The 144179-nt window shown below is 41.4% G+C and overlaps 1 protein-coding gene across 2 annotated transcripts; it reads right to left on the reverse strand.

Annotated features, from left to right (window-relative positions):
- Positions 1-1900: 1900 nt before the first annotated feature.
- On the reverse strand, positions 1901-120224 carry NPSR1 (neuropeptide S receptor 1). 2 transcript variants are annotated; one of them, XM_040964967.1, is made up of 9 exons: positions 120067-120224; positions 94871-95003; positions 42000-42103; positions 27135-27228; positions 22108-22309; positions 13193-13269; positions 7122-7208; positions 3451-3631; positions 1901-1991 (listed from the first exon to the last, which is right to left on the reverse strand). In XM_040964967.1, exons 1-9 carry the CDS (start codon positions 120211-120213, stop codon positions 1901-1903), a joined length of 1116 nt encoding a protein of 371 aa, XP_040820901.1. In that variant the 5' UTR covers positions 120214-120224. The 2 variants fall into 2 exon arrangements, with proteins under 2 accessions (XP_040820901.1, XP_040820902.1); XM_040964968.1 differs by lacking the exons at positions 27135-27228; positions 42000-42103.
- Positions 120225-144179: the final 23955 nt, after the last annotated feature.

Consider the following 144179-nt stretch of genomic DNA (forward strand, 5'->3'; position numbering starts at 1 on the left):
GACCGCCAGGACTCAGGAACCACAGCATCAGGGCTGTAGTGGTGCCAGTCATATTCCTGAGTACACAGTGCCCCTCTCATCACTGTCTCCTTAACAGTAGGGATTGATTGATGGATGAGGTAGACATGTGATGTCTTTTGCAGACCAGAACTTGACAGAGATGGAAAGCAGCTGTCAGGAGAGCCTGGGCCTCCTGTTTTGCCATCTAGGATGCCCGCCAGATTTTGCTCTGTTAATTGGCTTCTGTGCAGGCAGCTATTTTGGCAACAATTCCACGGGTCTTCTGTGGCACATCTTGATTTAAAGTGAAATGTTGAAAAGCTCTTCCCAATCACTGAGAGCTTCCAGGGATGCTCAAGTTTTGGTGAATTGAAGAGGAGGCAGTGTTCAAACCCAGTCAGGTACATGTAAAACCAAATTAATCAGACCCCTCAAACCCAGAGGGCATTTCCTCAGAGGGATGGTTACTGAGGTGTCCAATTTCTGCCCACAACGATACATTTCCTAAGGTTAAATTACATTGGAAGAGCCGTTTATGGCAAAAATACCACTGTGACCTTAAACATGCACTTTAAGTTGATATCATAATGACAAATGAAGTGCAATTAAAACATACTGAAAAATTAAATGACTCCACTAGCAGGAGAGAGAAGGGGGAAGAGAGAGAGAGAATTAGACTGAATAATTCTGGGAAGGAGGATTTTGCCAAGGAGATTTTAATGTCAGGAATGTATGTGATGCTAAAAATAAGGTGCTCACATGCATCCCAGAACTGTGGGTGGGGATGTATACATAATCAAATTAAATTATTCCATTTCCACTTATGGTAAAACCTGATGGAAGAAATTGGCTAGAAGCCAGTTAGTCATATTTCACATGGATTATGCTTATAAATATCAAACTCCAGTCCTGTCAAAACAAGCCCCACCATCACTTCCCAAATGGAGTGTTAGCTAGACAAAGGCTGCAATATGCAAAAAAAGGATAAAAAGTGGGGAATAGAAACACCCAGCCTGGAAAAGCCACAGGAATTAAGCTCCCAACCAGAGAGAGGGCTCCTTGGGTTACCCAGGGCGGGGGGGGGAACACCCCCTGCCGTGTGAGGAGTGAAGTTCTGAGTGACCCGAGCCTCAAAAGCAGAAGAGGGGTCTGCAGAGATCCTCCAAGATGTGCCAGCTCCGGGTCTCAACTCTCAGCATGGGAGGCCAAGTGTTCCCATAGCGTTTCAGCACAATTTTTTTCCTATCAGAGAAAATATGCCTCCACTTCAATCTTGTTCCAGGGGGCCAGCAGTTTCTCTCTTGGTTAAAAAAAAAAGCAAAAGAAAAGAAATGTTGTTGATACAATGGGAGTGCAAACTTGACTGCTGCCAACACATCCATCTGCAAAACAGACGATCTGCAGGGGAGGTACAAAGAGCCAATGCCTGGAAATGAATTTGTTGGCATTACAAGGACAAGCATCTTGGCTACAATCACCAAAGCTACAATCCAAAGCGGGAAGAAAAAAAAAATCAAGACTTGGTGAAGTCTTTTATTTACTCCTTGAATTGTAATGAGAAAACTAATGTATCACCCTGTCTCTTTTATCGCCTCTGCTTGCCTGTCTTCTCAGTTCACCCAAGCCAGGAGCCTGGGCCAGTGATGTCTCTGTCCATTGTATTCAGGTGCTGACCAGTAGGAAGGAGGGCTCACAATGGTGAGGAAGAGGCGAAGTCTTTTTTGGCTGTCATGAATAGTTTGGGAGTTCCTACTGGCCAATATTTGTCAATGCAGGTGACACATTCTCTTTGGAACGCAAGAATAGGGTGAAGTCCACTCAGGCTCCATGCACATGCCCAAGCTGACAGGGACGCAGCCGAGCTGATGGGTTTAGTGAGGCATTGCCACTGCTCTGGGATCTAGATAAATTCTGGCTTGGAAAGAATTTGCATCTCTTGCCTCTCAGTTCTGTCCCGGCAAGTCATTCTGGAATCCTGTGACCTTCGCTTTCTAGAGAAAGAACAAAGTAGGAAAGGACAGTGATTTCACCTGGTGAAGTCATAGATGTCGAAAGAGAATGGCTATGGAGAATATAGTAAAAATCTGACAGTTGTACTGGGCACTTCTATGTATTGTTTTCTTTTTTTTAAGATTTATTTTTTATTTTTATTAGAAAGTCAGATATACGGAGAGGATTGCCCCAAGCGGCTGCAGTGGCCGGAGCTGTGCCAATTTGAAGCCAAGAACCCAGAGCCTCTTCTGGGCCTCCCATGCCGGGGCAGGGTCCCAAGGCTTTTGGCCATCCTCTACTGCTTTTCCAGGCCACAAGCAGAAGGCTGGATGAAAAGTAGGGCTGCTGGGATTAGAACCGGTGCCCATATGGGATCCTGGTACGTGCAAGGTGAAGACTTCAGCCACTTGGCTACAGTGCTGGACCCTATGTATTTCTTTCTAAATATTTATTTAATTTGAAAGGCGGACTTAGAGATTTTTCTATCTGCTGTTTTACTCTGCAAATGGCTGCAACAGCTAGAGTTGAACCAATCCAAAGCTAGTAGCCAAGAGCTTCTAGATCTCCCACGTGGGTTCAGAGGCCTTAGGACTTGAACTGTTTTCCTCTGCTTTCCCAGGCCAGAAGCACGGAACTGAATGGGAAGTGGAGCAGCCACGACACAAACCATTGCCCACATGGGATGCTGGCACTGCAGGTGGAGGATTAGCCTGTATGCGCCAGCCTGTGGGCATGTCTACTTAACATCCTCACATTTCTTTCCCATCCTCATAGTCCTTCTTCACCTTCTCATCAAAGCCCACAAATTAGGTATCATCCATCAAAAGTTAGATGCTTAGTGTGAGCCCCATTTTTTGGATGAGGAAATAGGTTTACGGATGGTAAATGACTTAATGTCTTACATGGTCATACACGGCGGCAAACAAGCAACGAGAGGCTCAGAACCTCAGCCACTAGCATTGAACGAATGCTTAGACATTCTACTGTTCTGTCTCTCATGAATTCCACTGTGACTTTTGCAGGAAAACAGCCGAAACATGGCAGGTCAGCAGTAGTTGTTGGCAGGATTTCACTCCAACCACATTACTGATTCGTTACATAACTCCAGCCACGTCATTTAATCTCATGAGTGTTAATTTTATTAACCAGGTATATGATGGTAAAACTTGATGCCTTGCTGTCACTCAGGATTACATTGATAAATTTCCTATAGATAAGAATCCAACAAAAGAGAAACCTCAATGTATGACAACTATAGAGATTGCTGTAGGAGGCGATACTTTGTAGCATAAAGAGTATTAACTGTAGCCTAGGCCTGTGTTTGAATGTATCACACTAGTGGAAATCCTTTGACTGTCAAGTATTTCATACTTAAATGGTGGCTCTGCAGGCTGCCACAGTTTTAGAATTTAGATGTGATGGTTGCCAGTGTGTAGTGCAAAGAAGAGCATCCCTTACCCAAAAGGAAGACAGATGGAGCTGCTGAAGACACAGTAGATGAGAGGATTGATGGCACTGTTCAGGGCTGGCAAGTTCTGGATGATCACAGAGGCATAGAAACGCTCCTTGGTGTCTGGGAGGAGATTGAAATTATCCAGTATGTCAAAGAGGAAATATGGACTCCAGCAGCAGATGAAGGCTGGGGAAGGAGAGAGTCATTACCATCTCAGTGGGCCTGGACTGAGGTCCCCTACTGGTTGAGCATGACTGGAGTCCCAACCAGAGGGTTCCTTGGCGCCTGGGAGCTCTCAGAAATGTTAGAGCTGGGTATGTTGTGTGTTAGCAGGGACAGCGAGTATACTAACATGTGTACACATCTTACAGGTACATTTCTAAAAGTAAGTAGATTTCCTGCAGTTTATCTGTGCAGAAAGGGCTGATTTTTTTTTTTTTTTGGACAATGTTGTGGTTTATTTACTGAAAGCTTGGAACAGCTTTTCACCCAGTAGAGTGCTGAGGAGAGCCCAATAGAATCCTTGAAATATTTACAAACGCTCTGGAGAAGAACACCGGACAATAACTTCTGGTTTTAGAGTGTGGCAAGGAACAGGAAAGATCTTAACATTTTCAAAGCATAACACAGTTAAATCACAGTGTTCTCCATTTTTTTTTTCTTGACTGAGAACATCCACCCAATCTCCTCTGCAAGTCAACTGGATTGTGTGGTTGTGTGAGACTTTCAATTCTGTTTGATTCCAAATCTTCAAAGAAAATGAATGGAAATTACGTGATCTGAAGATGGTTCATTTACTGTGTCAGCTTGACCTCACGTGCCCAGTTGTCTAGTTAAATTGCTTTTTTCTGGATGTATCTGTAAGGGTGTTTTCAGATGAGATTAATGTTTGAATCTGTAGCATGAGAAATCTGCTGTCGAGTAGATTGTCCTTTCCAGTGGGTGTGGCTTTTGTTCAGTTTGAAGATGTGGATAGAAGGCAAAAACTGATGAACTCACTGGGCTGAGACTCTCTTCTGCCTCATCTTTGGATTCAGATTGGAGTGTACATCACCAACCTGCCTGGTTCTCAGACTCAGACCTGGACTGGAAATATACCTTCTGTTCTCTGTGTCTCCTGATCACCAGCTGCAGGTCTTGGGGCTGCTCACCCTCACAATATGAGCCAATTCCTGCTAATAAATCAGCATTTACCTAATCCAGCCCAACCTGTTCTTCTGCTTTTTCTGGAAAGCCTAGACTTATTTCTTATAAGTCTCAGTTTATTTTCTATCTATCTCACTTTCTCATAATATCTGTCTGTCTATCTATCTATCTATCTATCTATCTATCTATCTATCTATCTATCTATCTATCTATCTATCTATCTCAGCTATATTTTATTTGTTTGGAAAGCCTATACTAATGTACAAAGCTGCATGCTCTTGTCTGCCTGGACGCGTGCTTCCCTATTCTCTTACAGCATCAGCTCTACCCATAGGATTTTTCTTTGAAGTGATAGAAGTTTAGCTTCTTTTGACATCTACAGGCAAAGAAAGAGGAACACTCTTCTTCCACAGCTGTTCAGGGGGTATTTAATAGCTTTCTGGGAAGTTTGGAATGAGAAACTGATTTCTGAATTTCCCTAAAATCTTGGCCAATTCAACCTAAGATCCACTATGTATCCTGGCTCTAGGTGGTTCATCCCAACAGTGGAACAAAAGAATGTTTCTAGGGCACTGAGGGGCAAAATTGCCTGACCCGCTTGTGTGTTTGTATTTGTAAGTGTGGAGAAGAGGCTTGGTTGTCTCACAGACGCCAGACCTGCCTGGCACAGTCATCCAAGCCAGCAAAGACTTGTCCTATACCTCATATATCCTTTGAATACCAAACAGTCATTGACATAGGAAAGAAGCGTGTTTGTACTTTACCCCAGTCTAGAAATCTGCTATGTATAAATGCATAAAACTGAACTTTCCAGAAATGCAATTCTCTTGTAAATGCAGGAAAGATTACTTTCTAAAATTTAGGACGTTACCACGTTTTTTTTTTCTGCCTGCTCAGGAAAGTAAGCCACTGATAGCTATATTGCTTATACTTTTTATATGTCTCAATACAGTGTGTTGCTCTTCATTTGTAGCTGTTAAACACATCTGACTGTAAGCATCTGTTTCTTTATTCCTGAAGTGCACATGTGCCCAAGTGTTTACATATGAAAACCAATAGTGTTTCAGTATAAATTATTTTGTTTCTATTCTTTCTTTGTATTATTGGGAAACACGTTGATTTTTTTTTTTTAAGGAATTATGGTGAGTATGCAGTGTTATGTGTTTTTATACAGCTAATTTCAGGATGATGAAAGGGCAGTACTAATACTTGTTATAGAGAGGGTTATTTTGTTCTGATAGAGCAGTTGACACTTGCTGACCCTTCTGCAAGTATCCTGCCTAAAGGCTGAAGGGACCCCATAGGGTACTGTCATATGGCCCCTGTTTAAAAGGACTATGCCTTCCCTGGTACACATGTATAAGCATGCATTTCCTGGTCAACACCCAGGGAATGTGTATCTGTGATTCTGATGGGGAAGGCAAAGGAGTCTTTGATCTACTTCAGAGCCCTGGTGGGTTGTAGCTGCTTTTTGCTCTGTCTGCCTGCAGTCTTGTTTTTTGCCAATATTCTGCTGGCTGAGTCACACTGCAAGTGGTCTGTTTGGCATTTCACAGTTGCACTCCAGAAAGGGGAGATGGATGGTTCTAGTAATTTGACATGCAGTAAATGTGAAAGCTCTACTTACTCTGAGCTTTCAAGAGCTGCCGGAGGGGCATGAAGGGGGATATCTGAGTTAATGAAAAAGGAAAAGCTTGCCTTTTACATGTCTTCAACCATTCCTTCATTCACTAATATTAATTAAGCCATGTGTGCATGACCCTACTTTAGATGTTGGAAATAATGGTGTAAGTAGGACAAGAGCAGGGTTACAGTTGCCATGGATTTGATATTCCAGCAGGAGAGATAGACAATAGAAAAAATCAATATATATCCTAAGGTGTCATGTAGAAGTAGGAGCGATAAAAAAAAAAAAGTGAGATAGGGCAAGATTAGAGAAGGACTATTTTGCAAAGATTTGTGAAAGAGGTCTTGGGCAGGTGGCGTTGTTGGGGAACAAGATGAGGTAAGTGAGTAAGGCAGGCAATAATCTGAGAATTAAGGGGTTCAGCAAGAGTGCATACTGGTGAGGAAGGAAGCAGAGAAGGCAGTGACAGGGGGTGAAGGACAGACTAGCAGGGACCTTGAAATTAAATATCCAGAAGAAATGGAATGCCATTTATGTCTTGTCTTTGCTCATGAACGTCAGTCATGCGAAAAAGTGTGTTGTCAAAGAAGCCACTGAGTCTTCAGGACCATGTAAGCATCTGTTTAAGTGGGGAGGTCCTAATCTGATTTTCTCCAAGTTAACCAATCAATAATCTTGGTGAGCAGCTAAATTCATAAGGAGAGGGATTAAGAACCAAGAGTTCACTCTTAAAGGAGCCACAGACAGGCTGGTAAATGCCACACCTTCCTTTCCAAAAAGGCACCTTTCCACAAAGGTGCCTGTAGACAGATTCACTTCTTGTGTGGGCTTTCTGCCACTAGGTACAAATTAGTCTGTGGAATGTTCACACAGTTCTGGAACAGAGGGAGGGATGTCGCTTACCAAGAATAATGACGACGCTATACTTGATGGCCTTAATTTTTGCCTTTGAGATGAGTCCTCGGTTGTAGCTGGTACACAGTTTTCCATCTGTAGATATAATAGGGGGATGGTAAAATGAAGTGCTTGTGATGCCACAATTTATGTTCATGCTGAGGGGAACACTGGGGATCACACCCATAGTTTTCTTGCCGACAGCATCACTTACTGCCCACTGCGTCCAGGAGGTTCTTCGCAAGCACTTGACGCAAAGACAGCTCTAGGCTGGAAACTGCTCAGTTTGCGTAATTAATACTAAAAACCATTGCTATGGGATGCCTGTATTCTCTCAGGGGAGTTGGTCAGATGGTTTGAACTGCAGCTAGTTGTAGCTGGAACTAGACCATGTGACAACAGAGGGACTGAGGCTTTTGGCATGCACTGCTGTTCTCTGAGCCCCAGGCTACGCTGAGACCCACATTCAGCAACCTGGGAAAATAATTTTCTTAGAGCAGTTGCCCCAGATCAATTCATTCCTCTAACTCAGAAATTAATTCTCAGTGGTAGCACCAGCCAAGGCTAAAGAAAAACTGTCCCAAAATAAGAGCCTGGATATAAAAGTGAATTTATATCACAGAGTGAATACAAGGCCCTGTTGGAACGTAAGCTCAGTGAGGACAAGCAGCTTTGTCTTTTCCCCTGATCTTGTATCCTAGAAACAAGTTGAGAGCATCATACCTATTCGTTGAGTGAATTGGTACCAAGCTTTCGTTGGTGATGAAATAGTGGTAGGGCAAAGGTTGATTAGACAGGCAAAACACAGTCCGCTAGATCTCAAAACAAAGAGACCTGAGACACTGAAAATATTTAACTCTTGAGTTTGGGGGTGTATTTAGGTCATAGAGGTAGATAAAGATGCTGCCATTGATTCAAGATGCATTTCAACTATTGCAAAGGTCAGGAAAAGCTGCTAAAAAATCTAATTCTTTAAATCAACCCAAAGCACACAAAGTTTTCCCATATGTGTGTACCATGTTTGTTTTTGAAATATTGCCAGTCAGACTTGCTGCTTTCTAACAAGTTACATGCACCACTGTAGAACAGACCTGGAAACCCTCACACTCCACCTGCTGGTTCCCACTCTCCCATCACCCCTCGCCACCCAGAGTTAAACTTATCCTCCACTGAAAACCAAGGGGAACCGAGGCACCCCAGAACAAAAGCAGCCCAAGTCCCGTGCTTCCTGGAGGCCTATGTCTAAGGGACCTGCCACCCCCAGGCCAGGCAGACCACTAAGGCACAGTGACAGCTGGATTTTACTGCTTTTCACTAGAGCTCAGCGCCAAGGCCTGAGTAGAAATAATCCTTTTATCTCCCAATAAAGGCGAATTACTGGCATTCTGTAGCTCAGCTCTCTTTGAAGAGCCATCTTTAGAAGCCTGAGGCTTTGCATTTCCTGGCGTGGTCAGATTAAAGGGGCTCCTGGCTGATCTCCTTGGGAGATCCACTGGCAGGTGGCTGATTATATTGTCACCCAGGTGCCCCATGGAAAGCATTGAGAGTTTCTATCTTAAACAGATTTCAGAGTACAAATGTCACTCTCAAAAACTTTTCTGAAAGAGCCACTAAGCCTTCAGAGCCAATACTGTTTAGGGGCTGACTGTTCCCTATTGCTAGCAACTGGGCACCTTTTGAAAGGGCATAATTGGCTTTGCTGTCTTCTCTCCCAGGCCCCTGTGGGGATAATTCTACCCCTATAATTTTGTGGTGTGTAGAATTCCCTTATAGTTAGCTACATTGTGTAATAGAAGATCTATGTTACTAATGCCTTCTGTTCCTTTTCCAAAAGGCATATCCCTCCTGAAATCATGGAAAACCTTCATTCGTCCCAACTGTCTCAGCATGGGTTGTGAATCCTTGAATACAGTATTTTGTTTGAATTTTTGAACTAACTCTGTGAGTTGGGAGTTCTACACTTCAGTTTCTACATGGGGAAACTGAGGCTGGGGATGCTAGGCAACTTGCTAAGGTTACGCAGCCTCTCAGCGGTAGATCAGGGAGAGGGTATTGAGACCAATCTCATAGCTTGTGTCCTCCACCCAGGTGTTAGCCTAGACACCAGGATTTCTCCCCAGAACACCTTCTGCATTCTGGATGACACCGTTCTTTGCTGAAAGAGTCTGTCCTGTGCACTGGCTGCCTAGCTCTGTCCCTGCCCTCTACCTACTCAATGCTAGGAGTACCTGTAGACTCACTGTTGTGATCAACAAAAATGTGACCACATCTTGCGAGAATTTCCTAGGAAGGCCCCAGCTAAAATTGCTGCCGTGAATGCTTCACAAGCATTTGCCTGCTTACAACACTAAGGTTCTACGAGTCACTGAAAACTCCCCCAGTCCCTAACAGTGGCCTTGTAGGTTAGTCTTTGGAAATAGGAATCAAATATAATTAGCAGTTTGGGTTGCTTGCACCTAAAATGTCCCCATTTGTCTTATTCCTGAGGTTGGTTTGTCCCCTCCAGCGAGTCGGTGCTCACACTACACGAGCGCATGAGGGCCTGTTTCAAGGGCCTGCTGCTGCCTGCAGAATTCAGCTCAAACTCCTCAGGAGGATAGTTAAGGTCCTCTGAATTTGTGCTTGGTTCTTCTCCACCCTGGCAGCACGATGACTCCCCTGTGATCCAAACACAGCCTACACTCTCTTGTCCTTTGCTTCCCACGTGTTGCCAGGCCCATGCACACACTTCATCTCTGCCTTTGCAGTACTTTCCATTTCATTGAAACTGCACAGTGCATTGTCTGTTCATTCCCCACAGCACAGTGGAGGAGGGGGCAGCTCTCTGTTCACAGTTGGTTTGCAAAATCTCTCATCTCACCTAGCTGTGTGGACATTGTGTCATCTTTCCTGCTGGATCCAAAGTTCATAGCAGTTATGCTACCATGTTGGATTATCTAGTTTGCTCATCATATGTCCAAACAGGTAGGTCAAATGGAAGCCCAAGAGCTGAGAACTTGTTCTGGGTCTCCCCTGTAAGGTGGCAGCGACCCAGGTTCTTGAGTCATCTCCTGCTGCCCCTTGCAGGGGGCACAGAAGCAGGAGCTGCAGTCAGGATGGAGCTGGGACTCTGATTTGGCCCTCTGATATGTGAAGCTGGCATCCCAAGCAGCAGCGTCAATGCCGTGCTAAACACCCAGCTCTCCATGTAAATTTTAATACATACTCATCAAGTTCCAAAAAATGTTCTAATTCATTTTTGGTTGAAATTGCCTTAACTTGTAGATCGGTTAGGAGAGCGAACGTGATTATAATAATAATCTTACTCTCCATTAGTATGTTAGAATCATTCACGTGTGCCTTTTGATTTTCTTGAGATCTTTTGTTAACGCACTTACTTGTAGAAAAATCATTTTATCCACGGTTGCTGGTGTGATTAACTAATGAGCTTTAGTTCATTAAGGTAGAAAAGGAATAGGACTCTAACCCAGTTTTCATCCACGTTTTTTTTTCACCATCTTTCTGATTTCATTCGAAACATGCAACTTGAAGACAGTCTGGATTGCGTTACAGCTGCCAAGTCGTAAAGAGCCAGACCCTCTTACATCCAACTGCTCTCTTATTAGACTTTGTTCTGGAGGTGGTGTCTCCCTGACCTCCTCCCCCAAGTTCAGTAAATATCTTATTTTATGGATGTAAACAGCCCTGAGCATCAAGAGCATGCTTGTTTATGAAAGATAATTTACACAACTGGAAACATTGCTTTACATCTCACCCTGCACACTTATGTATGGGAAAGACTTTAGATCATGTTTGAAACACTTGTTTTTCTTTTTGCTTTCTGTCAGCCTGTGAATGCAAAAAAAAGAAAAAGAAAAAGAAAAAAAATTTAAACCCCAAAAAACCCCAGATGCATTTGTCAGCAAGAAAAATCGTCCTTACCCAGAGGATGGTTTGAGTTTAGCAGCCAGTGTTTACAAAGTGAGCTCCTGCTCACACTAATCAAGGCTAATGTGTTTTTGCTGATGAGCAATAACCCTGTCCACTAATGCTGCCAGGGACCCTATTTACCAGACCGCCCTGGAGCTATCTGGCTGCTATGACAGACAGGAAATCAAGTGAGCTCCAGGTATGAATAAGATACTGAAGATATATGAGCTTTTTAAACTCCCAGCTGCCCTCATTTCAGAAGCAGGTCACTGATAGTAATAAAACCTATTGACTCTAAAAAACAAATAGGGGTAATGGAGATACAAGAGTGTATTAAGGAATAAAACAGACTGTGACCAATTCCACTTTGGGAGAGGGGTAATGGGAATGCCATACATCAGTGGGATTGGAGAGTATAGCAGCAGGAAGAGATGGGGGGACTGTGGAGAGAGCCAGGCGCCCAGCCCCTATGGGTGATAGCCTCTGAGAAAGCAGGTGCGAATAGCTGGCAGAGTGTAGAAACTTCTTCCCACTAACACACCAACAAAGTCTGCTCCGTGCACGCTGGTCCGTGATGGGCTCCAGGGTGCTGGGCTGCCTGCTGTGACTTCCTGGGTCAGGAGTGGAGGGGACAGAAGAGCCAGCCCTGGGAGGTGAGCCAGTGAGCCTGGGTGTCAGTGGGACAGGCAGGGGTTGGCAGTCCAGGCTCTGGAACTGGTGGAAACCACAGGAGAAAGGTTTAAACCAATCTGACTTCAGTCTGAAAGCGCAGGGAGTCCCTCAGGCACCTCTCTCCTCTGCTCTCTGTGAAAGCTGTCCCTAACGCTACCAGCCACATCTCCTCTGGTGCTTTTAAACACAGCAAGACAGAAGCTTCAGAAGATATGGCAAGAGAGAACCCTGATGGCAGGACTCCAGAGAGAGCTGAATTTGACTTTTTAAAGGTTTTTGGGTTTTGGATTTTATTTTCCTAGATTTTGAGCTCATTTTTGAACCATTCAATATTTCTCTTTCAATAATGTTCTTCCTTTTGGAAGGCAGCCTGATTTAGGGTGGAAAACATGGGATTTTGGACAATCTTATGTTTATTTATATGATTGTCATGCTAGTGCCATGTTGTCTGAAGGAACAAGCAAGTTGCTTAACCTGGAAACCTCTCTGTCCTGTAAAAGAAAGTTGATAACACCACTTTGAAGCCTCATATAGACTTACAGGTGCTAACACCTACAGAGGACTGGTGTCAGAGCTGCCATTGGCTGTTCTGTACCACTGAATTGTCTGTCTGAGAGACTGACTGAATAGAATGCATGTTGCCCATCCATCTAAAAGTAGAACTCTGACCCACACACTGTAGCCACCAGCCTAGGAAACCAGTTTATCATCTAACGTAACCAACACTGGAAGCCAATCTTCTACCAAGTCATATTTAGGGTTTGGTTAGCTGTGGTTTCTCAAGTTGACTGAGTCAGTTGCAGTAAAGTTTGCCCCTACTACCCATGTGGAAGCCCGGGATGAAGCTCCTCACTCTTGGCTTCAGCCTGGTATAGCCATGGCCATTGTGGCCATCTCAGGTGTGAACCAATGGAGGAAAGAGTCTCTCTCTTTTTCTCTATCTTTCTTCCCCTCTCTCTATAACTGTCTTTCATAAATAAATGTTTAAAAAAGAAAGAAGAGAACAGCTTTGTGATGCAATGAGTTAAGCTCTGCCTGCAATACCAGCAACCCATATGGGCACAAGTTTGAGTCCTTATTGTTTACTTTCTGCTACCATGCTTGGGAAAGTGGTAGAAGAAGGTTCAAGATTTTAGACCCTTGACACCCATTTAGGAGCCTCAGATGGAATTCCTGGCTCCTGGTTTCTGTCTGGCCAAGTTTCAGATGTTGTAGCCATTTAGGTAGTAAAACAGCAGATGAAAGATTTTCCTCTATTTCCTCCTCTCTCTGTAACACAGTCTTTCATGTAAATAATCTCGAAGCAAAACAGAAAAGGAGGAGCCCCACCCCTGAATTCTCTAGCTTCTTGTTTGGTGATGTGATCTTTCCTTCCAACACACACACATACATACACACACACATACACATCAACAATCATGTTACAGGTTTGTATATCCAGCTGATGTTTGCTGGGGGAAACGGGATAATCCATTGCGAAATGCAGATGACAGACTTACCTGAGCAGTTGGAAATCACACTGTCGCGAGCTTTGCTTTTAACCCAAATCGTTCGAATCACAATGCCGTAGATGACACTGCAGAAAAAATCAAAGGGAGTATTAACAAGACTGGCAGGACTGGAGTGTGAAAACAGAGAGAGAGAACCACTCTCGCTTAGTTGGATGCAGGGGAATCTCTCAGCCAAACTTTCCCCCTTTCCTTACAGAAACTCACAGTGACCACAACGATCATCTCAGTGGAGCGACTTCATTCTAAAGTGAGGAGGTTAACAGCTGGGGAATCAAAATGTTTTCCTTAAGGAAATCCCAGATGGTAGGGAGAACAGTTATGTCTTGGAATCAGAGACTGGCTGTTGGGTCTGGGACATGGGCATCTTAATGGCCAGGCCAGATTTTTTTTCTTGTCTTTTTGCCACCATTTAGCCTCCTATTACATCCACTCTTCCACTATGTATTCTGTGCTTGACTCACGGCCGTTAGTAAATTCTGTATACTAAGTGTCTTTTGGCAAACATAAAAACCTATTTCCCCCTTTCACATTTTTTTCCTCATCTGTTTGAAACATAGAGTGACAGAGGGAGAGATAGAAGGACAGGAATCTTCCATCTGCTGGTTCACTTCTCAAATGCTCCCGACAGCCATGGTTGGGCCAAGCTGAAGCTAGGAGCCAGTGGCTGCATCTGGATCTCCTGTGTGTTTGCAGGAGCCAAACTGCTGGGCCATGAGCACATGAATCTCAGATTAGTACTCTAGATATGGATATGAATGTCTTAGGTCACAGCTTAATCCATAGCATTGCAATGGCTCCCCCATTCCATTTTTCATTTTATTTGATGTGTTAAATTTATTAAAGACCTCAATTTAATACTTCAGGACAAAATGTTGCTTAATTTTAAAATAGCACAGTCTCTCCTTTTGAGATTATAAGTTTTTTTTTTTTAAAGTAAAATTCAAGCTTCAATTTACAGTAGCTGACAAAGCACTAATTACTTTCAATGATCTTCAGACTATAAGTTAACTAAGGACCTTGTTAAAAATCCTCTGTTCAATTGTCGTTTCCCATTCTTGTTGAGCAAGCCCTGCTGAGTGATCCAGGAAAGCCCAAGATTTTTTGAAATTTCCCTTCCTTCTCATATACTTACCCAGGGGTTTTCTGGAGTTTGTCTGCCTCCATTATATAAGAGTTATTAGCCTCTTCTTCTTCTGTTCAATGTTCGCCTTGCTTTCCAGGTCAGTGAAATACAAAGCAAGGTTACTATTACCTGGAAATGTTCCTGGTGTGTGACAAGTTAAACCCTAATATTGAATTGGTCAGTAATGCAAATGTTTATTGGACATCAACTCTATACATAGTGGAAAAGTGAAAAAGGATTCTCTGCAACAGAAATCTGGGCCCTTTTGTTCTGTTAGGATTTGTCAAGTGAGTAGGGAACCAGCATCAATTTTATTGTTAGCTGGGAGAACACCCACCAGCTCCAGGGCCTCTAACGCTTCACTGCCCAAACCAGGCACAACTTCTTAGTGTGCAGCAGCGATGCATCAGCAAGACCTCCACAACACTCGTCCTGTTTCCCACATCCTTCGGCTCATCCATCAGCTCTGTCTGAGAATTGTCCCTTCAGATAGACCATTCCCTGCCTCTTCCTCTCTGTCTCTACCCTCCAGTATTCATTCAGACCCCCCACAGTCTCTTTAAATTTATTTGGATAACTTGTTTAGTTGTAGCAAAATGTATTTTGCCATATTGTAGTGGTATGTTTTGATGACTTCTTTGAAGTTGCTGTGTTAGCCATTTTTAATTGTACATTTCTGCAGCATTAAGTGTATTCATCTTATTGTGCAAGCATCACTGCCATCTGTCTGCAGCTGAAATTCTGTGCTAACCAAACATAACAATGCAGGACACTCCGTGCATTTTATGTCATCCAAGCTCAGGAGCCATGCTGATCTCTCATTCCAAACTTGGTGGATAATGTCATGCCTAATCATTGTTGTGATTTTTTTTAGCATCCTCATTGAGCTGCTGTCTCTGAATCCCTTGGCACCTAGGGAGCTGGAATTCTGGGACAGAGAACCATGGCTTGAAATCCCATCTTGTAGATGATAGAAAATTCCTGACTTCTCATTCTGACTGCAAATCAGGGAACCCTGGCTTACCATTCCCCTGACTTGAAGCCAAATTTCCACATGGTGATATCCAGTCTCTCTGGCCAGAGCAGACAGGCTCCTGTTGTATTCTTTTCAGGTCCTTACCCCACTCAGCAATATCCTATTTCCTGTACTCCCCTGTCCCTGGGAACACCTTTCCCCTGTGCTGGTCTGCTTATCCCACAGAAGCAGGCCACCTAAAGTCAGGTGTACCATGCAGGAGACAGTGAATGTCTCTTCCAGAACTTTTCCTCTGTGTTTGATCTCCCCTTGGAATGCATTTTCATCCTTTTTAAAATTCATTCTCCACACACCATTAACTGCAGAACTTTTTCGAATTACCCTGTTCCTGGCCATACTTAGCACCCTCTTCCTTGTGAACTTTGTGCTGGTATAGCACCAATCAAACTGAGTCCTGATTGTGGCAACCATATCTTGAAGATTAAGAAACAGAGCAGATTGAAGGAAAAAGAAGCCTCTTTGTGTTGGGGGTGACTTCTTGCATATGTGTGATTTATCTCCACTCCCACCATCAGTTCAGCTCTTCTGGAAGATTTCTGGAAATCTGAAAGGTAAAGGGTTACCCAGATTGTGGAGAGTGCCCCTTCCCTAAAACTCTCTAGTCTAATTCAGATTTTGCAATGATCAGCCAGACACAGCCTTGGTTTCCTTCACTTGTTCACTCTGGGAACCTTCTGACCTATTACATGTACTGTAATAGTCAAACCTACCAGATCCTAGCCATGTACAGCAAACATTTATTTGCTAAATAGATAATAATAAATTGAGGATACACATAGGATATGCGAGTGAAAGAGCAATGGGCTGTGAAGAAAACATGCAAAGGACATTGAAGGGGCTTTGCTGTGCTTTGGACTCCAGAAAGGCGTCCCATATGTTTTGGATGAGATCTGAGGGATTGAAAGTTTTTCTCAAATAATTAACTGAAAGCATTTTGTATGTCACTAACATGAAGGAATGATCAATTCTGAAGTGACAGGTATGTTGGTTACCTTGATCCCTTATCGTTATACATCATGTGATTGAAATGTCACAGCGTACTACTCCATAACTATGTATAATTACTGTGTTACTTAAAATATGCTAAGCATAAAAATTAAAAATAATTTATCAATACTTAAGTTAATCATGTAAGCCAAGGGGAAATTGTGTGCAAAGGTTCTGAGGCAAGAGGGAGTGTGGCATATTTGAAGAACACAGAGAAAGCCAAGCTGGCTAAAGCTTGGAGAATAAGGAAGTTTACTTAGCCCAAGGTGACAGAAAGTGAAGTGGTGACTAGTTCTTGCATGGCCTTGTGGGGTGGGTGAAAGGTTTTCAACTTTATCCTGAAACAATAGGAGCCTACTGAGGAACTCCAAGCAGGAAAGAGAAATGATTCATCATTCCTTTTTTTTTAAGATCAAACATTGTTCATAATGAATAATTTGTTTGCATTTGTGCAAAAACTACATAAAATTATAGGGATGTGACGGAATTGGCAGGCTGTACAAGAAATTCTTAGCAGTGGTAATTCTAAAGGAATAGCTGAGAGCAAGTGGGAGGAGGAGGATTTTTATTACTGATTTTATTGTCTTTTGGATGCGTAGTACTTTTCCACACCAAATGGTAACTCTGGCTAGTATGTAGAGCAACAACTTAAAAGGTAGAAAATGAAAAGAAGCTATTGCACTAGACTGGGCGGGAAATGGTGACAATCAGGGGAATGTCGAATGACCCAGTTGTCCTTGAATTTTTATTCCCTCTTAGTAAAATGACTGCAGTCAGAGAAAACGTGATGCGGGGGTATCCCATGCACTCTGGCTTAGAAATCCTGCCATGGAAACAGGACTCATATGGCCCACTACTCCCTCAGGTGCCCATGGAGGGCCTGATCACGAGGGGTTAGTCGTGTTGGGCTCTGCCAAGGGGCTCTGTCCCTCCATAAATCATCTGGCATTCTTTGTCTCATGAGCTCTGTCAGCTAACATAGTCTTGGACATGACATAATACATGCTTAATACACACAAATTGCTTCAACATAAGTTCTCTTTTTGGTAATTATTCATGTGAAATACCAGAAGAAGAAGCAGTTTCCATTCCAGTGGCCAGAATTGGGTCCTGTAGCCCTTCCTGAATCAGTTACATACCAAGGGCAATGTTGTGGATGAGTTCATGAATGGCAAAAAGAGGGAAACGAATCCAAGTTGGAACCTCCAGCCTCTACCATAACAAAGCAAACCAAGAAGAAAGTGTTTCAAGAGACATTGCTCTTGCCATCTTTGATTAATACCACATAGGGCTGCACTGTTTTTCCTGCTACAGTTGTTGACTCAGGCTCTGTCAACCTTCTTGGCCTTGGATCTCAGACCCTGGATGGTGATGGCTGGACTCCCGGGTCCCCAATGCCTACTATGATCCTGCACTCCACAGCATTATGCCAACCTGACATGGGGCTGATAACCATTCCCCAAGTAAAATAGATGAGTGTCCCCCCCCCCACCATATCACCTATCAGCATTGCATGACTAATGTGCATTTTTCCACTTCTTCATTTGCAATTTTTGGCTCTGAATTTTTTTTCCAGCCTATACCTTTATCTCATAGAGATAAAATTATAAGCGGATGAGAAATCAATTAGGGAACGAGAAAATAAGCACGGCTAAAGTAAAGCAGTTACACCAGGACTAATAACCTCGCCTGTAACAATTAGACAGTTGCATCAAGTGAATTTTGAAATCACAGGAGTTGTTTTGACCCAGAAAAGTAATGTGTTTCCTTGGCTGTCAGTCACTAGGATTTCCAGTCCTGGGAGCATGATTTAGTGGGTGGTAGAAAAGCTACATCTTTATTCATACACGATCCTCAGGAGACTTTGCCACAGATGCTGCAGCTCCTTCCTTCCTCTGTGTTCCCCCCTTCCCTGCCTGGCCCCACATTCCTTTCCTTCCTTCCTCCCTTCTACTTTCATGACATGTATATTTATGGAGGAGCTACCATATGCCCCAAGCTGATGTAGGCACTAAGTGTGTGTGTGTGTGTAGGGGGAATGACAACTGTTACGTGATTGGTGCAGTTTATCGGTCAGGCCTGCCTTGTTCTTTCAATCCAGAGTTTACCAAGTGTCTATTGTGTGCCAGGTTTGGAACCCAGATACTAGGAGGCAGTAGTGTCTGTGCTCTTAAGATGCAGCCACACCAGCAGGCAGCTGCATAACCCTGAAACCTTCACAGCAAGAGCAAAGCCCAGCTGAGGTTGTAGAGTGAAATGTTGGCCTGGACAGTTTCATAGTGGAGTTGATACTGGAAATGAGACACTAATAAGTTTGTGAACAAGGTTGCCGGAAGTGAGGAATGGCGAACTGAGGGCAATTCAGCCATTTGGCCAGGAGAAACGATGCACACAAAGCCTCATGGAGAGTGGAACATCGGGGTTCATGGCTGTAGCTCTGGATGCAAGCCAAGGGCATCTGCAGCTCAGCCTGGCACGGCCAGGGAGTCTCGGAACAAGACCAGTGATCCCTCCTAGCAAGCGTTAAATGAATGTAAAGATGCAATAGATAAAAGCAATGTATTATTTGTGGAAGAAAAACCACTAATTTAGTTACTTGTGCTCTCTTAATTATGTTTATCACTACTAACAGAAAAAAAGGAGGCAAAAGACAAGCTACGAAAATATAGACAACATTAAAACAGGAAAATGTTATTGTGGAAAGAATATTTCTAAAGAGAAAATGAAAACATTAAGAAGTGAGTAAAACAATATGAATATATACTCTAAAGCTGTAATAAATATGTAAAAATACATTCATTCTCATTTGTTGTGAAAGAAATTCAAACAAAAACAACAAGGAAATGTTGCCTTACCCCTCTGTAGATTTGGTAAATATACATAGATACACATGTGGTCTTCAGAATGGTAGTGGAAAATGAGAATTTTGTTGAGCATTTTGAAGAATGATGTGGGTAACAATGTGAGATAATACCTTTGAGCTGTTTCTTCTGTATAGTTAAGCTTGGTATTAAGAATTGATGCCTACTAAAGTGAGGTATAGCAGGAGGATCAGGGTTAGGGGATTGTGGTACAGGAGAGAAAGGAAGAAAGGAAGGAAGGAAGGAAGGAGAATGAGGAGGGATGGATTTAAGGAGGGGAGAAGAAAAGGGGTAGTTATTGAGGCACAGTAGCTTGACCAGCTATTTGGGGTAGCAACAACCTTTATTAGAATATTGGGTTTGATGTTGCTCCTCTGCTTCCAATCCAGCTCCCTAGTACTTGGGTCCCTGCCATCCTTGTGGGAGACCCAAATGGAGTTCTTGGCTCCTAACTAACCTGCCCATCCCCAGCTGTTATGAACATGTCGGAAATAAACCAGAGGAAGGGAATTGAAGATCTCTCTCTCGCTGTCTCTCTCTCTCTCTCTCTCTCTCTCTCTCTCTCCATCGGTTTGTCTTTTGAAGGAAGGAAAGGTGGGAAAGAATTGGAACCTTAGCTTAGAGAGCTATGAAAACCAAGTGTGCATGGGAGAACTACATTTTGGGATAGGAGATAAAAGGAAGAGAGACAAAGACACTGAAAGAATGTGATCCTTAGCTCAGACAGTTGTGGAATTATAGCTACCATAGCAGAAACTAGTTGGAAAACCAGGAGCTCACTGGGCTCTACCTGGACCTACTCTCAGTTCAGGAAGGAGGTTGCTGCTAAGAGTTACCCAGTTCCCTGTCCTGGAAGAGTAAAGACACTGGGTGAGCAGTGGGCTTCTCATCAGGTAGGGCATGCTTCCGAGTAACTCCAGCAAGTGGGCATCCATGACTGAGGCTTTATGTCTCCACCATGGCCAAAGCAATTAGCATGAAGCAGGTCTTTGGAAGCCTTGGTTTGATGAGAGCTGAGCAGAATGTGCTTTCGGGATATTTTCCTTTTATCAGCAACTGTGTCTTGTCTTTTCAAGGACCAAGTCCTGGTCATGCAGGGTTGAGTGACAGACCTGGCCAGATGCTGAGCGTGGTGAGCTGTATGGGGCACAGGCTGAGCAGCAGTTATCCACTGAGTCCAGCCTCACTTTTTTCACCAGTGGACCTTCTAATGTGGCTGTGACTTACCTTCAGTTGGTTCTAAAGAACTTCCATCTTTCTTTGAAGAAACTACCTGCAGACAACTTGGTGGAGAAGACAGTGGGATATTGAGATAAAGTGTAGATATTAATTTGTCTACTAAGCAAAGACGGTAGGACAATGTATAAAGTCAGCAAAATGGCAGCTCTGGTTGGTGAGGTTACTGCTCCCACCTGGCTGGACCTCACTTAGCTGCTTCTCGCCCTTCATTGATTCTGGTGATAAATTCAGGGGCTGGACAGTAGGATCAATGGCCTTTCTCCCAGCGTTAGTATTTTATGAAAGATGAAGAATGAACAGGAAAAGGTGATTCCCGTAATGTCATGAAGCACTTGAAAAATGCTCAATCAGCTTAATTAAAGAAGTGCATATTAGTATAATGAGTTTTTGAAACCTCTTATGCTAGCAAAAAGTTTTTAAAAAAATTTATTCATCTATTTTATTTGAAAGAGTGAGACATACACACATGCACACACACACACATAGAGAGGGGGAGAGAGAGGCAGGGCAGGAAAAAGAGAAAGAGGAGGCACAAGAGAGTTCTTATCCACCAGTTCACTGCCTAGATGTCTACAGTGACTGTGATTGGGTCAGGTCAAAGTCAGGAGTTGAGCACTCAGTTCTGGTCTCCCACATAAATGCTGGGAACTGACTCACTGAATCGTCCCCTCTGTCTCCACAGCTCTGCGGAGGCAGGAAACTGGAATTAGGATTCGCTGCTGATTCCCAGTGCTCTGACGTGTATCTTATATGGCATCTTGACCATTCAGTCAGATGTCTACTTTTTTTTTAATCACAGTGCTCTTTATATAATTAAAAAGCTGTTTGTGTATGGCTCAGAACTTATCATGTGACACACCATTAGAGGCACTCAAAAAGTTTAAGATCGGTGTAGCCCATGAACACACTCAACCTGACCAGTCTCTTCCTGTAGTTTTCTACCCTACTCATGCACACATAACTATTGTGTCATGATGATCCTGCAAAGGGATCAAGTGAGACCTACTATGGTCAGTTTGTTGGACTCATTTTTGCAGAAAGACTACCTCTGGTTTACCCCCAGCCACAGAAAGCAGAGGACAACCAATGGTTTACATGCCTGGCTGTTTACAGTTGAGCTTCCCTCAGCTGTTGTAGGGGGCTATTGACAACTTCTCTCCTCCTGGCCTGGCTTGTCCGCCCACTCGCTGTTTCAACATTCTCACTGTCTTCAACCAGATCCCTGAAACTTGCATCATGCCTTGTAGTTTAAAGGCTGCCTGATGTAAGAAAAAGAATTGTATGTGAAGTCTGAGAGTTCTGAGTTTCAACCCTCTTTGAATCTGTGTTTTGTAACTTGCTGGGTAGGGCAATAGTAATTATGTTATAGGGTTGTGCTGTGGTTAATGGCGATGATTATTAACCACTTAGCACAGTTCCCTTGCTGTAGTATGCTCAGGAATTATTAGTTCGCTCCTCCTGCCTCTACTTTGAAAGGGTTGAATATCAGTACCTATCATGGTATATCAAACCATCATAGGTTTAGAAGAAATCTGGTGGCCTGGCTAGTTCCCCACAAATGCTAGGGATAACAAATGGCCTCTAGGGGAGGAAAGGAGGATACCAGCTGGGGATCCAGGAAAGCCCCCCATGTGAGTCCGGTCAGTTGACCTCTTACCTGATGATTGTCAGAGGGATGAAGTACACTAGGAAGGCCACAATGGTCATGTATGGCGTCCAGTAGGAGTCATCAGGCCACAGGGCCCAGCACTGCACTTCACCATTGGAAAGGGTTCTTTTCCCAAATATGATCAAGGTGGGAATGGAGAATAGGAAAGATAGGCCCCAGGCGATCCCAATCAGCACCTTGGCTTGCTTTTCTGCTCAAAGAAAACAGAGATGTACATGAGAAACTGGAAGAATCTTCTGGGAACACACTGGGAGTCCAGTGTGCAAGGAGCACACTTTGAGTTTTCAACCCAAAGCTAGAGAGCCACTGCCACTGCTTGATTGGTGGATCATTGGATTAATGGCCAAGGGATAACCCAAATTGAATTGCAGTTAAAATTCTAACTCAAGACTCTGACTTGTTCAGTGTAGTGGTGACATCTCTTTTGTAAGCACAGTTGATGTTTCTTCTTAGTGTGTGCAACTCACCAAGACCAGAGCCCCAGCTATACTCTACAATATGTCAGATGCAAGATCCTGAGAATCTCTGGTTTCTAATAGAATGTAATTCCAAACCCTTTCAGACTAGAGCCAGAAGAAAAGACATTATTCCACTTTTCTTTGGCTCTTGGGCTATACCTTCATACTGCTCTTCATCATGCTCAGCCATCCAAAGCCTCACACCTGCTCTGATGGTTTGTCATGAGGGTGACTTCTTGAATCCCAGGAAGAGTCAGCTCAGCCAGCATGGCCAAGCAATGAAAGAAAATGATGAACTTTGACAACAGCTTAGCAGAAAGCATCACAACACTTTTAAAAAAATATCTTTTGGGGGCCAGCTATGGGGTACAGCAGATTAATCTAGGGCTTGCAATGCTAGCATCCCATATCAGATGTCTCATTCAAATCCCTTCTGCTCCACTTCTATTGTAGCACCTTGCTAAATGAGCCAAGGAAAGCAGTGGATGATGTCCAATGTACTTGGGACCCTGCTACCAACATGTGGAATTTCTGGTTCTTGGCTTAATCCCAGTTAACCTTGACTGTTAGGACTATTTGGGAAGCAAACCATCTGATGGAAGATCTCTCTCTCCCTCTCTTTCTGCCATTCTGTCAGATAAATGAGTACCAAAAAGAACAAAAAGTTACTCTTGGGCTAACATTGTGGCATAGAGGGGAAAGCTGCCACCCAGCTGCCTGTGAATGGTCTAGAAAAAGCAGTGCAAGATGGCCTCAATCCATGTGGGAAATCTGTATGAAACACATAGCTCCTGGTTTCAGCCTGACCATTGTGGTCCTTTGGAGGTGAACCAGCAGATGAAAGATAGTCCTCTTCCTCTCTCTCTCTCTCTGTTTTGCTATAACTCTGACTTTTAAATAAATAATTAGAGACCCCCCCCTTTAGAAAAAAATCTGAAGTCCAGGAAGGTGGACCAACCCATCTGCTCTCCATTCCTCCCCAGGTGGCTCACTGTGGGGGCCTCTGGAGCGAGGGGAAAAGCAAGGAGAGTTCTCACTGTCCTGAGGTGACTTTATGCTCTCTTGATGTGGCCCTGTCTGAAGCTGACTCACCTTTGGAAGTTTACTTGGTTCTTTGGAAAATCTCAGTGGGACCACTTGCCTGACGCAGACAGTACTAGGATTTGACTCCTGAACACACTGGCTAGAATCTGCACACCTGATTCTGTAGATCTTGTGGCTTTGACTTTTACGATCGTCTATGCTGCTTGAGCCTTACTCTGATTATACTTAGGGGTATTAACTGTGAAGTCCCTTTTAACAGGGATGGTGATAGAAATAATGAAATGGAAGAGCACAAGATTAAGCTACAGACTGAACTCTATCACCATTAACTAGAAGATGTTTTCTAAAGGCCCCACAGGATTCATGCTTGGAGCTGTCACTGCTGCAGGGGTCCTGGGCCATTCTGAAACAGCCACACTGTGTTGGCTGTAACTCAACCAGGTGTACAGCTTGCAAACACACCGCAGAAAGATGCTGGCCTTCAAGCCCGCTGAGCACACCTGCTTCGGAGACTGCTCTGAGCCTGAGGCTCCAGCCCCAAGCAAAAGCAGTGCAGGCTTGAATGCCAGCTAAACTGGCTGTAGAGTCTCCTCCACAGAAAGTCAGTGCCCTCTCCCTTCTGTTCTTGTCCAGTTTTGCACTTCTCTCAGTCTTCTATCTTTCTGTACAATATACAACACTTTTAAAAAATGTAAGTTATACTTGGTTGTAGAATTATTAGCAAGAAAAATTTATAATAAGAAGAAAAATCTAAGGTGGCAATAGTCAGCTTGGCATTTGATAACATAACATAACATAACATAACATAACATAACATAACATAACATAACATAACATAACATAACATAATATAATATAATTTATAATGTGAATGCTGCTTTGAAACCTATTTTTTCTCTGAAGAAAGATACTATTATTCACTTTCGTGTTATCAAAAGTTACATATGTACAAGTGTCATTCAGGCAGTAAGAGCCTTTCTTCAAATGTAATTTTATTTTGAGCCTAGAATGAAAATCTTGAGAAGGGCTGGAGGCTGGCAGCTGGGTGACATCAGTAGTTCCATGAAGCCTGCTTTTCTGAACCCCTGTGAATGACCTGTGACTTGAAAACATGATAAGTGATATTTTCCCATGGTCACACTCAACTGCAGTTTTCTCTATAGTCTAGTACAAAGCATTTTGTTTCCAAATCATTTCCATTGTAAAAGCTTTCTGTATACCTTTCTCTACAGTTGTGCTTATTAATAGGAATTCTTACAAGCAGAATATTCGTAAGCTTTTTAATAGTCTGGGCACATTCCTCACCCCCACCCCCAACTGGCTATAGATTACGGCTGTCACAGGGACTTGATATTTCCATTCCTTTGTGTTCTCCCAACAATGAAAGGAATATTTCTTTTGCCATTTTGTTGGGAAACATTTTCGTCCCAATGTTTGCTCTTGCAATACCTTAATTGATAGTACAAATAAGCATGTCTATGTATCTTCTATCCATTTGTGTTTCTTTCTTAAAATTTTGGTCATGTCCGTGTCCCATTTTTCAAGTGGCACGTTGTTATAGTTTCACCACACTACTCTATATGAAGAATATTATTCCTTATCTATTCTGTAAAAATAGTCTTCATTTGACCCTTCCCTTTTAAAAATGTTCTTTTTAATTTTTTCTTTGCTAGGCAGAAATACAGAGAGAGAGAGAGACTGAGAGAGCTGTCTTCCATGCACTGGTTCACTCCCCAAATAGCCACAATGGCTGTTGCTGAGCCAATCCAAAGGCAAGAACTAGAAGCCTCTTCCAGGTCTCCCATGCAGGTCAGGGTCCCAAGGCTTTGGGCTGCCCTCCACTGCTTTCCCAGGCCACAAGCAGGGAGCTGGATACAAGTGGAGCAGCTGCGACACCATGGAGCCACAGGTGGAGGCTTAGCCAGCTGTGGCACAGTGCTCACCCCTGCCTCCCTTTACTTTTTAAACTTACTTGTGGTTTCTATTATTTGTGCAAATAAATTAAAAAATTTGTTATAGTAAAAATCTCATTGCTGCTGCTTCAGGGTGCTCCTAGGAAGGTTTTTCCTCACTAAGATTATGAGTTTCACTTGGAAGTTATTTTGGCGCTTTCCTATTTTACAATGGTGCCTTTTTATTATACAATTAGAATTTATTGTGTAATTAGCTGTCACATATGATGATATGCTAGTTTTATAATGACTACTTAGCTATTCCAACACCATATACTGACTAACTCATTCTTTCCCAACTGAATTGAGATGTTATATGCTCTGTGGTTCTGGTGTCAGTCACACCATTCTAAGAATCAATGTCTTACGTTTTAATGTCTGCTACTATATACTTTATCATTATTGACATTTTCATAATGTTTACGTTTCCTTGAGAGCCTTTAAGTTGACAACTTGTCAGGATTTGTTGGGGAAATAAATCTCCAGTTTAGTAATAAACAATTTTTTGCAAGTTCCCGTTCAAATCTCTCTGCTACTTGTCTTCCTGTCAGACACGTGACCACAACTTCCTGCCTTCTTGCAGCTCTCTATGGCGTTCATTGTGCTTACTTATTCTTGGGCTCTACTCAGTCTGTTGATTCTGCTTTCTCAGGTGTAAATCCTGTGGGATTGTATTTCAGATCTGTTACCTGTTCCGCACAGTTTGGTTTTTGCTAGCTCTTTGGTGATATTTGTTTGCACCTCCTCTTTGTAGTTAAGGGTTCCTGTGAGGGCTTTCATTTCATCAGCTGTCACAGGAAGTTACTGCAGAGTGCTGAGCGCTGGGCTCTTACTTTCAGGGGAGCATAAAGAGGAGTGGGATCTGCCTTGGGACAGAGCAGTGGTAACCTGTTGTTAAAATGGGCCCTCCCATCCTTCCAGAGCATTACTGCTCCCTAGGACACCTTTGTTTCCTTCAAACCCAGCCTTGGAAGCGGGGCTTGCCACCTCCGCTGCCCTCCTCCTGCGATGGACCAGGGCACCAGGAAGGGAGAGCTCCGTGACTGTCCTCCACGCTGGACACTCTCCTGCTATCCAACTGATCTGTTCAGGAAGCGCTCTTATGGCTTCTCTCACATGGCAGCAGTGTCACTGGGTTGTTGTGGGCTGTGTGGTTTCTCTAACCCACCTTTCTTTGCCTTCTTTCAGGGACCCCAGCCATTCTGCTAATGGAAGGGTTCTCTTCTTTCCAGTGTGATTACGAATTAAAAAGATTTTTTGGATGAATCTGTGATTTGAATCGGGACTGCTTATGTCTGAATAGACACATGTGTCAGCATGAGTTTAAAAGAACTACGTGGATGAATTGCACCAGAATGGAAGACTGGGGAGTGGGGGTGTTTGCGGTCTGTCCAGCCTCTCCTTTTGTGTGCTTTTAGACAGACTCATGGTGCAGAGGAGAGCGAAGGGAAGGAAGAGAAAACAATCAGGAGGAAGAAAATGATTCAGAGTTGACTCGGTGAGAACAATTCTACCCACATTCAAGGAGGACAGAGAAGAGTGCTTGATGGAGCCAGCTCACCTCCTTGCAGGAACTTCATGGGGTGCACAATAGCGTGGTACCTGTCAATGCTGAGGGACACCAGGACATAGGTGGAGGCGTAGAGCAGTACAACCTGCAGACAGAAATGAGAGGTGAGGGAACACACACAGTGGAGGATTAGAGAGGAATGAATTAGCCCAGGGAGGGTCACATGTGGGGGTAGGCGGTAGGATGCCTCTGTACCAGGGACACACCGCAGGCCTCGGTGCTGCCCTCTGCCTCCCTAGCAGTGGCGTGTGAGCACAACTGTGTCCCTGACCTGCTCTGTTGTTCGCTTGATTTCTTGAACACTCCATATTTCAGGATCAGTCCCTCATGACATTCGCGTGGTACATTTATCTATAATTGACTTTTAAAACTAAACTAATTTTCTCTGCCACAATTGACATTCCAGAATAATTAGAAGCAAAACTCCATTTGCCTTTTTATCAGTGCCATTTGTTGAGAGATGATAGAAGGGTTCCGGTTTCAGTGAGGCCGAGTGCTGGTTTGAATCATTTGTCATCATCAGGGCTGACACATGCATAGCTACCCCCCACTCCGCATCCGCAGAGCTGTTGGCTGGGGTCAGTCCCAGGGGTCTCCCCTTCCTCCTTCATGTTCTCTCTTTTATTAACCTTACCCACAACCTTTACTTATCCTGTGTGCAGTAACATTTGCATACTTTGAAGACAAGGAAATTGGGATATGATAAGTTAATATCTTCTCTGTGAGGAGCATATTTAGGAAATAATGAAATGAAAGCTCTCTGAAAGGGAGATCAAGATGGAGATTTTTGGGGAACTTGGAGCCTCATTTCTACCAAGAGTGCCCTCTGTCTCTGCTATGGAACTCAGGAGAATTCTCGATGTCATCATTGCCAACTAGCCTGAAGAGTGAAATTTGTAGGTGAGCTTGTCGTCTGGCCTTCTTTCTAGCATTCACCTTTGTTTTGAATCTGTGCCTTTTTCATTTTTTTTTCTTCCCTGCCCTGGGTCAGAGGAGTAGAAACCAAATATAGGTCTACTCCCTTATAAGTTGCAGTAAACCTAATGTAAGTTGAAAGTATTGTGAATTGAAAAGTGGCTTATACACCTGACTTGCTGAGTATTGTGACTTAGCCTAGCCTGTCTAAAGATGCTCAGAATGCTCCCATCAGCTGGTAAATGGGAAACCTCAGCCAACACAAAGCCTCTGCCATAACTAAGTCTTGACTCTTTCACATCATTTAGTGAATACCATATTCAAACAAACAAATAAACAACCCAGAATGATGATTTTAACACCATCAGAAGGCAAAAACGTGGAAGTTTGGGTTCTTTGTTCTTTTATTTCTGGAACACTGTCACAGGTGCTTGTGAATGGGGGTTCTGAGGAATAATCAGAGATGGAAGGCTCTGTTGAAGGATGCAAGAAGAAACTCTTGTGAAAAAAGTGATAAATGAAAACTAGAAAACAAAATTATGTGTAAGAACAAGATGAAGGAATGAGATTTCTGCATGTGATCTGTGGATTCAGAATTGTTGGGGCACACGCTGGAGAAGGCAGCAGAGAGGGCTGGGACAGATGGCACCCAATGCCGAACCCCACAGGGAGGAATGTGATGCTCCATCATAAGCAAGTGAGGCTGGTGCAGCTGTCTTGGGTGAGCTGGTTGACACAGTGAAGTATCTAGAGTAGGAGGAAGAGTCATAAACCGGGTTTTTGGAGCAAGCCTGGAGAAGCAGACAGTGTTAATAAAAAAAGAGATCAACTTTGAGACACAATAAAAAAAAGATTAAATTTCCTCAAATATTTAGACAGGCTAAAAAAACCAACAAAGGTTCGCTAAAAAAGATGTATTTCACAGGATCCTCCTTCTTCACAAACATAAATGCCAGAAAAAAATGTAACAACATGTTCAGAATCTTGAGGGGAAAATTATAACCCCAAAACCCCAAAATTTTATAAATATCATTTGTATGCCAAGGCATATAACAATTTCCTCATATTTAAGGGAGAAGGAAATATAACACTGCACACACTCTTTGCAATAGTCCTCCTGGAGGAAACCTTCAGTTGACTGAGAGTGGCGTCACAGTCAAGAGCTCACAAAGAGGAAAGGGTTGATAAAACACTGCAGCTGTAGTCTGCAACACAGTTTTAAAAACACTGAATGTTTATCAGATAATTATGAATCTGGTTAAGGAACATTTCAGAGAAGGATCTGCTGAAATCATGGCATGAACCAAATCAGGGTGTGGGCACAGTCCACCAGGCACTTGAATCACCAGGAACTCAAGTCAGACTGGATCCTCTGCCTTGTCTAGCTGCTTGTAGCCACATCCGCCCCTCTCTCTGTCTCTCTTTTTTTTCTTGATTACATTGCATTATATGACACAGTTTTATAGACACTGGGATTCCCCCCACCCCTCCTCAACCCACCGCCCCGGTGGATTCCTCCACCTTGTTGCATTACTACAGATCAAATTCAGTTGAGATTCTTTCATTGCAAGCATCTACCAAGTATAAAGTCCAGTGTCTTATTGTCCAGATAAGTTCACCGGTTTCTTGGGGAGACCATCTCTGGTCTGAAGGTAGAGCAGACAGAGTATCATCCCAATCAATTAAAAACCCCAACATTACATCAGTAACATTTTATAACGTAATGGAATTAGTTGACATGGTATTGAGTAACCAATGTGTTAAAAGAGAGAGAAAAAAAGATTGCAAGTTCTGAACCACATCCTGTGACTTCTACATTGACATTTCAATGATTAGTTTATATATAACTGGTTTCTATAAACCTTAAAGTGGCTATAGATTACTATTCAGCTGTCTCATGTCTATTTTAATTTTAATATTTAGCAGTTTATAATGTTGAAGCACGATTTTGCTAAACCTGGCTGTTTTATGGGTAGTCTAACTCTGTAATTCTAACAAGACATATGTCAACAGTTTAGGTGACCAGTTTTAGGAGGGGTGTGCAGAGATATCTTCAATACCCTAGTGAGGAGTAACTAATCTTTGTGTCCCACCCAATGAATTATAAGTGCATCCCCGCTGACTGTTTCCTATCTGTTTCTAAGCTTTCCTTATTGTCCTCTGTCTATTCTAGTTTTTTTTGTTTATTTGTTTGTTTGTTAGTTTTGAGGGGTCTCTGGAGCGATCCTGATGGTCATTGCCAGTGAGGGTGGGGACCCAAAGTCGGAACCAGGCAAGGACCAGAGAAAGCTCCTCTCCCTAGTTCCGAAGGAAGTTTACTGTTCTGTTTCCACATCAGTCTCTTTCTGGTGTTTAAGATAACCTATGCACAGTCCAGAAATTAGGATGTAGATTTTTTTGTAGTGCAGTTTTCTTTGTTAAAAATAATATTTAGCATCAGTAATATATGGATCGTTACCATCAACTGAACTTTGCCTCCAATATATTTCTGTACAATACTTAACGTTATTGAACCTAAAACTGTCTCCCTGTTTGGTTGGCTTTCAGTAATAGATAATGATTTCTGGTTACTTCAGTGAGATGCATGATCTCATAGCCATATGCTATGTGTGCTGATAGAAACATTGACACTGTTACCCATCAAGGGGGAACATCCCACTGGAAATGCTAATGTCCACCCACTTCCCTTCTCCTTTACTACTTCAAATCAAACTGAGGTGGACAAATAGCCTGTATTTTGTATCTTCTAAACCTAAAAGCAAAAGAGAAGAATCTTTTAATTTAACCCTAGAAAAATACCAGTCAGGTCATCCTGTCACTCATGACGGAGGAAGTGGACACACAGCACCTGTTACCATCTGTGCAAACAGTTGTAGCTCTGATTGAGGTCTTAGCTTTACTGGCTTGCTTTTAGTACAGCTCAAGTTTGATTACTGAGTGAAAAGTTGAGCTCTCATTCAAGTTTCAGCAGGGAGAGATATAGAATTTTATTGGGATCCTTTTATCAGCCTAGCACAATGAATTTAAACATAGAATGAATAAAGAATGAATAAAGGAAAACTGAACATTGAGAGATTAAAATGACAGGACTGAAATAATCACAAACACTGCTCATCAGAATAAATGTGAACAGCTTGCCCAAATGACAACTATGAAAACACAGTTCTCGTATGGCGAGTGCTGAGGAGCCCTGAGTAAAGCTGCCTACTGTCCCACACGGGGAGGGAGGCTTGTCGGAGGCTCTGGCTGCTCTGCTTTAATCCCAGTGCCTGTGAGTGAACCTGGGACACAAGAAAATATGGCTCAAGTGCTTGAGCTCCTGCACCCGAGTGGGAGACTCAAATCACGTGCCTGGCCCCTGGATTCAGCCTGGCCTAGCCCCTGTCATTGCTGTTATATGGGGAGTTAGCCAATAAATGGAAGATCTCTTTCCCTTCTTCTAACCACTCTGTTTTTTAAATAAATAAGTAAATATTTTTAAAAACCTTCCCTAAAACTCAACTGTATATCACCAAGAAAACAAACTTCTGAACCAAATGATGTCAAAGCTTAAAAATAGGTGAATGTTTAAAATACATATATCAAGCAACTGAAAATGGAAAGAAACCATTTGTAAAATACATTTGTGGAATGTGGCTGTTAGGAAAACTAAATTCAAGGAAAGCATAATTACCTGTGGTGCTGGAATTTTTATGTTGATAAAATATAATATATAATAGTGATAGCATTTCATAAACTTGTTTATAAAAGTAATATAACTCTACAGAGACACTTGCATGACAAAAATGATTAGTGTTTTACAGAGGAGAAAAGCATAAAATGCATCAGTGGAAAAAAATTAAACTTGTAACATAAGAATGATAGGTATTACAGCAAAATAACTACATGGCATTTCAAATTTAGCCATATCGTAAACTACGCAGAAAGAAAACAGCCAGCCAATAGACTCCAAAAAGTAAAATTTATATAATTCGCATTATTTTTAAAAAACCAGCAATGAACTAAAATTAGCAACATTTAAAAAAATCACTTGGAAATTTAAACACCCTCCTAATTAAGTCAAAAAGGAAATCAGAGTACAATTATATTCAATTCATAAATGTCAACAATGAAAACTCAACACACCAACAACATATGGGATATCACTCAGAGAACAGATGGCAGCAGGAGGACATCTGTCTGAATTCTCACTGCCCCACCCCTTATTTCTGACAGACATGACCTAGGAAATAGGAAACCAAGGAAGATTGCACACAGAGAAGTGAGGCCGCTATGCTGGAAACAGACACCATTTACTTAGCAAAGTGCCAGATTAGTCGCATTTAAAAGAAGATTCCTGGGGCTGCATTTAAAAATATACTTTATTGTGGAACAGTTTTCTACTTAACAGAAAATTGCACAGACAGTACAGAATTCTTACATACCTCTCTGCCAGCCACACACTTCCCACAATTACTAACGGATTACATCCGTGTGGTTCATTTGTTAAAAAGATGAACCAAACACAATTATTAACTGAAACCTTTGGTTGGTATCAGAGTTAACTCCCTGTGTCGCACAGTTCTGCAGGTTTTGACAATTGCCTGATAATTGTATGGGAGCTCATCATCACAGCAGCCTTCGGAAAAAAACATCGCTGTGCTGGCCATGCCTGTGCTTTGCCACCTCCCTGGGAACTATTCAGCATTAATAACACTTTTATACTGTTACCTCATTGTGTCTTTTAAAAAGTGTGTTGTATAGTTGGAATTATACAGTACCTAGGCATATCAGATGTGCTGCTTCAAGATGACAATGTACCTTTAAGATTCTTCACCGCCTTTGTATAGCTGGCTAGATGACTTTGTTCTATCACCGATTGTTACTCCATTGAATGGGTATTTCGTAGTCCATTAATCTACTCCACTTTTTTTTAAATTTTTTTTTAAAGATTTATTTTTATTATTTTTTTCATTGGAAAGGCGGATATACAGAGAGGAGAGACAGAGAGGAAGATCTTCCGTCCAATGATTCACTCCCCAAGTGAGCGCAACGGGCCGATACTATGCCAATCCGAAGCCAGGAGCCTCTTCCAGGTCTCCCACACAGGTGCAGGTTCCCAAAGCTTTGGGCCGTCCTCGACTGCTTTCCTGGGCCACAGGCAGGGAGCTGGAAGGGAAGCGGGGCTGCCGGGATTAGAACCGGCGCCTACATGGGATCCCGGGCGTGCGAGGCGAGTACCTTTAACCACTTGCGCCACCGCGCTGGGCCCAATCTACTCTACTTTTAAGGGACAGCGTGGTTGCCTCCAGTTTTGTACACATATGATTGAAGCTTATAATACCAATCTTAGGGACATTTTTGTGCAAATTCAAGTTGTCAGCTTAGTTGCCTTAGTTCCTAGGATCATGATAGTTGGATCGTATGATTAGGATAATGGTAACTCTGTAAGAAATTTTTACTCAGCCATAAAAATGAAATCCTGTCTTTACAAAGAAAATGAATATATTGGAGACCATTATGCTTAATAAAATAAGTCAGACCCAGAAAGATAAATATATTTTCTCTGATTTGTAGTAAATGGTAGAGTACCAACAACTTAATGTACATGAATGAATTTGGCTTCTTATGATTTGATAACCATTTTTACCCCTTGGCTATATTTCTGAGGAACTGTGTCCTCTCTGCTTTTCATTTGTTGATATTCAGTGGAGTATGAAGCCTTGACTATAAATAAAATTGAAAATATGTTGAAAAAAAATGAAGAAATGGAATGAAGGAAGAGGAAAGGGAGTATCTTTATGTTCTTAGAATTAAATCTTTTGGGGCCTGGCATGGTAGCCTCGTGGCTGGAGTCCTTGCCTTGCATTTGCCAGGGTCTCATGTGGGCACTGGTTCATATCCCAGTTGTTCCACTTCCCTTTCAGCTCTCTGGGAAAGCAGTCGAGGACAACCCAAAACCTTGGGACCCTGCACACGTCTGGGAGACCTGGAGGAGGCGCCTGGTTCCTGGTTTCAGATAAGCTCGGCTCCAGCCATAGCGGCAATTTGTGGAGTGAGCCAGTGGATAAAATATCTTTCTTTCTGTCTCCTTCTCTCTGTAAATCTGACTTTCCAAATTAAAAAAAAATCTTACAAAAAGAATAAAATCTTAGAAATACATGTAATTTCTTATCTTTATATAACAAAAAAACAAAATACGACAAGGGCACCTTAAGGTAAAGGAGGAAGGTTGGGGAGCTGGGACCTGGTAGCTGCTAGCACCTGTATTCAAGTGGGGGATTAGTTTGAATGCTAAGTATTTCTTTCTTCACAAATAAGCAGCAGTGAAATGAACATTCAATGGCTATATGAAAGCAGACTACATTGACTTACTCTAGATGGTCAAGAGTTTCTGAAAGGTACAAATTAAGAAGATAAACTTGCTGGCCATTAAAGGATCTGTTGGTAGATCCAGCAAAGGATACCTCAGTGGAATGTGTAAAGACTCTTGAGACAACAAAAGGATTCACTATGGAACCAGAACAGCTGTTGCAAATGTTTATGAGAACAGTGGTGAGAATGTATAAATGAAAAACTTAGAGTATGGTAGGAAAAAAAGAAACCCAACTGGCTACATTATCTTCCAAGTACCTGGACCATTTTTAAATCCCCCAGGACTGAGTGTTTCTGTTAGCACAGCTCAGTAGCATTTTGGTATTGTGAGGTTTGGAATTTCAGCTGTTGTCTATTGTGTGTATGGGAATATCTCGTGGTTGTTTTAATTTCTGATTTTCTAATCTAATGATTTAGGATGTTAAATTTCTATATGCTTGTTGGCTAGAATGTTGGTGAGATGTGTGTTTGGACCTTTTGTTGATTGTTAATGTGGCGTGCTACCTTATTGTTACATTTTGAGGGATACTGGTCTACACTCTGCCCTTTCTGTAATGCTTTGGGTTTTGGCATTAGGACAATGCTAGCCCCACGGAACGACCTAGAAAATGTTGGCTTCTGTTTTCTAGGAGAGATTGGAGAGAATTATTTCTTCCTTACATGCTTGATCGAATTTAACTGTGAGCCCATCTGGGCTTAATCCTTTTTTTCTTGGAAGATCATTAATTAATAATTCAATTTCTTTAGCAGTTATTCATATTATATATTTTTAAACCTGATTTTTGGTACATAAGTCTCTTTTTTTAAAGATTTATTTTTATTATTTTTTTATTGGAAAGGCGGATATACAGAGAGGAGAGACAGAGAGGAAGATCTTCCGTCTGATGATTCACTCCCCAAGTGAGCGCAACAGCTGATACTATGCCAATCCGAAGCCAGGAGCCTCTTCCGGGTCTCCCACGCGGGTGCAGGGTCCCAAAGCCATGGGCTGTCCTCGACTGCTTTCCTGGGCCACAGGCAGGGAGCTGGAAGGGAAGCGGGGCTGCCGGGATAGAACCGGCACCCATATGGGATCCCGGGCGTGCAAGGCGAGGACCTTAACCACTTGCGCCACCGTGCCGGGCCCGGTAGATAAGTCTTTTAATGAGTTAACTTTTTTCATCAAACTTTTGAAACTTGTGAGTGCTGAGTTGTTCAGAATATCCATTTATGACTCTTCAAATGTTCATGGGGGTTTGTGGTGATGATCTCACTTTTATTTCTAACAGTAGTAATCTGTATCTTCCTTCTTATTTTCCTGGGTAGCTTAGCTAGAAATTTATCAACTTTAGTGTCATTTTTAATGAAACAGATTTTTTGTTTACATTATGTTAATTATGGTCTATTTGTAATTTAATAATTTCATTTGTCAAAGAATTCTTTACTTGAAAATAGAAATTTTCTATTTATGTAGTATGTCTGCATTTATGTGTTTATATCTATATATATGAAATTGCCAAGTCAAGCTACCATCTAATGTCACATTCTTATTTCTAATTATTTTTAAAAGATTTATTTATTTTATTTGAAAGTTGGAGAGGAAGGGAGAGAGCCAGACAGAGAAAGGGGAAGAAGGTGGGAAAGAGAGTCGGGGGGGGGGTGGAGGGAGGGAGAGAGAGAGAGAGAGAGAGAGAGAGAGAGAGAGAGAGAGAAAATAGGGAAGGGAGAGAGAATGTTGCACCACTTGCTGGTTCATTTCCCAGGTGGTTGCACTGGCCAGGGATGGGCCAGGTCTAAGCCAGTAGCCAGGAGCTTCACACATATGAAGGACTCAAGTACTTGTGCCAGCCTCTGCTGCCTTCCCAGGCCATTAGCAGGGTGCTGGATCATCAGTGAATCAATGAAGCAGCTGGGATAAATTCTGGCATCCAAAAGGGATCCTGGTCTTGCAGATGGAGGCCTAACCCAGTATGCCACAATGCTGACTCCTTATATTCTTATTTTTTATTGTGGGGTTTAAAATCTATATTCTGAAACCAAAAAAACTTCTGCTATAGTTTTTATTATTTCTTTTATTCTGAAGGATTTCATCTTAGGTTATTGCTCTAGTTCCCTTGGTTGTAAGGTTGTTGATTGTATATATTGCTTCCTTTCTAATATAGCCATTCAGTGATGTAAGTTTCCTTTGGAGCGTGGTTCTCACTGCATCCATACATTTTGATGCTATATTTTCATTTACTTCAAGATACTTAAAAATCTCCTTGAGAACAATTCTTCATTACCTTTGTTACTTAGAAACGTGTTTAGTGTGGGATTGTCCAACTGTCCTCCTGTTTAATGACTTCTAATTATACTCTATGCAGTCTGGCAGTTTATTGTGTGATATTTCTTTTCTTCTTTGCTTGCTATTTTTTTTACATTATTATGATATAGTTTATCACCTAGTATGTCATTTCCCTCGGTGAACATTGTCCCATGTGATCTTGATAGCAAATGAAATATGCTGTTGTTGAATGACATATTCTGTAAGTTCCCATCAGGTAGGTTTGATTAACAGTTCAGGTCACTTCAGTGGATATCTCTTTAGTAACTAGCTATTCTTCCCCTTGCCATTATTTTCATTACATACTCTTATCCATAAATATGATCAATATAATATTAGTATATTGTACATATATGTATAGGTCAATCTGTAATAAGGGACATAAAAGATTTCTTTCATTCCTTCTGTGATGATTTGCTCCATTTGGATCTGAGCTTTTTGACTTGCGTCACTCTACTTTCAGTTGCTGGAGGACTTCTTTTAAGACTTTTTGCAGGAGTACCCGGTCATCCTCCCTGAATGTTTGCCTGATTAAGGCTTCAGTTTTCCTCCAGTTTTGAAGACTAATCTCATCGAACATAGAATTCTACATCATGTGGTTTTGTTTTGTCAATACTTCAAATCTTCTGTTCACTTCTCTTCTTCCTCGGATGATTTCTGGTAAGAAGCCAGAGGAAATGCTTATGGTTCACTTGTGGGTCAGGTATCCTCCCTTCTGAACTTCTTCTATCAAGATGATCTCTTTAGATGTGGTTTTCAAAAGTTTGAAAATAAAATGCTTAGGAGTTACTTTTTGGAACTTACCCTTCTTTGGTGTTCTCTGAAGTTTATGAATCTGTGATATCGTGTCTGTCATCAACTGTGTAAAAATCAACTTTCATTGTTTTGATTACTTCTTTTACTACTTTCTTTGATCTTCTTCTGATATTTCTCTTATGTGTTTTGAAACCTGTGTTCTCTCCATAATTCTTGGATATTCAAATCCACTCTTTTAAAAAAAAGTAAGCTTTTATTTTTCTCTTTGTATATCACATGGCCACTGCTGTATGTCAGGCGTTAGTTTTAGAGTAGTCTGAGTTTAACAACAAAATCAAGCAGCAGGTACAGGTATTTCTACAAGCTCTCACCTCACAAACACAGATTCTTCCTCCCCATCAAAATGCTGCACAAAGGTTGCTGAGTTTGTTACCCAAGGTGAACCCACGTCAGCCCATCACTAGCACACGAATGCATGATTTCTGAGAGGATTTGCATGTTCTTTGGCGAATGTGTAATAGCAAGGATCTGCTGGTGTGACATCCCTCAGATAGTTCTCCTGTCCCGTGTCTTCTGTTCACCCTTCTCTTCCTTTGGCCCCTCCACAGTTACGTCTTTTCCAGAATGTCATAAAGTTTGAACCATTTGTTTTGTGACCTCCTCAGCTGACAAATATGTGCATTTAAAGTTCTTTCCTATCTTTGTGTGAGACATGTAAACTCTAAATGTACTTACTAGCTATTTCTTTTTAGTGCCAAATAATGTTCCATTATCTGGAACATTTCTCCATTTGGCATTTGAAGTATAGCTTGATTTGTGTACCTGTTTTGGTATAAAGAAACTGTCACCCACATCTCAGGCATCTGTGAAGTTATCAATGACTTGTAATTGTTTCTGACAAATCCCCAGAAGGAAAAAGTTTTTCACAGCTGGGAGAATTTGGAATAAAGGGAGACACAGACAGGCGTCTTTTCAGATAGGTATCCTGGGAGAAACCAGCAGACATCATAGAAGGCAGGTTTCTGCTATGAGGCATTGGCTGGGCTCTGTTGGGTTCTGTTCTCTCCTGTGCTGCTTGTTTTCAGTGTGAATGAGAGCTGTTCATTTCCAAGGCTACCACATAGCTGGATACTGAGAGATGAGGCCATTGCAAGCTAAGCCACCACAAAGTTTACTCTTCTTATTGAATTTTAGTCATTTTCTTGGATCAATAATCCCAGAATTGTTGAGCTATCTACTTAATCTCTGATGTGTCAAAAAATCCGAGTCTGACAAAAGTTTGCAAGTTTTCCTTCTGCCTTAAGAAGAAGGAATTGGTAGAATGTGTCCAAAGGTATTGCTATAGCATCATGATGTATGTATTAATATATCATTTTGATAACCATCACACATATAGTTAGAAAATGTTACTGATAGGAATATCTCTGAATCAAGAAGACGTTTTTTCAGCATGGTTTTTAATAGACGGATTTATTTATTTGAAAGACAAGAGTTATTGCAGAAAGAATGTGTTGTCTTCCATTACTGGTTCACTCTCCAAATGGCCCTAGTAGCCAGAGTTGGTCCAATCTGAAGCCAGGAGCCATTCTTTTGGGTCTCCTCTGTGGGGTTAGGAACCAAAGCATTAGAACCATCTCCCACTCTTTCCTACATGCATTAGCAGGAAGTTGAATTAGAAATGGAGCAGCCAGGACTTGAACCAGCACCCATATGGGATTCCAGCACAATAAAGTGAAGCTTCACACAGTATGCCATAGCACCACTCAAGAAGACATTTTTAAGTGAATAAAAGCCAAACATAATTTGCTAATAATCTTTGGAAAAATGTGAGGGTGTGAGTGATTGTCAGCCTCCAACTTGTTCTCAGTAATGTTTGTCCCAGGGTTGCAGTTTCTTTGGTGGTTCTCTTCTCCTCATGCTGAGTCAGGGTTGTTCTCAGTGTGAATGAGAGCTGTTCTGGGCTGTTGACCTGTGCAGCCCAGAGAATCATGTGGAGGTGATGGTGTGTGGTCTCTGGGAGTGGTGCATCACATTGCTATTTGTACTATAGTCGCTTGGGTCAATGATGAATGGAAAAGGCCATTGCCATGACACGAGGACGCGGAGGATCGCCCGTGGAGAAGAACTTGCTTTTCATCCAAAACCTGCACGTACCTGGCCAGTGATGTGAGTAACCCACGGTAGAAGTGAGTGGGTCCACTCCTAGCCATAATACAACCTCCAGCAGCATCGAATAAAATTTAACCCAGGTCTGCCCAGTCAGGCTTTTCCTCAACTCTTGACTAATAGCAGTTATGACATAATAAAAGTTTACTGTTTTAAGCCACTAAAATTTGTAATAATGTGTCTCAGTAATATAGTAAGTGGTTGGAAACATTTATCAATATGGAAGTGAAATCCTAAAAAAGAAATTGAAATATCTTTAAAAATTACCTAGGGAAAATACTAGCTACACCTAACACCTAGGTTATGAATAAATGACGATTTTAATTTTAACTATGCCCTATTCATTTTCTGAAGCTGGGATAACTCCATCACCAAGATCTGAAGATGATAAAAAAAGAAGATTATGACTTATGAATATAGATGCAGAGATCTCCCAAATCCTAAATGGAATCTTACAGGAAGTGTTTCTCAAAAATGTGTTATGCATTTTGAAAGCTGTAATACTTTAGACCTAAAGTGCCGATAGCAGAATACAAATGCATACAGGGACAATAATTTGCAGAACTCAGAACACATCAATCCTACTTAGTAAATGGTCCATGCCTTTTATACCTAGTTGAAGTGTCTGGGTCTGAATAACACTTCCACACACAAATAATGTATTTATAATACAAGTAAATTATATATATATATATGTATTTTAAATAAAATACGTATCATATATATATATTGTGACATTGAAGCATATTGGGAGGCAGAATATACCCATATTTAATCAAAAAATGAATCTTAGCAAAACCAGAAAAGTAATATCCTGATTTTAAGAGAGTTCAGATAGTTTAATAACTTTGAGTAGAGGAAATTAAGTTGCCATTAGATATTTGAAAGAGCGCCATTTGGGCTCCAGTTAAAGAGGTGATCCTATTTTCTTTTTCTTTTTTAAAAAAGATTTATTTTTATTTTTATTGGAAAGTCAGATATACAGAAAGGAGGAGACACAAAGAGGAAAATCTTCCATCTGTTGATTCACTCCCCGAGTGGCTGCAACAGCCAGAGCTGCACTGATCTGAAGCCAGGAACCTGGAGCCTCTTCCAGGTCTCCCATGTGGGTACAGTCATTGGGCTGTCCTCGACTGCTTTCTCAGGCCACAACTGGATGGGAAGCAGGGCTCTGGAATAGAACCGATGTCCACGTGGGATCCCGGCACATTCAAGGCAAGGACTTCAGCCACTAGGCTACTGTGCCGGGCCCTAGCTGATCCTATTTTCTAATAATTCGTCAAAGTTTTTTTTTTTTTTTAATTTCCAAGAGTACTCACAGTCAGCATTGCATTAGTTTGAAAGTTAAAAGTGACATATAATTGGCAAGTTTTCTGACAAATGTTTACTCCTAATATCAAAAGCCTTAACATTGATCCTGAAAATGCAAATACTCTATATTGTTATTATTGCTATTTATATTTTTGTATATGTGTTTTAAAAATATTTATTTATTTTAAATTCAGAGTTGCAAAGATAGTAGACACAGTGAGAGATCTTCTATCCACTGGTTTACTTCCTAAATGAGTACAATAGCCAGAGCTGGACCAAAACTGAGAGCCAGGAGTTTCATCTGGATCTCCTGCGTGGGCAGCAGGGATCCAAACACTTGGAACGTCTTCCACTGCTTCCCACCCACCCCCGACTCTCTCTCCTCTGCTTCTCTTCCCTCCTCTCCTTCTTTTTATGGGGGCAGAGCGGGTATTTATTTATTTTTATTTGAAAGGCAGATATTACAGAGAGAAGAGAGACAGAGTGATAGGTCTTCTATTCACTAGTTCACTCCCTAAAGAACCTCAATGGCTGAAGCAAAGCTGATTCAAAGCCAAGAGCCAGGCATTTCTTTCAGGTCTCCCATGTGAGTGCAGGGACCCAAGGACTTGAGCCATCCTCTGCTGCCTTCCTAGGCCATAAGCAGGGAGCTGGATCTGGAAATACAGCAGCTAGGACACGAACTAGCACTGACATGGATGCTGGTTAGGCAGGTAAAGAATTAGTCTGCTTTGTCACTATACTGGCCCCCTTCTACTGCTTTTCCCAAGCCATTAGCAAGGAGCTGGGTTGGAATTAGAGCAGCCAGAACGTGAACAGGTGCTCATATGGGGTACTGGTGTTGCAAGTTGCATGTTTTTTACCACAAGGGTGGCCCCTGATGTATTATTTTCAACAAAGAAAACATATTGAAAGACTTACAAAGTTTGCTTGTTTTAATTTCTGAGAAAGTAGAGACCTTGCTGAACAGAGGTACAGGATTCCCTCTTGAAGAATACAGCAACTGATTTTGATTTGAAATTGTGTCATCACGTTTGGAAAGTGTTACCTACCTGCAGATAGCGGACGACGCGGCAAACCAGGTCAGGCGCCATGAAGTCTCCAGTGAACCGCCAGATGATGTCTGTCAGGATGTTGACTAGTCCTGTGAAAGAGTCTAACAAAACACAAGGGTGCTTAACTTCAGTCTTTCAAGTTCAAATTGGAGCTTGTAAACAGATTTCAGGTGCTTGTCAGAGGACCAGTGAAGAAGCCTGGGGCAAGGCAGAAGCCCGTGGGCTCTATGGTCACAGCTTGCTACCACTTGCACATAACCTCCCAAACAGAATTTCAGTGGCAACAGAAGAGCGGGCAGAGTAACACAGGGTGGACCTTTCCAGTCATGGAAGAGGAATTTGAAGGGAGTCTAGACCTGTCCTAAACTAAGCCTTGTGTGGAAAATCAAAGCTCAAAGAACAGGAAAAGACTCACCTTTCTGTTTGGAGAAACCCTGTTAGAATTCTTTTCTGCACCTGGGACTTTACAACTTGACTTTTCACTAAGTGCTTAACCTCAACTTTCATTCTCCTCCCACTAGTTTCTCCTGATTTCCTTTCCATTACCCTTTCAACATGTGCCCTGGGGAAAAGAATTGAGTGCATGATCTGTCAGTTTAATTAACATAAGTAAACGATGGAGGAACCAAGTGAGCTCAGGGACTTTTCTGTGGGTGTGTTGTGTGCTCAAATCTCCATTTATAGAATGTGTAAGTTATGCAAATGTCAACAGCAGAAATGGGAAAGTATAATTTTTAAAGTCCCTTTCTTGTCTCTCCCTGATAGACATCATCAATTGATCAAGTGATCCAGGCTTTTGGGGAAACAGAGTTGCAGGTCTCTGTTAATTGTTGAGCAGGACTGAAACATAAGATTAAATTAGCAAACATTCATTTGTCGGGAGTCCCGTTTTCACCTGAGTACATGAGACATAATAGCTTGTTAGAGGCAAGAAAACTTCATGGGTTGATAGCTCTTTAGGACTGGGAGGGAAAAAAAGGTGGCCAAACACTTCTATGAATATTCCCCTGGCCCACACTCATAAACTATGCAACCTGGAAATTCTGCAACTTTGAGTGAATCTGCTTGGAATGGACTCTATTTGTCAGCCCATTGAAGCCTTACTCATGTTTCCACATCTGTCTGAGTGTGTCTACTTCTCCAGGCATTTTCCTTGACCATCCACATGACATAGTCTACCCCTGATCTTTTTGCCTTTCTCTCTGTTCTCTGCCTTTGGCTTCTCTTCAGATAGCATTGACAAGCACGTGCAAACTACAACAGAAATGTCAAAAACTTGGGAATAAAAATCTCATGACAGTTCAGGTTGTGAGAGAAATTCTCACTTGAGAAGGTCAGATCTGATCAAGAATTTGAGAGTTAGGATGGTTGCTGATTAAATAGAATGTCATGAATGCTTTCTTAACAAGGAATGGATGAGATAAATGGAATGGATAGTTGGGGTTATATCCCAATGTAAAAAAACGTGAGAAATACTTACATTTCTCTAGATCTAAGTGGTCACATAAAATTATAATATGTTCTGCTAATAACTGTTTTTCTCCTTGGAGTTCAGGCTTAAACTTATCTCGGAATAAACTATCCATGAAACTGTGCCACAGCTTTTGTTAGTTGCTATTAGGCAAATGATGCACAATCTGATCAGTAAAAAGCTAGTTAGCTACCTAAGCAATTCAGCACATTGCAAATAAAATGCTCCAAAATGGTAATTAACAGAACTTTGGAAACAAAGGGTACATTTTAAAGGCTTAATCACTTTCATGTATTATTCCTACTTTTAAAACTTGGTGCTGTAAGAGAACCCTAAGAAACTGTTTTGCTCAAAAATCTGAACCAGATTTAACAGTGGGCATTATTCTTGTTTTCAAGACAAGAAAAAGAAAGTATAAGAAATTGCAATAGATGCTATTTATGTCTGGGAATGGACTAAGCTGGATTTTTTTTTTTTTGGTTACTATAGTCACCTTCAGTACCTCGTACAGTTAAGATTCTTCTTAGGATGCTCTGTTAGGGTGGGAGTGGGTGGGGTGAGTTCAGTGCTGAATTCCACTTCCAGTTGCATCTGATTGTAGGCTTCTCTAGTGTCCTGGCTCAGTGTGCCTAGGCCTTCAGGATAGGATCCTCCTTTGCACAAAATGTGCTCTCCTGCCATTGTCCATGTGGAGGTCTCACCTATGAGAGTCTCATGTCCTTCCCTAGTAGTGAGAGAATTCCTGTGGTGTTGGTGCTATTGTTCTGGATCTGTCCTAAGAGATGATGGGTTTCTGTTGTTTTCATTGTCAGTCTGGAGGTAACAGTGAGTGGTGACATAGCAGCTTAGAGTTTTTGTTGACAGAACTGTTCAGGCAGTTCAGTAGATTCAGGCATGACCTAAACCCTCCCACATTCTACATATGATCGCTGCAGCAACTACTCCCCTCCAGTAAACCTTTTTTTGTAAAGATAATTTGCAGGCTGGATTTGGCCAGTAGCTGTAATTTGCCAACCACTGGTAGACAGAATAAACCCCAAATGCATTGATTTCCTCTCTTTGTCTTCAGGAAGTCTTTTCTCATTCTATGCTTTTTAAAAAAAATCTTACTCATTTGAAAGGCAGAGTTAGAGAAATGAGGAGAGACAAAAGGAATCTTCCTTCTACTGGTTTACTTCCCAAATGACTGCGATGGCTGGTGCTGGGTCAGGACAAAGCAATGAATCTGAAACTTCTTCCGGGTGTCCCACATAGGTGCCAGGGGCCCAAGGATTTGAGCCATCTTGTACTGCTTTCCTAGGTGCATTAGCAGGAAGTTGGATGGAAAGTGAACAGAGCAGCCTGGACAGAGCTAGCACCGAAATGAAATGCTATCATTGCAGGTGAGGGTTAGCCTCCTCCATCGAGACACCGGCCTCCATCCTAAATTCAGGCTGTAAGAGGAAGTCTCTCAACCAGCACATTAGTACTGGCATGTGGTTCATTGCTTAAGAAATTGGCTAGAGAGATGAAGCATACAGAAAGACTCACCCTAAAGCTTTTCAATATGAAACAGAAATATTAATTTGTCATTTTTTAGAAAGGTGTGACTAAGACTTTGATATTTATGCACCATTATTATTGTATAAAATACCCCTGGATTGCATCTTTTTGATTTTTAGTTTTGGTTGCTTAGCATTGGGCTGAGAACCTCTAATATCAACAGAAAAAGCTGTCACAGAATCTAATTTCAGGGTTTTTTTTTTAAAGTCTTCTTTCTCTTTTATAGTTGCATTGCCTCAACTTAATTCTAGTAGAATTTTTTTAGAGACTAAAAGGTCAAGTTTTTCCAAAATATTCATCTTATTTTTTTCACAGTAATAACAACTCTTGCTAGTGAAATCATATGGTTTTAGTCATGAGTATGAGTGGGATAGACTGGCTTTGGAGCAGACACCTCTGACTCATAGAACTGGAGAGGAGCAGAAGCGGACAGGCTCATTAGGACCTCTCTGGTTAGCTGTGGGTGTTCAGTCAGAGGGTTTTGCTGAAAGAACAGTGTTGATGACTCTAGTATGCATTTAGAAGATGCAGTTGAAGGAGCTTCTATTCAGAATTCCCAGTCCTCCTTAACCACACCCAGTTATTCACTCTAGCTTGCTCTTTCTTCCCAGCCTGCCTTTGCTTGGGAGCTTAGGCAGGTCGATCTGAAGAATATCTCTATATCCGTAAGATGTAGTTCAAGGCTGCCTCCTTTATGACTCTGACTATTGAGATTGACTTGGTAATTCCTTTTTCTGTACATCTCTTTACTCCACTATTATAGAATCTATAATAAATCAACGTATTAATTTTGTGTATTTTCTCCTCTTGCTCTATGGGAGGAGAGAGTATTTTGCATTTAGTTCCATGTGTCCAGGTACTGGAACTGTGATGTTACAACCAAGTCAATTTCCATTAAATGAATTAATATATTGTTATTACTATTGCTTGATTGGCTGACCACATCACGGGTATTTTAACAGAATGGACCGGGCTGTATTCATCATCTGCCTCGATGTAGGTTAAAATGATGATTGTGAAATGAAGATTTAAAGGAAGAACATGACCAGAAATTTTGATTCTTCAAGCAGATTTCTAAAAGAGTTCTCTGGATTCTGAGATCTGTGCTTTGCTGATTGGCGCTACTGGTGCTGCATACAAACTTGCCATTTCATTTCTTTTTATCGTGCCTGGTGAGGTACCAGGTGCTTGCAAGGCACAGCTATGCAAGGTACAAGCCAACTATGCTAGCATACACTTTTGAAGTCTTCTTAAAAAGGTGAAGCCCACCGCTATAGTATTCCTCCTGCACATTTAGCCAATTGAATCACCATTTCCTAGATTTCCTACTTGCCTCATTGCTTTTTGTGGGCTTTTCCATCCAAGGACAACACCAGACAAAATGAGTATGCAGCATAGTGAGTCATTTTTTTTTTCTTGAAAGGTAAATAGCATGTGGACATTCATCATCCTAGACGAGGGGAATATTGACTACAAACATGATTTTTAGGAAGACATTTCTATTTCTGATAATACAGTTCTTTCTACTTGTGGTATTATGGATGAGCTGTGTTCTGGCTTTCCTGAAAGAGACATTGCCAATCACAGTGTCAGTTGTGATTCTCTAGACTCCAGCAGATGCTTCCAGCTCAACTTGCTGTTGTTTCTAAAGCAAGGGCGGCAGTGGGGGGTGTCGTGTGGTGTGTGCATAGCTTGACTGCAGGTGGCTATTTGCAGCAAAACATTTTTGATATTGCTAAGGGTCTCTCTCTCTTTCTCTTTCCTGTCCTTTTTTTTTTAAATGGCCAAATGCTATAGGAGACTCTAAAGACTTTACATAAAAATTTGTTTGACGATAGAATTTGCATTGCCCACCCTGATACCAGGTACATGACTGCCAAATAAAATGTTTTTCTCAGGATGAACATTTGGTCTTAGGGTTAAGACACCACTTAAGATGCCCATGTTACATGCCAGAGTGCTTGGGATTCCCAGTTCCAGCTTTCTGCTTACACAAACCCTGGGAGGCAGCAGTTATGGATCCAGTGATTGAGTCCCTGACTCCCCCAGGAAGAACCTCAGTTGAGTTCCTGGCTCCCACCCGGTGCCTCCAGGGTTCTTGTGGACATTTGGGGAAGTGAACCAGTAGATGAGAACTCCTTTTCAGACCCAAATAAAAAGAAACAGGGAAAGAAAAAAGCTCTGTTTTTTGGGCTCTTTTTACAAGACTAATATGATTTTGTCACTATGTTCTTCACCAAGATTAAGTTGCAGCAGAGTGCAACGACCTAAAACTGTCGCCCCCTGGCTCTTTATTAACCCCACAAAGTGGCCCACACCTCAGTCATTACTGCTCTATTCAGTAAATAATCATCACATTCATTCTCATTAGAACACTCTCAGAAAGTTTTGTTCATGAGATTTTCAATTAGTCTTTAACAAGTCACACATGCCACTGGTGTTGTCCTCTCTCCATTAGTCCCCACAATCAATTTAAAATCATGTGGTTCAGCTACTGCAAGAGCAAGTGTTCCCTCAGATTCAGGGAAAATAGGTGCTGTACTAGTGCTATTTAAGGAAATTTAAGGAAAACCATTTCAAGGCACAGGAGTATGTATCATCTTTGCACAGTATAGCTCCAACTGACTCTGAATGTAAATGTTTCCTTTGTAAAAGATTTTGTTTTCCTAGCACGAAAAACTTCCATCAGTGATTTGGGCTGGTCGGAATTCCAAGTAAATGAGAGGAGAATTCTGTTTGTAGTTATTGAGGTGGCCAGGTTTTCAAATGACTTTCCCCATTTGCGGTATTTGCCCAAGGAGAGTGGAGTTGTAGCAGGCTGAGAGAGAAGTAAGAGATGGCAATCACACAATTACAAGAAATGTTTAGTTTTCTTCTCGTTGCTGCACCCACATACAGGGCTGTACATAGGATGCATCTGCAGAAAGTTCATAGAAAACACAGGTTATGAAACAGTTATGCGTGGACTTTAAATTACTTTACCCCCCAAAATACACCTTTATTGTTTGATTAAATTTCCCATCAACTTTTTGAAGTGCTCCCTAAGGTGGTGAGGCACACATTAAAGTTCTTTTTCAAGGCCTTGGCTTCTGGAGTAAAGCCTTCATTTACTGGGTTCTGTCAGTTTGCCCCAGGTTTTCAGTTGAGATCCTGATGTTTTTGTACAATCTTCCAATGACTAAGTGAGTGTGGGCAGGAGGTTCTAGTTATTACCACCTCGCAGGGGAGACCTGTTGCAAGTCTTTGTGTTGTTTTGCCTAAGGCCTTTGTATGACTAATTCTTCTTTAGCATTTGCTTCCCCAAGAGTCTTCACATCTCATCATCTAAAATCTTAGCAAAACTATTTCTTGCTGAAAAGGAAAACCATTGAGAAAGTTAACAGGATGCCAGAACTTACTGCCATGAAGACATGTATGCTCAGAGCCTATCTGACATTGTAGTCCAGCAGTTGGGCAGCACAGTTTTTGGTTTCTATTGCAGTTTTGTAACAATCATGTATTCACTCAGTGTAGGGATTTTGTACACATTTACCGTTCTATCTTCAAAGTTCTGTCTATAGAGCACCATGAGATCAAAATTTTTTGATAAGAAAATGCTTTGCCATATATTTCTCTCAGGCTAGAACATATCATGCTGGTTAATGTTGCCCTTGGCTGTGGCCATTAGGAAACACAGAATGAAATATGGCTCAGCTATTGTGACTTTGTAGTTCTTTGAAACCCACAGTTGCTGTTTTTTCTTTTCTATAGTTATGGCTTAGCATTTTCTGTCACCTCCTATTTTACATTTTGTGTTTAATCTTGTTGACTGTGTTCTTACATGTACAGGTAGAGTAAGCAGCTTGGATCCTAGAGCCTGACTATGTAGCTTTGAATACTGGCTCTCCACTTGCTAGCTAGCTGTGCTACCCTGGTGTGTTATACACCCAACCCCTGGCTTTTTGTACAATCTGATAATAACATACAAGGCTGTTGTGAAGGTTAAATGAGATATTACACATAAAAATATTTGTTAAAGTCCTTGGAACATGAATCCTGATTCATTGATGCAATGAACATGGCTGATGATTTGGTGGGACTGGACATCACAGTTCCTGAGTTACTAGCCAAGTTTCTAGAAGAGGGTATTCTGAATAAAGAAACATTTAAATATGTTGTATATGTTTCAAGCTGGATGTATGGTATAGACTGGCTGTCTTATTTGCTATAATGCATGCTACTTAATGTAACACATTTGAGGTCTGCTGAGAAAATAGCTCTGATTACATTAACAGATGGCTGACAAGGTGAAAAAAAATCAATTCAGTTCTTCAGAGAATCGAATATGAGAAAGATGAGCTACGATGAGTGGTCCTGGGATTGCACCACTATTTGCTAGCAGAGATGTTATTTACAAAGCAGTTAGGTTAGGTGTACTTGCATGGTGTAGGAAAATTGGCATTTCTTTAATGAGTTTTACAGATGGTAGTAGCACCTCCTTTCCACTATCCCAGTTTTTGTGATAGTTCCAAAGGCCTCATATTTCCAAATGGCCCAGGATGACATCCTTTTAGAGTCTTTGACATGAGGAAGAATATCTAACGGTTGACTGAGAATATAACTGGGCATTCCTGGAATGGTCTCATTTCATGTAGGTCGTGGCCCTTTCACCAACAGCATTCTCGTCTACATTGATTGGGAATGGCTAATTCCAGATTGGGGGTTCTGGGAAAAATGAAGATAAGCCTTGATTATTCTGTTGCTCTATAAGTAATAAAGTGGCCAAAGAATGTTGAGTACCTCAATGGCAAAAGGAGATAGACCACAGGGCTCTCCTGGGCAGTCTAGCAATTTGAGCATGAAAATAGTGGTAAGAACAAATTATAACCCACTGAATAAATTAAGGCTACATTAAACTATCCTGAGAGTAATACATGAATGGAGAAGGAAAGAAAGCTCTCCTTTAGAGTAGCTGTCTGATTAATAATTATAGAGAGGATTACAGAGTTAGAAAACCATGATTCGGAAAAGTTTATCACATTAATTGGGAGAAGAATCTAACCTGTATATGAATAGTTGTGAGTAAATGTTTGAGGAATAACAAGATATTTCTACCATCAAAATATTATTGGGTACAAAAAGGGAAGAATAATTATCACTATAATATTACAAGCAATGAAACAAGTTTAAATTTTGTGCTGATATATATTAAGAGGAATATGGTACTATATTTGTGATAGATCTTTCAAAAGGGAATAACCTAAATGTAATCAAGAGAAAGCAATTCATAAACCCAGATTGCAGGATAATTAATTCAAGAATATTGAACTTGTACTACATATGTCAATACCATCAAAAGAAAAGCTATATTGAGGAAATGTTCCAGATTGAAGAGGCCTCCCCAAAATTAAAAGATTAATTTTTGAGGAGATGGAAATAAGTCATATCCTGATTTGATAATTACACATTATACACAAGTCAGATGTTCATAATTCATCCCCTAAACATGAGCAGATATTATGTCAATAAAAATAATCATTATGATTTAAATGAAAGAAGTGTAAAACTACACAACAACTGCATACAATGCATGCTATAACATTTTTTGCTGATGTAAAGAATGTTCTTAGGATACTTAAGTGATTTTAGAGCAGATTTATGCATTACATAGTAGGAGATATTTGCATGGATGGATGAATGGGTAGATGGAGAAACAGAAAATAATGAAGCAAATGTGGAAGATATTAACAGTTGAAGACTGTGAGTCTATATTACATGGAGACACTTTGTATATTTCTTGGAGATTTATTATTATCCTAAATTTATGTCAAAATAAAAGCTAATATTGATACATGTCCTAGAAGCCAGTGTGCAGGATGTGATGGCTCCAACCCTAGAGGCAAATTTGAGTGGATAGGATGGCTGTAATCTGTGCACAGTTGCAAAGATAGAGGCAGCGTGCTGAGAGAAGATGGCTCTCGTACTCAGAGTTAGAGCAGCTTGGTTTCTTCTTGCTCAGATCTCTGCAGTTCTTCCTGGAAGGCTAATGCCTTTGAGCATATTCATTGTTTGCTCCGAGAGATTTGACAGTTTTGAGAACAATATCTGTTCCCACAAGATGCTGCAACGTCATGCTCTGGTGGTGAAATCTAGAAACCAGTCATGGCGATGCTCTACAGAATTGTGTCATAAAATTCAATATTAACAGTAAAATTACAAAAAAATAAACAAGAGCAGGGATTTAGCTTAGCAGTGAACATACCATGTCCCACAGTAAAGTACCTGGGTTCAGTTCCTGCCACTGGTCAGGCAGACAGTGGTAATGTTTCAGGCTTTTGGGTTTCCATCCCCTGGATGGGAGACCTGGGTTGTATTCCCAGCTTCCAGCTTTGCTGTGGCCCTTTGAGGGTCTCTGGCAAGTGAACTAGCAGATGAGAGCTCTCGATAGGTGTCTTTTTGTCTGTTTAGTAAGTAATAAACAATCAAAAAACAAAATGACTGACATACAGCTTTTTATGTCCTAGGAACTGCTCTGAGTACCTGTTTGAAAGTTAATTGTTTCTTCAGTCAGCTGTGCTAAATGCTATTACAACCTTCATTTTACAGATGAGGAAACTGATGTATCAACAAGGTTATCAGCAGGCCCAACTGCTAGCAAGTAGTGGACTTGACATTCAAAACCAGTTAGGAAATTCAGAGGCCAGACTGTGTTTTCATGGTTCTACTCCTGCCTGCTGAGGAGCTTCAGATACTCTTTCCAGTATTGTTCTCTTTTTTAAAGATTTATTTATTTTAGTTGAAACCCAACGTTATGGAGACCTGGCGAAATGATCAATGTCTAAATCTTCACCTTGTACATGCCAGTACCTCATATGGGCACCGGTTTGTGTCCCAGATGCTCCACTTTCCATCCAGATCCCTGCTTATGCCCAGGGAAGGCAGTAGAGTTTGGCCAAAGTCTTGCAACCCTGCACCTGCATGGAAGACCAAGAAGAAGTTCCTGGCTCCTAACTTTGGATTGGCTCAGGTCCGGCCATTTTGGCCATTTGGAGAGTGAACCAGCAGATGGAAGATCTTCCTCTCTGTAAATCTGATTTGCGTTTCCAATAAAAGTAATTTTTTTTTAGAAGAAAGTCAAAGTTACAGAAAGGGGTGGGGAGAGAGAAAAAGAGAGGGGAAGAGAGAGAGAAAGAGTGGGAGAGAGAGAGAAACTCTTCCATCCACTGGATCACTAACCAAATGACCACAATGGTCAGAGCTGGACCACTTTGAAACTGGGAGCCAGGAGCTTTTTGGAGTGTCCTATGTGGGTACAGAGCCTCAAGACCCTGGGCCTTCCTCCTCTGGTTTCCCAGGCCATTAGTAGGGAGCTAGATTGGAAGCAGAACAGCTGGGACTTGTGCCAGTGCACATGTGGGATGCCAGTGCTGTAGGACAACAGGATTTGCCTGATGCAGAGCTAAGATCTCAATACCAGCCACCTTGGATTTACTACCTGGGAGAGGCTTGCTTGCCTCTGGTGTGTCTTACAAGGCCATGGCTTTGTCTCTCTGGATATGTTCCCCTAATTTCATTGTGTCACTTCTTTGTCACTAACAAAGGCTGGAACACATACTGACTGGTACCTGTGTGACAGAAACTGAGCTGGGTATTTAACTTGTATGATCTTAACTGATGTGGTGTTTTGAATATGAATGAACTGAATTGCCCACCTTGCACAGGAAATAGAGGTAGTGACCACTCAGAGTGTACCTTCCACTTTCAGGTCAGTGAATTCTGGAGTGTAAATTGCAGATGTAATTTTGATAGAACCTAATAACATGGTAAGATAATGATTCACTCTTACTACCGTTCAACTGTAGGGATTTAAGAAAATCAAAGAATGTTAGAAACAGCCAGGACATTCTCATGGAACCCACCTAGATAGAGACTTCTGCATCCTACAGGATGCAACAACGAACAATGAAATCTAGATCAGGCACAATGCATAGATTATCTCTTTTAATCACTCTAACCATCCAAGAAAGATAGGGATAAAATTTTAGCTTCTTATGGTCATCATGATAATTATATTCAGTAAGGCAAATGAAGCACATGGCACAGCCACTAGAAAGACTGAATGCATGGTGACTTCTCTGTTAATTTTCAAGGAAAAAGGTTGGGCAATGTAAGTCACATGTCAGAAGCCATAGATACAGTAAATGATAGTGTCAGGGTTTGCCCCCAACTCTTCAGGCTCCACTCCTATTTTTATATAGTTTTCAGACTAAGTATGTCTTGCAGGTTTCACTAGTTGAATAAAAAAAAGAAGACATGTTATTGGACATGTGAACGTTATATGAGATTTAAATTTCAGTATCCACAAATAAAGTTTTATTGGTACATGGCTGTACCAATTTGCTCATATGTTACTCAAGGTTGCTCTCATGCCATAATTGCAAAGGTAGTCAGCACAGAGATCATATAGCTTGCAAAGTTTGAAAAAAACTAGCCTTTGCAGGAAAGTGTGCTGACCCTTGCTGCAGATCTTGGACCTTCCTCTTGCCCTTATTTTCATGTTCTGGTGGATCTGGATTGGTGGCAACATTGCCAAATTTTACTCAAAAATGATTAAAATTTCCATGCAGGTTGCACTGACACGCTCCCCACTGGCTTAAATAGCAGAATTTTGAGGGCACCAGATGGGAACAGATTCCTTTCATTCATCTTAACAAAAATCCAATCTTATTCGCTTTCATGTTCAGGAGGCTTTGATTAATTAGGACACCCAGTGGGAGAAGGAACAATCCATGAGGTTGTGCTGGGCTGAGCTCTCCTATTTCAGCTCCTCCTCCTCCCATCAGGAGGCTCCCTGACCGCTTGCCTGTGTCAGAGAATGCCACATAGCTGGAGGTGAAAGATGTAAGCTTTGCAGTCAGACACCTGTGTTGGTACTGTGGTTCCCCATCAGCAGCTGTGTGACTTTGTGCAAATGGTATAACTTCTCTGCGTTTCAGTCTCCAAGGTCCCAAATGGAAGTAATGATTGTGCCTATTGCTCTGGGTAACTTAGAGGATTAAAGGAGGAAGTAAATGCAAAGATTTATTTCCTCAAAGAGTTGGCTTAGTGAACACTGAGTAAATATCAGCTAATATTCTGCCATTATTATTTTTTTTCTGCATATCAGCAGGGAAGGAGCTAAGTCTCTGATCCTATTTAAAAATCCCTGGAAAGGGGTTGTAAAATATTTTTTAAAGTAACTCATGTACATCCTACAAAATTCAAATAATAAGAGTAAGCATCTCAGAAAACAGTGAGTCCTGGCATGTTCAAGGCGGCCTTATTCATAATAGCCCTACCCTGGAAATGACCCAAATACCAATCACTAACAGCATGGAGAAATCAATGGTAGTAAAGTCACATGGTGGAACACAGCAGGGCTCAATAAACAGAGTCTCAGTCTAAAAACACCTGCCAAAATGCTGAGAATCTCACGAACACAATGCTGCCCAAAAGAAGCCAGGACACAAATGGCACATATGCTGTAAGCTCCATTTATAGAAAGTTTAATATTAGGTGAAGCTTGTCTGGGGCTCAGGGTTTACTCCCAATGAGGGTGAGAGTTTGAGACAAAGGAAATGGCAGTGTGGGACTTATGGACCACTGGCAGCATCCTACTTCTTGATTTGGGTGCTGGTTAGATGGGTATACTTTTCATTTCTGGGTATATTATATGGGTATAATTTTCATTTCTGAAAATTCATCAGCTGATAGTCACAGGATGTGTAAAAGTTTAGACTGCATTTCAAGATAAGAATAATCAATCAGAATAAGAAAGGTACCCTTCCCTACTCGGGAATTCCAGCTATTCAGCTCCTTTTTCAGAAGGAACTTCTGTTATCAAATAGAATAACAGAGGGTGTACAGATACACAAGAACATGTGTGCATGTGTATGAGGAGTGTATTTCTTCTTTTCTTATTCCCTGGGAGTCAACTCCTTTATACCCAGTTTTTTGTCTGGTCCTGGACATAGCTGTTCTCCTCCTACAAAGGAGAGGAGAGGGAGACAGGATATTGGGAAGCGTCCTAGGGTTGGGTGACCTTCTTGGACCTGCCAAGACTTCAGCAAATGATGCTTGAATTGTCCAAAGTGAGTTTAAAGGCTTAAAGATGCAGTCAATATATTCTGCCTATTGTTGACCTTGGACCCCAGTGAAGTCATCTCACGATTTCTTTGGGATTAAAACTTCAGATGTCTCTTTAGGCAGTTCTGGTTCCCAAAGCTTTCTGTTCTTGATCAGCATCCAGCTGGATCTGTGACTAAACGTAATAGCTCCATAGTCTCTATGAAACTGTTTTCCTCACCTTGTAGCTAAAAACTTAGAAGATATGCTTGCATTTCTTGCATTTTTTTCTTCCTTCTCATCTTTCACATTGGTGGCTTTCTCCTATACCTTTGGCACAACAACAGCTCCAGATGTTAGTCTCTGGGGCTCTATGCAACTTCCAGTTCCTCTATGATATCCCCATTACTTTTTCCTGGAGGAGTCCAGTGTGTATTACCAGTTTTTTCATTACTTCATCAAATACTCATCAGTCAATAACTATTGATTTCTGACCACTTGGCTTCAGGTACTGTGCCATGTGCTAGAAATCCAACAAAGGGATTTCAGTCCTGTCTTTAGTATATTCACGTTCTTCATGTAAAATAACTGAAGTGTTACATATTGCCTACATTAAGGAGTGCTGATGGGTTGAGTCTTCAAGAGGAAGAGTCAGATAAACCAGATGGGCTTCTATGAACTTCATCATGATCTGGTGACCACAGAGGACTACAGGGATGCTATCATGTTTGGAAGACACCCTGAAACTGGTTTCCAGGCAAAATGACCTTTCAACAAACCCTATGACCAAGGAGACATCTACTATATCTCAGGAAAGTACAAGAGTTTTGTCTTGGGGCCATTGTAGGAACCCTGGTGAACAATCATATTGTTTGCCTCTTCCTGCATATAGGGTACTCTGAGTATGGGAATATAAAGCTTCTTTTCAATCAATAACCAAGTCTGTTAGTTATTAGCAAGTGTTCTTTGACTTTCAATGAGTTTTTCAACGTGATTGATAACCACATGTAAATTGCATTATTGAAACCAGACTCATGAACACACACCCTAAGGAAAGTATAAAACCTGTAACCAAACTTAGGGTTGCTCAACAGCCAACCCCAAGACTAATTAGTTATTTCTGGGTTTAAATCTTCAATTGGACTCCTGAATAATCTTCAACTTTGTTTTCAGTCATCACAAAGCACTTCCCATGTTGAAGATGTTGAAGAATGAGTTGAAATTTGCTAGACACACCAAAGAAGAAAACAAACATCCTGTTAAATATATGACATGGTTTCACAGCACAAAAGGATATTTGCAACCAGAACCACCATGAAAGATCTGGTAAGACATTCTTGTCTTTCTTGCTATTATGCATGTGCAAAGAAGCACCTGGCAAAGTAGATGTGTGAGCCACAGATTGCCACTCTTGTTTTATTTATCATGAAATTTACTGATTATTCCAACCTGATTGTGAAAGATTGATGGATAAGAATCCAGATTTAGACTCTTCTTTTTCCCCCTTCCCTAAACACTTAGTAAAATGTGGGCAGTCAGACTGAAAAATGAAATCAATGATTAAGGACAAACACAGGAACAGTTATTTTGAAATATTCAATTGAGGACCTGAATTCTAAACATTCAACACATCTCTGTTTTTAGAATGTGTGCCTCCTAATAGACTTGGAATCTAAGGAAAACCTAAGGGGACAGAACTGAACTTTCCTGGAAGTTCTTATAATCAGAGGCAAACTGTGATTAGAACTTTTGTCCTCTATGCCTTCTGTCCTATTCAACATCTACTCCTGGGTTCTCAGGGCTTCCTCTCACGAGGAGTTAAATTATTTTGGATGTAATTGGGTTCGGCCTGTGATCTTGTCACTGCCAAAATCCACTGTTTGCCACTTAATTGCTCTGTGACCTTGGAAAACTTCCTTAAATATCTTAGATTGCTTTTGCGACCTTGTAGATTTGAAGTGCCACCCTGTGTCTAGATTAAATGTCCTAACAATTCAGAGCCCAGTTGGTTCCCAATAATGCAGGCATTCCTTTCTGTGTTTTTCCACTTTCCTTTCTAGTCCTTTCTTTTTTCCCTTGGAAATTTTGGAAAAGAGCATGCAAGAGAACGAGGAGCATATAAGCAGCTGAGGAAGGCTTTGAGGGAGTAGAGTCGACTGAGTAGAGAGGAATTTTAAACACAGTTTGTCATGCTTCATGCAGTTTGTCACACCTCCTTTCACCAAGGACTGTCAGGACTGAGGTTGGCGGTTTCTTGGGGGACACATCAGGCAGAGCCTGGCCATGAGGAAGCTCAGCTTCGATTAGGGTGCGCATGATCCAGAGAAAGCAATTAGGTATTACTATTCATCTGGAAAAGACCTGTACACAGGACCTGGCACACACGTTCTCCAGGTCTGCCTTTTGGAAAAAGTGTGGAATTCAGATCAAGGCTGGACTCAGCATCCTTACTCAGCAGCCTCTCGCTGCTTCCATGAAGCTTGCCTCAGGAGGAGGGTATTGTATAAGGTCCGGGGTCTGTTTGTCATGACTCAAGATTAGTGGGGAGCTGTGTGTGATGGCTTGCCCTTTTTGTCTCCTGGACGTAGGTGTCCATGAGTCTATAGTGACTCACTTGGTTCCTCTTGAGTGCCACCCAAAGCAATCCCAGACAGAAGACTCACCGCACTCCAGCAAGCCTTCCAACACCTCCTCAATGAACCCTTAGTTGGAAGCAGATCTCACTGATGACTAGTGTTCCCCAGCTAATAACTAAGGCCTGTTATTCTCCTGACAGCACTTTCATTTTAATGAGGGCATCAAACCTTGGCCAAGGAGCAACTCTCCAACGCAGAGAGGTTCCAGGCAGTGTAGAATACAGAGAGGAACAGAAGGGCTGGCAGCCTGCCCAAGGTCACACAGTGAAGTGTGAACAAAACCCAGCTGTCCTAATTCTCAGCCTCACACTGCTGCCCCTGCCTGGGGCTGTCTACTCTTTTTTTGCTCTATGGAGTTCCCAGTCCCCCACCGTAGCGTAACCTGAGTGTGTCCAGGTAGCGACACTGATACCTGAAACACTCATCCCTCACTGCCAGAAGGTGGCATGAAAAATAGCAGCTTAGAGGAGGCTTGATCAATAGATATTATGCAAATGCTTGGAGCAATAGCATTCCTCTCCATTACCAGGCTAACAGCCCCAGTAAAGAGTGCGCCTTGATTCTGACAGTTTTATTTTTCCTAGTTTGTCAGACAGAAATCAGGGTCTGACTGATGTCCACACAAAAGCATAAAAGGTGCATGACTGGCAGAGACCCAGCTCCCTTTTCTCTGAATCAGAGGCCCTTCCTCCACAAGCTGGCAAGGGCTGCAGCCCTGTGCACATCAATTATGCTCCCTGGCCGCGAGCCTTGATGCACAGAGCTAGGCAGCACACACACTTGGAACTACCGTGGGTCGCCTTTGTGCTGCAGATCTTAAAGGAAAGAAGGCAGCGAGGCAGCAGTGTCCAGTTTCTTGCCCTCTTCTTTACCTCCTCCCACCTGTCCTCCTAGCCCACGAATCCTGGAATCTGAATTGTTTATATAGGGAAAATAATATTCTTTAATTCCTAATACTGAAATTAATTGCTAGGGTGGACTTCTGCTCTGCTGGATCTAAGAATTTCATTGCGATCAATTATGTGTTTACTGCTTCATGTTTTTTATTCCTTAGTCATTTTCAGGTTTTATAAAGTTCTTACACAGTATCAGGGAGAGTGTGTGTGTGTGTGTGTGTGTGTGGTGATGGTCCTTGATTTCAGCTGCCATCTTGGGTATCTGTTGAGATGTCTCTCACCTGTCTGGCTTTTGGTTATCAGAAGATCAAAAGTGCGCTTCCCTCATTGCAATTGTAGGACCTGTTCGGGTCGTGGGCTTTCTCTCTCTCTGCCACAAAGGCATGGCTGTTGCTGCCCAGAGTTCATTCCAGTGATCCTCACACCAAACTGTAGGGTGTGGGAGCACTCATATGGCTGCTTCAAGTTGTCTGCCCATGCCCTGCAGCGGTCATTATTTCTCACATTCAATGCTGGGCAGACGGACCCTGAGCATTCATTTTCTTATGATCATACTAAGGCCCCTGAAAAATTCTGCCATAGATACGTAAACATCTCAATAGACACATAAACAAGGTTCACAAGATTCTACATACTAGAAATACCAGATAAATAACATTATGTACTATTTTAAGAACTTCAAAAGAAATTAAATAAGGGGTTGTTAAGTCTGATGAGATTATAGAATGGCTGTAACTGGCCAGATATTTTTTAACAAGAATAAAACAGAAGAAGGAAAATGCATATAATTAAAGTAAAAATCGTAATGACCATGCTAATTAGAAAATTGGAACCAGATGACAAGAAAATTGTTAAATTTGAAGATTGGTCTAGAGAAGTGACCCAGAAGGTAACGGAAAAAGACAAAGGCATGGATCAAAGAGATGTTAAAAAGCGCAGTGAATAGAACAAGAAAGTCCAATCTCAGTGGAGAAAGAGAAAGAAATAGAGAATGGGAAAGAGGTCACAAAATTTCTGTAATTAGTGAAGGATGTCGACGTTCAAACATAAGACACATAGCAAAAATCTCATTCTAGAACTCCTATATTATGGCTTGACAACATCATAATTGTATCAGGACTCACAGATACGATGGTTGTTGTTTGCCTCACAAACCCAAACAGGAGCTGGTTAGAGACAGGGAGTTCTAGGTGTCCCTGTGAAACGCCGAATTTCAAAACCAAAGAAGACATGAGATAACTATATTTGGGTTCAAGGATAACACTAGGAAGAAGGCCCAGACATCTGAATAAACTGTGATAAGTCAACAAATACTAATTGAAGCCCTGAAGGTGCATCAAAATTCCATTCGCTCTTCCCTAATCTTGCATTTTTTATCGTGAGATCTACTAGTACCAGTGTGGTAGGCAGTGCACCCTACACAAGGTCAGACATTTAAAATGGTTCCCAGGAAAAGAGAAAAAGGAGGCACTTAAATCACAAGGAGGTAGCATGTTAAAAATTTACACAAAAATTAACTAAAGGGAAGATCATGCAGCAACATCAATTTAAGATAAAATCTTCTTGAAGGCTAAAAGCATTAGTAGAGAAAAAGAATGCCATGGAGTATTGACTAAATGTTCAGTTCACAAGGAAAATGTAGCAGTTCTAAATCTGTTAGAATAAATAGTGACAAAAAGAGAGAGAGAGAGAGAAAACGTATTAGAACCACAGAGAGAAGTAGACAGATCACCGTTGTAACTTTGGATTTTAGCAACATCTCTTGGATATTTCCAGAACAAATAGGTTTTAAAAATCTGCCAGATTGGAGAAGGTTTGACTAACACAGTAAACGAACTTGACCTCACATAAGGACATAAAGGAAAACCTTTCAAATCTGGAGAATACATATATTTCAGGGTATGTGGAATAATGTCAAGTCATTATACATTAGACACTATAATAGTTTTCTTCTCATTTTTGAAAAATCTAAAAAATATAGGCAATTGAATTAGAAAACAATAACAAAATTAGAGATAAAAATGTAGTTCTGGGTTGAGCACTGAAGCATATTGGATCAAGCCACTGATCTTGATGCTTGCATCCCTTAAGACAGTGCTAGTTCCAGGCCTGGCTGCTCGTTTTCTGATCCAGCTCCCTACCAGTATGCCTAGAAAGGCAGGGTATGATGGTCTGTGGGAGACTGAGCTGGAGCTCTTGGTTCCTGGCTTTTGATTGACCCAGCTCAGGCTTCTGTGACCATAGGGGAGTGAACTAATAGGTGAAAGATTCTCTCTTTTTCTCTTTGTGTCTCTCCTTCAAATAAGCAATTGTTTTGGAGTGTAATACTTGTGAAAACTTAAAAAAAATCTTCTAAATGACAATTCATCAAAATAATTATAATAGAAATTAGATATTAATTAATTATAATGAGATGATAATGAAAGATCACACATAGGCACTTTCAAGATGCAACTGAAGAATCCTTGAGAAGCACTTACGGCCTTCAAATGCTTGTGTTAGAAAGGAAGAAGCTGTGAAAAATTATCTAAGCCTTTAGCTTCAATAGCTCCTAAAGGGTAGAAGTGATATTGAGAATGGCAGACCGGAAACACAGTAAGGCTCTATCCTTTCAGCTGTTGATAAGCTGGCAAAATGTGGAAGAATCACAAAGCAACGAGGAAAAGCTGACTGAAGGAGCAGGCTGCTGTGAAGTGGTAAGAGTGTGGAAGCTTTTAGCTAGTCTACTCGCTGTGCCCGTGTCCTCCCTAGGTCACTGGTGACCATGACTACAACTGTGCTTCCAGTATAGGCTTTAGTGTCATACGGGAATAACAAACCTTAGTCACAAAGATTTGTAGCTGTATTTTGAGCTCTGATTGCTCTCTAAAGAACTGGAATAAAGAGTGTCTTTGTTTCTCCTAATATGGAGCATTCTCAGGAATGTAGTACTCTCTGAGGAGAAGCACTTGCTGCAAAGAATTAAAGGCAAAGGTACTGGCCACTGCAGTCTGGGACAAACAGTAATGGGACAGAAAATAGGTAAATACTTGCAAAGGATGAGGTCGGAAAGAAGACATGTGGGCGGATAATGACTTTTATTTTTTAAATTGTGTGCATGTGTACGTTTTATTTAAGACACACACAGAACATAGACACACACACACAGAGGCAGAGAGTTAGTGCTTCCGTCCACTGACTCATTCCCCAAATGCCTGCAGTAACAATGGGTGAGCTGGGCTAACACCAGAAGGCAAAAACTCAGTCCAGGCCTGCCACACAGGAGATGGGAACCTAACTACTCAAGCCAAAATCTGCTGACTCCAGGTTCCACATTAACAGGAAACCAGTGATGAGCTAAAGCTAAGGATCCCACCTAGGCACTTGCCTGTATGTGATATGGGCATCCCAACTGACATCTAACTGGTAGGCCAAATGCCCACGTCAGCAACAACTACCAAAAGCATCCATGGATACAGTGAATCAAGAGAGTCATATGCAAGATCAGGAGAGCAGAAAATTTAAAAAAGAAAGCATGGCAATATTCTAAACTTATATCTAGGTATCTCAGAGTAAAGAAGACAGAGAGAAAAAGAGAAACTATCAGAAGTAGTTACGGTCCAAATTTTCTCTATTGAAAGACAAACCTAAGTCAGTGCAAATGAAAGAAGTCTAACATAGGCCAAAACTTAAACTTTTGAAAAATAAAACGAGTTCATAAGAGAAATGAATTGTCATGTAAAAGGACTTTTCATAATATTAACAATGTCACTTTATGTCAGAAAACACTGAGTACTGGAATGACTTATTTCAAGTAATAAAAGAAAATAAAACAACCCATGTAACATGTCAACCAAGAATTCTATGTTCAGCAATACTGTCTTACAAAAAAAGAAAGAAAGAAAGAAAAATATCATTAAGATATTTCCAGGAATGAAAGCCAAGAGAATAGCTCACTAATTGATATGCCTTCTATTCTTATGGAGGAAGGCAAACCAAAACAAAATTCGCAGCACATATAAAAGCCGTGTAGTTCGTTAGAAGTGTTATCGGGAAGAGAAAGGAGTGATGAAACTGGAGAGCTGTGGTGGAAGAGGATTGCTTTAAGATTCTAAACGACATGGTCGAGGAGATGGAGACCTTAGAACAAAGACTGAAAGGAGAGTGTGGGAGTTGCTCATGTAGATGTTTCACATTTCTCTTGGAAAAACGCTGCATATAAAGTGAAAAGCCGGTGCAGATATCCTAAGCCAGAAGAGTCTGTAGAGTAGGGATGGAGAGAAAAGATTGGGACCTCAGTTTTGGACATGATTTGTTTGAGATATGTTTTTGTGGAGATGCCTAACTGCGTTGTGTATTCAAGTCTAGAATTCAGGAGAGAGGTCTCGTTTGGAGATAGGAATAAGAGAGCTGCTGGTATATTGATCATGGTTAAAGTCATGCTGCTGTGTGAGATCACCAAAGAGATGAATGAGACTGGAGAAGAGCAAAGGTCTGAAATGAAACACTTAGATATTCAGTATCAAGAGGCTGGGAAGAAGATGATTAAAATTGTTCATTTTAAATGTTAATGTGATATATCGAAACCTGAAAAAACATGACTTTGAGTGTGTCCTGTGTGGGTGGTTTCTGAAAGCCCTTTGAGTGTATGAGTAGGCCTTATCAACTGGCTGGGAGTGTTGTGAGAATAAATCCTGAAGGTGCAATGGTTTCTCGCCCTTTGTCAGCTGGGATGCACTTGACTCCTGCCACGTACGATGGAACTCTAGACTTGTTTGCCTATGAACTTCAGGACTTATTTTAATAGTCCCATGTTTGGACACTCAGGCTTCTATATGCAAACTGAAGTAGCTTCTCTTTTTTTCATAGTTCTGAAGCCTTCAAACTAAAACCAGGCTACAAATCCAGCATCCACGGGCCTTCGGCCTGAGGATGACGCTGCTGTGGGGCTTCTCAGCTGCCACCATTGTGTGAGCCACATCTCCTCTCATATTTCCTATCAGTTCTGTGTCTTTACAGAATCCCAACACCATGGCAACCAAGGGGAAGAGACAGCATAAGTGCAATTATTGGGGTGGGAGAAAAAAAAAACAATGGAGTTTGTTGTTGGGAAAGAAAGTTAACAGGGCCTTTCAGGAATGGGAGGGTCCTTGGTTTTGTCAACTCAACAGTGAGAATCCAACAGTGGTTATGCTTCCTGAAAATATGGACATTAGAGATGTAGAAAGTTGGAAGATAAACAATGCATTCTGTAGAGACTCAAAACAACATATATTGACATTCTTGAGTTCTCCTCCCAGCTTCTTCTCTAAGCTTTATGTTTTTCTGTACCTGGAGTTCATGATAGAGATAGGATTTTCTGTCATGTTTCTAATCTCTTTTATTATTAAAATTTCTTATTAACATTATTTTAAATCATACTTAATATTCTTTGTGTGGGTATTGTTATGTTATCTAACTGTTCTTTCGGTGTTGGGCATTTACATTGTTTACGATTTTCTGCTATTTAAAATAGCTCTGCAATGAAAATCTCTGCCAAAAGCTTCATCAGCAGTTTTATTTGATTTCTTCTGGATAATTATCAGAACTTTACTGTTTCAAAGAAAAGTGCATGTTAAAACTCTGTTTCAGCCTCATGGGAATTAGCTCATGAGGCATGAGCTTGCCTTCGCCTCTGTACTGCTTTCTCTAGGTCCTGAAGAGCACAGACAGCAGGCATCTTTTTTAACCCTTGAAAATCCAATGATCAATTTGTTCTGTTTGTAGATATATTAACAAATTTATTTTCATTTTATTTGAGAGAAAGATCTTTCATTCCATTCCCCCTTCCCCTTTTTTTTATTTCTCAAATGCCTACAATCACAGGCTGAAGTCAGGAACTCAAAACACATTCAAGTTCTCACATATGGCTAGAAGGAATCTGAGTATCTGGGCTGTCTCCTGCTGCCTCCTGGGGTCACATTAGCAGGAATCCAGAATCAGAAGCAGAGCCAGGACTCAAACTAAGCACTTTGAAATGGGGTGTGAACATCCTAAATGTCAGCTTCCTTAACCCTTGTTCTAAATTCTGACCCTTAATTTATTCTTTGGGGGAAAGAAGGATGGCTGTCATGGACTATGTAAACAACATAGGTGTTCTCAAGCAAATATTTATTCGTGTATCAAAGCCAACAAAAAGAGAGGAGGGGAACTGGACTCTGGAATTAGACAACACAGATGGTCTTGTCAAGAATGACCTTCATTTTAGCTTTCACCTTCACTCAAGGGGTCTTTTCTCTGACCCTTCCAGGGTTTCCCCAACAAGTGTGACCACCTCTCTCCCTCCTCCACACATGGCTGTGTGTGGATTCCAGGGAGGGAAGGGACACAGGAACCCAAGGGTCCCACGTGGGGGCCATGATCCTGGTGAGGGTCGGGAGAGTGGGAAATTGGAACCCCACACTCAGTGTTCTACTCCTCCTGTATTGTTTTCAGCCATTTTACACATTTTTGTTCTGAGAGTACTATCTCAATTACTCTTTCTCCGCCAGGTCTCACACTAGATTATTTAGACAGTGTTGACTCTATTCTCTGCAAGAGGGGGAACTTGTGACACAGGACTGGCTAATCAGAGTTCATTCATCCTGTGGCCATGGTGTCTGGTTGCTGGCTCTAAGAGTAATGTAAACTACAGGTCACTGGGGCTTCTTGTGGAGTCTGCCAGAGAGAAACACCATTTCCGAGGAAAATACAGCCATTAAACCAAGAGCAAGAAAGTAGCAGATAAGGCCAGCAGTAAGTGACAGAGGACATGCCAGTAGGTAGATGGGGGTTTTCAAGAAGACGGAAATGTAATCAGTATGAAGCTTTCTGATCATTAGAACATGTTGAAGAACAGTGTCCTCTGAGGAGTTTTTCTCCATCTTCTTACAAAAGGAAGCAAAGGTTTAGCCTAGTATTTAGAGCTTCTGTGTCCAGTATTGGAGGCTCCGGGTTCAATTTCTGGCTCTGGCTCTGACTTTCGAGTCACATCTCCTAACACTTATGCTGAGAAGCAGCAGTGATGCTTTCAATAGTAGGGTCCCTGCACCTGCATCGTGGCTTGGATGAAGTTCCTGCCTTCTAGGTCTAGATTAAAACAAACAATAATAAAAAGCAGTCAGTCTGATTTCACATTGGAGTGAAGTCCTCAGAATTAGATGTTGTTATTCCGGCATTCAGGTGTTCCTCTAAAATAGGCATCAATAGTCAAATCATCTTGTGTGTAACTTTTGAGATGTATTTTGCTTAGCAATAGCAAAAAGTGGTTTTTGAAATAATGCAGGTTTCCTTTGCTGATTTCTGCTCCAAGTCGTTAGGATTAGGAGACACATTAAATTTTGAAGAGACTGCACTTTGGAATATGTTCTAAACTTGAAATGTGTTCGACTCTGATAAATTTCTTCAGCTTTTGTATCTTAGTAATTTGTCTCTTATCCTCCAAGCTGTGCAGGCTCTATACCTTGAAATTAAACCCTTCCTATTCTTCCACTCCAACCAGTCAGGTGCCATTATTTTTTATTTCTTAAGTGTTTTTTTCTTTTATTTGTTGTTTTTATTTTTTAGCTATCTTCACTTATATTGTCTTTTCCTTATTTAGAGTAGTATCTTAAATTTTCATCTTGCATCAAGCTTGTCTGAGTAATTTTAAAAAACGAAATATTGATGCCCCAATGTCAGTCCCAGATAATCTGGTATAGTTAAACAGGAAGAGTGGAATCAAGCATCTGAAGCTTCCAAAGTTGCCCAGCTGATTCTTGTGTTCAGCCAAGGCTGAGGATAACTTACTGTCCTTACAGCCGTTCAGGACTGCTGAACTCGTCCCCTACATTGTCACCTTGCCTCCCCCAGGTTCCTTTGCAGTCTGTCCTCTGTGCCAGTGACTCATGAAACACCCACCCAACTCTGTCACTCCCTCGATTGTGACTCCCAGGACCTCAACCATGACGCATGTTCTGAAAGACAACACTGCCTGCTTGCTTCATTCCCAAGTCCTTGGGGTCATTTGTCCATTTCTCCTCCGTGTACTTCCTACAAAAGTAACAAATTAGTCTCTGGCATTCATGAGAGAAATATGCCAAGACTGTGGTGAAATTCCATTTGCTTCAATGTTACATAATTGTTCATACAATGCTATAAATTTTAGTTGAAAAATCTGTAACAACCCTGTAGATGCAGAACTAATATAATTTTAAATAGAAATCACTGTACATTTTTCCATGAATACAGCCACAGCACACTTTGCATTGCATCTCTATAGTAACACTGGCCAGGAGTGATGAATGATGTTAATTATTCCTATAGAGTCCACATTTGTATAGAGGTGTGATTATGAAGCTCTCTTCCCACAATGGTGTAGCATCTGAATTCTACAAACAAAATTATTTCCTAAGATTTCTAACTTCTGTTTGGCATCACCTGCTATTTTTGCTCTGCATATGTTGTTGTCAAGCCTCGGACCTGGTCATACTTGATGTTAACTACTATTTCATCATCGCCTTGTTTTCCATCTAAGTTGAAAGAATTTTTTAAGGAATTATTTATTTGTTTATTTGAAAGGCAGAGTGGCAGAGAACCCAAATAGCTATGATGATGAGGGTTGGGCCAAGCAGAAGCCTGAAGCCTGGAATTCCATCCCGGTCTCCCAGGGACATGGCTATTTATCTGTAATTTCCTCTTGTTTTTGTCTCTCCAAATGACTTCCTTTGGTGAGTTTTTTCACAGGGCAGCAGCCTGATTGTATCAGTGCATGTATGTGTGGGCACTGATAAATACACAAAAAGGAGTCTAACTGGAATTTGGCTACTGAGTGATCATTAGGTTCATTTGCTCATGCAGTGATGTTCTCTGTGCTTTTAAACATGGAGAAGTCATCTCTAGCCTCAGTAAAACTAGATATATAAATATGATTTATAAGTATCTGACATAGTTTATACATTTATTTTGAAATTTTACTTTAAAGGTGGGTGATGAGCCTAATGGTTAAGATACCAGTGAAGATGCTAGTGGCCCCTATTGGAATTCCTGGGTAGAACACCAGCCTCTTGGCTTCTGACTCCTGGCTCTTGCTAATGCGAACACCGGGAGGCAGTGCTAACAGTTCAGATACTGAGTTCCTGATTCCTACATGGGCAGCCAGGATTGCATTACCAGCTCCTGGCTTTGGCCCAGTTCATTCTTGGCCATTGCAAACATTTGAGGAAATGAACAAGTGAATGAAACCTCTCTCTGTCTGTCTACCTCATACAGAGTAAGTAAATAAAATTTTTAAATGCAACTATACTTTGTAGTTTTGTATGTCAGCCAGATCTGTTGGTTTTTCTTAATGATTTCTACCTTGACATGCTTAGAAAAATATTTTCCTATTCTAATTAATGAAGAATATCTCCCAAAACTAAGCTCATGGTGTGGTTGGAATCTTTAACCTATTTTATTAAATTCCCTTCATCCCTGTTTTGCTCCCTGACTTCCCACAGTGAATGAGTTCCCATTCTGTTCAGTGTTTTCAGTGGTGAGGAAATACAATGAACAATGGTGAGACAGTTTCTGCTGCCCTGGAGCTGATGGTCTAATGAGGAAAACATAACAAGCGCAAATCGAATAAACACAGATTATAAGATCACACAGCACTAGGTGTTAACCCTGCCTTCGAAATGGAATGACATAAATGAATCAGGATGACCTCTGTGTGTTGGCTTCCAGGCTTCCTATGTCTTCACAGCAGTGTGGACTCGTTTAGCTGGGAAGTCTACTGGTGCCAGCTTTGCCTATTAACACCTCTGATTGTTTTAGCCATTCAGAATCTGCCTATTTTGCATATGTGCTCTGTAAAACTGAGCCTACCACCTGCCAGTCTTATGGGAGATGAGTGCAGCCCCAGGGCTCGGTACGCATTGGAGGATGCTGCTTAGATACCAGGGAAGTTTAAGGGCAAAGGGAGCAGTGCGCAGGAAGTCTGCAGGCAGCCTAAAGCCAGGTGTGTTCAAAAGACAGGGACGTCAATGTGCTGGTGATTTCTCTGCTGTTTGTTTTTCTTAACCTTGTTCTCTCTTTTCATCTCAAATGTATTTTTTCTTAAATCCCAAATTCTTACATGTGTTTGTTTCTTGCCTTTGATCTTGTTCCCTTACTAAAAACATTGAATTGATTTTCAATTATTAAAGTTCTAACATGTCATTCAGTAAATTTCCAAAATCTTCTTCATATATATCTCCATAATTAGTTCAATGTTTATCCCTATGCATTCGGTATTTTGATTGCTACTAAAAATTTAATCTTTTGTATTATATTTTATATATTTTTCATCAACTTTTTTGATTAGATTTCTGATTTGACCCAATGATTTTTCAAAAGCAAGCTTCTGTTTTCTTCCTAGTCACATTGCTTGAAGACTGATAATTTTGATCATTTCTCACTTTTATTTACATTGCATTATTTTTTTATGGCATTGTGTCAGCTACATTACTTAGACTGAATTGCAGACTCTGGGTTCATTGATCTTTCTGTTGCTCTTATCTTTTTCAGAGAGTGATCAATATTTTTCATGATCTTTAAATTTTGCAAAATCAAGAATACACCCTTTCTCTGGGTTTGAACATACTCTGATGTTTTATTCACCAGGAAATGAGAATTTCAGATCAGAAAGAGACAGAGACCAACCAAGTGCTTTCCCTGGAGAGCACTGAAGCAGTCTCCAGTTGTCCTGTGCACTGCAGCGAACTAGCTCAAGGCAGGTCTGAAAAGCCAGAGTGGTGCTGGCCCCTGACTTGCCATGGAAATGACGAGACACGGTAAATTCTCACTCAATGTCATTATGGGTGGTACGACATGCATGGCGATGTCTTGTTTGTCTATGGTGACTCCATTACCAGATTTTATTCCTTTACAATTACTCTTTTTGGCATATATGAATTCAGGGACAGTTGCTTCTGTGGTGTTCTGTGGCTCCAGTATTTTTGTGCTGCAGTTGTATAGATTATTTTTCTTTCATTTGTGTAGCTTCGCTGTTACATTAAATACCTCCCTCACTGAACCTCACAGGCAAAAGATATTCTAGGGTGCATATGGAACCATTTCCATTTAATAAAATGCGGGTTGCACTGCATACTACAATGCACCTTTAATGTAATGATAATAATGTGAGAAGTCACTCTTCATTGACAACCTCATATAATCTGTGCACTATGCTAAGGTACTTTGATATGCATATACTGTCTCATTCAATCTTCAGATTCTATTTCCCTCATCAGAATTTGGGGCCTTAATAATGAATTAACTTGTCACATTCGCCCAGCTCCCTAAGCATAGAATTGAATTTGACCCCAGTGCTAGCACTCTGTCCCTAACCACTCCATGCCTACCGCCAAACACTGCCCTGCAGGAAGCCTTGAATGCAATGCTTTCAAACTGCCTAAATTAAAAAAGCTTTGGAGGAGGGAGTTAAGAAAATCCAGCTTTCTGGGTTCTACCTTGGGCTTGTTGAGTCAGGCTGTCAGCTTTCTCTCCTATTCTGAACACACCTGATTTCCACAAGCACTTCACAGTGTATCAGAAGAGAGAAAAATTCCAGATCTTGGGAGAAAAGAACAGATGTGAGGAAGTGAAGCTGTGTGGGCTGAACAAAGACTGCCAGTTCCTGAGGAAGACTTGAGTGATGTGCGTTGCTTCTCCCGAGTTCTTTGTCTTGCTTCTCCCCATTGGTTTCAGTGGCCATTCGTTATGCTGGTTGGTTAGGCGTTTTCTTTTTTGCTAGCTGTAGCATCTGAAAGATCTTGTGATAAGAAGTTATAAAAACAAAGCTGGGGCTGGCATTGTGGCACAGTGGGCTAAACCACCATTGTGTAATACTCTCATCCCTTAGGGGCACCAGGGTGAGTCCTGGCTGCTCTGCTTCTGATTCAAGTCCTTGCTAATCTGCCTGAGAAAACAGCAGAAGTTGGCTGCGTGGCTTGTGCCCTTACAAGCACTGTATGGCAGACCTAGATGGAGTCCGAGGCTCCTGGCCCAGCCCTGGTGTGACCACAGCCACTTAAGGAGTGTAGCAGTGGATGAAAGATCTTTGTCTCTTTCTCTCTCTCCCTCTCTGTAACTACTTTGCCTTTTGGTAAACATAGCAGCATCTCTAAAAAAAACTACAAAATCAGTATGAATTATAATTATTGAAAGACCAGCTAATAATGCAAGCTTGACAGCAAAGGTTAAAATGAAAGTATATAATGGATGATTATCTATCTTGATAATGACATATTCTTTTCTATTAATAGGTTTGATTGACACATAATAACCACATTATTATGGAGTACAATATGATATTTTAATACAAGTACATAATGTGCAGTGATCAAAGAAATATAATTAACATATCTGTCACCTTAAACATTGATCGTTCCTTTGTGTACAAACCCATATATTTTAGATTTTTTGAAAGATATACCATTTTTTTTTAAAAATATGAGACTAATTCCTTAATGAGAGAGATAACTGAATTCTAGTTCAATCAAATTGATGAATTTTTTCTAGGATAAATGTAGAAATTGAGTTGCCTATTTCATGTGATTGTTATAAAGATGAAATAAAGACCTTATTTTATAATGATTATAATCATATTTATTGTTATAAATTATAACTGGTATAAATGCTGAATGGGTAAGTGAAGAAGAAATTAGTGGTAAAACATTTTCACGGGGATTTGCAATGGAAATCTTAATGGCTTATTCTTCCTTCGAATGTCTGCTAAAAATAGGTAATTATAGGCCAACCTTTATTTTTTACTGTTTAGAAATTTGCTCTGCCTCCCTCATGCATATCACAAGATGCTTTGCTCAAATCCACCGGCACAGGGAGTCCTCGGGGAGAACCTGTCAGACTGAGGACTCTTCCTGTTGTGACAGCAGCGCTGATTTGCTGATGGCATTTTTGGAGCAGGTGCTTGGGGACCACCCTAATGAAGGTCACAGTGATGATCACCGGGGGCTGGGACATCACTCCACTATTAGCAGCCTTTGAGGCCAAATGAACTTTTGCTTGAAATAGTAACTGTGCTGTGCTCAACTGGTCCAGGATCCCCTAGGGCTCTCCATCCAGGAGTAGTGAGGTGCTGAGCAGAGATCCACCCCTTTCTGCAGAGCACTGCTGCCTTGGGCAGCACTGTCTGGGGATTACAGCAGCCTGGATGGATGCATTCACTCAGGCTTAACCACTCACAGGTTCCCGAAGGACCAGTGCTTTACTCATCTTTTGGAAATGTTCATTCAGATTTGGTGAGGGTCACATTTGGTCATGGGGCTGGGGAAGGCCACGGGGAGACAGGTTAGACAACGAGCCCCACACTTCCAGGGGAAACGGCCTTTTGTCCCCTCCATCTGGCTGGCTCTCTCTCCTCCTGTGAAACTCAGAGAAAGAAAGTGTTCTGAGAAGATTTGCTGGCTCTTCCTGGAGTCGATCTCCAGTGGCGAAGATATTTCCATCTGCATTGATAATGGTGCATTGCACGGTAATTACTGCAGCCTTTTACATGTAAATTACAGGAAAATTATAAAATCCAGATGAGTCCAAAACAAATCACTATAGAGCAGAAACAAGCCTGAAAAACCTTTTGCTTTAAGAATTACATCTAACGGCAAAAGCTTCTATTCTTTATTTTCTATTTATATACCTAGGAAAACTTTAATAAGTTCATGGAAAATGAGATTGAAAGATTAATTCATTTGGTTTCAGAAACTTTTCAAAATTCATGCTTATAAGGGGCCTCCAAAATGTTCTTGAAAAATGCATATTTTGAAAAAGCTCTGCATGGATTTAAAAAAATAATGTAAAAAGTATTCAAAAAACAGAGCTACAGAAAGGGAAGAGGGAAAAAGAGAGAGAGATGTCACTCATTGATTACTCCTCCAACAGCCATGGCTAGGCCTGGCCAGAACAAAGTCAAGAGCCTGGAACTGCAGGTCTCCCACATGAGTGTCAGGTATGGGAGATTGCCCTTGGATCCCTGCCTACTTAGCCTATGTGGGAGGTCATTGGCATACAGTATACTGTGTCCCCTGGGGAAGCCCATGACAGTGGTTCCGGCTGAGATCTCAACCTGGCGTGTTCACTGGGCTGCAGCAAGACCAGTGGGCTGCACCCCAGTCTCTGCTCTGTCCTTGGATGAGCTGTGCTGACGTCTTTAAAGAAGTCAGATGCCAGCCACAACCTACTTGCCAGACACAGGTAGTGAATGTGACCTAGGGCATAGCTTCCAGCCATTCGTGAGCAACATAACCTGTGACCTGGTTGGAGGGTCCAGAGAGATAGATATGCCGTCCAGACAGTTACAGTGTCATTGTTCGGTGGGAGGACTGTTGGGAAACACCCTTCTGCCTTCCCCTTTCCTAGTCTATATAAGTTGTGCCCACTTTACAATAAACAGACATGTTCAATCAGACTGTTTCTGGTGGTTCTTGTGGGCAAAGAACACCATTGCTTGACCTCCTTGGTGGTCTCGGGGCCTGCTGGCAGGAAATCCCCACAGAAGTTGGGTACCTAAAGTCTCGAGCCATCTTCTGCTGCCTTAATAGTCACATTAGCAGACAGCTTATTGGAAGTGGAACAGCTGAGATTTGAATGGGCACTCTGAGATACAGCGCCAGCATCACAAACAGTAGCTTAGCCCACATGCCAGCACAGTTACCCCAGATTTTGATATTTTTGTCACCCAAACCAAATTTATCTCTTAATTTCATTTTTATTATATATTTCAAGTGTGTTTGTTTACACATATTTTTCCAAGACAGAATTATACTGCAATATTGGGTTTTAGCTTATTGTTTTTCTGTAATATTTCACAGTTTATTGCTATTTAAGTGAATTCTAGCCACATTTATTCTATTATATTTCATAATGAGTGGAAGTTAAGTCTATATAAGCAATTCCACCATTGTTTTATTCTACTTTTAACTTTTCTTTTTTTATTTTTAGGCACTTGTTTGCTAATTAGGTCTTTCTTAAAAACTGTTAAATAATTCTTGAGTAATTCCCTGTTTCCTGCTAATTGCTAAGTGTGTATGTGTATGCATATGTATTCTGTTTCTAGTGTGATGTCTGACATGTATATTCAGTTTAAAACCACATCGTTCAACTATGCTTATCTGCATTGTAGTAATTTCAGGTGCCCCGTGCTGTTCCGTCTTCAACTGTAGGTCATAATTCTGGTCCAGCTCTACATTGATTGTATAACACCTTTATATATTGTTTAAAACATCCATATTAATGCCATGGTGTTTATACCACTGCATATCTGCATGTCATCTGTTTTGTTTCATACATGAAAGTTAACTTGATGGCAAATGCGATCTGCGGGTCATAAACTATCCAAAATATTTGTAGCTGTCTCCCACATTGTTCTGATACTGGGTTTGGCAAGTGTAAAATCATTGTGGATGTTGTATGTGAACGCTGTTATTCTACCTAAAACGTGAAGGCTTTCTGTTAGCATTTGTAATTGCAGTGTCTGGTGAACAGGTGATAGAAGCATTTATTGGGTATGTGGACTGTTGTGTCCTGGTTTGTGTTTACAAAGGGGGAGCTCTCCCACCAGCCCTCCTGCCTTATTAAGCTCAGGAGGGAGGGATTTCTCGTGGTACAGCTTTGATTCTGCCTGTCTTCCTTTTTTTTTTCTTTCTAGTTTTTGTTTAAAAACGCTCTTTGCTGTCCTCCATTTCTCCCCTTGAACTGCTTGCATTTGCTTAGGCTATGCTGTCAGCCTTCTTAAATTTGTCTTTCCAGGAATTGATCAGTTTTCTGCATCATGCTTGCACATGACCATGCTTTGTGCCTTCTGGGGTCAATGTTGCACCAAGCCTTCTCCCTGCTCCTTGTTCTCCCAGGTCGTTCTCTTCATCCCCCAACCCACTCCACACCTTTGCCTACGGCCGTGCTCCTGTTGTGTCTTCTTGTGGCACTGGATGCCTTAAAAGAATTTCTTTAAAATATCTGACTGATTTTCCCCATATTGTTACAATAGTGTAGTCTTTTATAAGGAGCCATAATTCCATCACTCTTATTTAAGTGTGCTCTGACATTGCTGGTACAGACAATGACAGACAGTGCAGCATCCCATTGTGTAGATATGTCCAACAGTTTCATTGGGAGTCCAACTTTGATTTGGGAGTAGGGGTGCATATCGCATTGTATCTATCAATTTGAAAGGAGGAAAGAAGAGTGAAGGAAGGGAGAGAGACAGAGAGGACAGAGCTCGAGCTCTCCCTCTGCTGGGTCACTCCCTGCAAAAGCCTATAGTGGTTAGAATGGACCAGACTGAAACTTGCTCAGGGTTTCCTACACGAGGGAGCAGGGATGGAAGTATCCTAGCAGTCCCAGCTTCTAGCAGTAGCAAGAAGCTGGATGCTTGGGTGAAACTGGGACTCAAATCCAGGCATGGCAGCATCCCATGTGTGGTCATAGGGCTGCACCAAGTGCCCACCTCTGCTTAGTATTCTTGATGTTTAATGTTAGGCACATGTACGCACGCGCGGGCGCACACACACACACACACACACACACACACACACACACACAGTGCAGCACTGTTTTAGATGACTTTTTTCATCTGACATGTTTGTATCTGAGGGACAGCAGAGCACATCCTGCCTGCTTTCCCAAGGGACTTGTATCCTGTTCCAGAAAGCTAACCGTAGTATGAAGAGTCCCTGCCCTGCTCACCTCACAGCACACTGGCCTCTGTAGGTCAGGTCCCTAGAGAGAAGACCTGGGCCACTGGCTGCCTTCATCTGCTCTCTGTTCCATGGACCTGATCCAGGAGTGGCGGGGAGAGCCCCTTGGCTTGATGTTTCTTAGCGCAGCTCCTTATGCCTTACAATTAGTGCCAGATCCTCTCTGGTTCTGACATTCTATTGTCTGTTGCTGGTGGTTTTCCATAGTAATGAGTTTTCAGTTTTTTTTTCTATATATTTTTAAAGTGAGAAAATGGGACAGGTTGTGTGGAGTGCTGGTTAGCCAAGCACAATCTTTGACTGAAAGGCCATTTACATTTTTTTTTTTTTTGGCATAAGAGCATAGGAACAATCTGTCTGCAATTTAGGGACATACTCTGGCAGTGGTATGAGAATACATTTTGAATCTTCATTAAAAGAGAACAGGTATGAAATATATATTTACTTAGTAAGCTGCCAGCTGTTGAAAAATCCCTTTTGTAGCTCTCATCATGTTTCTGAAATTTAACAGTGTATAGAGAAGAATGGCATTATTATCTAGGGACAATGGTATTACTTTTTTTTTCTTTTTCTTTTCGCAGGGAAGATCTTTTCTAGGTCACCTGCTGCTTCTCCAAGGCTGGAAACAATCCAGCATGCCAACGCTTTGTCTCCATACTCCCAAGCCCTGAGAGAGGAAATGCTGAGCAGCACATCATGTCTGGCATCGGCATCTCAATGATCAGAGAAGAAACAGCATGCCTCCCATTCGCTCTTCTGAGATGATCAGACACAAGGCATGTGCAGGTATGTACAGTCAGGGCATTTGCCCTCACCTGGTCCCACTACAATCAGCCAGGGTGCCATGCTAGTTTCTACTTGTTGCCCACAGCTCCAACATGTAGTCATTAAGTATTGGGTGCTCACAGACTCCTGGCATGATAGTTCAGTTTGTTTTGTGTTGTTTTACCAAAATAATTGAATCTGGGAACTGCATATATATGTTTATTTCTGTTCTGATTTGGGATGGTGGGTAACTCCCTCTGGTAATGGTCTCACGTTACGTCATACCTTGTTGATGGCGTTACATGGTAGGAACACGTGTGAGAGTGGTGAAGCACATGTGGAGAGAGAAGATAGCAACAGAGGAAGCAGGGGATCATGCGTGAGGCAGTTTGGTTATTTGGTAACAGTTCACTCTTAAGGGAGCTCATATACCCATTAGAAGACCCCACTCACCCCAAAAGACCAGCATTAATCCCTTCACTAGGATGTCCATGACCCAGTCATGTCTCGGCAGGTCCCACCTCTTCAAAATCTTGCCATTTCTCAATCTCCTTATGTTGAGGTCAAGTTTCTAGCATGCGCATTTGAGGAGGGCCAACCACATCCAAGCCATGACACAGTTACTACCTGTCACAGACTCTGGATAGATTTCTAGAAAACACATTTTCCACCTCTCTGCTCCTTGACAGTTTCTCACTAAGACAGCAGGTCTGGGAAAAGCATGGATTTTGATGTCAAATAAACCTGTCACTTTGTTTCTCCTGGGGATTTTGGTGAGCATATAACTTGCCATGTGTGTGACTTACATACTAGTGTATGTCTATACAGAGCTCAGAGTTCATGTGTTGTAACTACTCTACTACATCGATGCAACTGTTAGATGGTGGCCTCTGGTGCTTTGCTTCTCAGACCATGGCTGCTTCCTCCCTGGATCTCAGACTTGCAAACGGGCAATGTCGGCAAAGAACCCGACCACCATTCTTTCCCATACTAAACTGTATGACTACCAACTCCAACACTTCTTGATCTTAAATACAGGCATGCCCTTAGCCATAAAGGAGCTATTTCTGTCCTTGCTCTCTGGCCCTGGAAGCTTGCATGAGATAGTAGGAAATCAAGCGATGGATAGTTTCAGAGCAGTCATGAAAACAATCTTCCAAAACAGAGTCTTCAAGAGGAGTCAGGACCTCCTGGGCTCTCTAAGATCCTTTTCTGTGGGTCCTGAAAAGCCAAAACTATTTTCACAACTAGTCTAAACTGCCATTTGCCTTTTCCGTCTCCATCACTCTTATGCATACAGGGGAGCTTTCCTGAGGCTGCGTGGTGAGTGATGTCCCAACAGGCAGGGAAGAAATGTGCCATCTTCTGGCTTCCGTGAACTTGGCCCAAGACCTTGACTTCCCTTTCTGTTTGAAAGCAGACCTTCAAACACTTCATCTCTACCCATCAGGCTGTGTGGAGCTTCCACTTCCACCAGCCTTCCCACTTCAAGACTGGCTTACACTTCTGATCCCGGGAGGTCATTCTCTCTGCACATGGCCAAGTGACTGTGTTTCCTCTTCTTGATTTTATAATTTGGAGGATGGGTTGAGGGAGGGCTTCCAAGGAGGAATTCCAGAGGTGGTTTTCATCTCGCATTTTGAGTTGATTCTTCATCTTTTTGCACATTTATCCTCAACATCAAAAGACTGCCAGCAAAACCCAGGACCATACAGACTCCTTTAAGGAGAGACAAACTCTTTCAGAAAAGTGAGAGTATGTTCTTCTTTTCTGAATTCTTAAGTTCACAGTTGCTGTATATTGCTCTACCAGGGTGGAGCTGACAATTGGAACTGGGAACCAGTAACGATGGCTGCTTGTCGGGAGGTATCCCCCAGGCAGACCCTTTCCAGAAGCCACCAAAGGCTCATCCCCAAGATCATGCCACTTGTCACTTGCTTATGGGGCCAGCACCTCACATGAATCTCTTAGAGAGTTTGGAGAGGTTTTTTTTTCTTCTTTCCCATTTAAATTTTAATAAAACTAGCAGATGGAATTTCAAGCTGTACCATTCAGCAAGAGAATTAATACACTGAAATGTAGCCTTTTGACAGATACCCAGATGAGAATAAGGCTATCAGGGCGAGTAAATGGGGAAAACATAATTAGGGAAAGAAGGAAACTGGAGACAGAACTGAGATGATTACATAAACCCATTGAGGAATGAATAAAGGGCTTTTTCTCAGAAGTAATTAAGTCTCCTTCTTACATCCGCATGCTTTACTTTGGCTCATACGCTTAAATACATCTCTGTTTACATAGTTTCTCTGCTCAAAGAGTTCCTGAGGAGCCAGTGGACTGACACTCCAGTTCTAGGTCTAGGTGCTCCCCCCACGTAGGTGGGTCTGGCCTCCACCTACATCCTCAGCAGTGACTGTTAACCTTCCGTGCATGTTCAAGTCACCGGGGAACTTATCTATCATCTATGCCCTCACCTCTGTACCACAATAACCTGCTAGTCATACTGTTATATACATCTTATTGTACCTATCATTCAGATTTGGTAGCTAGATGGGTTTGAATGCTGCCAATAACCCCAATGTGAAAAAAAGAAGAAAAATATCCACAACGACCACAAAGCAAGAATATAAATTGCAGTATTTCAGTGAAGAACTTGAAGAGTCTCGGTTCCTTATGCATGGTCTCTGACAATGCAATACATATATATGCTGTGGGTTAGACCTGATACAGACATTCTAGAAACAGACAAAATAAAACAAAGTCCTCGGTATCCATATCTTCACGGGGGCAGAGGATACATACAAGCAAGCAACTATAATACAGGTGGAAATGGAAACACATGTGTGAATAAGCAGGTGGGAGATCTCTGTGCCTCAGTCTTCTTTTCAAACAAACAAATGAATTAAAACTTTTTTTTTTTAAAAAAAAGGACACTGATATGCAAAGAAGGATGGCTGTGTGAGAAGAAAAGATGGTGATAGCTATCTGTAAGGGAAGAGAAGCCTCAGCCTGAAGTAAACCAACACTGTCACTGTGGGCTTGTGGCTCTCAGAGCTCTGAGAACAGGCATCTTTTTAGTTTAAAGCATCTGCTGTGTGATTTGTTATGGCATCCCTGGCACATGAATGCAGCAGCCTCAAACCTGGATGGGGGATCCTCATGCCTTCCACCTTTACTGAACTGCTAACACAGCCAGGCTCAGGGCCCAGTCTACAACAGAACCTTCTATGATGAAGGCAGGATGATCTTCATTATCACTCTGCTGTCTGAGCTGGAATGTGTATCCAAACATACTGTAGCGCCCTTGGCACCTAGAGCGATGCCTCATCATAGTCAGTATTTAGTATTTGTGGACTGACTAAATAGGAGAAGTATGGAGTTGTAGTATATTGATCTTGGCGAGTAGACTACAACGCACCAGGAGGATCGGGGTTAACATTGCAACTGACCTCTCAGCCACATTCCTTCTCCATGGGCCAAGAGCCATATAGTTCTGTGATTAAGTGACAAAAGGCACTTCATAAAGGTAACTGGCACTCATTATAGCAAAAATTGTTTAATTAGCAGGCTTATAAAATGATAAAACTTTCCCCTCAACCTTTGCAGTGGAAATCTCTAGTTAAAAGCACAGGACCGTTGGAAGTGAATGGTTTGTGGTCTCCTAAAGATCATAGTGATAAGCGCTTCATTGTAGAGATGAAAAGATGGAGACTCAGCAAGGTGAAGTGCCCTGCCCGAGGCAAAGGGCACTAGTGGTAGAGCAAAGGCAGGAACAGGAATAAAACCAATTTGTCTAAAGGAGAAAGAGCCATGCTGTGAGAAGAGTTGATTGCCTTTAGCTAAATTATCCCTATAGTGATCAGACAATGCCCCTTTTTCCTGCTTGAGAGAAACTGATTTTCTTTATGAACATAGACCATCTCCTCTGAGAAAAGGGAACAAGGATGGCATTGTGCAGCCACTGTAAGAACAATCTCAATAAAAACATGTGCAGTTATTCAGATGTTAGGCAACTAAGCAACCTTTGGTAGAAAGAATGAGGCTCCAATGAAGGGTTTCTCAGCATGAAGAGGGTAAGAACACGAAGAATGCCAGAAGAGAATATCAAAAAAACTTGAATTCAGGAAACAAACTTCCATTTGTGCAGTGTCTGTTCTGTGTTCCTTCTGTCTTCTGGAAACACTTCGACATTATGGAAGAAAAGGTGAAAGACAAGATAATCAGACATTCCATAGGGTGTGGAAAAAGGAAAATACTGGCGGGGGGCGGTGATGACAGAAGCAAAAAGACACTGGATAATATAAAGAAAGAATGTGTCGAAGCTTGTTGTAGAAAACCAAACCTTAAGATGCCCTAGGAAAAATAAAAAGTGGAAGTGACATCACCACGATGGCAGAATTGGGCGGATCAAGAATGTGGCACTCAGCTACCGGCAAAGCTCCCAGCCTAAGCCTTCAGACCGTGACACATCAATGCCGCTTAAAACCTAGGAGAGTTGTTTGGAGTGCAAAGTGGCAGATACACAGGTCATACTCTCAGGTTCAGACCTATTAAATAGTCAAACATCCCAAAGGGCTTGGCTACAGCCCCATTCGGCCTTGAGTTGGCTATCCAGATTATTGGCCAAGAGATCCAGGCAGAATCAGGCTCAGTAGTGCCTTAGCAGTCAGTCTCACCATGACAACATCAGTCTTGACTGCGAACCCACACGTGTGAGGAGTGGCTCGAATATCACCCTGGAAATGGATGAGACCCTGCCATTCTGGACCTGGTATCACCTTGGATTTCTGCTTCCCCATTCCCACAGCTCACATTCTGGTTGTCCACCAATCCGCTGTAACCTCACACCACTACCTGACAACCCCACCCACCAATCCCTCGTGGCCCCTTTCCCTAATCCCCGCCCTTCACCACACCTACTAATCCCCTGCAGCTCTAACAGTCTTAGCCACCAATCCTCTGGAGCCTGCCCACATCCCCTATCAACCAATCCCTCACGGCTCCCGGCTCCCAGGACTTTCTAAGATCCACCCTGAGAGCATAGCAATGGCTCCCACGTGTTCCCCTTCACCCTCCTGTCCTGTGACCTTTACCTTGCTGGGATAAAGGACCTCCTGTGTGTCTCGCTGCATCTGGTGTTTTGGTTTGTTGTGGTAAACTTATCCTGAAGAGAGCTTAGTTACTGCGAAAAAAGAAACTAACAAAAGTGCTTTTGCAAATCAGTTTCTTCAGCCCCCTCAGCTGTGAGACCAGCTTTGAACTTTTCATTCCAGAACCAGAGGGAGACCTGTCCGTTCGTGCCCCTGGGACGGATTGTAAGCTCCTGTTACACAGCAGTTAATGAAGGGTTCATGCCTCACTCCAGCCCTCCCGTGTCAGAAACCAGGAGTGAAATGACTCCGAATGCATAGAGTACTGGCAAGAGACTCACTTCTCTGCGTCACTGGCATAACTTTTCTGGCTTTCTTGCAGTAAGAATAATCTTAAGGGGCCATGTCTGGGCTCTTACCCTTCTCAGTTGCAGCCAGGGAAGTGTCCATCCTGCACAGGAAACTCCTGGGAGGCTTGACTGCATCTAGCACTATGATTTATTTACCATCCGCTACTCATGGCAGATCCTGAAGGCATCCTTCATTGGTGTTGTTCATCTTTGCTGTAGCCCTGGAGTTGCCCTGCCAGTTTGAGAAGACACAGCCAGATTGGCCTACCACCTTCCTGTCCAGAGTAGTTCCTGAAGCACTCCAGCATCTTAGCTCTAGCTCCTGTTAACCGTTGCCTGTGATCAATACTGTCCATGCAAAGAACTGCTGCATGTGTTGCCCACCAGAGTGAAGTGCAGCAGGTCCAGCAGAGTGCTGATAAAGGCAATGGACTTATAGATTGGCTACAAAGGACAAAGAGAAACAAATCAAAGCATACCACTACAGAATACAACAAATCACAAAGAGCAAGACTGGATGCCAGCAATAAAGAACTATGAAACAATGAAACACAGAATTAGCAGCGTGCCAATAGGCAGTCCTTATCTATGAATAATTACTTTAAATGTTAAAATACCTAGTCAAAATATGGGAGTGGTTGAATAGATGAAAAACCAATATCCAATAATATTAGCCTTCAAGAGACTAAGTTCAGCAGTAAAGAAACACAAATAATAGTGAAGGGAGAGAAAGAGAACTCAAAGAAATGATAATGAAAACCAAAGTTACTGTACTTGTATCAGACAAAATAGACTTTGAGTCACAAATGATAAAAAGGGACAAAGAAGATTATTACGCCAAGGGGGGGCTCTTTTGATTTAATTGTTACAGTGTAACAATTTAAATAAAAGTACATAAGCACTCAACCTTGGGACACATGGATCTAAACAGCAAATCTTAGTTGAGTTACAACATAGGGGAGACAGCAGCACAATAACAGAGGAGAACTTTAATATACCACTTTTCACACAGATCATTAGGCAGAAAATTGATATAACCTGTGCCGGGTCCATGAGCCCTGGGGGTGGGGGACTTGGCGGTGTCCAGGTCGGCTGACCCAGGTCCTTGGCCTGCCTGTTTGGTGGATACTGGGTGTATGAACCCCGGGGATGTGGCTTGGCAGGGTCTGGGTTGCCTGGCCTGGGTGCTTGGCCTGCCTGCATGGCGGGTACCAGTTCTGTGGGGTGGCACGTCTGGCTGGGCCCTGGTCTAACTGGCTCAGGTCCTTGGCCCGCCTTCTCGGTGGGTATAAGGCCCATGAACCTTGAGGGTGGGCAGACCAGTAGGATCTGGGTCCTTGGGCCCACCTACAAGAACTGGTCCTCCTCAGTGGGAAAAATGGAGCAGTGGATGGCATACCCAGATACACATGGAGAATTAAGCAGCCCATTGAGGCCTGCAGAGGTCATCTGTACTATGCCTGCATCACTTGGCACAGTACGAAAGAGGGCAAAACAAATTGGACAACTATACCAGCCAAACAATGACAGCAAATATCTGGGTGGATGGAGACTCTAAGGTCAACTATTTCAGCCAATGAACATTAAAGGGTACTCTCATTCTTGGTGAGATCAATAGCATTTCAGAACTATCAAAACCACATGGGCAGAATCTTCAGAGCATGCACCACATTTGGACCCTGGATTGATATCGTGTGGCCTTTCCCTATCCTCGGATACTGGGGTTGTTGAAAGGCTGGGTATGGCTTTTGCCCTTATCCAGCTCCCTGCTCCTCCCAAAACAGGAAGAAGAAATAGACAATTTGGAAACAATGATTATACCCACTTTTCCCTAACCCTTGATCCTTCCCACCCTGATCAAGATGTTAACATCATTTAAAATTTAAAAAAGGGTAAAAAGAAAAAAGAAACAGTGGATTTGAATGCCCCTTTAGAACCAATAGACTTAGAATGTTGCTAGCACATTCCATTCAACAGCAGCGTAGTACACAATCTTTAGAGGCATACATGGGACATTTTCCAGATCATAGATCATAGAATACATCAAAAAATAAGTCTTAGCATAAAAAAAACTGAAAATGCACAAAGAATCTTCTGTGGCCATAATGGAATGAAATTCAAAATAAATGGAATAGGCAACAAAAGCCACAGTAAGTGGAATTGCATAAAATTAAAATCCTTGTGCACTGCAAAATAAACTGTTAATAGAGTGAAGAGACAGTTTTTGTTTTAGAACAACATGTTTGCAAATACACATCTAAGAAGAGGCCAAAATCAAAGACTGTAAGGAGCTCAATTCATTTGAAAGCAAATCGATAATATCAAAGAACCAAAATAGATACTTCACAAAAGACTACAAATAGCTAACACATCTATGAAAAATTCTCATTATCACTTACCTTCAGGAGCGTGCAAACTGAAACCACAATGGATAACACCTTGCATTTTCGAAATGGCTGATGAGAAGACAAAGAGGGAAATGGAATTCTTGGTCCCCTTGGTGGGTCCAACCATTATGGCAAAGAGAGTGCAAGTTGCACAGAAAACTAAGCTAGAAATATCATATAATTTATCAATCTTGATTCTGGATTTATAGGTAAAGGAATTGAAACCAGCATGCCAAAGAAGTATTTGCACTCTGGTGTTCATTCCAGCATTCCTCGGTTAGTATATGAAAGCTACTGAGGAGTCCATCAGATGAATGGCCGAGGAAAATGTGAAATATAAATACAGTGGAACTTGTCTCTAAAAATGGGGGCAGGAATCCTATCACTTATGACAATGTGGATGAACCTAGAGGCTATTATGCTAAATGAATAAGCCCAGAAAGGCAGATACTCATTTATAGACAGAGCTCGAAAAAGATGAATTTATAAAAATAGAGAGCAGAATTGTGGTTTCCAGAGGCTGAATAAGAACAGGGTAAGGGAAGATGCTGATGAGTCCCAAGTTTCAGTTGGATAGGAAGAATAACCTCCAGTGATCTGTTGCACAATGCTGTGAAGGTTTATAACAAGTAGGTATCAAATATTTTGGTACAAAATTATAAGTAAAGTAGTTGATGAGGTTTTAAATTAACTTTATCTAATCATTTCAGATAGTAAATTTGGAAATGTAATGCAAAAGGAAAATAATAAAAAATATTAATGACACTACTGATAATGAAATCAATCATCAACTGATGGATTTAATTAAACTTTTTAATAGGACCGATTATTTTAAAAAGTTGATTAATCTTTCTAAAAGTAGAAGATAGGACCAAGATATTCAAGTGAGGCAGGAAAACTGTAAATACTATTGTGTGGATATTTAGTGTTATTGAAGATAAAATTTAAAAAGTGAAAGATATGTCTGAGACATACATCAGTCAACTAAGAAATCACTTTGATCTGAAGATCAAATGAGCTTACCCTACAACTAGCCGAACTTCTCTAAGGACCAATAAATAGATACAATTAGGTGAAAGTATAAATTCTGAAAGGAAAAGAAGTATCTCTGGAAACAAAAGACAAACTCTGAAAACCTATGAAGGAAGAAACCCAGGCTGCCTTTGGACTTCTCCTTTCCAACACAAAATGCCAGAAGTCAATAGACCAACAGCCACGGAAATTTGAATAGTTGAGCTCAAGTTTTCTATACCTATTTGCATTGTCATTATGATGGAAGAAAAGAGAAAAACTCATTCAGAAATGCTAGGTGCTTGGGAATTCTATTAAGGTACTCATTCAGAAAGGAAAAAGAAAATTACTACCCAAAGTAGTATAGGAAGTTGAGAGCTATATAGGAATAGAGGAATCAAGAATGGAGAAATCCGCTCTGATCTTGGGGATCAGAGAAACACATATTGACACATCGCGAGTATAGTCATAAAGCAGAATACAGATGATAAAAATATTTCAGTGGGCTATTCAAATGCTTGGTCTTGTGCTTGGTAAACAAATGTAATAAAAAACAACTATCGATTAATTTTAATATAAGTGAAATGTAAAGCAAAGTTAGTGAAAAGTGTGTTTATGTGTATGTTAGAGTAAGCACATATATGAAAAATATTCTCTTAGGAATCAAATAATAGTAGAAATTTATAAAATAAACCTTGGTTTAAAAATTGTAGGAAAGCATGAGAAAAATTGTTGTGAAAGCTGTTTAACACCACTTTTCATTACCCATGGATATCAAATGAGTAGGAAATATACAAAAATAGAAATATTTGAAAGACCACAATTAGTAAGGAAACATTAAAAAGGAAAACTACAAAGAGCATATTGAGGGCCCGGCGCGGTGGCGCAGTGGTTAAGGTCCTCGCCTTGAACGCCTGGGATCCCATATGGGCGCCGGTTCTATCCCGGCAGCCCCGCTTCCCTTCCAGCTCCCTGCCTGTGGCCTGGGAAAGCAGCAGAGGACGGCCCAAAGCCTTGGGACCCTGCACCCTCATGGGAGACCCAGAAGAGGCTCCTGGCTTCGGATTGGCATAGTATCGGCCGTTGCGCTCACTTAGGGAGTGAGTCATCGGACGGAAGATCTTCCTCTCTGTCTCTCCTCTCTGTAAATCCGCCTTTCCAATTAAAAAATAAATAAATAAAAATAAATCTTAAAAAAAAAGAGCATATTGAGATACTGGATATGGATGTGGATAAGAGCCAGACTACAAAAATTGAACTCTGAGTCCCGATCTGCAGCAATTGCCTCAGGAATCCAACCTACCGTCTGCATTACCCAATTCAGTAAGTCAAGCTACCATCCACAGAAACCAGTCCAGCGAGCCAAACAATACTCTTGCACTAATTGGCCTCGAATACCCAGAGCTTAACTGATAGCAGGTCGATTTGCCTTATGTCCTAATGTTAGACCAACACACCAACATCAAGCCTAACTAATCCAGCCGCAGACTTCTGTGCTTCTAGTTAGTTTGCCTGCAATTTCTCAGACAAACAGCCTCAATCAAAGCCTGATGCCTTTGCTTCTTTTCTATGGTAAGAATTCTCCCCACTCTCCATGCCTTGGAGACTGCCAACACAAATGATCGTGGCTGACTCACTTGCTGCAACAATCGATGAATACATAATCGTATTTTGCTCTCATTTGGGTGATCTTTGTTTATTTTCACGACATAAAGTCTGTTCTGTTTTCATAGACAAATATTTTCCAAGATAATGATTAAATATTACTTCTCAAAGATACTTTTAATAAATCCTAAGGAACCTAAATCATTTCAAATAGACCACAAAACAAAACAATTGAGTGCAAATGATAGAATGGTAAATAAAATTAAAGCTACCTAAAAATTAAGACATAACAACTGGCCATTTCCTGGTGCGGAAAAGGAAATATTTCAGTACTTAAATATCTAGAAAACAAGCATTCATATTTCATATAACCATGTATGACTTCAGAAAAATTCAGACTTTCATGTATTTTATACAAATAAGACTTTAAATAGTTGAATTAAGTGTGTAACTCAAAAGTCAGGGAAACATGAAATTGTGCACAGGACAGGCACAGTGAGCCCTACAGACATCCTTGGACAACACAGCACCTCTAGTCCCATCTCCCTTGCTGGGCCTCCAACACTCTTGAAACTCAGGTAATTTATCAGAGGACTGGGATGGGAGAGAATTCCTGGGCTCATTAGCAAACTAGTCTCCAGAAAGTGCTTTGAGGCAAAGCTAATTTCCTTTCCAAATATGAGAAGGTTTGGCCTACCAGAAAAAGCAAATTATTTGAATGGATGCCAAAGAAATATGTTTTCTCTCTTCCCTTTGTTGAACATTCAATGGGAATTACTCTAATTAGCGTCCCTTCTTTATTACATTTGAATAAAACAGACAAGTAAGTTCTGAAGATGATAAATGACTAATACATTTTAATTGGCACTTTAGCTCATAAAATGTAAACAGTCATTAAATTCATCCAGAAAATTGTTAGAATGGATGTGCTAAAAATTACAGAGTATGCCAAAATAGCAGCTTCTGTTTTCTTTCCAATCTCAAGATCCATCTTTCAGCCAAGATTCCCCAATGTGTTTTTTCAGACCTTGGTGACCCAGAAGAACATTAGATGATTTGAAAGCCGTATGAATAACTTTCTTGAGTACTGTAAGTCCACTTCTGTAAACTTTCCTCAGATGTATAATAAAACATGCTTTCAAGTATTTAATTATGAGAATATTCATTGCTGATAATAGCATAAATGGGAGAAAAAAACCCAAATATTCAGCAGCAGGCACTTGTCTACATAAGAAGATGATCTTCCAACAGGTGGAATGTTATAGCACATGGCAGCTTGGTTGTAATGGCAACTTCTAGTTTTCACTTCAGTGACAAGAGTCGGACTTCCCGGATAATGAAACTCCTGGGAAGAGGATCTATGACAATTCAAGTCATTTTGGAAGATCTGTCTTTAAGAGTGGTTTAGAGAATGACTGCGTCTGCATTTCCTCTTTTTTTTTTTTTTCAAGTACCTTAAGCACAAAATGATCGATATACCAATATAGCATACTTTAATGAAGTATGTCGTGAATTTCTCTAAGAATAATCTGTAGGAGAAAATTTGGCCCTCCTTCCAAACCACACTGGAGAGCCAAAGACACAACTGAGCCAAATCCATTGTCCTGAACTAGACAGCAAAGCCACAAAGAGCAAATCAAGTGAGCAGGATTGTAAGTGAAATTTCAGACCTGCAACCTCAACTTCAGCAAGTTGCTTAAAAGAGTTTAAGTTAGTCTTTTTTTTTTTTTGCAGTGGATGAAGCAACAGTACTCACACCTAGTGACACCAACGATGACTACAGCTACTCAGGACAATGGCAGGAGATAGGAACTCAACCCAGGTCTTCCACATGGGGGAAAGAGACCCAAATTCTTAAGCCATCACAGGATGAGCATCAGCAGAGACCTGAAGCAAAGGCTCTTAGCTGTTCCGGCACACTGCCAGATGATGACCATGGGTGAAATGAAGCATGAGATGTGTATGTTTTCAGAGAAGTGATTCTGTGAGTTGGTGTTGGAACTAGCAGTTAAACCACCAGCACGGATGCCTACAACTTACAAAAGAATGCCTGGATTTAAATCCTTGCTTCAGGAACCGGGTCCCTGTTAACTATGTGGGAGACCTGGGTTGAGTTCATTTGCTTAGCTTTGGCTTGACCCAATCATTGCTACATAACTAGAGAATATTGCAAAAAAAAAAAAAAGTGAACAGGATTGGGAAGCATAGGGGTTGGGATGGGGACTGCCCTTCTGGGTCATTCTCCATGAAGAAGAGAACCCTGGTGCTGCTGCATAGGATGCAAGTCTAGCTAACTGCTTAGTTGGAAGTAACTGTGGAAGAATCATAGCATTCTCAAATATCCTCTGGGGTTTCTACTCAGCCGTTGTATTCTTCACCCCAGTGGCTCACGTTGTATCCTACTTCATCTCTCTTACTGTCACATGTATTGGTATCAGCCTCTCTCACTGTTGCTCCAACTAGTCTGTTACCCATAGGCAGGTCCCTGCACTACCCTTAGGACTTGAGGAGGGGTATGCTGTGGCAATTGAAAGCTCAGGATTAAGATTTTCTGGGTTTGCATCTCTGATCCCGCACTCATTGCATAACTGAGAGCAAGGTCTGTTTGAGTCTTAATTTCCATGACTATTAAATTTTTATCATTGCAGTGATGCCAAACCATGGACCTATTGTAAGGATTAAATAAAGCGTTTAGCACAGGGGCTGCTCCATGGGGAGTATTCCATAAAACTTAGCTTCCATGATCTGGTCCGGTTTATGGGTGACAGCGTAGAGCTGGATGTCTCTCTGTCTCTATTTACAGGCTTTGAGGAAAGACTACGTGAGAACGCAACGAGGCATTGGCAAGCCAGGAGAGGCCTAGTGGAACCTGACCTGTTGGCACCTGATGGATTTTCAACCTGCAACATTTGAAGGAACTATGTTTCTATTGTTTACATTACCTAATCAACAACTTTCTTATGGAAGCCAGGCAGAGAAAAACGACTCTCTTCTTGATGCCAAGAGGGGAAGAGCTATAAAATCATAGCTCCGTGTCTGCAGGCACACTTAGCCTTGCATGGAAACACTAATAGCTGGATCTTTATGTGAGAACAACTCACCCATGCTAAGCTCGAGCCAGCAGCTTCTGTTTTAATAGCATCCTTTCAGTGCTAGTAACTCCATGTTCCTCCTATAGAGAAGTTTAATGCGTGGCCTTCTGACAAAAGACGGCTGGCGGTACACAGAAATGACTATGCATGAATATTCACAGTTCTTCTTAATGTGGGTCTTGGTGATCGTCTGATAATTATGAAGAGTTAAGGGTACATGGATAGACAGGAGTGACGTCATTAGCAAACTCTTTTATTTCCTACTGTTACAGTTCCTGAGACATATTATGGCTTAACTTCCAAATAAAAAAAATCTATAATAAAATAACCTGAAGCCAGGCCATCTAACATAACATCTTTTCTTTAAGAAAAATACATTTTAAAACCTTGTCAAATGTATTATTTGCCTAAGCCCAGGGAATTGTTAAGGTTTTCATTTCTCTGCTTTCACTCTCCCAAGCGCTATCCCCAAAAGTTTAACAATTCATCTCTCAGACTAAGGGTAGAAATCATATTCAATATTAGGTATAGAACTTTACAGTGACATAATTTTTAAAAATGTACACGTATACAATATACATATGCTGTATATATGCATATATAGTGTGCATTTATATATGTGTGTATGTATGAAATGTAAATGATTGGAACTAAGTGACCAGTAGGCCAGTCTGTCCTGCATGTGTGATGTATTTGACCATGCATGATTCCTTTGAAAAAACTGAGGTTGAGCACCTTGAGGCTGAATTTTTGATTCCCCAGTTCTCAGTTTGAATTTTCCTTGTCTCATCTGCAGGGCTTGACTCCTCAGGGCATCTGAGATTGCAACTCATGCTCTGTGTTGTTGCACTGTGTTTTCTAAACAAATGTTATTAACATAAACAAGGTAGAAGAATGTGTGGAAAAAACTCAACTGAAGCACATAATTAGGTGATTTATTATAAAGGGAACACACCCAAATAAATTCAAGCAAATTCAGTAATTACTATTGCAACCATAGTGCTACAAATGATACGAAGAGGCATTGGGAGTGAATGAATTTTTGGTATAGTTGTACAGTGGCATGGGCTGTCTCTCAGTTTATGTTTTCTTATTCTATTATTAGTGCTAATCCATTTTGTGCCGCTATACCAGCATAACTAATAATGAGTTATTTATAAAGAATGAGCATTTACTTTCTCTCAGCTCTGAAGGCTGATTATTTCAAGGTGAAGAGGGCAGCATCTGGTGAGAGCTTTCTTGGTGTGTCATGGTGCAGCAGAAGGTAAAATATAGGTGATTGAGAAAATAACTACCATAATTTCTCCTTGTCTAAGGAGCTCACAGCAAGGGCAACAAAGCAAATTCATTCACAAGGGCTGAGTTCTCACGACCTAATCACCTCTGTAAGCCACTGCCTCTCAATACTGATGCACTGCATATTATGTTTCCAACACAGGGATTTTTGGGAACACATTTAAGAGTTAGCATTTGGGACCAGCACAGTAACTCACCAGATGGATCATCCACCTGCGAGTACCAGCATCCTGTGTCCTAGCTGTTCCACTTCTAGTTCAGCTCCATGCTTACAGCCTGGGAAAGTAGCAGAGGCTGACCCAAAGCCTTGGGACCCTGCACCCACGTGAGAGACCCAGAAAAAGCTCCTGGCTTTGGAGTGGCTCAGCTCCAGCTATTGAGGCCATTTGGAGAATGAACCAGTGGATGGACAATCTTCCTCTATCTCTCCTTCTTTCTGTAAATCTGCCTTTCAAATAATAATAAATAAATCTTTTTTAAAAAGTTAGCATTCTATTCCTTTTCTCCAAAATTCAAGTCTTTTTCATGTGTGAAATACATTCATTTCATCTTCATAGTCCCCTAAACGCCTGGACTCACTCAGCATCAACTCAAAACTCCAAATCCAGTTTCTTATTTAAGTTAAATATGGGTCATACTCAAGGCATGCTTATCCTGGGGTAACTTCCCCTCCAGTGTGAGCTTTGTCATTGCAGCAAAGTAACATGCTTCCCAAATACAACTATAGGACAGACCTAGGATAAACCTTCCAAAAGAGGGAAATGAGCAAGAGGAAAGAAGCAACAGACCCTCCAGAACACGCCGTGGAGACAACAGCAAACCTTCAAGACTCTAGAAACATCTCTCTGCATGTGCCACCTCCTATACCCACGGCGGGTATTCAGTCCTCAAATTTCAGAAGGCCCTGCAGAGGTGGTTTCAACACATCTCATTGATACAATCTGATATGAACTGGTATTTCACATCTGGGCAACCCAAGCACTTTAAAATTTTTCTTGCCCCCAAATTCTTTATTCTGTTCTATTATTGTTGTGTATATGTGTTTTTTAGTTTTAGTACTTTTGAAACGTATGGGAGTTAGAGAAAACAGGTAAGATCTAATGTGTTCACCATGATAGTATAACAATCATCAGTTTTGTTACAACTGTATTCTATCCACTCCCACACTAATTTTTTTTTTGCTGTAAACCTAAAATATATTATCTTCTTACTTATACATATTTCAGTACCCATTCTCAAAAGACAAGAAGTCACTTTCAACATCATAGGCACCATGAGTTTACATGGTTACTGCCAGTTCAAATTCAAGATCATGGAGATTTTCCTTAATTTTCACATTTTACTTCTCTTTATATTTCCTACTTATGCTTCTAAATCACCTACTTCCTGGTGGGGGAAAAGTGGTGTTGAAGAAAGAATTAACCTCTCAGAATTTCCTGCTCTGGGACATCGTGGCACTTTAAGTCTTAGGTGTTTTTAATGTCTCCTATAAAATGTTTACATTTTGTCCAGATTTTCTAAGTACTGCAGGTAGGTGTGCTAATCTTAAGTGTTTTCCAAATTTTTGAAAACAAACCACATACCTTATTCTTGAGCTCTCGCTATGTATCATACAGTTTTCTATAATTCAGTCTCTTTTATTTTTTTTAGTCAACACATTGTAAAAACACAAATGTGTAGATTTGTTTGTTCATCATGGACTTTTTTTGAAAATATGTCTAACATTATGTGGTAGAAGTAAAAATAAGCTAACAGAAATCAGGAAAAAAATTAAGACCTATTGACATAAAACATTAGCCATTTAAAAAAGAAAAGCAAAAAATAAGACACAGATTGGAGGAGAGTAAGAATGAAGAAATTTCTGGTGCTAGCTGGAAGTTTTGAGAATATGAAATGTTTAATTTCAACATATTTGCCTTTTAATGGTTTAATATCCTTATATTGCCTGCACTATCCTGTGAAGTGTTTTAAACATAGAAAGTCATGCTTCCTCGGGTGATTTTAAAGAAAACCAATGAAAGAGGGACTGAGTTTCTTATTTGGAATAACGTGAGAATAAAATCAAAGATGAGCTAAGGAGGGTGAGATGTCAACCAGAGCGTGGGAATAAAAGGAACAAACAACTTGGAAAAATTTCAGGCAAAAGCAAACAAGATGGAACTCCAGCCACACTTATGTAACTTTTGGAGTCCAAGGGTGGAGGTAATTTTAGTGTCTTATGTGAGGGGTCCAAATCTCAGCTCCTTGACCTTTTAGATCTCTGGCAATTATTTTCTCTTGAAGAATTAGTCTTCACCTGACATGTTTCTGACCCAATCCAGTGAGTTTTTGCAGAAGGACTCAATAAACAACAACAGACTTTCCAGAACATCCACAAGCAGGTAAGCCCACAGCAGGTTCTGAGTTAGAACAGGAAAACAGCTTTCCCATTTGGTAATGTGTAAGAAAATTCTAAATAGAGTGCTCATTTGTTACTGGCAGTAAAATCTGATATTCCAAGGTGTTATCTCTGTCACCTCTAAATTCTTACTCTCTGAAAGCATATATAATTCCACAGAATGTGGATTGCAGTCCTGTAATTGGAGCAATGCCATGAGAGGGATAACGGCTTCATGGAGTGATTTTGTATCTCAGCGTTTGCTTTTGCATCTCAGCATTTGCTGCAGGATCCCAACTGCTTGCTACTTCTAAAATCCTAGAAGCGAAAGCAGGATTGCTGTCTGTTGAAAAGAGCAAAGGATCCCCACATGACAAGTCCCACATTCCTAACTCACACTCCTTTATCTTCTCTAGATCTTTTACGTTTTAGGTGGTCTTACTTTTCACTCTGACGACCATTATCCAGTCAGGCAGAAACAATCTTGATGCTTTGCTACGGTGTGAAAAAGGGGGAACCTCAGGTTTTCAACAATGCATGACTGGATTAACTTGTACATCTCCGTGTTGGAATTTTCGTAATGGGATGTCACTGTGATGACTAGAGATGGAAAGGTTGAAATGTTCCAAACAACCCCTTCTGTCTAACAGCCATCTACCATCCACTCTTGTTAGCGCTTAATGTTTTTCTTTCCCCATTTTTTTTTTCACTTTACCTACAGTTTGATCCAAATTAAGGTATCATGACAGCTGTCTGTCAAAGAAGGCAAAACTCCCCGACTGGCTGAGGCTAAACCTCTTGAATTCTGCATGTCTGCCCACGATTCTCATCTCTGGTCTGTGTGGTGGTATCACATACGGTTTCTTTCCAAACATTAGCACAGCCAGTTGGCCTCCATTCCCCCTCCGGGTATTTTCCTTTCCCAATCACTTTCTTCTTTAAGAATATTTCACCGTTCATGCTCTGGGGCAGGGGTAGGGAGACGGCTGTGCTCACACTGCTACTGGATAGGCTGGTTGTAAAAACTATACACTGGGGCATCTTGATTCCGAACTTAATCTTATTTCTTAATGCTGCCTCCAGCAGTGGTGTTACATGTCAGTTGTATTTCAAAAATAAAGTCCACAAGCTTTAATCTGCCAGGTACTGAGACTCTGCACATTTATTACTGAATAGAAACCATGCTGGCTCATTCTGGGATGCATTCCTTAAACTCATAATATGAGGTGCTTTGTTAATATCTCCTTAGTCAATTATGTAGTCTGATATGTATAGGGAGAATGAAGCCCCATAGAACACATTGGTGGTGCTGATAATGATATTTTTAAGCCTGCAGCATAGTCAGTTACTTTTATAATAGGATCTTCTGGACATCCAAATGTGTTGAATTTTCTGGTGATAATATTCAAATAGGGGTTTAATGTTCATACAGAAATTTTTTCCAAGTTGGCTATGACTTTAGACTGCTATAATTCCTTTCCACTAGTAAAATCCTTGGAAGTGGGGAGTCATAGGAGTCTTGTACACAGCTTCCTTCTTGTCCACCTGTGTGATTACTTACCTGTGATGGCCAGTTGGGTCACGAAGAAGGTCATTCTTGACTTCCTCTTTCTCCTCCTTGTGGAGAACAGCACAACGGAGTTTCCAACGATGGTGAAGACAAAGAGGACCCACAGGGTGATCAGTTGCTCCGTCTGCAAGAAATAGCAACACAAAACTGATGCAGCTGTGAGACCAGGTCCCTTGCAGAATCTGTGACCCTGGCTGGGTGCTGTGAGATCTTCTCCTGGTCCCTGACTCTTACCTGTCAAAGCTCTACTCTCAAGAGAACAACAAGAAATGATCCTCACGTATAGCAGCAGCAAAATAAAGGGGCCTCCCGTTAAAATATCCATTTGAAAATACATGGTGGGAGGGTGAGAACAAAGCACAACCATTTGTATTTTTTGGCCATGTCATTTTAGCTTTGTGCAAGAGTTTAAGATGTGAAAGAACACTGTAATCCAAGGAAGAGCATCCTCAGCATAAGATGAAATTGGAAGTAGTTTAAAGACAGCAGGACAGTTACATAAATCTAGGACTTCAACCCAGTGGACCTTTGTGCAGTTAATAACAACGATGGCTGTGAACACTATGTAGCAACATGAAAAATACTTAAAACTGTGAGTGGGAAAACATAATAAAATTGTATATTGGATATGATTACAACTCTGCAAAATTATATATATAGGGAACAGACTGAGGAATGTTAAGAGTGCTTATTTTAAATGAGTGTGATTATGGGCTAGCCTTCCTTGTTTCCTTTGAATTTCACAAGATGGCAATACTACAGTTCATTTGAAATATGTGTTATTAGTAAAAATAATTAAAAATAACACTCATTTAAAATGCAAAGTCCTTCATAAAAGGTTTTCCTTGATTACTGTGAATAGAGTTCATCATCTGTTTAACATCCAATGCTCAGAATAAGCATCAACCCAGGGAAATGGGATTGCAGGACACAGGTATAGCACTGGATTGCTTCATGAGGGTACGCAACGGGCCAAGGGCATCAGGGGCAAGTCTGAAGCCCAAAGAAAGACATAACCCAACAATGACATTGCCCAAAAGGTCTGGGCAGAGTCCTGATGAGAATGCATGCTGGGCCTGAAGCCTACAGTGCTGCTCTTGTTGGAGCAGATAGGCACCACCTCAAGGAATTCCCATGGTGTACATCCTCTGGGTAGACCACACAGTCCATGAGTCAAACTCTAGTCTAACACATTGCTGTAAAGGCATTGTGTAGAACAGCCTGACATCTATAGCTAATTGACATTAACTAGAGCAGGTGGCCCTCCATAATGTGGACTGGTTTCAGCCAATGAAATAAAGGTCTTAAGAATGAAGGGTGATGTTTCCTGAAAAAGAAAGAATTCATCCTGAAAATCATAGAAAACACAACTGAGTTTCCGCCCTGCTCTGTGCACCCCAGTCACCACTACATACAAGTGCATGAACAAATTCCTCTGCTCTCTTTCTGTCTCACTATCTGAAGGAAGTTAAAAATGTTTGGGAAAAATTAAAACATGGTTTGAGTCCAGTGCACAAAAAAATGTTGGAAATCGACACATAGATTTTTTTTTTAATTTTAAACAATGTATAGAAAATTAATATTCTGAAAAATGGTGTGATTTCAAATTTGTTTGCACCAGAATAGAGATATCTTTAAATTTCTTTGTATCTGTAACATTCTGAAGCACTCTCATGTGTCTGTGTGGAATATAGTATCTTATACATACGATTAAGTCTTTCTGTGTTACGCACACACATACACACATACACACACACAGCCCTAACATATTGCCTCATTAGCTCTGGTTTCCTGTACAACATTGGACAATCCTGGCAGATACACTCACTCCTAAGCTATCATTGCAGCATGTTCCCCTCTTTGATTAAATGAATTTTAAATCCCACCATGGCAGAAGACTGAATTCTTCTTTAGGGAGCTGGAACAATCTGAGGAATCCAATTCCTCTCCGAGTACTGCTCGACACTTGGGCCAGCTCCCCTCCCTCGGAAGGCAAACACCATTTGGATTGCAGAGTGCATCTTCCGAAAGCTTTAAAAACTTTTATAAGCACACTGAGCAAATACATAGGAGCGTTTTGAGTGCAGGTCACTTTGTCACTACACTGTACAGAGTGTGCACGCTGTTTCTGGTCAGTCGAAGGAATGTCTCAGTCAAAGTGAATTTTTGTATAATGTTTCAGTAAAATACAAAAACAGATGGAATCTAGCAAAGCAGAATATGTTCAGGAAGATGTTAAGTGTATAGAGGGAAGCAGTGGAGAGAACTCATAAGCATGTGCAATGCACCCAGATTCTCTTAGCTCCTAAATCGTTCAGAGGACAGCAGGCATGGAGTTTTCTAGAATTGCCAGGTGGAAACCTCAAGCTGTCACACCAGTTGCAGAGACAGGAGAAGCTCCTTGCAATGACTCCTCCAGGTCCCATGCCTGCCAGGAATCCAGCCGGAAGCTAGCATTCCCTTGCATTTTGCAAGCTCTCCAGGTGATGTTTCAGTTCTAGATTTTAGATTTAAAGATGTGTTTTTGAGGCCCTAGGTGGAAGCCAGGCCTTGGAACTATAGAACTATGGAAGTTAGTGCAGATGGGTCTGGGATGGTGCTGAGGATGCTAGGTACAGAACCAGCATGGGAGGACTGCATGATTAAAAATCTCTGTGAATGGACAGGGTGCAAGTGGCCCATACTTTACTCACAACATGTTTATGTCATTTCCTGTATGATGGCAGCTTTTTGTATGGTTGGCAGCACATACTCTGCTCTGATCCTCTACTTTCAACATGGGTTCAATTTTTCCTGGCCAACTCAGACTAGGATGAAGAAAACATCAAGAATGAAAAGTAAATATTGTGAAAATGATTGTCCCAATTAGAATGTGGAAGCACATTTTTAAAAGATTTAATTATTCGAAAGGCTGAGGCTGAGTCACATAGAAGGAAACACACACACACTTCTCCCATCCACTGGTTCACTCCCCAGACTGGGCCAGGCTCAAGCCAGGAGAGCCAGAAGCTACTTCCAGGTCTCCCACAGACAGTGGGGCATGAACACTTGAGACACCTCCGTTGCTTTTCTCAGGTCATTGCAGGGAGCTAGCTGGTTGGCAAGGGGAGCTAGGGCATGAGCCACTGCCCATATGGGATGTTAGCATTGCAGACAGTGGCTTTACCCACTAAACCACAACTCTGGCCCTTGAAGAATCTTGTTCAGTCTTTTGGAACAAGTTGAAGTGATAACTGGGTCGAGGCAGAGCTGGGAGGCAAGTGGGTGATCCAGTCCTCCTGAATCAAGCTCTTCTTCCTGAATGTCCTTCTTCCTTAAGCCTCTCAGCACTCTAAGCCCCCCAACCATGTTGCGACTTTTTGGCTTCTGTAGTCTGAGTGGTTAAGAGTGGCTGTGCATATTAGAGGCCTAGTGTTTCCTGTGGCTAGGATTACTGTTGATTGATTTACCTAGGACAGTCCTAGTTTTTAACCTCTTGTCCCAAAGTAATTACATAAATTGTGCTTTTACTCTCCCCAAATGTCTTGGTTTGGATAGTAAATTATATAGTGCTTCTATCAGCATGTGGGCTCCAAATAGTATATCCAATTTATGTCCATCTCATACTATGAAACTGTTTCCATTTTGACAAATTGAAGGCAGAAATTTGGGTCAACTCAGCAGTGGAGGGTTGGACCCTGAAAATCACTCCAGACTCGTGCTCATTGAGCATTTGAGCACAGGCGTTTCAGCTCTACAGTAAGAAGAGGCCCCAGACATCAGTGGGTCACCAATATCCATCTCCATGACCTCTCCAAGAGTCTCACATGCTCCCCTCTATGGCTAGGTCTGCATAGGTCAGTCAGCAGGCCCGGGCAGCACAGGAGCAAATACAGTATTTGCGCCATCTTCCTTGCCACCTGTCTTCACTCACATGGAAGGGAGAGCCACAAGGGCCTGCACACCTCCACCTTCCCTGGAGTTGGGGGAAGTTGCAGCGTGTTCATTGTTGTAGGGGAAGGGTGTCCAGAGGAGAAGGGAACAGCAATTAACTAAGGCTAACTGATACGGGAGGGGTGAAGCAAGAACTCCAAAGAGAGTTAGAATAAAAGCAAAGGCAATTTTAGTTGGGTGTGCACCAGGAGACACAGATTTGGTTAAAAACTGAATGAACATTCCACTGAGAAGAAAGCAGCTTTTTATTGCAAGAGGAAGGGAAGGCATTTTGTGCAGCTCAGCATTCTTAGGAGATAAGCCCAATCGATCATGGCTGGTGCTCGGGAACTGACACAAACAGGGCGGTTATCAATTTTGCCAAATCCACTGAAATATCTGGGTCAGGGACAATCTGGTCTCTGAGGACCCTCTGAAGCCCCCAGGTAGTGATATAATCCAGAAAATGGTTTCATCTGATGAGTTCCGTTTTTGACATGCTGTCTGTGTAGCTTTTCGTCCTTTAAGGTCTCTGTATTTCACAGAAGGGTTTGTTTTTTGGTCTCTCTTGGATCAAAGGTCATTTTCATTTCTATTTTACAAGGGTCAAAACTCACCCCTGTTGCTACTGTCACAGTAAAGTGTGGCTATGCATCCATCTACTTTGGCCTCTGTGGGATAGGGCTGTGCCCTGGGAATGGGGATCTGGGATGTTGGAATTTTCTGTCCTAACACGATGAAGACCAAGTCGTGCCTCTCTCTGAGAGAGAAGACACAGAGAAGACACAGATCCCCATATGTGATGTCCTGCTTGCCTTAGTTCTCATCTAATTCCCTTCTTGTGGTCTGGGAATGCAGTGAAAGATGGCTCAAAGCCTAAGGACCTTGTACCTGTGTAGGAGACCTGGAAGAAGCTCATGGCTTTGGATAGGCTCAGCTACAGCTGTTGTGGCTACTTGGGGAGTGAACCAGCAGTTGGAAGATCTTTCTGTCTCTCTATAAATCTGACTTTCCAATAAAAATAAGTAAGTCATAAAAAAAGTCCAAGTGGAAACAGAAGAGACTCTGGGGACAAGCTCACATTTTTTGTAACAATCCAGTATTTCCTACTGAGAAGCCAGCATGAATCCCTTCCAAGGGTGGGACTCCCATGATGTACCCACTGTCCACAAGGCTTAGGCATTCAGAGGGCTCATCAGCATTACCAACTGGAGACCAAGCCTAAAACAAAGGAACCTTACAGCAAACACATTCAACACTTGGTGATTTCAACTGGAGTGGTTAGAAATACTGCTAAGTCCCAGGGCATGGGAGGAGTAAACCTTTACTGCCAGATGATGTCAAAATGCTGCCCGTCCTGGCTCTCATTCATTTCTCAGCCTTTTAAAAATTCCTAAATAGCTTATATTTAAAATTTCATTATAGATGGTTTTTATGACACCAATATATTTTTCGAACTAGCAAATGTTGGCTTATATAAAGATAACTTACTTGCATACATTCACTTTGAAATCAGCAAAGTTAAAAATTGTTCCATTAATTTAGTACTTGTTTCATTAATTTTTTTGTATTTTTTAATGCAGACAGTTATGTCAATGGAAAAAATCCTTTTTTCTCTATCATTCAAGTATATATATATTTTTCATTTCATTGTATTGGTTAAAAGTTTCAAAACAATGTTCAAATTACAATATGACGGATGGCATAGTTTGAAAATTCAGGGAGTATTTCTGGTGATTTACTATATTATGGTCATATAATGTGAGTTTTATAAATATTATTTATGGAATTATTTACATGACAAAATTTCTAAAGTTACTTTTATAATGTCAATGAATAGTTCATATAAGATTATTTATTGGTGTTTTATTTGTGATTAATTTCATCATTTTGCATTTAGTAGCATAATTAGTTCATCAATACTTAGCATTGGGGTTATTTTAGCATATATCTATAAATAAAACTTTTGAATAGCATTATTCAAATTACCTTATGCCCATTTTAAATTTACCTTTTGTTCCTAATAATTTTGCTTCTATATTTTAGTGCAGTCTTTTTCATTAGCTTATGATTCTATATCTCTGTTATGAATTTTATAGCATATGTTTTCTGGAATGATCTCTGTCCTGATACCAATTTTTCTAACCTGAGTTTTATTATATTCAAGTAAATATTTCTAATCATTTTGCTTTACTTGCTTTAGTCAAGCATTTGGTGTATGTTCAGCACTGACATTTAATCTGTCATGATTTATTGTGATAAATGATATAAAAGAAGTTACAAGACAACTTTTAAAAAGTTTAGTTAATTTTTCTTAGACATTGGTGTTTCCAGTACTTCTATCCTGTAGCAATTTGAAGTTTATTTATTCTCTTTTACCACACATGCTGATTTCAGAGGAATGTACATTGGAGTCTAATTTTTCAATTATTATTGAGTTTTCTCTTCACATCGATAAATAAACATACTCTTTGGCTTTTGTTGTCATTCACTTGCCCCTAGCTTATGTCAAAAATAATTTCTGATTTTTAAAACCCAGATGACTTTTAAATTTAATATAGTATATTTTTCATTCTAGGATTTATTTTCAAAATGTGTGTTAAAGCTTCATAAATATATCACCAAGAATAATTTAGTTATTTATTCTATGTTTCACTGGTCTCTTTACTGTTCTTTTTAAATATATGTCTGGTATTTGAAAGTTTTTTGTTTAGATCAACTCCTGAATAGAGTGGCAACTCAATTACAATGTTTTTTTGAAATGTAAAGTATGTTCTGAATTTTCACCTGTTGAGGGGAAATCTCTGGCAGATCTGCCAGCATGGACTTCAAGCTCTCCACCAGCTCTGACCCTTTTGATTGGGTAGTGGCTCATACCTCAGGAAAAGAGTAACAACATAAACGTCTCGAGGAAGGAAAACAAACACACGCCACCGTCACAGAGGATGTTTTAATGCGGATGTTTCCGGAACATGAATCCCTGCACTCTTTCTGGCATTTGGCATTTTCTTCTGCCATTTTCCTGTTACAGCTCAACAGACCTGCGGTTTGAATGTGGAAGTGAAAGAATACATGACGGGCTTCAAAGTTGTGTGGCACAGATCTATGATTTTTTTTTCCCTTTGGAATAACTTATTTTCTTGTCTAGGTTCTTGTATTTTGTTGTTTTTGTTGTTGTTGTTAATATTCTCAAAATGTAGGTACTATTGGTTTGGGCTAGATCTTTCTCCGTGGCTGTTTCTGACCTTTGTATAGGAAAAGTCGCAATATTTTGCAGTCAGGCAAATTGTCATCCGTTATGGTTCTCAATTTTTCTGATTTTTGACCTCCCTTCTAGCGTCCTGATTGCATGGCTCTCACGGGATATTCCTGAGTTTCCCCACTGCCTGTCCCTCCTCAGATGCAATTTTCCCTTGTTTTTCGTGACTTTGGTGAGATTGTCTCCTGCATTCCTACATGACAATGCTCAAATGCGATGAAGGAAGTACGTTTTCCTGTGTGTCCCTTTCGTTGACATCATGTCCCTTCAAGTCCCGCTGAGAATACCGACCAAGACCTTGCTTCAGGAACTCTGTGTCAAGGGGCGCAGCATTTAGACGAATTACAGAACACTGAGTCACGTCCAGCAATTTCTTCAATCTGGGTAACAGTGTGTGTGTGGAAGGAGTATAGTTTCTGCATTTGTCCAGGACTGCTTTGGCCTCTGCTGAACTCTTTCAGTCTTGCATGAAGAAGGTGGGGAAACTTCAGTTTGCTTTGTGGTGCCTCTTTGTCGAGTCAGAAATCCAGGCGCCGGTGGTGGCTGATGGGTCAGCAATGCGTGGAATCGCTCAAAGCAGGAGGTGACAGCAGCGTAGGTGGAACGTAAAATACAACCTGCCTTCATTGCACAGTTCTCTCCAAGTGCTACCTGGCCAGCTGGTCACATCCCATCAGTTGGGAGAAAGCTCTGGCCACTGTCCTTCTCTATAATAACCTGTAGCATTTGGTGAACTGCACACAGATGCTATTGCTTGTTGCTGCCCCAGTGCCAACTGCTAACACTGCATGCTGGAATCCTCTTCTTTCATTTCCTGGGCGACAAAACCTGGGAGTCAGACTGTCATGGCTTCAGAACGCATCCTCGCACTTTTCAAAAATTCCTCCCTGGGATTGGTGGTAACTATGAGGCAGGCAGAACAAATCCTGTGAAAAATAAGCCCCCTTTGTCCCTCGTTTTAGTTTCCAGTTGGAAGCTGATCTTACCTCCTATGTGTCAAAAAACTTCCAGATACAGGAAGTTCTCCACTGTTTGTTTTTTTTTCTAGAGTCTTCCTAAAAATTTATGTTTACTAATTGTTTATAAATGTTTGTAATATCTGTTTATTCTCTCATGTGTGCCAGACAGTACGTGCAGTGGGGAAGAATAAAGCATGGAGAGTATATAGGTTAAACTTGATCAAATAGTACAAAGTCATTAGGGAGGAATACCTTTAACAGCATTCTCAAATGCACACACACCCACACACTGCTGAGCGATATGAAGACTGGGCGAGTTGTGTTAAGGGACTCAAGTGAATAGCTTAATGGAACTGTTGTATCATAAGCAAGTGGACTGTATGGCAGGAACTTGGAGGGCAGACAAGGTCTTTGGCACATATCAGATTCTGACACATCATAAATTATAACCTCTATGATTTGTTTTCCTAAGAACAGAATCAAATGGTTTATCTCTTTCCTTAGTGAAGTGCACTACAAATACATTTGAAAAGTGATAACTTATTAAATTTTCATAATGATGTTTGAATTCATCCTGTCCATTCCAGTTTCAACACCAGTCTATTGGAATTTCACCAAACCCAACAGATACTTTTACATTATTACACTGCCCACTCCAGTATTGAGGATGTCCCAATACCATTCCATTCTCCATTTATCCCAGGATATAGTTGGGGACTAAATGCCCCCTAGTGGTTTTGTGAGGCAGCAGTTCAGGCAGATGCTGAAATACTGGTTGAGAAGAGTAGGTGGATTTAGAGTGCTTAGGAGCATGTTTTCAGCTTAGTTCCCTGATTTGTGTCTCATGACTGATTGGCATTCACCTCAAACTAATCAAGACGCTCAGTGCCACTGATTCTCTGTAGACTCCGGTAATTACAAGCTGGGATTGAGAGAAGGGAGTTTCCAGGTTCTCTTGATGAGGCTCGCGTAGACACAGGGATGAAATTCAGCTCCATGGACTCTGTATGCTTCCAGACTAAAAGGATGCACGTGAGAACATGCCTCAGGTCTGAATCATCCCCCAAGCTGACATGTACCTGGCCCACAGAGAAGGCGTCATAGACAACACTTAGAACACACGGGAGATGACAATCCACAACAGTATGGACATCAGAGAAGGTCATTTAAATGATAATTATGTCAGGAAATTTAGTTGCTCAAGTAGGATCTGCAGTTTTCGGGAAGGATGGCCCTCTTTCCTACTTGGTCACTGGACACTGGAAGATAGAAATTCTAAAGTGTCATCAATAATTATAAGAGGAATGAGAACTGAATTATTTTGATTAATCACATTAATCTGGTACTTCATTTGCTTTGTAATGTATGGGAAGAGAATAAGGAATCTCTGCTGTTGAATCATTGCCATGGACCAAAGGTCCAGTCTGAAGCTTTGCATACTGTTGTTCCTGTAACCATCATAACCTGTGCAATGAAGTGGCACCATCCTCAGTCTAATAGGTTAGGGCAGTGAGGTTCAGAGGATTTACCCACCTGCCTTATGAGTGATACAGCTAGCATCTGAGTGGCTTTGCTTAACTGGAACATGAGTGCACTGTGTACAGTAATGCTTTTCCATTCTCAGTTCAGTTCAGCGATAGTAAAGTTGTCTTATGTAATTTTAAATTTCAAGTGAGATTGAAATCTTCATATTCCATCTGCTCCAAAACATGTCTGAAGCTGGCTTTCCAGTGCTGGGTCAGACCCACCACTGTGTGCCCTGAGCTAAGGTCCATGCTGAGGGTATTAGAATGGATGGGCAATTGTAGCAACACGTGGCTGTCAGACAACAGTAGTCACAAATGTCATAGAAGATGCAATTATATCTTCTGTCCCAGGGGTCACAGAGCTTCCTGTACATCTGACAGATTTATTATTTGTTTGATGAGTACAGTAATTTCTGTAATATTGAAGATAAATCTCTCAACCACAGGCAGGAGCAGGTATCTGTTACTTTTCAAGACAGGAAACGAAGTCTCTGATGAAACCTGCAGTGAGTCAGCGTTAATTCCCAGCCAAATGGCAAAGAAATCTGCTGCCCTGTTATTGAGGACTGTGTGGCATCTGTCACCCACCTGTGCACTCAAAGATTCATTTTAATTTGCATGGATGAGTTGGGAATTTCAAAAGCAAAATCTTGACATCTTTAATTCCACGGAGGATGAATCATGATGAGTGAGGCAGCACAGAAAGGACCCCAAAGCTTTGGATTCCTGAAGCTGCTAAATTGGAGTTGGAGAGGGAGTCTCATTGCAAGGTCATGGAGACTCATGAGCAGTAACTGACCAGTAGGAAGCTTCTTGTTCAAGGATTCCTCCAACTTTACTCGGCAACATGCAACTTCAGAAACATTAGCCAGTAAAGCTCAACAAAGAGGTGTGAGTGTATGTGGGGGGTGGGGGTAGGACTCGGCTCAAGAAAAACACTTGCCTTGCTCCCCATGACCAGCTCCTTCAGATGTCACCCTTTCTGAAAATCTGCCTTTTCCTCACCTTTCCCATAACCCAGTTGGTAGACACCCTTGATAATATAGTTGACTGGCTGTCATCAGAACCACCTTGCTGCATTTACCATCTCTAACTCTTTTACCCCACTACCCAGGACATTTTCATTTCTAATATCATTTAAGACAACAGGGATGACAAGATTTTAATTAATCACAGTTACAGAAACTGAGAAAACTAGATAAAGATATATATCAATGTGGATGCTAACTCAAGGTTTTTATAGTGTTATTTTTTCTTTTTCCTGTTTATTATTATCATTTTATGATATAGTTCCATAGTTCGTGGAATTTGCCTTATCCTCTCCCCAATTCCCTGCCCCCTCATTGAGTTCCCCTATATCATTACTATAGTATAGTTCTTCATACACAATCATATGTCCATCACTGTGGGCATGGACAATGATTTTTACAGTGTTATAAGACTTGTTATAATACCCTCTGAAATGCCTTTGGATTTGCCTAGAGGATGGCAGAACAAGCTGATGGGTTGTCGTACATGATTAAAAGTTCAGGTGCATTGGATGAAAGGTACACTTGACACCCTGGCCTATTGAGATGGAGCGTGGGGCTAAGAACCATTGTGGTTCCAAGCAGTTGCGAACTGAGGGTTATTCTGTGGAGTCTCAGGGAGTAAGTCAGAGGGAAATCTTCACGTTGAGAGGAGAGTTTGGTTTAGGTGCTTTGATTCAGAGATGATACCCAGGTCAGAAGTGGAAAACCACCTTTGAAACTGTGGATCTGTGGACATGATTACATTGGCTTGTAGTAGCAGGAGGATAGGGGTCTGGTCTGCATAAGATGTTCAGTAAACAGTTTTTGATAATTGAGTGGCAAAGCTTACTATTTATTTATTATATAGAAGGTTAACACAGGGAGCTCCTAGTCTGATGACAGAAACTTGTTTGTAAATGTTTTTCAATGCAAACTGCTATAAAGGAGATGGTGTAGAATCCTGAATAAAGAACATGTGGTAGAAGTTGAGCCGGGGTCTCTTCTTGCAATTCTTTTTTAGTTTTTTTTCAATCACGAAAGAATTTTCAGATCAGCCAACAGTATGTGTTGGAGGCTTTGAGCCAATTAAATCCATCTAAATTCCCATAATATACCAGACCACAGATGTTAGGAATCATCTGAAAACCTGCTGAGTTACAACTCTATGTTGTAATTAATATTTGTTTATTAAGCAGCTGCAGTTTCCACTGTATAGCAGTAACTGAGATTAACATATGAAGTGTTATTTAAGCTCTAGACTCTTGAAATATAGAAATCTGACATTTGAGTCAGTTAGGTCCAAATCTCTACAATATCATAGAACCCAAACTACTCATAAATTGTTCGTTAATATCCATAGGGAGTTGATTCCGGACCCCTCCTCTGATATCAAAATCCACAGTGCTTAAGTGCTTCATAGAAATGGGATAACATTTGTATGCAACCCATACAAATTCTTCTGTATAGTTTAAACCATCTGTAGATTACTTCTAATGCCTCCTAGGCATCAATGTATGTGCCATGTAAATAGTTGTTATTCTGTATTAGTTAGGGGATAATGGCAAGAAAAATGTTTGTATGAATTCAATACAAACACAATTTATACTTTGATTATTTTCAATCTGTGCTTGGTTGAATTCACTGGGTGCAGGACCCACAGATGTGTGTGTGTGTGTGTGAGAGAGAGAGAGAGAGAGAGAGTTGGAGCAGAGTAACTACTGTGATTATTTTGCAACAAAATAACAAGAAAATAATCTTGCTGGTGATGCACATGAAAAGTAAGCACCGGACTTTGTTTTCTGCTCTGGAGCTCCTAGTAGCAGGGCAGCGTGTCAGATGAGCCTTCCTCTGAGGATGCACCGCTTCGTGCTCAGTGATGTTTCCTGTTCCTAAAAAAGGCTCCAAATCAAATAACTGCAAAGAAGCCAGGGACAACTAACAAGTGGAAGAGCAGAAGCAGATGTGAGAGCCCAAGTGTGGACTGAACATTCTGGAAGATGAGGGCAGGATTGGGAGGGGCCGTGAAAGAGGCTCAGCAGCAGGAATAGAACCTCCAAGTGCCACACACACACACACACACACACACACACACACACACACACACACACACTGCACACACGTCTGTCTGTGAATTCTGCATCCAGTGAATTTAACCAATATTCACCCAAACAAGCACTACTGAATTCCTTTCATGCCAACATGTTCATTTTATTTTCTTTACTGACATCAGTAGATTCCTTGCAGTGTGAGGTTCGTATTCCTAGTAAGATTTCTCCTTTAGGGCAAACTGTCGTTATTGACTGCAATTGTTGAGCTAACTGCAACGCTTTACCAAATGTGTGTTAGTATTTCTTAATAGCTGATAGGAAAAACCCATTTTCTTCATTATCATTTATGTGAAAATGTTTTTTCTCACATATTTTAAGACAAATTTTTGAATTCTTTTGTCAATTTAAAGCAATTTCATTAGAATTATCACTAAAATCACTTTAACGATTTTACGTGCTAATTTTGGGGAGGATTAATCTCTTTATAAAACATCCTACTTGTACATTAAAACATCATGCACCTTTGTGTGTAATCAGTCCATTTCAGTAACACTTAGCATTGAGAATTAAAGGTATTTTAAATTTGTGCAGTGCTTAATTCGACTTTTCCTGTGCTTTACAGCATTTCTAACAGCTGCTCAGCTGTTCCGACGTGAATCTGTAGAGACTGCAGGTGTCCTAACTACTAGTAAATGACTTATGACCTTGGGAAGGCTGCTGCCTCTGAGCCTCATCCACCTGAAGAAGAGGTTCTGTTAGGTTATCCTGCAGGGTCCTTAGAGAAAGATCATCTCTTCCAGGGGGTCACTGGCTCCAAACAACTTTGTTAGAGGTGCCATTAGTAGGTCGTGGGATCAGGTAAATTTGGGAAATGCAGGTGAATATGAATTAAACAAGTTTCTTCATTGTAAGAGTTCTTTGAGGACTAAATAGGTTCATGGACCTTCTAAGCATTTGATGGTGTATACTAGGCATCATGACTGTTCTTTCTTTTGCAGACCTCTTGAGCAAACTTTGGGGAGCTCTGGTACAGCAGAGAGAACATGGACTTTGGAATCAGATGTGAGTTATAAGTTTTGGATTCTTCACTATTGAGTAAAACTTGTCTTCTCTGAGCCCCATTTTTCTTCTCTGTACATCAAGGATAACAATGCATCTCTCAGAGCTTTAAGAGCTGCAGTAGACTGTTACGGAGCACCAGCATCCCCTGCCTTTTCCAGAAGGAGGATTATATTTTCTGCTCTGTTGGTATTAAACTTGACCATGGGTGTCAAATATGGGCAGAATCAAGGCATGGAACCTGTTTCTCCTTCTATATTGCTCTGCCTTTCTTTAATCCCTTTCTCTCTCCTTCTCAAGGACCAATTGAAATAGAGATTCAATCACCCTGGGTCCCTGAGAGGCTACAGGAAGAAAAAAGTCCCCGAAAACCCGCTGTGGACATGTGACTCATTGTAGAAAACAAACACCAGACGTTGGCGTGGTTTTTAGGACTCCACCTGGAAGGCGTACATCTCAAAACGGAGTGGGTGAATTCAAGTCCTGATTCTGCTCCCAGTCCTAGCTTCCTACTCAGAGGTGTCCTGGGAGCAGCAAGTGCCTGTCTTCCATGTCAGAGACTTCAATCCTAGCTCCTGGTCGCTTCCTGGTAGGGCCCTGGGTGCTACATGCATCTAGCAAGTGGTACGGTTGATATCTATCCAACTGTCTGTCACTCTGCCCTTAAAATGAATGAATAAAATTAAGAAGAAAATAAACATAAAAAATAGTCTTACCTCACTAAGCATATCCAGTAATTTTTTTACTTTGGTTTAGACTTGCTTGACTTGATTAATGAAGGAATAAATCGGCTAATCAATTGAGAAGACTAAGTGCTTGACAGGATTAGCATTCAATAAAGTATTCTCAGCTTTATTTTAGGCTAATAGTGTTCCTGTGTCCTTTTCATTTTCATCTTTACCTGGGCCAAAAATTCTCAAAAGGGACTGAAAGCATTGGAGAGGAAATCAAATTTATTCTTGGCCGAAAGAGTATCTCCTATCTGCTTGAATTTCTGTGTGCTGCCAAGGGTTATAGTCTACTCTGCAAGATGAAAGAAGCAAAGCTGGCCTTTGAGCAGCCTTTCATTTTTTATTGAATAATGACTTGTGCATAATGTTCCTTGAGCAAACATTCCAGTTCAGTAGATGCGTGGCTGTGGAATTCTTGGGGCTGAGGCGAGCTTGTTAATGCAGAGGCCTGGGTGGATCATGGCTGCAGTCAAGTGCAGGAGCAATGGCTTCAAGGGTCTACTGAAATCCTTTAGCCCTTGGATGACCTTCCTGATCTCCTGCAGGGCTCAGGAGAGAAGGGGGGCGTAATGACTTTGAGCAAATGCCTTTCCGAAAAAGTGAACACACCTCAGGTCTGGGATCAGCTTTCTCCACATGGCTACTTTGCTAATACTTGGTATCATCATATGAGCTGTATTCATCCTTGCAATGCACACTTACCTGAGTTTTGGCATGCATTTTTCACAGCAATCAAGTTATTAAGAAATTGTTCCATGATCTGTGAAGATTCCTTGGGGTCCCCTTTTCAGCCGGTCCCTCTCCCCTGATTTATTTACTGTAGTTAGTGTTTTGTCTTTTCAAGAACATCATGTAAGTAAAATCATCATAAAAAATGGCATTTTGAGTTTGGTTTCTTTCACTTAGCATCACACATTTGAAACCCACTCATGTTGTGCGCATCAGCAACTTTTTTTCCTTTTATAGTGCTGGAGAATATCCCATTGAACGATGTGCCACAAGTGATGGATATTATCAGCAGAGAAACATTTGTTTTTCCCCAACTTCTGGTAATTATAGAGGAAGCCTCTATGAATATTTGTATCTAGATTTTTGCATAGGTGTATATTTTATTTTCTTGGACAAATATCAAGAGATAGGATTTCTGGATTGTATGCTCAGTGTGCTTTTACATATGGAAAACAAATGGGAAAATGTTATTTTCCAAAATGCCTTTCACATTTTGCCTTGCCATCAGCAACCTGAGACAGTTTAGCAATTCCGTACCCTTGCCAGCACTTGATGCTGCAGGCCTTTGTGATAGCCGTTCCAATAAGCCTGTGGTGGTATTTCACTGTGGTCTTAGTCTGCATTTGCCTAATGACTAACAATGTGCTTTTTATGTGCTTATCTTCAATTTGTGTATTTTATTTGGTATGTAACCATTCATATATTTTGCCATTTTTAATTGTCTTGCTTATTTTCTTCTTATTGAACTATGACTTTTTCTGGATACCAAGAGTGTATTAGGTGTGAGATTTATAAATTTTTCTTCCCAGTATGGTGCTTGTCTTTTTATCTCCTTGATAGATTTTTTTCAAAGAAGAGAAGTTGATAATTTTAATAAAATCTCAGTTCTTCAAAAGTTTCTTTTATGGATTCTACTTTTTTTGTGTTGTACGTAAGAGATATTGATTTAACCTGAGCTGATAAAGATTTTCCCTTATATTTTCTTCTAGGTATTTTATATTAGGTTTAACACTTAGGTTTATCATCCATGTGGATTAATTTTTAACCAGTGGTAGGGATGGGTTGGACTTCACCTTCACATATGACTTTATTGCAACAGCCTTTTTCCTTTTCTTTTCTCATCGTATTGCCTCTTTTTTTTAGATCGTTGTCAGAAACCAGTTGGCTATAAATATGTGGATCTCTTTCTGGACTCTCTATTTTATTCCATTGATCTGGGTGTTTATTCTTTCTCCGATACCACCTGATAGCTTTATGGGAAGTCTGTAAACCTGCATGGCTTCTGCACTTCATTCTGAATTACTGTGTATTTCATCTTTCTTTTCCTCTCCATATAAATGTTGAATCAGCGTATCAATCTGAGCGCTCCTCTCCTCTCTCTTCTCTCTTCCAAATATACATGGTTCCAGCTGCCTGGGGTCCCCAGATCCCACGTGTGACCAGTGTTTCTTCCTTTCCCATATCAGACCAGCCTTGTCTGAGCGCTCAGCACCTCACGTAAGATCATCATGGATGCCATCACTGCCCTTCCCCTAGTTCTCCTCAACCCATGCAGCACTCTTCAGTCTGAGAAATCTCTATGAAATCGTAGAATTATTCACATTTTTACTAATAAAACTCAAAAGATTTCTTCTTGCCTACAAGGACAAAAAAAAATCAATGTGCTTCAGAGGGATGGTACATTCCATTGCTTTGATCTCACCAGTTCTTTCCCACAGACTTCAGTCTATTTGTATGCTATGTAGAACACCTTGGCTTTCTATGCAGGAACTTGTCATTGCTGCTTGTTCATGTGGCTCCCTGAGTACTATCCATCTTTTCTCTATCTAAATGACTGCATGTTCTTCCCTTATTGACTAAACGCTTATTTTCTCCTGTGGGCAAAGTACCTGTTTCGTGTGTTTCTAAATCCCCTGTGCCTTTAGAAATATTTAATAAAGCCAATCTGATTTTCAATGCAGTTGGATGAAGGAATATGTATTCTAGAAGGTGTTTTTAAAGACTGTATTCCACAGTATTATGCGGTGACTTATTTTAAGAAATGATATTCAGTGTGTTTTGGAATGTAGGTTAAATTGAGAAAGAGTGAAAAATATTTATGCGTAAGTGTTAGGTTGAGAATCAATATCAGCATATTTATTGTCTTACCATTCTGGCTTTACTAATTTTACTAGTTTACTGGTCTTACTAGTTCCTTAGTGGTCAAAACTGGCTTCCCAGTACAGTTCAGGGTTCAGCACAGAGAAACCAACTGTATCCTCACCATTCCCAGGACAGACGAAGTGCTTGAGGCTTACAGGTGTAACAAGTGTTACAGAGACAGGAGCACAACTTCAGGTAACAGCCTCTCTGCGATTTCTACCAGATGGGCCAGGCTTCACTCACTCCGCCGGAGCAGAGCGTCACTTCCATGGGGAGACTGTCTGCTCCATGTGCCCTGCAGAAGCCCCGCGTGGCTTGGCTTCTAGAACCAGGCATCAGAACTCACACAGGGAGAATGGAGGTGGGCAGGCAAGGTTTGTGCCTTGCTCACAGGTGGATGATCTTAAGCCTGAACTGCAGAACCTGACAACATGGGAAAGGGACAAAAAAAGCCTCAGGTGTTGTTGGATTCAGGACTGCAAACTGGCTGTGCACCCCACACACTACACAGCTTTCTCTGGTGTCAGAAATACCCTACAATAATTGTGACACTGAAAATTCAATGTTGATAGCTGATGAATAAAGGTGTAAGGCTCCACTCACCTTAACCCATTTATATTAGGAATAAGTTTGTTTTGTATACTTTTTCTTGACATGCTGTTTTATTTAATAAAATGCCAGGGGTAGTGGTCCCAGAGATGTTCCTAAATGAGCGATGTGCAGGATGTGTGTGCACACACCTATCTATGTGAATGTGTCTATAGATACATGTACATGTATAAATCTCTGTGTGCGTGCATGTGTGGTGTGGATGAGCATACAGGCCAAGGGATCTATCATGTTGCATGGAGACTGAGTGCACTGGGAGTCCTTGGACAGTGACGCTGCCAGGTACTCAGTGAATCTGAAGTCTTCACAGAAGAGAGGGCAATTGAGAGATACACGAAGACACAAGAAAGTGCGTTAATGGCGGCAGAGGGTAGACAGAACCTTGGACCCTCAGAACATGGTGAGCTATCCACTGCAAGGGATACAGAACATAAGGAGAGGAGCAGAGAACAATGCTGGCTCAGCCTGGGAAAGGCCAGTAGGCCAGCCTGAAGAACGTGACATTCTTTATGCGGAAGCCAAGCCAAGTCTTAGGCAGTATATATTCTCCCACACCAGGGTCATCTTCCATGCTAATGAGATCAAGTCCAAGTTGTGTATCATTGTAGGCCAAAGCTAGGAAGATGGTATTTCCTATCTCCCTCTGCAGTCATTTGTTCTAGGAAGCCTAGTCCAAAGTGGCAAATGTGTTTTGGGAGTGAAATAAGCCTTTGGTATGGTAAAGTTCTTGCACTCAAAGTTTAGTTGTTTACTGTTACAGAGTCAAATCCTACTGTTACATCAGCAAATCAGCTGGAAATCCTAATAGTCTTACTTTTTTCTTATAACTTTTAAAAAATTAATTTTATGGAGTTGCTACCTTTAACTTCCTCTCAATCTTCATTTTTATATCTGACTTTGAAAAAAGAATGTCATTCAAATCCTCTTCCTTAAAGATGATGCGAGTTTCCTCTAAACGTGATGATGTGCAATTACATCATAAACAATGAAGTGTTGGTGGAGTGAAAAGAAACCCACCATTCTGAGGCAGCTGTCAATATTGCCTGAATGGGAACACAATCATGCTGGTTATTTCTCACAGCTTCATCTCAAACCCTGGGTGATTTTGCCCTGGAAAATCCTTTTGTCACAATAAAAAGTCCGTGCTCACTTTGTCTAGATTTCCCACCTTTTCTAATAGCCCCTCATATAATGGGCCATTAAGCTTCTCAGACAAGAGTTAGATGTAACATCAGGAAAATGAATCAGAAATAGCATCTTCCCTAAACATCTGTATCTTATTCTACATTTTTGCGGTCTAAGTTAAAAATGAAAACAAGAAAAGAAATAGCTCAGATCCCTGCCTTGTCTGAGGCCGGGAGGCGTGATGAAGCCATCCTGAAGCTTCAGGCTATGGCGGTCTTTCTCGGCTTCCTGGAAATTTCTTCCATGTAGATAATGGTGGCTCCTCAGTTTTCAGGAGCTGCCTTGGGAGAGAGTCAAAGGACAAATTCCTGGAAGTATACTAACGAATACAGAGACTGGACCATCGGAGGCTATCACCAAAGGCATGATACAAGTGGCTTTTTCCGTTGCAAGAAGATGAGTCTTTAGAACTTGCACACCAGAGAATGTAGAATGGCAAGTCGGGAGGGCCACCATGTAGTTAATTTTCACACAATAAGAGAAAGGAGGTTGAGGGGGCACAGAGGGATATATGGAAAATAGTGCCATTGGATACAAAGAGATAAGGGGGAAACCTAGATATGGATGAGAGTGTGTTGTGTTGTTCCCTTCCTGGATCAGCACACAGACGAAGGAAGAGAACATCTGCTGACTTTAGCGGAGCAGAAGTTTAGAAGGGTGTAAGGTGCACTTGCACAAGGATCTGGAAGAGAAGCCTCCTGGACATCCCCCAGCCATCATGACCTGTGGATGGCTGTGATGTCAAGGAGAGAGAGAGAGAGAGAGAAACCCCACCATGCACTGTGTTCTCTGGAACCCTGAACTAAGTGAGGAGCTATGCAACTTTCTGTGCCAAATGATGCAGAAATTGCACTGGGACTGAGAAAGGGAGAAAGGGGCAGCTTATGACTAGTGGCTCTTACCCCAGAAAGTAGTGTGGGGCTGATCTGTGCCTCTTGGGCTTGTGGCCAAGGGCCTGGAGCAAGCATGGTCAATTTGGAGGACCAGACAGTGTGCTTCATTTCAGCTGACGTGAGTTCACCAAGATTTCTCGCTAGCATATCCTCTGTGCCCTACCTCCACAAAGCAGGGGACCATGGAATGAAATGTCTTCTCTGAGACAGAGAGCCAAGAAACTCCTTCGAAGTCTGAAAAACTCTGCAGAGTGCTCTGAATTAACTGAGGTTATAGTTCCGGTCATCAGATGTATAGTAATAAACTAAATAGCTTAGAAATCACATGTTCTCTTTTCCAAGTCACCCAGTGACATGTGTGCCTTTGTCAGTTGCCTGGAGTGTTCTTGGGCACACCACATGGTGGAATCGACCCAGGTTGGGTGACTGGAAAAGCAGTGTTAGGTCTGAGTGACAGAACCCAGGAGGGGAAAATCAGAGCTTTAATAATTCTTTAACTGAGCCAACCTGGCAATAATTCCCTTTAAAACAGTTGCAATACTCAACTGCTGAAACTTAAAGTGAACATTTTGATTGGACCTAATTAGGAGAGGATAAAAAATACATAACATAAAGGCAACACCCCTCATTACAAACTGAAGGAGATACATTAAAAGGACGGGGACTTGGGACTCTTGGGTCCCAGGAAATGCACCAGTAATTTCTGGACATCCAGACAGGAAGCAAGCCCAGGAGAGGGGTCACAGAAGAAAACTGAAGTGGATTGGCATTGATTTGGGGTGCTTGGATGGGAGTTGGGGACTCTTGCCTCCACAGCCCTCAGGCAGGTCTGCAGGTGAATTCTTGAACTGGGCTGTTTGTGCACACTTGCCAGGGTGCCCAGAGCTCGTGACCTGGGTCGCACTGCCAGCTTTTGTACCAGTTTGTGGAACACATTCCCCTTGTGTCCTGATACTTCCCAGTGCCCTTCCTACAAGGCAGTTTGATCTTTGCTATACCAATCATAATTCTGCCCAAAACAGGAGTGCCTTTGACAGTCCTTCTTGATGTATAGGCTGTGAAACCAGACACACCAGTTTGTAAAATCTTGGAGCAGCATGCTTTCAAGATTTTTTAAATTCTGTGACTCATGATTTGCAAGCCTCCTAAGCCACATATACAATGCAATTTTTTTTTTTTTGGTCTTGAGTAGGTTGATTTTACTTCCATTCTCATGTGTGATGGGTGAAGGGAAGATAGGGAGAAATGAGTGAGTGGGCAAAGAAGAATTGACACAATAATCCTAGAACACGAAAATCCTAGCAGCCGTTGGGTGGAGCATGGTCTTGGGAATATGTTGTTAACTCAAATGTAGTAGAAACAAACACAGTATCCTTAACAGACTTTCAATGAGCTCCTCTTCAGGCATGGGGCGACACAATCGGGATATGGGTTGGGCTGGAATTTGCTTTTGTTGTCTAAATGGAAGAATGATATGTTGAGGAAAATCAACAATAATAGCACAGCAGGGAGAGTGTACAAACGAAGGGGACAAACTGTCCAATCACCAGTGCACTCAGAAGCCACCATTTACATATAAACAATAGTTAGGCTAATTGCGTATTATTTGTAACTGCCCACTGAAGGAGGTTCTGAGAAAGATCTTCATCAGACAACATTCATCAATCTTGGGTCATGTGTCTACCCTCACATAAGAGCAATAAAACTGAATTTTCATTTGCATATTTTATAATTCAGGTAATTTACTTGTTCAGACAGGTCTCCTTCTCAATTACTTTTAATTAGGTTTCTTATCACTAAATATGAGAGATTCAGGAAACATTGCTAGCAAATTCTCTGTCGAAGTTCAGGGCTTTTGTATGAAGCATCCCGTCTTTATCTTTCTAATGCATGATCTGGTGTTCAGGTGCCCCCAGATGTCACCCTCCTTGAGACTTCTGGTGGATTTGAAAAACCCATGGGGTGCCCAAGTGCTGGAGCCTTTGGGCAGAGGAGTTGAGCTGAGTAGGACCTTGACAACACAAGAAGCAGGCACCTGTGAAGTGAACTGAGATTGGTGCATAGAGCCTTGAATCCAAGAGCACGCAGTCATGCAAAGCAGAGGATGGAGGCAGATAAGACTAACTCACCTCTGATCTGTGTGCTAATGTGCAGGGATCTCCGTGGTGGTTAGGACAGCCGGGCAGGTGAGCGGAGTGAGAATAGAAACAAATATCTGGGGGTAGAGATACAATGAAGGGAAAGGCGCAATGCATGCTAAGAGGGACAGTGAGATATGGTCTTGGATGTCTCGTCTCCTGTCGGTGAGAGTGAGGGTTCAGAGAGGAGGGACTCTCTCCCCAGAGAGGAGTGCTAGATAGCAAGCTAAGTGAAAAACCCAGGTTGCAGCCTCAGCAAGACACGTGGGCCCACAGGCTTGTAACATGGTAGTAGTGTATCCCCCAGAGCAGGTGACGGATGCCAGCCCGTGGTATATGACTGGCTCCACACTGTGCCCAGTGAACTCTATAGCTTACCTGGGTCCCACTGCCTTAGAAATGAGCTAAGGATAAGCCGAAGGTGCTTGTGAGGAGGGCCTTCGGTGCCTGCAGCCGGAAGAAGTTAGGCATAAGACACCAATGGGCATAATCCTGGTTAATGAGACTCCCACAAGAACCAAGAAGAAAGAAATCTGTCTTTTCCCCATTTGACAAAATGTTGGTAATTGGCAGAAAAATAATGCCACACTTGGTTGCTGCAGTATTGTAGAACGACTTGCTTAGCTTGGTGCTGGGGCCTGGTGAGAGCAGGAGGCAAACTTGAGACATGCTTTTCACTGGAGGCATTCAATGACTGCAACAAATCCACCCAAAACATGGAAGGGCTGGAGGGCAGGGAGCAGCAGCTTTAGACGGAGATGTATTTAATTGGCCAGGAAAATGGAGCAGTTTAGGACACTACCGAGATTCAAAGGAGGGAGGAAGGGCTTCAATGAGGAAGCAAGCAAAGTTGGACATCAAAGCATGCATAGAATTTTGATACATATTTGTCAAGATGGTAGGTGATGCCATAGGGAGAGCTAGAGTGTAGGCTGGCTGTGAGAATTAAATTAGATGCTTCAGAGGGGTTACTGAGCAAGCCGTGGCCCCAAGGGGGGTGACCGTGAACAAGCTGCACAGCTTCTACTGTAGCTTCTGCTACTTTCCCTGCTGTGACTATTTTTATTTCTCTGCTACTTTCAATGCATGTGGCAAGGATAATGGAGACTGGAGGATGCCTTTGGGAGAGAGCAGACAGGGTGCAGGTGTAAGTGGGATAAAAAGAGTCTGTGGGATGGAGGCATCAGAGCTACCTGTGATCCATGCAGATCCGGGAAGAAAGTTATGCCAGGGTATTGGAGGCAGGCTTCCACACTTACCAGCCCTGTATTCCATGTCACTCAAAATCACCGAGTGTTAGTTAAAAACTGCATCTCCCCAAAGATGAAACACCCTGAGCTCCAGGCTTGACATAATTTCTGTCTTTGGAATTTTCTGTTTGTCCCTTGCCCCATTTGTTTTCCTAGGAACAGCTCAACAGGCATAGATGCAGAGGATGGGATCTTACATAGGGCTGAGACAGTGCTGCCAGGACAGACACAAACACTAGCTGAGAACGGCACCTAAAATGCATTCCCTCATGTGCTTTATTCCAAAAAGAAGTGGGGGAGGCAAATGAGATTTCAACGAGGGAATGCTTATTGCTGGGGTCTCAAAAACAACGGCCTTATTTCTGATGATTATCTCCTTTGCAAGTGACAGTCTCTCTTCATTTTGTTTGCTGTCGTGTTCTATAAATATCAAAGGCTACAAAGGCGGGAGTGTCAGAGTGGAGTCAGTAGCTTCCTGGGCACACAGCGCAAGCGTCCTGCATCTGCAGGCTGATTCCAAGCAGGGGATTGTTCAAGCAGCAATGGATTGTTCAAGCAACAGTAAGTAGTCACAAACTCTGATTTCGCTGCCTGTGCTATGTTGTGCGACTCGACAGCCAGACCGTGCGTGTGCATACGTAGGAGGTGGCTCTGAGCGACAGGTGCATGTGGTTTGTTTGGGCTCCTCACGCTCCAGGAGCTCTGTGTCCCGTGCAGGTAGCCGGCGGAAGGACAGCTCCCCGCTGAAAAGTTTTGTTCCGCACCTTCACGACAAGTGAGCCTTTGCTCCAGGCGTGGATGCTGCAGGAATTCTACCTTGCAGTGTCCACCCCAGATCATATCAGGAACATCCAGAGGATTACAGAAAGAGCAGAGCCACAGCTAGAATTTCCCGGAAGTAGCTTCTTGTGTTATGGGACCAGTTCGGGACCTGTTAGTTACTGTAACAACCGCATGGGTTGTCAAGCAACGTGGGAAGCGACCCCACAAGCAAATCAGCACTCTGATGCGACCAGCACAAAACTGCTGCTTTCCAGCTATCTGGTAGCTTCCTGTCATAATATCTTGCTTCACAATAAGAAGCAGAATTAGGTTAAATGCGGATCTTTTTTAAACAAGTGGCTCTCAGATTCTAGGGAGCAGAATCTTCCCACACTGATTTCCTTTATTCCAGATGGCAATCTGTTGCTAACCGTGGCTGCACCAACCCCAGTAAAGGATTGGGTTTTCCCTGGAGCTCAATGAAAAGAATCAACAAGGAAAGTGGGATTTTTCCTTGCTCAGTGCTGGGTCTTTTGGCATCAGGTGTTGCCTGGGATGTGGGCTTTCCCTGCCTCTAAGGTGCCTAGTCAGACACTCCCTGCTCTAACTTGTATTACAAACATATTTCACATCTTGCTGCTGAATTAGTTAGACGTGCTTTTGCACAAGCAAAGGGAGAAAGTAAAAAAAAACAAATCCACTCAGAAATGATACTCAGGAGCCACACATATTCAGAAACTGCAACAGCAAAATCAAACAAACAAACAAACAAACCACACTGTACATTCCTAGGAAATGATAATATAGAACGTTACACACTGAAACACTCATTGCTAAAGCCCATCAGGTTGTGCTTTTCTGTTTTACCCATTTCAATACAGACAAAAGACACCCATTCACCATGTATAGCTTAACTGCCTTAAGTTCGGTTTCATTGTTTCAAGTCAGTGTTGAGTGAGGCAGGCAAGGACTTACCTTAAAGGAATAATAGAAGGAGCCCCATTCCTCCTGGTCCACCACTTCAGTGAAAGTCACAGTTGCTGTACAGGTGACTGGGGACAAGCCTAGAGTCAGTGTGGTCTGGTTGGAAGTGGTACTGCCCTCTGTGTGGTTGGCAGGCATGGCTCAGGTGGCCTCCAGTGTGCCGTGCCTATGGCCACAGCAAGACAGGGAGCCCAGCTCACCTCCCCAGAGCTGGGCAGCAGCTGCAGCTAGCTCACCACCTCCTCTGCCTCTTGAGCCTTCTGGCTGGAGCTCAGCTGAGCAGAGGCACAGAGCCCTGCTTGAGCCCACCTCCCTGAAGTGCTCTGCCTGATAACAGCAAACATCCCTTGCTCTCTCTCCTCCACAGTTAGGATCCAGTAGCTGGCATAGCCCTGCTGCCTCTACAGTCTCTCTCCGCTCAGTGCCTCCCATGTGATTGCAAGGACAGGCCTCTCACCCAAGGCGCTTCCCTAACTCCCACAGTGGACTCTTTACCATGTTTCTGCTTGGAAATACAGGAAGTTGAGTTAATCAGCAGGTCCACTCATTGAGGTCATGTTTGTCCCCTGTGAAATCGAACCATCATTATCATTTTTTTCAGTGGAGGCTACTTTCTGGCTTCCAGTCCTTATCCAGTTGTTGACTTACTGGTGTGTATGTTTTTTTTTTCAATAAATGGAGCTAAACAGTTTCTTTGTTCAAAGGGTGTTCTGAAAGTTCATAAAAATTTGTGTTACTGTAAACAGTTATGCAAGGGTTTCAAACATTTTAGTGCCAACATAAACTTAAATTTTAATTTGATTTTTTCATGAACTCTTCAAAATATCCACATATTCTCACCTGTGGCTCTAGCTACATTTTAAAGTGCAATTTAGGAACTATATTGTTATAATAATATGGGGAACTCCGTGTGTTGGGGGGGATTTGGGGAGGGAGTAGGGGAAATCCCAGGGCCTAAGGATCTGTATCATAAAATGATGTTGATGATGATGATAATAATAATAATAAGAAGAATAGTGTGAGGTTGGGTCTGGCATGGTACCCTAGTGGCTCTCACCTTGCATGCCCTGGGATCCCACATTGATGCTGGTTCATGTTCTGGTTACATCACTTCCTTTCCAACTCCCTACTTGTGACCTAGGAAAGCAGTCGAGGATGGCCCAAAGCCTTAGGACTCTGCACCTGTAGAGGAGATCCTGAGGAAACTTCTGGCTCCTGATTTTGAATCGGCTCAGCTATCGCTGTTGAAGCTACCTGGGGAGTGAACCAGCAGTTGGTAGATCTTCCATTCCTTCTCTCTGTAAATCTGCCTTTCAATTGAAAAGGAATAAATCTTAAAAGGTTGTGTGAGGGTAATGTTTGATAGTAAGCCATAACCTCTCTGATAGGCCTGGGAAGGGCCTAGGGCAGACTTGATGCCTGGAGTGTGTTTGCCTCAGTCCCGGCCAAGGTCCAGTGTTCTGGGCGATGCTAGCAAGGAAACACTGTAGAGACAGGTACATTAAGACGGTAACAACTGCTCCTACATAACCCAAAAAGTCCCTCCAAGAAGCATTTACAGGTTCCTTCATTTGGCTTCCAAAAACTGCTAAAACACTCTCACAAGTCTCCATGTGAGTCATTTTGCATTGGACATGACAATGTGTACCTGGGGTGGATGCTAAGGCCAGTGGTTAGGAAGCCAGCTGAACATGCGTGCCATACAGGAGGGCCTGGTGAGTTAGCAGCTTTGACTAAAGTTGCAATCCCATGCAACTTTCCATGAATTCTTTGGTTTCTTGATGCTGAAAGTTTTCCATCTTATCTAAATGACAAATATACATTTTGGGGAACCTCATTACACTCTATGTGTAGACTGCATATATTTTCTGTAGGACTGTTTTACTTCAACAAAATGTTTAACAAAATCCATGAGACACTTGGGTGAGGGCAAAATCGGTTAGGTCCTTGTAAAGTGGGGGCACAGAGCGAGAACACAGCAGATTCTGCAGTAGGGGAGGTGGAGAGCTTTCTGATCAGGCTCTTCTCTCTATGCCAGTATTAGGTAGGTGATGGTTGGACCTGTGGCAGCACAGAAGGAATATTTATGCGTATGTACAAGGAAGCACACAGAAAGATTCTTTGTAATATTGTTGAGGAACACATTAAGAAGCCACCTACATGGTCGTGGTGATAAAAATCAATGAGACATTCCAAAGTGGAAGCTACTCACATGCCTACCTCCTAAGTAAATACACTTTCATGTCATACAATGATATTCCTGAGGCCTACAAGAACAGATGATCCCTGGCCAAGCATGATGTTATAGAGGAAATGTGTAAACCTAATACCAAACCAAATACTAAATACATGTGTTTTCATTTATGAGATCTAGCTGTGCTTGTAAACATGAGTACTTACCTAACTAATACAATGTTATATAGAAGTGGCAGGACCGTAGAGGTCTTGACAATGTGGAACGTTCTAACAACATTAAGTAGAGACTCGCAACATAGAGGACACTCCAGTAAGGCAAATGCAGCACTTTTGTGTAGCCACGCACATGTCGTCCTGAGCATCCTGTAATCTTGGCCTCATTCTGGTGGTTAGGAGCACTTCACAAGCCTGTCTGCTGCCATGCGGTCTCACTGGCTGCTATCTTTGTTCTGTGCCATCCCACAAAGAGTGACTCCTGCAAAGTTCGCAGGGTGTGTCAGCAGTTCCAGAAAGCCATGATGTCTCTTATAGTTCATTATTACCCCGAGTCTGGACTGGTTTGAGGCATCATTCTATTCACTGCCTCTTTGGCTACCTGGTTCCTTCTATGATGCACCTGACTGTAGTTCTGTCCAGAGCATTGCACATCATCCAGGCCCAGGGAACAATGAACTCTTCCAAGCTGGTTGCATGAATTGGCTTGATTTCCCAGGAACTTCTTGTTGTGTCCATTTCTATTTGTGTGTTCTAACTAAAATGCACCTGTTTGGCTGGGTTTGGGGGAAATTGATCATTGTGGCTTCACTCAGGACACAACTTTTGAGCGTTACCAGATGGTAACATTGGCTGTTGTTTCCAGATTGTGTCCTCACTGAGGGGTTAATTATTGCACTGCTTTGGATTTGTTAGGATCAGGGGAGAGAAATAGCAATTCCCAGTTAAGGAAACAGGTTTGGAGAATTTGAGTCAATTTCTCATCTTCTTATAAGTGTATGCTGTTTTGAACCTTTACCTGGAGCTCTGCCTCTAAGGTTCATACTGGGCACTAACAAATCATAGACATATAAGTGAGAAGGGCACTTTTGTCCCAATACCAAGTGGAAAATTAATTTTAATCACTGAATAATCAAGATATTTAGAATGAAACTAGACTTCAAGGTTGTACATCCCAACAGTCTAGTGGAAAAAATCATGAAAATTATTGTTTCCGCTGATTTAATGTGTTTTTTGTTTAACCTGAGTTCTAAGACATGTGAAAGAATATATTTTTCTTTTGGAAAAGAAGCCATTGAGATCTGGTTTTCTCTTGCCCCACACAGATGTCTCATAGTCAATCACTTTGTGCTCATTTCAGCTTTTGTGAAGAAGACTTTTCTCAAGGATTCTGGTCTGGATTTGGGGCCTATCTGTGGCTGTACCCAGGCTCATCAAGCTGTGATAAGTTTCAAGGTGTCCTAAGTGCCATCAAGGCAAGCATAAGGTGAGAGTTAATGTGCATGAAATTGGGCAGTGATGGCCTTTGGGCCATTGGAACGTTAGGCAAAGTCTATGCTATTGTCTGGCCACACGATTTCATGTTTACAGGCAAAAAAAGAGAAAGGAAACAAGGTGTAGGTGCTGCCCATACTTGACAAGATGGGTGAATTCCAAATTGTCAAGTGTTCTGGGACCCTTCATACCACCTCTTGGTGCTCATGATTGAGAGGGCAATATTCTGAAAATGATCAGGATGCAGTAGAACTAGAAGTCAAAAGAATTAAAATAGGAAATACTGAGTTCATTTCTATAAGTAAATGATTTGTGACAAAAATGGCTAAATAGTGCAAGCATTGTGGAGTAGTGTATAAATTTGCCACCTTCGATGCCAGCATTCTATAGGGGCACCAATCTCTATCCCAGCTGCTCTGCTTCCCTACAAGATTCCTGCTAATGGCCTGGAATAAAACAGCAGAAGCTGGCCCCCGTGAAGACCCAGATGAAGACCCTGGCTTCTGGCTTCTGGCTTAGGCATGGGCTCAACCCTGGTCGTTCTGGTTATCTATGGGGTGAACCAGAAGATAGAAGATCCTTCTCTCTCTCTTTTCCTTCTCTGAGACTCTGACTTCCAAACAAATAGATACTTTTTGGAAAAAGGTTGAGTAGGGTTTGGTGCCTTAGCAAGAATAAGTTAAGCTTCCTCCTGTAGGACCAGCACCCCATATGGACACCAGTTTGTGTCCCCGCTGCTCCAGTTCCAATCCAGCTACCTGCTCAAGGCCTGTGAAAGTGGCAGAGGATGGCCAAGTCCTTGGGCCCTTGCACCTATGGAGACCAGGAAGAAGTCCCTGGCTTCAGATAGGTTTTGCTCCGTTGTGACCATTTGGGGAGTTACCTGGGGTAAGGAAGATTTCTGTTTGTCTCCCCTCCTCTCTATAACTCTGCCTTTCAAATAAAAATAAAATAAATATTTGGAAAAAAAAGTTGTATTAATGTTTTGAATGGCAGAACAATAATGAGCTAAAAGACAAGTGTAGAACTCTCAGAAGGCTCTGAGAGTGATAAAATTTTGACAAAATAGAAAAAATAATTCAGAATATGTATAATACAAAATGTGTGAACATCCACATAATGAGTTCTAGTGGGAGAGTTAAAATAATTGGAAAGAACTGAAAAATAAGATTTATGAAATAATTTCATGTGTAATTCATAGGAATAGTAAGTAGAGATTTAGAATTATTAGGAAAATATTTAACATAAGACCTGAGCTACACCCTATAAAACTGTGTTGAAAGAAATGAATGAATGAATGAATGAAGGTGTAAAAAAATAGGGCAATATCAAGATGAAGGCAGGAGAACGCATCAGTGTTCAGATGTTAATAGTTTTCAAATGAATCTGTAGATTTAATGAAATTCCACCCACAATTAAATCAAGATCCTGAATATAAAGGGATAAGACAATACCACAGTTTTATAGAAATCTGATGTATCTATACTATATAAAACTTCTTAGAGATGAAGAATCACGTTGGAAAGCTTCAGCTCTCTGACTTCAAGATTTTCTGTGAAGCTACAGAATTCCAGACCATTCGAGAATATCCTAACGCGTGCTGACCAGACTATTACCACAAAACAGTCCAAATAGAGCCTTTTAATGTAGATACTGGATTTTTGGCAAGAATACCAAACACTGTGGTGAGAAAGAAAAAGTCTTGAACAAGTGGGCCCAAACATCTAGATATAATCAACATGAAAACGACCAGAGGCCAAGTTCTACCTGTTCGGTTCCCAGACTCAAAGCCGCCTGCCTGGAGGAGACATCACAGGAGAATCTTCACTGCTTTCTTGACTGATAATTCTCAAACAGGATATAGAAAGTAATAATCAGAAAAGAAAAATCGATAAACTAGACTGCTATTAAAATGAACAATCTATGCTCAGCTAACGACATTTGAAAATGTCTTCTTGTAAAACAGAAACTAAAGCATACTGCCAATACTTAGAGAAAAACATATGAGGGCACTTCAAACATTTCATAGAAATTAACATTATGTAAAACTATGCATGGATTTTATTTTATTTATTTATTTTGCAGAAAGATACACTTACCTTTCCATTTCATATTCTCTATGGAGGTTCTAAAGTATCTTAGTACACTTGACAAAGGTCTAGTATCAACAACGTGTCAATAACAATAATAAAAAGAGCCAATAATTAAAATGGAGAGATTTATATGGACAGCCCATGAGGGCTGATAGGAAAAATGCTATGCCATTCATCATACTCAGCAGGATGCCTGAGTGCCCAAAGTTGGTGGAGCAAGTGAAACCCTCCTGCTGGTGGAAGTGGGGGGAGGGGAGAAGAGCAACCTCGGAGAGGAAAGTTCTAGGCGTTTACAGTCAAGTAAAACACACATCTGCTCTGTGACCCCAGACATCAAATCCCAGGCTTTTCCATCCATTGGCAAAAAGAAGCATCAAAGGGTGTTTATCACAGTTTTATTTCTGTTAGTCGAAAACAGGAGAATGAGCAAATAAATCAGAAGATAGTCATACAATGGAATATTTCCCAGCAGCCAAAAAGAAATAAAGTGATAATACATACAGCAACATGGGTTAATTTTTAAATCATTAAAACTCATTTTGTAGATTTAAAATAACTATTACAAAAAGCAATGCACAGTTTATGATTTTAATTATTGTGAGCCTGGGAATAAGCAAAAACTAATCTATGACAGATCAGGGGAGGATTGGGTGCATCTGTGGACAGGGGTGGGAGGTATGCAGACACCTCCGGAGGTGATGGCTAATGTTCTGTCTCTTGACAAGGGTCTGGCATTCACAGTGCCACGTATCTGTCAAGACTCATTGAAAAGTATAATTAAGATTTGTGTATTTTATTATTTACAATTTTGGAAAGTTAATTGAGGGGCAAGGAGACAGCAGAAGCGAGACAGATGGATGAAAATGAGCTACCATGGATGGTTTACCTGCTGGATACCCTCAAGTCCTGGGTCTAGGCCAACGTCGAATCTGGGTGCTGCGTGGGTGGCATGGATCCAGTTACTCGAGTCAGCACTGCTTTTTCCCAGGAGCCCCTGTAGGAGGGAAGCTGCAGTTAGGGTCTACAGGTGGGGCTGGATCCAAACACTCTGTGAAGGATGGATGTAGCTGTCTTAATCACTAGTCCAAAATCCCATACCTTTAGGAGAAATTTAAGCTGAAAAGAGCAAAAAAAACCTTTTATGTTTTTGTTTAATGAAATGCATGCCAACGTATTTGCAAGAAATTGTACTGATGTCTAATTTGAAATATGTTTTAAAACCCTAAAATGATTGATTTGTAGATGTAATGATGTGTGATAAAGAAAAAAAATTGGACCTGGCGCAGTAGCCTAGTAGCTAAAGTCCTTGCTTTGAACTCGCTGGGATCCCATATGGGCATTGGTTCGTGTCCTGGCTGTTTCACTTCCCATACAGAATCCAACTTGAGGCCTGGGGAAGCAGTAGAGGACAGCCCAAATCCTTGGGACCCTGCACCTGCATGGGAGACCTGAAAGAAGCTTCAGGCTCCTGGCTTGGGATCAACTCAGCTCAGGCCATTATTGCCACTTCGGGAGTGAACCAGCAAATGGAAGATCTTTGTCTCTCCTCTCTGTAAAACTGAGTTCCCAACAAAAATAAATAAATCCTTCAAAAAAAAAGAAAAATTAATGATAGTGTCTAGCAAGTATTTAATGTATTTGCATTGTAAAATTCTTTTCTATAATGTTGGGAATTATAGAAAGAAGAAAGAAAAAGAAGAAAAAATATTTCAGAGGAAAATGTTTGATTAAACCATCATCGGAAGTTTCTTGAGATTGAAGAGAGGAATAGAAGCTTCAATTGAAAGGATACTCCAGGAAAATCTAGATGAAATAGTAATGTTTAAGGAGATTTAAGGTTAGGAGAAATTCTGAAATCTTCCAAGCAGGAAAAGTGCCAGCATCACACGGCAGATGAGTAAATTCTCCATAGCAATAGCAGGTGCACCGAAGCCAATGTCTTTGTGAAGATTTAAAACACATGTGCAAATCCAGACTTTTGCATCCAAAAAAAGGCTGAAATTTATGTATAACATTATAGTTTTCTTTCTGACATGGTTTCAAGCGAAAAGCAATTTCAGAGGATTGACAAATATTTTTGATAAGATACCAAATGACTTTTTAAAAGGACAAATATTTGCATAGTTTGAGAAATTTGTTGACACTATACTACACATCAAAACATATTTTCTATATGAAGGTATGGCTTGTGTAACTAAAAAAAAGAACCTGCCTTTTGAAATACAGTCTAAGTATCTTCAGTCAATGATTGACAGAATGGCTTCATCCTGCTTATACTTATCAGACAGAAATTTCAAAGAATAGATTGTCAGATTAGCCAAGGTCGATACCTGACAGCTGAAATCCTTCCGCTGTGAATTCATTCCTAGGAATTGCAAAGGGAAAATTATAGAGGTAGAAGATACCAAGTGTATATCCCAGAAGATGCCAGGATTGCAGTCAAGGGAAAAACATGCAACAGGATCTCAGCTGGATGCAAATGTAGCTGAACATTCTCTTAAAACTAGTGTTTTAGAACTGGTAAAATGCTGCCCAAAGACTGGGAGGACCTACATTGCAACCTGGGAGCTTGATTGAAATCCAAATTCTAGAGTCCAGGTAGGACCTTTGAGGGTGTGTCTTAGCAATCATCCTCTCACTGTGATTCTAGCAACAGACCTTCCTCTTTGACTCAGCAGTTATTGTTCAGATCTCATAGTGACAAAAGGACTCCTTAACCTCTATTAAGAATCCATATCTTTGTGTACAATTTGCAGCCTTAATGTTGCCTGTCATCATGTTCATCTCAATGTAACACTGTGTTTGGATGTTTCTGGTCCCTGATAGATAAGCTCTGTGAGATCAGGGACCAAAGTGGTGGTGTGCACTGCTAAGTCTTTAGTATCTAGTGCTGAGCTTGGCACATATGGAACATACATGGCAGCTATTGAGTAGATATATGTTGAATGAATGAACCCACCAGGGTGTAAGTACATGTTAATTCTATTGTTAAAAAGATAACATCGGAACCTTTCTGCTTTAACAAGAGATAAATCACTTGAAAATGTCAGAACTATAACTTTATCAGATGTTGACTGACCATAACAACTACAAGCCGTGGCATGATGCACTGATTCAGCTGAAAATCTTTACCTTGAGTAACCAGTAGCGCTAGGGGACCCGGCTCAAAGTAACTCCTGATCGCTATCTTCATAGCATTTCTACTCTGGTTGGAAAGCTCTGGCCCATGCTTACTGCATCATGAGAGGCAGCCCAGCATTCCATATCTTGCTATCCTGATAACATAAGCTTTGGTAAAGTGCGCACTCACAGGGTGCAATCAGCTTGGCATCACAGCTCACTCTCAAAGCAGTATATTGTACAGGTTTACTGTGCACCAGGGTAGGGTTTGCCATCCTTGCTTTAAAGTGCAACAATTTTAGGTGCCATCTACAAAGGTTCAGAAAAGATTGCTCTGGGATATAAGCTGCACAGTGGGATTTATTAACGCTCCCATGAGATGCAAATGTGTGTACAGGGAAGAAATGTGCATAGAGGAACAGAAACCATAGACCTTGGCTTCCTTGCTGCCCGTCCTTCAGTGTTGGTGCTGGGCCCCTCTGCTAATCCTTTTCCAGTCCTGCCTTGGCTTCAGTCCTCAGGGCTGCCTCAGGCACTCATGGGACCCATAATGAATGTGACATCATGTGTGTGCTCTGCTTTCTTGAGACCCAGTTTTATACAATGGGAATCCATAGTCCCAGGTGAGCAGGGAGGGAAGGAGATTTTCTACTTAACTGATTTGGGATTGCCTTTAATCTTCAGGGCAATATTTAATGACAATGGGCTTATTTCGCTCTGTCTTCTGGTGACTGCAGAGTCCACATGCAGGACATCAGCATCTTCATGAGAGCTGCTGGCTGTGTCACAGCATGGCAAAGAGGTAGAGAGAGCACCAGTTGCATGCAGGATGAACTGATGCACAAACAAGAAAGCAAGAGACCAGGAAGGGACCAGGCTCCATGACCTATTTATAACAGTTTGTTCCCACAAGACAACATCAATGCATTCCTGGAGGTGGAGCCCCCTGTGACCTAATTACCTTCCCCAGGCCTCATCCCCTTAGGGTTCCAGGATAGCCACACTGTAGCCTGTGAATCTCTGAGAAAACACACTAAAGCCATCTCCAAACCACAGAGCAGAGTTTCTTCCCTCTTTCTCAGCAACGAAAATTACAATGAGTTTCTACTTTGGAAACTCTCACACACTTAATTGGGTAATTTTTTTCCTCCTAGAACTAAGCATTGCTTTACTTTAAAACTATCCAGACAAAATGCTAAGGTAAGGAGGAGAAAAAGATTACAGATCTCCGACTATATTCCCTTAGGTTTCCTCTGCCCTGGTGTGCCTCAGTCATTTATTGTTTCTGGCCACGAGAAAGTGAGGTCCTCCATTTCATAGCTGCATCTGAGAATGCAACTGACCACAGACTGTGGCTTTTCACTTTTTTTTCTTTTAAAAAATATTTATTTGTGCATTTGAAAGGCAGAATTAAAGACAGAGAGGGCTGGAGAGGGACAGGGAATAAGAGGGAGAAGGGAGAAAGGGAAGCAGGAGAGCGAGAAGGAAAGAGAGAGGGAGAGAATGCTTGTGGGAGAGATCTTGTTCATTTCAAAAGGGCTGCAATGGACAGGGCTGGGTCAAGCTCGAGCAGGGAAGCTGAACTCCAATCACGTGTTCCACATGGTTGCAAGGGCCCAATTACCTGGGCTTTTTTTTTTTCCTGCTGCTGTTTCCAGGTCATTCTCAGGGGGCTGGATTGAAAACAGTACAGTCAGGACTTGAACCATATTGGATGATGCTGCAGGCGGTGGCTTAACTCAATGTGCTACAACCATTGCCTCAAGACTGGAATATTTCAGAAGACTCAAAGTTTGCAGATTTTAGAAATTCACACAAATTACCATGAAACTGCCTGATAAGGGAGTTTCCTTGTTTTAATCTAGCTTTGTCCCTGTGCATGTTCAGTTTCCCATGTTCAGATTTCCTATCTCTTCCTTATGTACCAGGCAGGCATCTAGTTCATAGGAAGGCATCCTCTGGTCCTCCGGCAGTTGGTGACACAATTCCTACCTCATCACTTTGGTCACCAGTCTCTAGTCCTTTGAAATCTGTGCAGTCCCTCCATAGTTAGAGGACACAAACTCTGAAAACTGTCAGCTCAAACAAATGTCCTCTGTGGCCAACATTTATTATCACTCAGACGCAGGCTGATTCTGTGTCCCGGTGGCTTCCCATTGTCAGAGCGAGTTGAATGTGCATCTTTTCCCTATGAACAGTTGGTACCTCGGAGTTTGGTCCTTTGGGTAATTAGTATGGCCAGAGTTAGTGATAAGCCATTTCCAGATGCCGACAAAAACAGCTAGACACTGAGTTGATTTTTAAAGGACTCTGCCATTGGCTCACAGATCGGGCTGTCCTGCAGCGAGCTTTTTCCTCCAAAGCTGTGGATTACTAAGATCCACCTGTTTAGTCTTGACAGGATAATAACCGAGGGCTACTAAAAACTGCATTTAATGAGCATCGAGGCAAAGGAATGAACGCCTTGAGATATTATCTTGTCACATTCCAGTCATTATAAAGGAGTGAGATTCTGTTGGTATTGCTTAGAGACTTTCTTATATTCTCACTTTTAAGTACATGAAACAAAAGTTTATTTTCAAAAAGGATACAATTGTGCATAATTCATTTCAAATTTTTCTTTATCTTCCAATAAAGTTGCCCAACTTCCGTTATATACACTATATATGAAATTCAACAATTTGCGAATCAACTGTTTAGTGCTCTATTCTCGCCCCTTGCCTTATTATTTTCTCCATGCTTTGTATTTTAAAATCTTGAGATATTGAGACAACTGGATATCCATTCCCTTATCTATGTTGATGAAATCAGACATCCTAGGTCAGTGACTTCTCCCCCAATTTCCACCAGGAAGCTTTGCTTAAAATCAGTCTCATATCAGCCATGTATCCCTTGGAGTTGCTGGGTAGGAGCGTTTATTTCATAAGTCTTAACTTTCCTGGGAGAAAATGCTTTGCCCCTGGGGCAGACATTTCAGTTCTAGCAAATAAGATGATGGAGAGTTCGGAAGACAGATGTTCAAGGTTCCATAAATTCCCTCCAGCTTACGGTGTAACCCGTTCCTTAGGAGAACTCTAGTCACACTACATATATTTTTGAAGTAATACATCTTTCTCTAAAGATAAAAAATAAATATGCTTTGAAATAAAATTATAAGCATAGCATTTAAATCTTTTTAAAAATCTATATTAATGGTTGCAGATACTCATTTCTATAGGGATTGTCACTGCTCCTTATGGCAGAGGGAAGAACAGGAGTTTCTCATTAACCCTGTGTTAGACCATTCTGGAGCTCCCAGGTATTGCCTTCGTGCCATGGGATACATTTTCAGTTGATATCTCGGTTTTTTCCTTCCATTAATGGTGACTGTGTTGTCATCATGATGTGGATCCAAATTGATTCTGCTGTTTGCTGTCTGTGATTTCATTCAATATAATTATAATACTTTAAGTCCTTTTCCTCATCTATTTACTAGGTATCATGAAGGTGTTTAAGAATTAAATGACATATGTTTATTATTCATGAATGTTAATCTTCTTGCAGCTCCTTAACCATGGCTTTAAACATTATGTGAATGTGTGTAATATCTCCTTGGTTCATCATTTGGCCTCCTCACGCCCTAAGACGCTGCATCTTTTCTGTTTCCATTTTCTGATAGTGTGGAGCCCTGCGGCCCTGGGTAGCAGAGAGGTTTGAGTGTCATCCTGTCCCTTTATATTCCAGAGCTGCTTATTGCAACTCACGATGGATCATAAATACCTCTAACAAGGTCAGATGCACACCCTCCCAGTCCCTGCTCCTTTGATTATCTCCTAAGGGGTTAGCTATGTGGTGTTTTTCCTACTGATAATCAAAACACAATGCTGGGTAAACAAGCTTTGGTTAATATTCCAGGCTGAAATTTGGCTCACTCTCAGATGACACCAGCAAACAATTGCTCGCTAGAAGCTTCTCTAGCCTAGTAAAAAACTTCCCTTGGTCTCCTGGCAGGTCGTACCACCCCAGTAACTCCGCTTCTCCACATCTGGTTCTTTCTAGCTTCATTACCCTCCATGTAAGCAACCATGATGGCAGGTGTTAGTCTAAGAAGCCCACACCCCACGTCAGAGCACCTGAGTTCCAACTCAGCTCCGCCTGGATTCCAGTGTGCTGCGGTGTGCCGAGGAAGCAGAAGGTAACGGCTCAAATAATTGAGTTCTTTCAATTCAGCTGGGAAGTATGGACTGAGTTTCAGCTACTGGCTTCAGCCCCAGCCCGGTCAAGGTCATTGCAGACATTTGAGAGGTGATTCAGAGAACGAGAGCTCTGTGGATCTGGCTCTTAACAAAGCAAAACAAAACCACCACCATTCAACCCCTGATGGGCCTACAAATCTCACCATAGTAACACTCTAGCAATTGTTGCAATCCTTGTAACTGTGATGGTCCCTTCTTTCATAACTATCCCTTATATAAATTCTTTTCTTATTGAAGTCTTAAATTTTTTTTCTTTTTTGACATGTCTGATGTGTTTTAAAAGTGCATATTATATTGAATTTCAATTTTGTATGGCTAAATATTTAATCATACGTAGGTTTGAGTAACTGATTTTTGAAGAATATCTACCACCTAAGCTGTCATGGCCGCTGGCATGGTCCAATCCATCGTTTGTTTGCAGAAAAATACACGTAACTATCAGAGGTTAAACAAGGAAAGGAGAGCAGAGTAACAGAGCAGGTGACAGACACAGTCTGATAAACCGCTACATGACTTATACATCAAACTAAACTTCTGATTTCAGGGGAAGCAGAGATCAGAGGCTTGGAATTTAAACTTGGGATTTGATCTTTTCAGTTATTTTGCACGAAGGAAGTAAGTTTTCCTACGTGTGTAGAGAATGGCAAATAGTATGGATTCGAAAGCAAAGGAAATGAACTTCTTCCAGCGGGATTTCGATCCTGATAACAGAGCATGCCACAACCCGCAGAGATTCTCAGGGTAAAATGTGAATCGTCATCCCATCTCCATAATTTTTTTCTCAATGAAATGAGCTGACAATTTGAGTTTAAAGTGCCTCTGACATTGTAGCCAATATTTAAATGTGGTACACGTGGGTACTTCAAACCATTTGTGAAAAAAATGGAATTACAAGATAAACCCATTTTGACACAAGAAAAATTTGAAATTCATGCATAGAATTTTTTTTTTTTGCAATTTACTTTTATTTCAAAGGAAGATTTGCAGAGAGAAGGCGAGACAGAAAGATCTTCCAACTGCTGGTTTATTCCTCAAGTGTTCACAATGGCCAGAACTGAGTCGATCCAAAGCCAGGAGCCAAAAGTTTCTTCAGGGTCTTCCCCATGGATGCAGGGTCTCAAGGCTTTGGGCCATCCTCTACTGCTTTCCCAGGACACAAGCAGGAAGCTGGAAGGGAAGTGGAGCAGCTGGGACATGAACTGGTACCTGTATGGGATCCTAGGCATACAAGGCAAAGATATTAGGCACTGGATTTACTGTCCCAGGCTCTCATGCATAGATTTTTAAAAATATATATATTTGCTTATATGAAAGTCAGAGTTACAGAAGGAGGAGGGGAGACACAAAGAGAGTGAGAGATCTTCCATCAGCTGGTTCATTCCCCCATTGGTCCCAACTACTAAGGCTAAGCCAGGTCAAAATCAGAAGCACAGAATTCTTTAAGCATCTTCCACGTGGGTGGCAGGGGCCCCAGCAACTGGGTCTTCCTCTGATGGTTTTCCAGGTGCGTTATCAGAGAACTGGATTGAAGTGGAGGAGCTGAGACACAAACGCATGCTAATATGAATGCCAGGGTCACAGGCAGTGGCCTGACGTGCAGCCATGTGGTGTTACCTCCCCACACCCCCACTATGCATTGCATGAATGTTTTTTTTTTTTAAAGATTTATTTTTATTATTTTTTCATTGGAAAGGCGGATATACAGAGAGGAGAGACAGAGAGGAAGATCTTCCGTCCGATGATTCACTCCCCAAGTGAGCGCAACGGGTCGATACTATGCCGATCCGAAGCCAGGAGCCTCTTCCGGGTCTCCCACGCGGGTGCAGGGTCCCAAAGCTTTGGGCCGTCCTCGACTGCTTTCCCAGGCCACAGGCAGGGAGCTGGAAGGGAAGCGGGGCCGCCGGGATAGAACCGGCGCCCATATGGGATCCCGGGCGTGCAAGGTGAGGACCTTTAACCACTTGCGCCACCGCGCCGGGCCCCATGAATGTTTTTGAACTGTTATCTTTCAGCAGCTAAATTTGAGTGGTGAGTCTCTCCTCAAAGCTGTGCAAAGTGGATGAGTTTTAATGCTAGTGTGAGGGTCAGGGAAGGATATAGGGTAGAGAAAAGGAGAAATTCCATTTAGTTTGACAGATGTCACAAGATGTAATTCTCAAAATATTCCCTGAAAGTGGGTGCTTCTTTCCCCATTGTAAAGGTGCAGAGAGCACTTTATAAAAGCAGAGCTTTTGAAACCTAAATAACTGTCAGCTCCTAGAAGGACCTAACCCTGCATGGGGTCCTTTCCTTTTGACCTGGCATTTTGATGCAGTAATGAAGACACTAAATCATCAGTAAGAGATAATGGTACCCACTGTTCAGTATTATTGAGAAAACTGCCTGGAAGGCAGAAAGAAATCCTTCAAATATTGGAGAAAAGATAAATGCAGCATTACACTTAGTAATTACTTGTGCTAATAGGTACAAGAGGTTACACCTTCAGGCTGATCAGCAGACACATTCCCTAATGAAATGGAGTGCAGTGTTCTCGACAAAAGAAGCCTCTGGAAGACAGATGGTGTAGTCCTCTGTGCTTTTAGGGTTTTATATGTCTTCGATATAAAATACCTAAATAAATAAATACCTCCAAATGCAGAGATGCAAGTCACACTAACGGCTAATGTGTTTCTTCCTAGCCAAGTGCCATGATTCTATGGACTTTGGTTTGTTATTAAGATTTCTCATTTCTTGTATGTTTTCTATCAAGAAGTATAACGGTTGTTTTAGTGTCTCTCTGTTATGATTTAATCATCACCATAATAATTGGGAATTAAAGAGTCATTGATTTTTTAGGAGTTCTATTTATAAGACAATTAAATTCACGCAATTATGTTTATATGCGTATTATTAGGTTACCATTATTGTTTCTTCCATAATCTTAAGAACCTTATTTTCTTTCCTATTCATTTCTTCCCAATGTGTCAAAGACTCTGAGCAGTTTGGATTCTTCCCATAACTATTGAAATCCTGGATGTTTTCCTTGTGTTTTGTACAAGTCCCACGGTGTATTTTAATATTATATTATTGTCATAGGAGGATTCATGACATACATATTCATGTAGGATTATACTAAGCAACCAGTAAAAGCATGCTCTATTATTTTTGTTGTGTTTTCACCTTGGATTTTAACTTGTTATATAGTAATATGCTCTGGAGTTACTTTGGGGGTTTCAGTAATAGAGGCTATATAAGAACAGCTTAAGCAGGGCAATTCCCATCTCCCTGTACCCCAATAGGTAACACAGAGTCAAGATATGGGGAGAGGGCGACAGTGGAGAAGTGATTCAATGCCAGCATCAATGGGGTCCCTGGAGCTCCTCGCTCCTCACCTCTTCATCCTTTCTGAGTCTCTTTCATTCTTCAGATCACCCTGGGGTTGTGAGAAGGACACTCCAGCTCTGCGGAGCTCGCACTCCAGCCAGTGGAAGGAGGAAGAAGGGAGGGCTAGAGACAGCTTATTCTTTCATAGCCTAGAAGCTCCTCTGTAGCTTCCACTTTTGTTTCATTGGCCATAATCATGCTGCCTTTTCAATTTGAAACAAACTCTAGAAATACACCTTAGCTTATAAAATAAGGATTCTCTCAGCCACCAGTTAAACAAGACTATTAGACTGGGAGACAGCCACCTCTTAGGGAAATTCCTTTTGCTTTTGCACTCATATTCATTTTATATGATTCTTCATCCTTAGATACTGGCCTTGGCTACAACTTATAAGCAGGTTTGTATTTAATTACATGTTTTAATAAAGAAATGATTTAACCCTTCATATTTATTATTAAATATTCTGTATTTGGTCTCTGTATGTCCTGAAACTTATCTTTATTTATATCCTTTACTATTATTTGAAATATTTTCCTTAGTTTTCATATTGTCTCAGTACTATTTTCTTATATTACATTCTCAAGGTCTTTTTTTCCTTTTTGTGGACTCAGTTTATTGCAAGAGTACAAGTTTTACTCCATGTATTTCTCCAATCCAGTATGAGTTTTCAGATCTAGTATAACCAATATTAGAATGTCTCAGGCAGAGAGCAATCTAGGATCTAAGGCATAGAAATAAAAAAATTTTTATTCAGTAAACTTGGATGGAAATAGTGCAAGAATAACTTTACGAAAGACTTACTTTCAGAGGTCTTTTAAAAGCGTTAAATAACACTTTAGACAAGTTCTGTAAGATATTCTTTTTTAAAAAAATATTTATTATATTGTTTTTAAATGACAAGGCAGAGTTGGAGGCAGAGAGACAGATACAAGTATCTTCCATCTGCTAGTTCAATCCCCAAGTGGCTGCAGCTGCTGGAGCTGAGCCGATCTGAAGCTAGGGGCCAGGAGCTACTTCTGGGTCTCCAGCTTGGGTGCAAGGTCCCAAGGCTTTGGACCATCCTCTGTTGCTTTTCCAGGCCATACACAGTGAGCTGGATCAGAAAGGGAAAAAACCAGAATTCAAACCAGCATCCATATGGGCTACACCACTGCACTGGCCCCAAGATACCATTCTTAATGCAAGCATTTGAATCATCCTTAACACAAAACTGAACCTCCTAAGTGAATATAAGGTGACCACAATTTATCTGGGTCACTCATGTTGGGAACTTCCTAACAGGGCAGGCAGACAGCACTGTCTTAGGAATGGCTTGAGAATTTTAAGAGACAAAGTGATGCAAGTAAAAAATTTAAAAAAAAGTCTTTCCCATTGCACAAAAGAGTTTCAAAAAGCTTGTGAAAGATGCATTTTATGAAAAACCTGCATGGATTTCAATGATGTGGATATTCTGAAATTCAGTTTATGCCTCTATTTCATTTTCTTTAGCTAAGAGCATGCTAATGTCATTGACCATTATGGAGCATCACTGTCACCTATCAGCCTCTTGGAAGATCTCAATAGAAGAAAGTTACAATGATTGGCATGAGCATAAAACAGCAGTCTCTCAAGGGTTGGGGCAGCAAAATAACAGATGGACAGTTCTTTCATTTTGTCCCATCTTCTACCTCCCTGGACTAGAACTTTCAAAGCTCTCACCCTTTATTTCCACTGAGTCAAAGTTACTAATTTTACCTGTCATTTTTAAGTAGAGAAACTATGCCCTATGAATGCTAGCATTTACATTTAAAAATAATTTATATTCTACTTCTTTCATTTGTGGACTACACATTATTTATGTATTTTATGTTTGAAGAATCAGAGGCTGTGGCATAGTGGATGAAGCTGCTGCCTGCAGTGTGGGCATCCTGAATGGGCACTGGTTCAAGTACTGACTGCTCCATTTGTAATTAATCCCCCGCTAATGTAGAATGGGCCCCTGCACCCATGTGGGAGGCCTAGAGGTAACTCCTGGCTCCTGGTTTCAGGCTGCCAATTTATAGTCCCTACTGTGGAAGACTCTTTCTCTCTCTCTCTGTCTCTCTCTCCCTCTCCTCTCTCTGTATAACCTTGCCTTTAAAATAAATAAACCAAACCTTTTGAAAAAAATGTACTAACCAAGACTTTCTCAGCCATCTCTATGTTTTACTGGGTAAGCCATAGTTTTCACAAATCGTACTGAGAAACTGACAGAGACCTGCTGAGATGCAACTTTCTATCTACCCGACTCTGTCCAACATTAGCATCTCACCTTTTATCTCTGGGCAGGTCTCAGTTTCTACAATGTACCTAAAGGGGATACAGTATCAATCTTAGAGGATATAGACATGGAGAACCTTCTCTCTGTTAAGGATCATATAGTTCTACTATTTCACAGTTCAGGCAAAATTATTAATTAAACATTAACCTGCCATAGGTTTATTGAATTTTGAGCCCTACCTATGTTTATTTTAGTAAATTAGACAAATGACTTTGTAAATCTTAAATAGTCCACATGCCTGACATTCCCTGCCTCTGATCAAGTGCCTTAGCACAGTGCCTGGGATAGAGTCAAGTTTAATGTATTTTTTTTTGCTCATCTTATTATTATAAAGTTTATGTGCTTCTAAAAAATTGTTCCTGCAACGGTGTTTTTTGTTTTTTAAATTGGAAAGGCAGATTTCCAGAAAGATCTTCCATTTACTGGTTCACTCCCCGAATGCCTGCAAATGCTGGAGATGAGCCAATCCCAAGCCAGGAGCCAGGAGCTTCTTCTGGGTCTCCCATGGGTGTTCCGGGACCCAAGGCTGGACGGGAAGTGGAGCAATATGGACACAAGCTGGCATCCATATGGGATCCCAGTGCATGTAAGGCGAGGATTTACCTACTGAATCATTGTGTCAGACCCCATGGAACAATTTATTTCAAAGTTATACACTTCATTTTGCATGCCGTATCCAGTTTATTTTTTTTTTTCTCTTTGTTTTGGAAGGATTTTAGAATCAATTCTACAGTGAGTTTTTCTTTTTGAAATAGCTTCATTGTGATATAATTTACTTTCCATGAAATTAGCTCATGTTAATTATACAAGTAAATTGACTTTTAACAAATTTGTAGAGTTCTGCAACCATCACCACAACCCAGTTTTAGAACATTTTCATCATGTTCAATTACAGTCATTCGTCATATCCATTCCTGCCCCAGGCTGGTAGTAGCCAGTTTTCTCAAGTTATAGATTTGTCTTTCTTGGGTATTTTATATTAAAGGAAAACATAAAACATGTGAATTTTTACATTAAATTTCTTCCATGTCGCATATGATCGTGAGGTTCATCCAAAGTTTAGCTTATATCCCGTTTGTTGTTGAAAAGTATTCATTATAAATACCTACCACATTTTAGCTGTTTGTTGGTTGACACATGTTTAAATTATTTCTACTTTTTGGCTCTTATGGATAACATCTCCTTTGCTGAAGTGTTTATTCAAGCCTTTTGCTCATTTGAAAAACCGGGTTAGGTGTCCCCTTGAGTTATAAGGGTTGTGCATATATTTTGGATTTCACATGTACTGTCATTTGGCTCTTTGCTCACAATAAAATAGTATCGTGTCTATGTAATCTATTTCTCTCTGCTGGTTCGGAGGGGGTGTTTCCTTTTCAGAAACAGATACTAAACATTGCTGTGTAGACCAACGGCTATAACAGGCAGAAGGGATATGGGAAGTCAGATCACATGTGTGTTTTCTCGTATCTGAAACTGCTTCATCTGACACCAAGTTAGGAGTGTATTTCAAAAAATGAATTGATTTAATGTTTTGAGAACTTGAGTTAGGAGGCAGGTTAAAGATTTTGCCAAGGCATAGCAGGCATGGGTTTTTGCTCTCCGATCTTCCCTATAATCACAACCTGAAAACTTCGCATGACTGAAATTATGGTGTATTGACATGATTTAGAGGTTCTTTTCATTCACATGCAGGGCACTTAAGTTGACATGGCTGTAATGTTGGGTGCAACTGGAAATGTTGACAAGAGTACCCCCATACAGCCTGTTCATGTAGCCTGGGCTCTCTCAAAGCAGGGTTACCCCAGGACAACATGCTGGCTGAGGGATAAGAGAAAGCATAGCTCCACAGTGTAGATTTGAAATCACTTTGTATCCTCCTTGGCATACCGTCCTCTACAAAGTGATCACGATTCAGAGGTGAATGTGGATCCCATTTCTTTGCTGGACCAAGAAACCTCATTTGCCATCTGGCTTGTAAAGAGGTTCATATGAGGGCCTGGTGCGATGGCGCAGTGGATAAGGTCCCCGCCTTGCACACCCGGGATCCCATATGGGCACCGGTTCTAATTCCGGTAGTCCCGCTTCCCATCCAGCTCCCTGCCTGTGGCCTGGGAAAGCAGTTGAGGACGGCCCAAAGCTTTGGGACCCTGCACCCACGTGGGAGACCTGGAAGAAGCTCCTGGCTTTGGATTGGTTCAGCTCCAGCGGTTGCAGCCGCCTTTCCAATAAGAACTAAAATAAGTCTTTTTTTTTTTAAAAAAAAAGAGGTTCATAAGAGAAGGGGATCAATTTACTGCCATAATTTGTAGCCACAGGGTGGCAAAGTTAACTATTGGTAGGGTGTGGGGTATTTGCATAAGTCTGGAATGACTGTGACAGTCCTGTTCAGTCTGAAGTCAAAGAGGAGACTTATGTCATGATCACCAACTTTGGAAGAGACAGTGCCAAACACAGACAAATAATTCCAGTTCCAGGACAAAAGCTTCTCAGCATTCGCAGTTCATGTCAGTGATTTCAATTTCCACTGTTACATCTTTCTCAAATATGAAAGCCGGAGGGTTTCTGTCAGCTGTGTGGTAAAGTGAACTTATCTGAACTGCTAGCCTTTCTTCTCCCTTATCTTGTACATGGCAACTTTCTATTAGAACCAGAACATCATGCTCTATATTGTCACCATTAAAAAAACAACGATGTTAAGATACGTTTGTGGAAAACAAAATTAACTAGCCCAGTATGCTATCACTTAAAAATAAGATTCATTGACTCTGATACCAGTTTGGCTGGATCAAGTCAGCCTTGGTTACTTGATCCTGTGAAGTTTCTTACCCTAGTTTTGCCTGTTTCTTAATGCAGAGATTACAATAATATTAGTATGTAGCACATATAAAGCATTTTAGAATGGACTAAGCATAGCACATAATAGGAACTCAATCAATGTCAATTATTAGTAGCAACTGTTGAAATTAATTTAGAAATACACTTGATTACATCAATCCTCTTTAATTTGGCAAAACTTTCATTTGAAATGAGCCATGAGGTTATTTGATTGGACAGGAAGAAGCTCAGGAGAATCTTTGCAATTACACCTTAAAAACAGGATATGTTGGGAGCTGTGCCATGACTTGCATATTATTCCATTTTGCTGACAAATACACTGAAACTAAAGGAAAGTTTTAAGGCGTTTTCCTAAAGCCACATCCACCTAGGTAATAACTTAGAACAAATTTGCAACATAGTTACATGGAATACTAAGCAATATTTACCCATTATGTGCTGAAGGTACAGGGGTCTCACCTGTCCTTAATGACTGGAATTTTGTGAAATTGCTTAATTTCTTTTAGAGATTTATTTTTTGTTGGAAAGTCATATATATAGAGAGGAAGAGAGACAGAGAGGAAGATCTTACATCTGCTGATTCACTCCCCAAGTGGTTGCAACAGCTGGAGCTGAACCAATCCAAAGCCAGGAGCCCGGAGCCTCTTCCAGGTTTCCCATGTGGGTGCAGGATCCCAAAGCCTTGGGCAGTCCTCAACTGCTTTCCCAGACCTCAAGCAGGGAGCTGGATGGGAAGTGAAGCAGCTGGGATTAGAACAGGCGCCTATATGGAATCCTGGCACATGCAAGGCAAGGATTTTAGCCACTAGGTACCATCCGGGTCTGAAATTGTTTAATTTTTAGACATGATCTATAAAAATGGATATTCGTTTCTGCCTGTTGCATATTTGATGTAAGAATTAAATGAGTGTAAAATGCAAAATGGTTAGTTGTCAGTATAATGGCATAACAGCGTAAGCCTCTGGCTGTAACACTGGCATTCAATATGGGTGCTGCATGGCGTGTCTGCAGTTCCACTTCCAATCCACCTGCCTGTTAAAGACTTGAGAAAACAGTCAAGGATGGCCCAGGTCTTTTGGGCTCCTGCATCCATTTGGGACACCTGGAAGAGGCTTCCGGTTTAGCTCAGGCTGTTGCCTCTTTTCTTGGGGGAGTGAACCAACAGATGGAAGATTCCACACACTCTTTCTCTTTCTCTCTCTCTAAATCTGCCTTTCAAATAAAAAATGAATACCTCTTTTAAAAATGTAAAAGGATTGTAAAAAAATATAATAGTGCATGGCAATTTTGTTTTGATTGAAGGAAGTAGCAAGTAGCATCCTCCTCCTCATCGTTGTTGTCAACCTCAACATGGTGCATGACCCTGACCTTTCTCATCCATAAACATCAGGCAGTAGGTTAGAAAATTGCAGAAAGAGAAGTGGGAACCATGTGGGATCCTGAAGAGGAGCGTTTTTCCATCTTGACTCCAGTTTTTTTTGTGTTTTTTTTTTTTTTGGAAGTTAAGAGATGGGAGAAATAATGTAAAACACCGATCACATAATGAAAGATAATGTGTGGAAAATAGGGTAGGCAAGCCCTTTTGAAGAAATAAATATCATTGGCCTAGCATGTCATTTACCTATAATTTGAGTGAAATGGGTTTCTCTACACAGCTGACATCTGATTAGCTACATCAGTTAAAGCTTCAAGTGAAAAAAATCAATTTTATTTTGTGAATCAAAAGCTGGAGTGTGTTTTAAGAAGCAACACATGCTTAAAATTAATTTGAACTGCTTGGGACATTCTGAAAAATTAGAAATTTATAAACATAGTGCACATTCATATATCTGTTGTAGTTAAAGACCATATGTTGCCAGGAGGAGAATTCATTAATCTCCTTCTGGCTTTCCAGTGATTTTTTTTTAATGGAATGGGATTTTAATTATTAACCATTTGTGACCATCCTCTAGCTACTCTTGGCCTCAAGGTGCTCGTTACAATTAAGGCATCATCTGGAGGAGAATGAGCCAAATAGTACCTAGGAGGACTAGGTACTAGGAGAATATATGAGTACTTAACATTATGCATACTTAACAATATTTAGGATTTGAAAGCCGCCTTATGCCTTCATAACCGCGTTGGAGCCACAGAGCCCCGTTTGTTCTGAAGTTGTGCTGTTTCCTAGCACCCTGTAAATCCGGAACAGGCAGTGGTGACGCATGGAGTTATCACTGGTTAGCCTTCACTGCAGTGCTATGTTTGTGGAAGCTACATACAGGAAATGGTACCATTTTCTAATTCATTAATCCAGCTTTCTGAAGTTCATACAAGTGAGCCAGATGGCAAATGAGGTTTCTAATCAGATCTAGAATTCATTCAATGTAACCAGATTATCTAAGGAGTTTGAGCCAAGAACATTGCGGAGAGAAACAACACACATCATTGAAGAGTTCAGATAGAAGTAGTTGGAGTTGGAGAGTGGATGCATGTCG

This window comes from Ochotona curzoniae, unplaced genomic scaffold (genome assembly GCF_017591425.1).
Source record: "Ochotona curzoniae isolate NIBS_2020 unplaced genomic scaffold, NIBS_Ocur_1.0 scaffold_3835, whole genome shotgun sequence".
Classification (NCBI taxonomy): Eukaryota; Metazoa; Chordata; class Mammalia; order Lagomorpha; family Ochotonidae; genus Ochotona; species Ochotona curzoniae.

What these genes read in the sequence shown, in the direction of transcription:
- NPSR1 (XM_040964967.1), bottom strand. Translation starts at nt 120,213, where the DNA reads ATGCCTGCCAACCACACAGAGGGCAGTACCACTTCCAACCAGACCACA. An exon ending in ATCCCTCTGACAATCATCAG is followed by an intron (nt 13,270 to 22,107) that starts GTAAGAGGTCAA and finishes TTTTTTCTGCAG; the next exon opens with TGTCATCTACGGCATTGTGA. An exon ending in TGTGATTTCCAACTGCTCAG is followed by an intron (nt 7,209 to 13,192) that starts GTAAGTCTGTCA and finishes TTATATCTACAG; the next exon opens with ATGGAAAACTGTGTACCAGC.